General features: G+C 35.2%; 4 protein-coding genes, 3 long non-coding RNA genes and 1 pseudogene across 11 annotated transcripts; 3 read left to right on the top strand and 5 right to left on the bottom strand.

Annotated features, from left to right (window-relative positions):
* The first annotated feature begins 5,374 nt into the window (after positions 1 to 5,374).
* LOC138131366 (uncharacterized) lies at positions 5,375 to 6,666 on the top strand. Of its 3 annotated transcripts, XM_069048327.1 has the most exons (5): positions 5,375 to 5,522; positions 5,576 to 5,940; positions 6,005 to 6,250; positions 6,315 to 6,512; positions 6,570 to 6,666. In XM_069048327.1, exons 1-5 carry the CDS (start codon positions 5,434 to 5,436, stop codon positions 6,638 to 6,640), a joined length of 969 nt encoding a protein of 322 aa, XP_068904428.1. In that variant the 5' UTR covers positions 5,375 to 5,433; the 3' UTR covers positions 6,641 to 6,666. The 3 variants fall into 3 exon arrangements, 2 of the variants coding, with proteins under 2 accessions (XP_068904428.1, XP_068904427.1); XR_011159795.1 differs by having other exon boundaries at positions 5,576 to 5,953; positions 6,315 to 6,660; XM_069048326.1 differs by having other exon boundaries at positions 6,315 to 6,660.
* A 17,076-nt stretch (positions 6,667 to 23,742) lies between these two features.
* Positions 23,743 to 123,814, bottom strand: LOC138131904 (cytochrome P450 4d2-like). Of its 2 annotated transcripts, XM_069049173.1 has the most exons (9): positions 41,531 to 41,605; positions 39,086 to 39,255; positions 38,835 to 39,035; positions 38,602 to 38,787; positions 38,172 to 38,539; positions 38,048 to 38,116; positions 36,854 to 37,025; positions 36,623 to 36,799; positions 23,743 to 24,077 (listed from the first exon to the last, which is right to left on the bottom strand). In XM_069049173.1, exons 2-9 carry the CDS (start codon positions 39,243 to 39,245, stop codon positions 23,920 to 23,922), a joined length of 1,491 nt encoding a protein of 496 aa, XP_068905274.1. In that variant the 5' UTR covers positions 39,246 to 39,255; positions 41,531 to 41,605; the 3' UTR covers positions 23,743 to 23,919. The 2 variants fall into 2 exon arrangements, with proteins under 2 accessions (XP_068905274.1, XP_068905273.1); XM_069049172.1 differs by lacking the exons at positions 38,602 to 38,787; positions 38,835 to 39,035; positions 39,086 to 39,255; positions 41,531 to 41,605 and adding an exon at positions 123,523 to 123,814 and having other exon boundaries at positions 23,786 to 24,077; positions 38,172 to 38,240.
* Positions 30,249 to 31,150, bottom strand: LOC138131905 (uncharacterized). The gene is made up of 2 exons (XR_011159945.1): positions 30,553 to 31,150; positions 30,249 to 30,496 (listed from the first exon to the last, which is right to left on the bottom strand). It is a non-coding gene; the product is annotated as an uncharacterized lncRNA (long non-coding RNA).
* On the top strand, positions 59,755 to 60,529 carry LOC138132143 (uncharacterized). The gene is made up of 3 exons (XR_011159999.1): positions 59,755 to 60,045; positions 60,108 to 60,388; positions 60,451 to 60,529. It is a non-coding gene; the product is annotated as an uncharacterized lncRNA (long non-coding RNA).
* LOC138131902 (cytochrome P450 4V2-like) lies at positions 88,073 to 93,077 on the bottom strand. Of its 2 annotated transcripts, none has more exons than XM_069049169.1 (9): positions 92,898 to 93,077; positions 91,949 to 92,118; positions 91,699 to 91,899; positions 91,466 to 91,651; positions 91,032 to 91,399; positions 90,912 to 90,980; positions 90,205 to 90,376; positions 89,973 to 90,149; positions 88,073 to 88,931 (listed from the first exon to the last, which is right to left on the bottom strand). In XM_069049169.1, exons 2-9 carry the CDS (start codon positions 92,106 to 92,108, stop codon positions 88,774 to 88,776), a joined length of 1,491 nt encoding a protein of 496 aa, XP_068905270.1. In that variant the 5' UTR covers positions 92,109 to 92,118; positions 92,898 to 93,077; the 3' UTR covers positions 88,073 to 88,773. The 2 variants fall into 2 exon arrangements, with proteins under 2 accessions (XP_068905270.1, XP_068905269.1); XM_069049168.1 differs by lacking the exon at positions 92,898 to 93,077 and adding an exon at positions 92,705 to 92,831.
* LOC138130440 (cytochrome P450 4V2-like) lies at positions 106,806 to 123,502 on the bottom strand (annotated as a pseudogene).
* On the top strand, positions 115,858 to 118,567 carry LOC138131903 (uncharacterized). Its single transcript, XM_069049171.1, has 4 exons — positions 115,858 to 117,113; positions 117,166 to 117,373; positions 117,428 to 117,786; positions 117,847 to 118,567. Exons 1-4 carry the CDS (start codon positions 116,895 to 116,897, stop codon positions 118,333 to 118,335), a joined length of 1,275 nt encoding a protein of 424 aa, XP_068905272.1. The 5' UTR covers positions 115,858 to 116,894; the 3' UTR covers positions 118,336 to 118,567.
* A 4,288-nt stretch (positions 123,815 to 128,102) lies between the features above and the next one.
* Positions 128,103 to 128,587, bottom strand: LOC138131999 (uncharacterized). The gene is made up of 2 exons (XR_011159959.1): positions 128,396 to 128,587; positions 128,103 to 128,283 (listed from the first exon to the last, which is right to left on the bottom strand). It is a non-coding gene; the product is annotated as an uncharacterized lncRNA (long non-coding RNA).
* Positions 128,588 to 131,370: the final 2,783 nt, after the last annotated feature.

Genomic DNA, 131,370 nt, shown 5'->3' with positions numbered 1-131,370 from the left:
TCAGCGTCATTAGTATTTTTGGTTGCGTACAAAATAAATTCGGAAATAACCCTTATGTGACTTGCCCTGTATATTGCATAATTACAAAAAAGGGTCTGGAGGATACTAGAACTACAAAAAGCAGAAAAGTGGAACCATTTTTTAAAAGAGATCTGAACGAAATTATTCGTGGGCTAAACATTAGAAGATGATTCGGAATCTAATGATGAAGATAATTCTGAAGATGAAATAATGGAGGAGGTTAAAGTGTAGATGTCTTTTAAAAAAAGTGGAGAACTTATCCGTTTTCTGCTTGTTAAACTAAAGCAAGCGTTCTTGAAACTCATTCAACGACTAAAGCCTCCACCAGATGTTTACATTTTGATTTGGATTTTTTTTCAATTGCTATTTTTAATAAAAAATGCTGGGTTCTCTATTAATCTCTTGTAATACAGTTTCAATCGATTCGCAAAAAAGCGGAACATAAGCATGGCAACACTGTGCCTTCAAAATTTTCAAAATTCCTAACCAAACTTTTATTCAGATATACAGGATGAAATCTGTCAGATTGTCATGATCAAGCATCGTTTTTTTGAAGTTGGAATACATTTGGTGCGATTCTGTTTTAAAATTTACCAATATTTTAAAACGCGAGTGAAACGAGCGTTTTAAAGATCCACGAGTGCCAAAAAAGGCCTAATTTACACACGAACGAGTTGAATACAAGGTTTTTTTGTTCGACGAGCCCCTTAAAGGCTCCCAATCACTTAAAACCCTTAAAATTAGCTGACGTTTTGTTTTGACAAGTTGTCTGACAGTGTCGAACAAAAAATATAATTTACCTTCCAATGATTTCGAAGAAAATTTTGTTTGCCGTTACTATTCTCTTTTCCGAAAATTGCAGACTTTGCAGATGATTAGGTAATTAGTTACCTCCTTAAAAGTCGAGGTAAGGGATAGTTATTATTTATAATCGTCTACCTGCCCACTCCCTGGGGGGTAAAATGACAAGCGCTGCTATAGTGCATTCATTTTAAATGTTGGGTTTTGTAATAAAACTTGCCTGCTTTGACACTTGTCCGAAACTCAGTGAATCTAAAACTGTGTTCAATATATTCGGGTCCAAAATAAAAGAATGGTGGGATCGAGATCAACTTTTAGAAGACCAAGTGAAACCATTAACATTTGTTGCCAATACTGGTGAATCATCTAGTGAATTTGATTCAGATGACGATTAATTTTTTATTTGTTTACGTATTTTATTATTTATTTTTTACTTACTTTAAAAGATACATGTTGAGATAACCGCTTTTGAATTCGAACCAACCGCCGACAAAAAAAAAGCAATGTTGGTACCGTCAGCGACCGCTAGGGGCGGGGGGTGAAAGTTCGACAGGGGATGAACGGCCATGTTTTTTTTTTGAGACACTTTTGGTCTTGACTGCGGAGTAGTTGTCGGTTGTTTTAGTTGTTTTTTTTATTGAACTGTGCTAGATGTTGCTGTCCAGCTTCTGTTTTTGAACTAGGTGTATGTTTGGGGTACTAAAATTAATTCTGCTTCGCGCGAAATGTAGTTTAACAATAATAAGACACAAATGGGTCGCACGTGGGTTTCCACCATGCTTTACAAAATCCACAATTATCTCGACCATCCCCATGAATTACGCTTTTAACATTTATAAGCTTGCGAAGGAGCGTAATGGCAGCTTGGTTCTAACTTTGCAACTTTTATAAAATCGTACGGATCACGTTTTTTTTTGTAAACTCAGGTGTAACAATTCACTAACGTTCCTAAAAGAAAAAGGGCACCAAGTTTTAGAGTGGGTCGGTGGCTTTCACCATTTATAAGCGCACTCCTTCATTTTCGATCCCCTTTTAATTAAGCCGAGTGACGCTTTTGGTGTAATAAGTACCGAGTTATTGCTCAACACTTTAGTCAAAGTTTCAAAGTTTCCATTTTCCATCCCGGTAGCAACCAAATGTTTTTATATTTCAGGTGTCTCCGTGGGTTTTTCCTTAGCTAGGGATCTACTACCACTTAGTCCCGGGGCGCCATCCATATTATTCAGGGCGCCCCCCTTGTCGATGAACCGGCTCTAATATGCTAGGGTCGACCGGACTGTGGTTTTTATTTTTGTTTTATTTTTATGTATGTGTTAATGGTTGTTACCACTTTTCCATCCCAAGTTGAAAGTGTTCTTAGATAGCTCTGTCAACAAATATTTGTCGCGTTTGTCTTTTTGTTTGCTTTTTCCAGTTTGTTGTAGATGTAAATTTTTGACCTTACCGCGAGGGTCTCTCTCTGTTTGAGGGGTTTTGTTTTCTCTAACCTCCAAGCGTTGAACACGACCTCGCGGCCCTCATAAAATTTCCACCCCAAGGGAGACCCAAAAACCTAACGCTTGGCAGAACTTGTTGAATGCTGGGTTATACCCGAGCTCCATGACACACTTTCGGAAATGTGATCATGTCTATTTTCCCCGTAGAGGGATATGGAGGGAGCACTCTTCAAAAAAGTGGATACGACCGCGCTTTTCTGTAGACCTAATAAAAGGTCTCCAGGATGAGCCGAGCGAAACCGAAGTTAACGCAGATATTTCATCTTTCCAGTGGCGTCCCTTTAACGTTTTTTCTGGGGACAATTTTTGTAGGAATTGTAGGAAGACGACCGTAAATATTTAGTTCAAAATAAAAACAGATCAGAGTTATACAACTGAAAAAATACCAAGACAATTCACCAACCGGTTCACGCGTAAAAAACCAAATCCCAGTAAAATGATGGAACACCGACGCCTATGAAGCATCTAATTCCCAACGACCCTCGTCACGAAATTTCACGAAGTACTGGCGGTCATTTTAAAAGGCATCATAAAAGGTCTCCGCACAGGTCTCGCGACGTGCCGCTTTCTTTACATTGCCAGCATAGGCAGTGCTCCCTCCATATCCCTCTACGATTTTCCCTAAGTCTGTGTAGCCTGACAAGCGCGTTTTGTTTTTTGCTTTGAAATAGTCATATTCAACTCAACCGATGAACTTAGAGTACCTCAATTTGTTGACTTAACGTAAAGCAGTTAGGACTTTTCCCTTAGCACTAAATCACGGGTAGGCGGGAAATGTTAAAGTTGTAAGGATAGGTGCCACAGTCCACCGGACCACACAAAGTCACTCGCTCCTTCTATAATTGATTTCATATAAATGTTCATCAAGTGAGCTGTGCATTTGTAAAAGCACCTTTAATTTAGTTACATTACAAAAGTCACATTTATGGAGGTCATGTCCAATAAATCTTTACCTGGTAAAAATACAAAGACAAAAACAAATAAGAATTACTTTAATTTGATCAGTAAAAAGACGTAACATTGCTTTTGAAATCAGCAATGTTAAAATGGACAAAAACTGAAAAATTAGTCAAATCGGGTTCGCGCAGAGCAAGCAACTTTGAAAGTCAAAGTCACTAGCTTTAGCTTTACTACCAACAGAAAATCAGATTTTCATGGCTTGCTTAGATGCACATTTATATGAAATTGAGTTTATAGCGTATCTGCCGCACATTGTAAGTTAACTTGAAAAGAAAAAAATATGCTAAAGTTCTCGTCTAGTGCCCGCTCCCGCTAGGAACGGTCCGAAGTAACTGTTTTCTTTGTAATGTACTCGTATGTATATGACCCTTCTGTTTTTCTAAATTTTGAATTGTGTTGTTTATGAAATCAGTTTTGCACAATTTTCAATAACTGTCCCGTCCACGTTGTCACTTCGGACTTGTTCGTATTTTCAGGAGAGGTTTTAGCGGAGCCTCATTCGGGAGTCTAGGGGAATGGCCAGAGCTCACCATTTTCCTAGAGTTCTGGATGAGTAGTCTTCTCACATTTGAGGAGACTTGGGTGCCCTCTCCCGAGACGTTTTATTATTCATTAATCCCGGCGTTAACAAAAATCATAACATTGAATAAATAGCTGGTTATAATTATTGTGTTGTTTTATTTGCACTCTTCTGTGTGGTTCACAAACCCTGTTGGAACGAATCTGGTAATATTTAATTTGTATAAAAAAAAACAACGTAGGGAAATTAACGAGGTACGATCACGCGCTCTTGGCCATTTTTGAATTTCGCGGGTTTTATTTTCATTGCGTATGTTGGTAGAAAAAAAAATGAGATGGCCGCTTGGTGGGATTTTTGAATTACCCACTTGGTTCATCACAATGTAATGGATACTTTACTGATTACTCTTATTTCTTTATTAAGTAATCTTATTTGTCAAATACATTATTTAAAATCAACGGTAATTGTTCACTTTAACTACTTCTAGAATTTTCGCGTTTTTTCTGGCTAGACAGCCTCAGGGCGTCCTCCTAGATCGTGTCCCACCATTCAAACCTTGTGCAAATGCCTTTTTTTCTCTCTTGTTGTGTTTCAAGGTCGCGCCAAGTCTTAGTATAACTGAAGGGTAAGGAAAATTTTCATTTGCACAAGGTTTGACTGGTGGGAAACGATGTAGGAGGACGTCCTCAGGCTGTCTAGCCAGAAAAAACGCGAAAATTCCAGAAGTACCTAGTTAAAGTGAACAATTACCAAATCAACAATCTCTTTACATTTTTTTGGTCACTGATCACAAAATGTGTTTTAATTTTTTTTTTACTTGTGGATATTTTAACGTCTTTTTCTTTTGCTCGTCGATAAGATGGTGAAAGTACGACGTGGTACCAGTTTTATATGAACAGAGGGATTCCTACTTTACGGTACCGATACAATGAAAATTTGCCGCTTTCGTAATTTATGGTGTTTTGAGTTTACAACTTTACCCAACGTTTAAAATGAATGCCCTTTATTTACTTATTTGGAAATCAGTACCTGCTTCCCCTAAAAGATTAAGACTTGACCGTCGCTGCAATTTGATACTGCCCTTTACATCTAGTTACCTTTGCATTACCCTTGTGAAAATACGAAATGCCTCTCTACAAAAAAAAGAAAGCCTAACCTCAAAATATATACCTATCCAAATTCCAAATGTGATTTATTGCGAAGGGATGATATGAATGCAAAGTAGAGATTGAAATTAAAAAGGAGCTAACAAAAGCAAGTCACAGCTAGTGTTGAAAGTGGCTACCAACGTTTGTTAATTCAATTTAGTAAATTGTAACAATTGTCAATTCGATTGATGACATATATGGCAGAACTAATAGTTCGGCACTTCGAAAAAAAAAGTAGAGCGGTACAGGAAAATTTACATGTGCAAAAATTCCAAAGGTAAGTAGATGTAAATCATTTTATTCCATACTGTAGATGTTTTATTTTACATTCAAATTTAAATTCACATTCGCGCATGCTCATATTAATGAAAATAGCCGCTTCTCACATTTGGCACTTGCATCTGATTTGTGTCTAACCTCACTTTTGGTTAGGATTCAATTTTGGTTTTTTGTTTCGACTGATGTGTATTTTTTAGTATGTCGAATTATGCCCAGAAATTGTTATTTATGTTTGTTGAATAGCAAACCATCAAAACGGCCCCAATGGCACAACAACCACCACATAAGTCTCCATAAGTAAGTATGGAAGAGTTGTTTGCCAGTAAATACTAACTGAGGAATTACTGAAGGTTTCCCAAAGATGTGAGAATTCGCAAAGCATGGTTTAAGGCTTGTGGCTTATCAGAAGAAACAGATGATGTGTCAAAGGTTACCATTTGTTCTGTCCATTTTACGGCTAATGATTATATTGAACCTAATGCCAAAATAATACGAGGGAAAATGTGTTTGAAAAGGGAAGCAGTGCCATCAGTATCGGTGCCTCATCCACCATCTCCATGTACATTGAAGAGGAATGAAATGCCATTGTTAGCTACTCACACTATAATGGTCACGAAACCTGAATCAAGTCCATTTATATCAACAGCTGTAGCTGGTGAATTAATAATTAGATCCGACATCTTAGCACCACAATCAGAACAATGTTATACTGCAGGTGACCAATTGAGGCACCAGAGGATTTTGTGTTAATTCTTTAATTTCTGTTCATTAATTTTCAGGTGCCGAGAGTAGAGAAACAAGTCAGACTTCCAAAAAAGGAAAACTTACAGAGCCATCTCCAGTAGTGGATGTATTAAATGAAAGTTTGTCTACATCTAGGCTGAAAGAAGTGCAATTATTAGCTACACAATCTGTAGTAGTCACTCAGCCTGAATCAGGTCTGTTTACACCAACAGCAGTAGCTGGTAAATTAATAATTAGATCTGATATCATAGCACCACAATCAGAGCTATGTAATACTGCAAGTGAGCAATTAAGACACCACAGGATTTTGTGTTCATTCTTTTATATACATTCATAAATTTTTAGGTGTTGAAAGTGAAGAAACAACCCATACTTCTAACAAACGAAAATTTGCAGAGCCACGATACATTTCTGAAATAGAAGTATCTGACATGGCAACTCCTAAAAAAGCTAAAAGAATTTTGTCTTTAGTGAGACGAATTGATAGTGAAAAATTGAAGAAAATTAAAAGCTTACAGAATAAAAATAGATACCTTTTGAAACGTATGGCTTCCTTAAAAGAGTTGGTAAAATTTTTAAATGATAAAGGATTAATTGCAGAAGAAGCAAAAAATATCTTAATGGTGCATATGTATAAATCCCATCAATTTAAAAACATGCACATTAAATAACCAACAGATGCAATATTAAATTCATTTGGGTTGTAGTTAAAATTAAACCTTTCTTTATTTTATTATTACGAAAATTTTTGTAAATTTATAGTTTAGGTTCTGACAAAAAAACAAAGATTTGCCAGAAATGATTTGTAATGTAATGTGTGAATGAATATTCCTAATAAAATAAGAAAGTAAATATAAAAGTATTTTTAATAGATGAATAAAAAACTTAAAGAAATTAAAAAATACATTAAGGAAGGGGGCTGTTAATAAGGGTAATGAAGTATTGAGGCAAGGACCCTCAATGAGGGACAGCCAGTGTGTGGTATGCCCGCTACCCTTGCCGATTCCTCACTTCAACCATCTGGGTTCTCCCCTGATCATATCAAGAATATTCATGTACAGTTTAAAAAAAATGGTTCTGATTTAACTACGTATAATCTGTTTCAAAATCAAAAATCCACTACCTGTTGAATTATGTTGGCAGAAAAAAAGAAATCCCCAGAATAAGTTTAATTTTTTTTGGGTTGGCCCTCCTTCCCGCCATAATTTGACATTGAACTGTTGAGTATATTTACGTAACACAAAATAATTATTATGTACAAAAAGGTGGTAACTACTATATCATACCTTGTGAGTGAAATAATAAAATGAGAATAAAAAAACACGATGAACTACGACCAAAACGACTGTCCAACAGTTTTCTTTCATAACCCCACTTTTTTCTGACACTTGCAAACACACTAAAAACAAAAGTTGGCGACGTTGTCGGTTGTATTTTAGAGGTAAATTGCAGTGTTGGTGGATTTTTGATTTTGAAACAGATTATAGTTATATTTTTGTTTTTATTATACCTGAATCATAATCTCTGTTTTTGACACTAAAATGCGTGCGAAAAAGGGCCCTTAAAACACTAAAGCTTTAAGGGTCGCTTAGGTAACAACAAGTTCACTTACATTTTGAACAATGATAAATAGACATTGATACACGATTTATGATAGCAACGAAACAACAACAATTGACCATTTCTATATCAACGATTAATGACACCGTAGAGGGAATGACACAGATTACTTCGGAAAAGGTATTTCAATTTGCTTTTTTTTATTATAATTTTCAGATTTTAGTGCAGGTATAATAAAAAATAGCGTATGATACACGTTTATAAGGGCCTTTAAAGCACTTGCGACGTTAAAAGCACTCCGCTACTATTATGGGTTTATTATTGATATACAGGATATTTCACGAGTGATAATAAACCCGGCGGAATTGAAAATGCAACCCACAATACATTCCCCAAGTTAATTTGGCTATTTTAATTAACATCGTGCCAACTCGCCAACTAGATACAACGCGGCAAGTCGGAGATCCACCCATTTGATTGGCTGATTCAAATCCAGTGTTAAATATCCCTCAATCAGATCGCTTGACATTATGTTAACTTTAACAAGAACTTGACATCGCTTTATACGCTTGCCCGATATTGTTTTCTGACGACTATCTTGACATGTGGATAAAAAAACTGGGACAAAAATGACAACTGTTCAAATATAAATTTGGCAAATTTGCATCGTTTAATTCGGGCTTGCTAACAAATAGGTTAACTATGGTATGATGGACATAAGACAAAAATGCCACAAAACAGTATTTTTGCTAACGTTTAGCTCGTTAGCAATTAATCGTATGGTAATACCCTCCCCAAGGCGTTAGCTAATTAGGTGTTTTTGAAATTCAGTTTTTGAGATTCAGCATTATAGCTGACAAGATAACTGTCAACAATGATTGTAAAAGTCAGACTTATTTTGACTTTATCTTGACAATTAAAAAAGCTTGATACAAATGTAAGAAATTTTGAGTGTCCCAGTTTTTATTGTCCACCAACCGCACTATTGCGGCCAAAAAATTTTGTCCACCCGTTTCCTGTCATTTCAGAAAAATTGGGTGTAGTTTAACCTTTATTTATTGTCATTATGATTGACGTTTGCAAATTAAAGTTTGAAATTAAAGGCCCATACACAGTGGCGTTAACGTTACGTCGATGTTATAGAATTTTACAGTAGAAGTCCGTTAGGATAGCCTTTACTGCCGAGCCAGAGATTTTGTGAGACGAGCTCGCAGAGCGAGTCGAATAATACCTACTGGCGAGGCTGTAAAGGCCCTAACGGACGTGTATTGTACAATAGTTTTTGTAATATCTCTACGATTCGCTCAAAATTATCTTTTTGAAATACATTTTTTTCAACGCCATCGAAAAAACCGAATGATTAATAAGTGTGCGGAGGACGTCGTCATGTCAACCGTTGTTTGTGAAAAAAAATTGTTTCAATGTTGTTTGTCAGATTTGTTCAACGCTTAACTTTCCGTTGAAAATAAGTGAATGAAATCAATAAAAAATCGCAATCAAGATATTCCCGATGTCCGGAAGTGAGGTCATCGTTATTGCCTGCAAAATCGCGCTTGTGTTAGTGAAGCATCATCTTCGATCTTGTCTCCATTTGCCTCTGTTTGTCAGATTTGTTCAACACTTAACTTTCCGTTGAAAATAAACGACTGGAATGAATAAAAAATCGCGATCAAGATATTCCCGATGTCCGGATGGCCGCAGAGCAAGTGAAGTCATCGTTATTCCTTGCAAAATCGCGCTTGTGTTGGTGTTAAAATTCTGAAGCATCATCTTCGATCTTGTCTACATCTGCTAGTGGCAAACGTATTTCGATTAATTCAAGGTGTGTCCCATAACATTAAACATTAATTATTGAACCAATTGTAAAAAAGTTGAAAAATAAAGTTTAGATCTACGTTGCTATAGTTATTTAATCATTCATAACGGCCGCTCCCGCTCATAACGGACACCTATAACGGACTCCGGCCGTTATGAGGCTGTTTACATGGTGACAAACAGGCCGGAAAGCCACCTTTAACAATTAGATATTACAAAAAAACGTTAATGTCAACGTTAGATCTAGAAATTCAAAATTACATGTATTTCAGTGTAGACCGTTCACAATGGCGTTATGATGAAAGTTATGTTACATGATATTGTTAGCGTTAACGTTAGACCCAGAAATGTTCTGGATTCTTAACGTTACATTCTAACATTAGCCAACGGAAATAATTTTAAAAAAATACTAAAATACATGTAATTAAATCTAACGTTAACATTAACGTTTTAACATCGACGTAACGTCATTGTGAAAGGGCTGTTAGGTATTACTGTCACCCACGACCTTCTAAATAGTCGAGACTCTTGGCTCTCTCCGGCCTCTTCATTTGCCACTTTTGCCAGTTTTCGGCGTTCGCCGTTTGACGCTACTTTGCAGGTGCCGAAATTGGCGCGAAACATTAAATGTCAAAAAGATGACATGTAAAATGCTATTTGGAGACGTGTAAGGATTATAAAAAGACAAAAACATTCAATGAATTGGCTTCAGAAAGTTTAAATATTTGCCCAGGTAGGGATTTTTAAAATCTTTTAATCAGTAATAGACTTGCAATAATTTAAAATGTATTTTAAAAATATTCTTCACTAACATAATGTTGTAGGCAAGCCTTTCCAATAGTGATGCTAATGTATCGATCCCGACTGAAACATTCTCTGTCACCGCAAACACTCCTTTGCCTGCTTAAATCTTCATTTTCTTTTCCTTCGTCTACTTCCAATGTTGTGGGTATTATAGCAAGTACTGAATTCCGTGAAATAATTAAATTCATTCTTACATCTCCATAAACTTCGTTGTATTTAAGAATATGTATATTAGGAACGATTATCTATGCAATTAATATGCTTTACCGGTTTCAGTATAGTTAAGCGTTGGTTTACATTCACAAAAGTTGGATGGTAGGTGAGTCATAACTGTACTAGTACAGTTATGCTGTAGGGTAATATTGCCATAGTGACAATAGTGACATGTCAACAACTGTTTGAATTTGTACATAGTTAATCTTTTTTCCTTTTCTTTCTTACTTTTTTCTTTTGTTGTTTCATTACATTTTAGTTAGTTTAGCTCTTTATCTATTAGATCTTAGCATTAGTTTCATTGAAAGTGGTTGCACTCTACCATCGAGTGTCATTGGCGCGTTTTTCGATTCACGATTCGTCTGTTCGAAAACGACCATAAAACCCTCCCTCTCGGGGAGGCCAAAAGGAAGAAAGTAAGGGAGTCTCAGTTCGTTCGTCGGCAACTACAAAACTCAAACATCTCGAACACGAAGTGAGTTCCACCGCGCACAGGGACACGAGCGAAATTCAGACGTCCAGCCCCAACGGTAAGTCGTTTTTGAATTTATTGAATCGCGAATCCCGTTACACAGCTCTTCGCTTAGGTAGGCTTATAATCAACAATCGGTTGATATAAGTGCCCTGGAGACACACAACAACAATCAACAAATGAAGACAATATCTAACTTTATTCATTATTAATTCAAACAATCGGAACTAAAAACAACAATAATTACTTACATAGACGGAACTCTGCCATAGTAAAAGTGAACTGCACTTCATAGCATGGGGCATCGGGTACCTAGTACCTACGTCCATAATGATGAGGGGCAGAGGGGCTATATTTCTTCGACTATATAAACAAAAAGATAAATCGGCTACGAAACTAACACTATGAGCACTTACCAGTTTATGAAAATACGCCAACATCACTGTCATTTACTCTTGTAACCTTATTTAGATCCTGCCCTTGTTTGAGTGTCTCTATGATTTCAGATAAGTACCTCCTGCCTTTCGATTTTTCCGGTATTAAGCTATTTAAAGCTTGTTCTTCTTCATTTAAGACGTTTTTCGGTAAAACACTATCATTCAAACTCATTTTGCGGAATGTCTGTTTGTATAAACAACCAAATGTAACTATGACACTTTATGACACTCGAACATATCATGCAAACGCGATCAACTTAATCTATTTGTGTGTTTGGATTTAATTGTTTTAAATTCTCTTCGGCTTATTCTGAAACCGGTAAACTATTGAACAAACCGCGGATGTTATGAATCATAACAACCTTAGATGTCTTAAAATCCTCGCACTACGAGCTCGGATTTCAAACCGACATCTGCGGTAGTTATGATAGTCATAACATCGCTAGGTATGTTAATAGCTATAACTAACCGAAAATTTCGATTAAATAGTTATTTATGGTATAAGTGGGTTATTTAAGATATTACCCACGAGAGGTATTTGTAACCTACGAGGGCTTGCCCGAGTAGGTTATTACCTCGAGTGGGTAGTACTTAATAACCCACGTATGCCATACAACGTTTTATCCAATATTCCAAAATTTTTAGATAATGACATTATTGATGAAATTCTGCTCCCGATGGGTTATGAACGTTAATAACCCACGGTGCTAATGGCAACGTGGGTTATGTATGTTATAACCCACGGTGCAAATGGCAACGTGGGTTAAAACAACAGACTAGTTATAGCCCAGTTTACTCAATTAAAACTAACTAGTAAAACACGATATTACTATTGAATGTTGGATAAATGCCTTTATCCGACAAAGTGACAACAAATTACAAAAAGCCAAGTTTCAAACCGCGTGGTTCCGAACTCAAATCCCCCGTTCGCTAGCACCAAACGACTTACAAGTGCATAATGGTATTTTGCTCAAATGAACAGGCCGGAGAAAACCAAGCGTCTCGACTATTTAGAAGGTCGTGCTGTCACCCATAAGAACATTGACACAATATGTCAACAATTCAACATGTGAAGTGAGGTTATGCGTTCCTAAAGGCTGCTTTAGACGAAGCCCTAATTTCCCGACTCGGCACCCCCCACTATGCACCACTTGTCAAAATTGTGAGTAAATACATATTGAAAATTAAAACGCCGACTACACCTGATCTGACCTGACCTGAAAAATTATGTGATAGCGTCCTTATATCGAAAATAACTATTATTTTGCACGTTTGAACCTGATATCTGGGGCCGCCGCAATACCTGATCATAAAACCCGACCTGACACGTGATAAATTTGAGAAATTTGCGCCTTGTCCGTGGCTCTCTCGTTGAAGATGAAGCCCAGGTACTTGAACTCGCTCACTCTTTCTATCTTGCTTTCTTCCCACTTCCACTCACTCTCCTCATTCTTTCTCTTTCTCTTGTTGAACATCATCATTTTCGTCTTCTCAACATTCACTTCCAGATTATTCTTCCTCACATACTTTTCCAGGTTCCTCATTATTTCTTTCATCTCTCTTTCACTCTTAGCGACAATCACCATGTCGTCTGCAAACGTCAGGCTCCAAACTTTCTCCTTGCCCCCCTCCGCTTGCACTTTCCTCAACATTTCCTCCACGTCCGCTACGTATATCGTGAACAGCAGGGGGCTGAGCGGGCAGCCCTGGCTCACTCTCTTTGTCGTCTCAAACCATTCGCCCTCTTTCTCTCCCACCTTCACCTTGTTTCTTGTTCTCGACCTTCCGCACCAGCCATTAACATATTCCTCTCTCTCTCTCTCATACATTCAAACAATTTCACTCTGTCAACCTTGTCAAACGCCGCCCTGAAGTCTACGAACAATGCGCATATCTTCCCCCCTTTCTTCCTCAATTCGTTCCTTGTTAAATGGTCCAGGATGTACACATTGTCCACAGTACTCCTTCTCTTTCTGAACCCTGCCTGAGCCCGACTATCCGGCAACACTCCCTTTTCCTCGATCTTTCTCTTCACCCTTTCACTCAAAACAGACGCATACAACTTATACCCCATGTTCAGGAGAGTTATTCCTCGGTAGTTTTCCGTTCTGTTTTTCTCGCCTTTTTTAAAAATTGGGCAGATTACGCCTTCTCTCCAGTCCTCCGGGAATCCCTCTCCTCTCCATACCCCATTCATCAGTTCAACCATTCTCTCTACCATTCTTTCGGTCCCATACAACCACGCTTCATTTTGCACCCCGTCCCTCCCCGGTGCCTTTCTCTTTTTCAAGTTCCTTATCTGTCTTTCCATCTCTTCCGCTGTGATTTCTGGTTCCTCCGGCGCCGTCTGCTTCTCTTTCATTTGTGTTCCCACCTCTCCTTCTTCCTTTTTCCCTTCCAGCAGTTTCATGAAGTACTCTTCCCATTCTTGTATTGTTATTTCCTCGCTCACTGATTCCTTTTTCTTTCTCTCTCGGTTTATGTATTTCCACACCTCCCTCTCTGTTCTTATTTCTTTTATATCGTTCTCCCCCCTATCTCCCTTCTGCTTCTTCTGTGTTTTATACAAAATGGCGGAAAACTAACTCGAGATGCAAATGGTGGACCTGTAGGGTAGACAAACTTCGAAATAAAAATGCATGAGTCGGTGGGAGGACGCCTGTATTTAATTTGTACATACTTGGATAAACACATTTCATTTAAAGCAGCGTTTGATCAGAAATACATTACAACACAAATAATAATAACAGCCACTGTAAATGGGATGACTAAACATACCTCCAAAAATCATCCACAAATGATGGCACCCCATAATCTTTTCTAATCGTTAAAATTATACAACATGACATAAGAGTGTTGTTCACTCTTAAATGTAAGTCTGAAGTAAGTCTTGTTTGTTACAAGACTTCAGATTTACAATTACTAACGCCCTAACTGAATAGTTCTAAGCTCTCACAGCCCTCCAGGATAACGCGTGGTCTCCGAACGCGATGTTATTCTAGCTGTCGCCCCCTACTTCCCGTACTCGTGACGTACGTATTTGATCAAGGCCCTGCGACACCTAACCCAAAAGTTGATTGAGGACAAACGACCTGGGGTGAACATCCGGGAGGTTGCTCCGCTTGGAGAAACAACAGCACCTCCACGGTGGGCCCCAGATTTCATGTACAGGTGAATTGAAGACAAACGACCTGGGGTGAGTAGATACCAGGAAGGTTGTTGCGCTTGGAAAAACAACAGGAGGCCACCGAGTTCATGTACTCACTGTTACATTTTAAAAAATGCAAGTATTCTCGATCATCCGATCACCGTGCGCACGACTCGCGGCGAGTCCGTTTTCCGCCAGAAACGATAAAAATCCGAATTGAGAGGGGCGAAACTATAAACGAGAGGAACCAGTGGAGATTATAGGAGGAGAGGTCTTTGGGCTTTGGTCTTGGTTGGTGGTCAGATAGGTGCCAGAGTGTGAAGGGGGCTGGAAATGGCGAGTGGTTGAGCGGCGAGAATAGGACGTGGAGACGTCGAGGTTCCGAAGAGGGTGAGGCTGGAAGAAGAGTCCAGGAAGTCTAAACCCAGACGCCGAGGAGAGGATTTACTGATTCCCAACGCAAAGTTCGCGGAAAACCGAACGCCGGAGTGCGGAGTCTAATTCACGCCCGGATTTCGTCGTCCACACCGTGGTCCCGAGGAAGTCCCCGAGGAACGTCCAGATCTCCAGAGACGTCGACCGCCCCGTGACGATCAAGGTCAGGGTGATAGAGAATTTTTTTAGTTTTCGGGAAGTGAGCGCGTCGTTTCTGGCAGAAGGTTTTTTTTTTTATTCGGGTTTGAGTTATCGCCTGCAAACGGCCGGTCAGACCGATAACAATTTTTTGTAATAGTTCTTATTTTATTCCTTATCTTTTGTGTCTTCGTTCGCCGTGCGACTTCTTTCTCTTTTAGAATTTTCCTTTTCTTTTGGGAAACGAGGGCCGAGGAAATGGTCCCGCCAATCGTGGGCGGCGTAGAAGAATAACGTCGAGGACGATAGCGGGCTTCGCTTTCGGTTCCCCTTTTTTTTATTTTTTTTTTTAACCCATTTACCTTTCGAGAGTTTTTCTTTGTTTTTGTTGAAAGTTATCAGATTTGTATATGTGCAGGACTGAGTAAAATATGTTTATTTCTGTTAACGACTCGGAGTTTTCCTTTCTCCCCGTTATCACCACCAGTGGATCTCGACCCGAAGTCTGTTAAATCGTTATTTTGGGAAAATTTTACCAAAAGGGAGAATAAATAACGTAACACTACCTACCTACACGAGGCTCCTCGCCGATAACCGACCCTACACGTGAATTGAGGACAAACGACCTGTTCAGTTCGAGAGCTAAAGTCGAGAGGGGTCGAGAGCGAGCATTTCTTTTTCAAAATGGCACCGCAAAAGTGATCCCCTCCTACACAGTGGTCCTAACTTCGCAATCACCTGCGCGCGTCTACGCTTCTGTCTAGTTCTTTTTGGTTGGTTTTCGGCGGCGGCATTTCAAATTCAAACTGGGGTTATTACAATGTTAACTTTGCAAATGTAGTGTGGATTGCATTTTCCACGACCTGCTAGATAGTCAGAGTGTCTATAGCGGCCTGGGCGTAGAGCGAAAAATCCTATGTTCTCATGCGTCGTCTGCGCCGATAATAACAAGTCGTGCCATTCGATGTGAAATGGCCACCAGAGGCACTTGGATCAGTTGGATCGCGAATGAATGGAAACTGTAATAACTACGGAAGGTTTACAACTAGAATAAATGTCAACCGTTAATTCGTCATTGATTATCAAAATAACAATAAATGCAATAAGAACTTCAATCATAATCGGTGTAAATCATTTTCTAATATTAATTTGTGTTTGCGAGAAACAGCTAGACATTGGAAGGGTTTGAAACTCGAATAAGTATGAATTGTCATTGATTGTCAAGATAACAAATACAATAAGAACTTCAATGACAATAATGCAAATCATTTTGTGATATCAATTTGTATTCGCTAGAAACAGCTAGACATTTAAATTTTGACAATATGAATAAATTTTTCCTTCTGTAATTTCTGTAATACTATTACAGTTTCCCATAGCGCGCGAGGTGGTGACATCTACCGATATTTTGACTTTTTTCCGGACGCAGAGTTTTGAGCGATTGGCACGACTTGTTATTACGATCAGCGCAGACGACGTTCTCATGATTCTGACGTTTAGGGTTGATTTCGGGGGTTGCTGTTAGCAACTAACTGTCATGCTATCACATCGTCATGTGCATCGTGACAATTTTGACATGCAGTCCACACACATGTATCTGCATGATGCATGCAGTCATGCGTAGTTGTCCAGTGATAAATGATACATTACTTTGATTGTAATTACTAATTACAGTTTGGATATTCTAAATGGCAAAAGCAAAATGTGGCGCACTGGTTCGGTTGCGCGGAAGGGACAAAGTTTCGGCGCCGCGTTTTTTGAAAATATCTCGGTCAGTGGCGAGTGCAAATTCATAGAATAATAATTTGCCCAAAATGATATTATATTCAAAACTGTACAAAACGTAAAATATCCTTTCCACTCAATTCCACCAAGAATGGCACGGATTAATTAAGCAAAAATAGGTAATTGTTTTGTTGTGGACCCATCTTTATCTGAAATGACCCGCTTAGGAAATAATGTAGGTACTGCAATTCCAAGAATAAGATTATAATTTTAATATTAATCTAGAAATAGGTTTACAATATTACAACTAACGGAATTTGTTGTTGCTGCATTTACCGCAATATCAGTTCTAATATGATAAAAAAGCCAATTCATAAACACTAACAGCAAAATGCTAAAAACCAGAAACACCGCACAGAACTAGCATCAACAAAATTAATAAAATTGTTGTTATTAAAGCTACTTTTAAACTGCGACACTCTTTGAGTCTTTGACACTGCATTTTAACAACTTCACTGAATTCATTACATTTGTTTATGAGGTTATGATTATTTAGTGACATTCCCCCCTAAAGTGGCGCCGTGGAGATCACAGGCACTAAAGCTTCGCCCAGGCAGATGTATAGTGAAACATGTCAATCATCAAGACGGCGGTGGCATTTTCAATTCGATCGGGCTCATTATTACTCGTGAAATACTTGTTGGAAACGAGTACCTGCTTCCTTCATTCGTGGATGACGCGACGGTGGCCTGCAGACCCTGCTGGCGTCGGCAATATTACAAGAACCGGCGACAGTGGGACTACCGCTCCTCCTCTGTGTTAATGGGCTGTCTGTAGACAACGTTTTTCACATGTCCCCAAAGAAAAAAATCAAGAAGATTTAAATCAGGGGACGAAGCGGGCCAATGTGGTGGACCGCCTTGTCCTATTCAACAGTCAAGATACCTTTGATTTGAAATTTCGCGCACTTCTGTACTGAAATGAAGTGGTGCCCCATCGTGCTAGAACCAGTCGTTGATACGAAAAGCGAGTGGTATCTCCTCCAATAAATCGGGAAGTTCCATGTCTATGTATTCTGTATAGACCTGTTCTGTTAAACGTGCAAGAAATTTAAAAGGTCCAACCTAGAGACGAAGGATAAAATTATCTAGAAATTAATTGATACTGTTGACATACGACACAATCTCCCAATAGACCAGTCCATAAATTCACTGGATCTTATTGTCATACCTCAATTTGAATTCAAATTGCCACCGTTCCGCCGAAACAAATTAAAAGGAACTAGGAGAAGAAGCGACGACCGTGGGAGAGTGGGGGTCATTTTTGGGTTCCATTTTAAAAAACGGAAATGCGCTCTCCTCTCGAACTGAACGGTTGTGTTTTCTGTTGTTTTATTTAAAAATTGAGTGGTTTATTGTTACAATTCTTTGAATTGTTCATTCCGTGTATTGTCAAAATCAAATCAACGGTGCGACTCGATCTTCATAAATCGCGCACAGCCTACGTGTTTGTCGCGTATAAGTGTAGCATCACGTATGATGCTAACGGGCTGCGCAGGTTAATCCAGATATTATCATAACTAGTATATATATATATTCGTATGAAGAAAATTACAATTAAAATTCGAAATTCATAAAATAATTATGGTAAATTATATGTTTTTAATTTGTTGTAGCCAATTTAGGGCGTCTTCGGTAAGTAGATGTAGTTTGGAGAAACCTTGCTGGAATTTAGTAAGGGGACATTCTTCCACAATGTGTTGGATGGTTTCTTTTTCTGCACCGCATTCACAAGAAGGGTTTTCACGAATGTTCCAGTGAAACAACATATTATTGCATTTGCCATGGCCGGTTCTAAAACGATTTAATTTACACCAGATTTTCCTAGGTAGGTCAAATCCCGGAATTTGTTTTGTAGGATCCTCAATTAGATTTTTATTGAAAATATCTACGTCTTGCCAGGCTGCTTTCCAATAGTCAGATTTGGAAAATGGTTCCATGAGAAATTCTTCTTTCCAAAGTGGTTTACGCGATTTTAATCTAAAGAGTGGTAAATTTGCCATGTCTTGTGTTATGGAGTACATGTTCGGTGAATTTTGAAATGTATCCCAAATTCGTTTTGTTACGTATTTTCTTCTAATATCGTACGGAATAATGTGCGTTAGGACATGTAGCCATGGTGTTGGAGTAGATTTTAAAGTACCCGTTATTATTCGAAGTGTGGTATTCAATTGAGCATCTATTTTGTTCACGTGTGCACTGTTCTTCCAGACAGGGCAACAATATTCTGCCGTTGAATATACTAGAGCTAGTCCTGTGATACGTAAAGTGTGTGCATTCGCTCCCCAACTTGTGCCTGTGAGTTTATGTATAATGTTGTTTCTCGTTTTCAGTTTCTGTCATAACTAGTACACGTGGTTCACAGGTACTGTTACATTTAACAATTTACATCATCTACCACCCCGCACGTCCAGGGACGGATTAAAGGACCGCACCGACCGAGCGTTCATTTTTCCGAACGAATCGCCCCGTGCAGATCGAATTTTCACTCGCCCTTACGGCCTGGTAAGATTTTTCGACTCACCATTCTCCTACCCGTTCCGAGAGCAGGGTAAAACACACGTGTACCTACGCGTGCAGGACGACGACGGACGTTTGGGAGCTTCGCAGACCCTTACAGTTAGGTTTCCACCAGGTCGCTGGAGCCCTTACCAGGGTAACATCTCGGGAACGACCTGGCGGTCCAGTCCCGTTAGTCGCACAGGAGCCATTCCAGAATCGTATCACGAGCGCTCGACCCGGGGGGAAATTCACGACGTCCAACGTGAAACTTGTAACATTGCCGTTTTATCTCCGTAAAACACCTTTTTTTTACTTTAGCTGGTCTTATCGACGGGCGAGCGAGACTTCGAGTGCAATGAGACCAGATAACGTTCCCCCCTTTTATTGAGTCTGTAAATTTTTCACGACCCGATTAACAATTTGTCATTTTCGTGTTGTAAATACAAGGTGATTCTGAAATAAGTTTGGAAAAAAAATGTGGAGTATCGTTGACACAAAATAATTCTGCGTAAATGACTTTTAGAGGTGAAATCAAAAGGATGGAAATTACAGTATATCCTTGTATCGTATGATCAAAAAGTCTTTGGATCACGGTAGCCATTAAATGTAAAAACCATCTATAGAATTATTACTTCTACTGACCGTAGTTTTTATGTGTAATTCAAAGTAGTGCTAATCTCTCACGGAACTCGTTTAAACATAAACGAAGCGAATAAATCCAATCACCATTTTGACCACGATTGCCATTACTGTAGTATGATTTAATAATAAAAATTGTATGTTCTCTTTGAAACATTTTCAATTATAATGTGCTAACTTGACAGTTGTCAAATAAATGTCAAAAATCATCGAAATAAATAATTTCCTAGATAGCTTGTTAATTCCACGGCTACTCTGATCCAAAGACTTTTTGATCATACTATTAGGCATTCACGATATTTTTGGGACCGAGTTGGCTATGACCATCTAGTGATTTTGTTGGCAATACCTCGGTGATAACTATATTCCCTAAAGGAAATCGACACTTTTTGTGTTAGGTTAGGTTGTTTTCAAATTAAGGTTATATTATCTGAATAGGTACATTGTTGCCGGATCTCTTAAATCTGGTCTATTCTTTTTAAATTGGAAGTAACATCGTTTAATGGAAATTTTTTGTCGTAACAAAATTATTTTGACAATTTTCACTTTTCCTTTGACCAAAATTAATGATTTTTACACACTTAATACATCATTTACTTTCTTACGAATATTATAATAATAAATCTGGCTATACGGCGGCAAGAAAATGTCGAACAGACACTGACAGAAAAAAAAAGTTGCATCCGTTGCATCACTGAATCAGTTAGTCCAACATGAAAAGAAAAAATCATAGCCAACTCGGTCCCAAAAAGATCGTGAATGCCTTATATGTATATTTCCAACGCCTATGAATAGGGAAGATTTGTCCGAATTTGTTCACTTCATTAGCAATCATTGTTACATCAACTTCATAATAAAGTCGTAGGTGCAACTACACTGCTTTGTAATGTTTCTATTGAGATGATCGAGAGGAGTGAAGTTGCGTTTGTGACTGACGGGCACCTTTGATTATTATTGATGCTAAACTACCAAGATAATCACCTTTAACTCAGCAGCGTACTAACAATTTTGAGCAAATTTTCAATCATTTGTATCTCGAAAACGAAAAAACTTTTATGAGAAAATTTTTTTGTCAATGACTTTTTCTCATCATCACCAATTACCGTTTTTTTTTCCAAGCTTATTTCAGAATCACCCTGTATTGTTTATTTTAACATCAATTTCAGTTTAAATTCGAACCCATACTTATCATACAACTTGTAGATTTGTAACAATTAAATTTTTGGTAATTAAACCTAGGTATCGAGCAAGCGTGAGAGTTTACATTTACATCCTCTCCCTCAGGTTCGCGTTCCGGTGATCTTAACGTTGGACACGTGGGCCACGTGGTAACCAAAATCGTTTAACTATTTCTACCGTTGGGCGAGCCAAACTTCGGAGAAAATATGTTTTTGTCTTTGTTTATTCCGATGATCAACGTGTAGGGCTCGGTTGTGAGCGCGGAGCGTCGTGTACATGAAATATGGGGGACGCACCGATGGGCCCGTCTGGGGTTGCCGTCATCGCCTTTACGGGGCTCCTCTATGACGGAATACCCGAGAGAGTGTTGTCTTCAACCACGTGGGGAGTTAGGTTGCCGACGCGGGAGAGTGTTGCTCTCAATCAACGTGGGGAGTTAGGTTAGGTCTCGTAGGGCCTTGGCCAAATACTCGTCGTACTGCAGGGATTAATAGATTGTGGGGTGAAAGCTGGAATAACGGCGCGTTCGGGGACTACGCGTTATCCGGATGAGCTGAGAGTTAGAGGAGCGGAATATTCAGTTAGGCCTTCAGTCGTTGTAAATTTGAAGTCTTGTTTGTTCACTCTCGAGACTCATGTTGTACAAATTGTAATAACCCAATAAGGATCAGTCTTCCGCGCAAATTCAAATATTTGAAAAAATTAAACAAAACTCGCGAAATTGAACAAACTGGCCAAGTCGTGATCGTCATCGAAACGGTAAAACCACTATGTTGTATGTTGTATGTTCTTATACAAAATGGCGGAAGACTCGCTCGAGTCATGCAAAGTCGCACTGCTGAATTGTTTAATTTATTATGTGATCTTGTTCCAAATCAATTGATACTGTAAATGAATGTCTTTATTCATGTATTTACAAATTAAATTCAGGCGTCTTCCCACTGACTTTTGTATTTTTATTTCGCAATTTGTCCAACCTGCAGGTCCACCATTTGCATCTCGAGTTAGGCTTCCGCCATTTTGTGTAAAAACACACAACTTAGGGTTTTTACCGTTTCTTTGACGATCACGACTTGGCCAATTTATTCTGTTTCGCGGGTTTTGTTCAATTTTTCAAATACATAACAAAAATAATAAATATATTTCCTACAGGAAGAATCCAGTTACTGGAAACAATTTAAGATCATCAGCAAAAAGCAACTTTTCACAGGTAATAAGACCATTTTGACAATATCGTTTATGAAGAGTAGGAATAGAAGAAGTCCAAGGTTTGAGTTTTGCAGAACGCCTGAGGTTGGTGTAAAGGACTTGAATACAAAGTTTTGATAGCTAACATAGGGACGGGGGACGCCTATCTAGCAGATGTGACCGAAATAAGGCAAGCAAAGAATTAATAAAATACCTCAAAAATATAGTACTAAAAAAAGATGTTCTTTTTTTAATCTTACCCCACTGGTGGGGAGAAATAACATTTCTTATCTTTTTAATTTTTCTCCGTATGTTAATTGGTGACTATTTTTGTTTAAATAAAAATGGAGAAACACCGTTGTCAAAGATTCTTTAACAAATAAAGATAGACCTCGATCTTTGAAAGCCTGTATTTTCTTCCACGTTCAACTTTAATTACCTCAGTTTCCCTCACCTACCTTTATATATTTACATAACATTTACATAAACATTGAAAAATGCAATACTTTTACAAATTAAAAATTTAATTACTCCGCAATCGCTTGCTGAAGTTTGGTTTTGGTTTTGAGCCTTATCCAACGATTCCGATCAATAAAGTCAAAACTTAATAGGAGTTCCTAAATTTCAAAACCCAGATGAACCAAAATCAATGAAATTAGCTTCACCCAGATATTAAGATTTACTAAAGGCCTGTCAACAAAAGTCCGAAACGTCCAAAATTCGCAAAGTGATTTAACATACGTCGGTTTCACTCTCAAATCTCCACCCATTATCCTTTCTTAAACAAAGAACAAAATATAAAAAAATCTGGAAGATCTTCACATTACAAGATTATAATACAAGAATAAAATAACAATTTATGTTAACAATGTTAGCTCATAGCTATGGGGGTGTGTCAAAAGGACGGACAAGCGTTTTAGTAGCATAGCATAGCATCACATAGACCCCGATTTTGTACCAAAAACTGTTCTGCAGCTTTCAAGTAAAGAAAAAAGTTTGAGAAAGTGAAAATAAAAATGACAGCAACGCAATAGGTAACTAAAAATACCGTATGTAGTCGTCATGGTTACATTTTTTTCCCTCAGTCGTTGGTCAAAACGCCTTCCGTTAGGAGAACGTGTGGGCAGCTAAATGCCGAGTTATTTTCTGCGGCACCAAGAGCTAAATGCATGTTACAATATTCACCTGCGGTAAAGCTCATTTTGAAAACAATTTGAAAACTGTCACAATTTCATTGACATTTATTTTATAAAGGTGTTTTTTTTTTCGTTGCTATGATTTGTTAGCAATGTTGCCGCGTTTGAAAACTACTCCCCCACACAAAATTTTATCATATTTAACACTGACGAAGAAACGGATTTTAAACGTACATATTCGTGAAAGGAATTTTTTGGATATCTGTTGGGGGCACCTTTGAAAGCTGACAGATACAATTATGTTTCCACATCAATAACAGAATCATTTAGTTTTATAGGTAGTTTAGTTATAACTTTCAAAAGTTCTTGCGTGTTAACGAAAGGCCAAAAGCAAACAAAAAAAATTTCTTCATGGTCCATGATTACTATAAATTGTGTATCTTCTTTGGTGTCCGACCTTTTTGACACACCCGATATAAACGTTTACTACATTTTTTTCTTTATCTAAATTTCAAACTAATTTTAATTCCATTGGCCGATTTTAAAATAGATTCACAAACAAGTTCCATTTCATGGTGTGGGAAAGCAGGTTGTAACTCATATTTTCTCAAAATTTTCGAGATGGTACTTTTCATTTCCAACATAGCAAATTTTTGACCTGTAACAAAATGTACAACTGTACAACTGGAGTATACAGCCTGAGTCAGCTAAAACAGGTCAGTCGTATAAAACAGAAACTAAAGAATAATTTGAAATTTTTTTGTGGTAAACTTAATGTGTGGTATACTCTCATTGTATGCACATTTTTTTAGGATTCTTTAATAACCCTAAGGAGGTATTAATTAAAACAAGACGTCAAATATTTTTTTTGTGTGCTAATTTATACCTTTTTATATTCAGTTAAAAAAGGTTTTCTTTTAATAACGTTAGTGCATTTGTTTTGGTAAACATTAAACAGATTTGCTCAAAACAATCCCTAAAGTGCGTCTATCGATATTTTAAAACGACCTTTTGCTTCCTTCAGTGGTTTATTGCCCGCTAACAAAGATTGTCGTAAAAGTGGTGAGTAACCGATCCTCAATAATCCGCAGGTACCATCGAGAGTTTTTGTTACTGGGTAGGTAAATAATCCCCTAGTAATGAGACCATCATAAACGACCCAAAATGTTAACTGTGTTTAAAAAGTCGTTTCAAAATATCGATAGACGCACTTTAATTCTCAAGAATTATTTCAGCAATGTTGCTCATTTATTCAAAACAAAAGACAACGGGATCACTACTTGACTCTGTTTTGAATAAAAACGACAACATTGCTAGAATCATTCTTGAGAATAAGGGATTGTTTTGAGCAAATCTGTTTGATTTTCATCAAAACAAATGCACTAACATTATTTAAAAAAAAATATCTCTTCAACTGAATATAAAAAGGTATGCATTTGTACAAAATAGTTATTTTTGTATTAAAGAACGAGTTTTATAAGGGTTGATTTGGCGGGTCGCAAATGAGTTCCTTCACGCGGTCAAATTTTTGCAGGTCTCTACCTTTTTGACCCTTATCGGCAAACGAATTCCTTCAAGTACCTGTAATTGGATTAAAGACTGCCGGTCCATCCGGACTGACCATTAGCCACCTGATAATCAACTAGCACAACACGTACAACAAATGCGAGTGAATATTTTCATTCTCATTTTAAGAGTCAATTTTACAGTAACGATCCCTCCATATTTATATTTGTTGATGTTCTCTTGAGGTTTCAAACGTTCATTTATAGCAAAATAAAAAGCGCAAACACTTTTAGTAAAAAATTAAGAAAAGACGTAAATTAATAGAAAGAACGTTTACAAAATTTGATTAGTAAATACCGTGCGATCATTTAAATTATAAATTAGAGTAGGCGGGATCTTTTTTATACGATTGCCCAGAATGCCAATTGACTGATTAAATAAATGTGAGGTTATGGTTAACTTTATAGCGTTTATGGTTCCCATGTTCTGTGGTTCCCATATTCAATCGTTTTAATTTAAAGGAAATGAAAGCAATAAAGAATAATGTAGTTTTATTGAGAATTACACAAAGCTTCAATGCAACTGTTAACCCTCCGTTGCATATTTTCAAATGCATTACAGAAAGTGTTCAAAGTGTTCTCTCCAAGCTTCAATGCAACTGTTAACCCTCCCTTGCATATTTTCAAATGCATTTTCCAACATCTGAACGGTTATAGCGTTGCATGCATTAAATAGTGCCCAGAAATAATCTAAATTAGAAATTTAGATGATTCAAAAACCACTGACTGTATTTTATTCGCGTAGGAAAATCTCGTGGGAGCAGCTCTTAAACGACGGTAATTTTATAGGAATGAAGATTTAAATCTTGTTTTAATATTTTGTGACGAGTTCCATTTGAGAGGTCCATCTCTTGGGCTAACCTGCGGGGAGGTTTTTTTTGTTAGGATACTGCTTCATTCTTGCTGAAACATCTGCCACAATCTCAGGAATTCTTTTTTTGGGCGTTCCGCTACCGGCTTTTTGACCAACAGTCCCAACATTACGAAATTTCGCCACACATTTATAAATTTGTTGGACCAATTTTTGGTAATCTACAGGAAAATTAGGGAATTTGTTTTGAAAACCATTAACGCAGTGCTCTACAGAATACTTCCATTCGCCATTCTCTTGTTGTTCAGCGTTTTTAAAATAATTCTCAGTAAGAAAAATGTTCTGTTCGAAATAAAAAATTTTGAAACGTCACTTTGACAATTCAAATTTTAAATCAAATTTACAACAGTTAATAATGCCAACCTTATTTAAAATTCACAGCCCGCTCTAATTTATAATTTAAATGATCGCACGGTACAACAATAATGTTCTTGACGTTTTTAGTTATGTGAAAACAGTTTCGTATTATAAAACAAAAATGTTTATGTAATTATGTTTACCGGTTTCAGTATAGTTAAGCGTTGGTTTACATTCACAAAAGTTGGATGGTAGGTGAGTCATAACTGTACTAGTACAGTTATGGAATCATAACTGTACTAGTACAGTTATGCTGTAGGGTAATATTGCCATAGTGACAATAGTGACATGTCGACAACAATCAACAAATGAAGACAATATCTAACTTTATTCGTTATTAATTCAAACAATCGGAACTAAAAACAACAATAATTACTTAAATAGACGGAACTCTGGCATAGTAAAAGTGAACTGCACTTCATAGCATGGGGCATCGGGTAGTACCTACGTCCATAATGATGAGAGGCCGAGTGGCTATATTTCTTCGACTCTATAAACAAAAAGATAAATACGCTACGAAACTAACACTATGAGCACTTACCAGTTCATGAAAATACGCCAACATCACTGTCATTTACACTTGTAACCTTATTTAGATCCTGCCCTTGTTTGAGTGTCTATGATTTCAGATAAATATCTCCTGCCTTTCGATTTTTCCGGTATTAAGCTATTTAAAGCTTGTTCTTCTTCATTTAAGACGTTTTTCGGTAAAACACTATCATTCAAACTCATTTTGCGAAATGTCTGTTTGTATAAACAACCAAATGTAACTATGACACTCGAACATATCATGCAAACGCGATCAACTCAATCTACGCATTTGTGTGTTTGGATTTAATTGTTTTAAATTTTCTTCGGCTTATTCTGAAACCGGTAAACTATTGAACAAACCGCGGATGTTATGAATCATAACAACCTTAGATGTCTTAAAATCCTCGCTCTACGAGCTCGGATTTCAAACCGACATCTGCGGTAGTTATGATAGTCATAACATCGCTAGGTATGTTAATAGCTATATTAATATATTGTACTCATTAAAAATAAATACATATTATTGTTTCGTATTATAATAAAATTTAATTTGTATAGGCCGTGCCAAACCCAAATAACCACCACCTGTTGAATTCGGTTAGTGAAAACAAAATTACACTAAATGTATATTGGCAATTTTGATATTACTAGGATGCTAGACCAATCAAATCTAAGTACACAACGTTGCCGGTTGATTTTCTGGGCAGCGTTGGTGGTTATTTGGTTTTGGCAAAGACTATGTTTGAACATTTTGTAAACTCTGTCCACTCATAGATTGCTTGACATAAATGTTACTAAAAATGTTCACTTACGCTATAACAAATAGATCCGGCGCGAAATTTAAAAATATGGAAAGAGTAGGTTTTTTACACGTGATGTTTTATTATTATTCTGCATGTTTGCATTTAGGAAAGACGAAAGAAAACTTCAGTATAGTAGGAGTAATATATTAGGTTTTATTAATACAGGGTATTTAACGAATAATAATGTGCCCGAGGGAATAAAAAATGCAACCCACAATAATACATTTTCGAATTTCCGAAAAAGCTGGCAATTGAAATTAAAATATCCAGCTTTTTCCGGAAATGGCTAAATACAAGCAAGAGATTATTTAATAGGTTCTCCTATTTAATGCATGAACAAAAATTACCTCTGTATCATTTTCGATGTTTGTAATGTCACTTAAAGTGTTCATAATGCTAGATTCTTGAGGCACGCACTCACTTCACAAATTTAAAAAAATCAACAAGAAATCGCAACGGAACAGATCAAAACAGCAACACGATCAAACCGAATAACTTTTAAAACCAGAGAATCGCAAAACAAAGCTCTAAAGATGAAAAATCGCAAATCTAAATGCTTAAACCACTTGACAGAACTGACAATTTCAAATTTGAAATGTCATATAATTTATTTTTCGCGTGGGTTTTATAACAACCAATGAGAATCAGTGGCGCGAATGCTTCAAGATATTACCAACACAATCTAGATATGATACTTTCTTAATACAGGGTGTCCCAGAACTCGCGGATCAAATTGAAACTGTATATTCCTTGATGGCAATGAAGGTAAAAAACGTTTAGAAAAATATTCAAGATGCAACAGCTTTTTAGTTATGAATTAATCAAATTGACCAGTAGAACTCGATCTAATTTTCCCTTTATGAGAAAATTGACTACCTTCCTCAATTGCCAAGCAACGTATAATTCGATGAATAATAAAATTATTTTCAATATTTATCTGGTCAACTTGTCGAAACAGACGTCAAAAGTGACAGCTACTTTTGAAATAACCAAAAATTGGATAATTTCGCCAAAGGCAGGCTAACAAATGTATAGAATCTTCATCAGGGAACGCAAGAAGTTTCTTCTTTCGGCAATGAATGAAATATGGTTTGTTATGAGTGAAAATTTTCAGAGGAATTGTAACCTTGAGGGGTATGGGAAATTGACGGGAGGGATATGATGAATTGAACCTTTGTTGATGGAAGATAAAATGGCGACGTATGCGTCAAGTGAGTAACATTACTACCTTAAAAATCTTAGTAAAAAGTGAAATATGCAGGGCCTGTGAAGTGAATCGGAATCACAAGAAATTTACCCTGATTCCTGTGCATACACTCTGCATCTGCAACGTATTAGCGCAGTTACACGAGCGGGACTCGTCATCGTCGAAATGAAAGAAAAGAGTTTTAGGAACATTCTTGACATTGCAAAAAAGCTGGAGACCACCAACTTCTTGTCAGGTAGGCACCAAGGACCCAGTGCCTCGAGCACGATCCTCCAACCGTAGAAATACGTTATAATTTGGATGTGGCAAACGTCGTGGAAAACGTATTGCATATTCCCTTGCATCCTCACGTGCATTGCGCCCGCACTCTCCATAAAGTATAAGCATTTCGGCATACTCTGCAGCTGTATTCATGATTTCAATATGAAGTTTGACAATTTCGAATCAAATTATAACTTGACGTTGTCAAAATCTTCACAGTTGCCCAAACATTTACTTGAAATTCCATACCATTCTTACTAGAATTATGTTGCTAGGCAATTCAAACTGTTGGTTAAATTTACGTGAAATTCAAATTAACAGCGTCCTTCTGATTGGTCAACTTTATTTATTCATTACAAAAAATCGATTATACCCTGTCCTTTTTTTTAAACGCTATTGCTTTCAGTTATCACCAAGGAAAACGCACTGTAAGTTTGATCCGCGAGTTCTGGGACAGCCTGTATTTTGTTTCTAAGGATATTTAAAAAAATGCATTCTATCAGTGGACGTAGTCTACTAAGTCTAAGTGTTTCATTTTGAGAAAGAATAAATACTTTAAAGAGTACCTGCTTTCCCGTATCATTTTTCTGTAATTAGCCCGTCCCTGATAATCCTCTGCGTTTCGCTACCTGACCTGATATCCACCCTGGTAAAGTGCGTCTATCGATATTTTAAAACGACCTTTTGCTTCCTTCAGTGGTTTATTGCCCGCTAACAAATATTGTTGTAAAAGTGGTGAGTAACCGATCCTCAATAATCCCCAGGTACCATCGAGAGTTTTTGTTACAGGGTAGGTAAATAATCCCCTAGTAATGAGACCATCATAAACGACCCAAAATGTTATCTAGTGTTTGAAAAGTCGTTTCAAAATATGGATAGACACTTTACCTGCATTTGGAGGAACTCGTTTGCACCATATATCTATTAACTACTATATAGGTAACGTGGATACGAGAGTGAAGCAAAGATCTGGAGATACAAAACGCAGTCCACTTATGCGCAGGCTCGTTTTCTGGAGCAACTGATTGGTGGAGGGTGGAGTTGTTTTTCCCACAATCCGCAGCGCGCAGCAGCAACATCCTATATTTAAATTCCTGCCATGCGCAGATTATACAGAGTGATCAACAAGGACTGAAGCTGTTGGCAACAATGACATCCTGATGAAAATTTCAGTGGAGTTGGTAGCATTACATTTTCAGTTGTCAATTTTGACGGGCAAATTTAAACTTCAAAATCAAGTGTCATTTTTGTATCAATTTATTAATGAAAATGGTTTTTACACTAGAGCAAGACATTTTTATTGGTATGGCGTACTTTCGGACTGGAAATTTTGATGCTGCTAACGGTTGGCAGTATTCCACGGAGCACGGACGATACATTGCACCAATTTCAACAAATGTTCCCCGAGCCAGTTGGTACTTTGGGCGGCGCGGTACCTTATTCGCGTTTAGGCAGCATTGCACGAGATTGGTGCAACGTTACCTACAAACAGGTGATGTGAAAAAGGCCAAACCTACTGGTAGAACATCTACACTTACAGAAGATGTAGTTGAGAATGTTCGAGGTAGAATGGAACAAAACCCTCGAAAGTCAGTGCGAAAGCTTTCACTCCAAACAGGCGTGATTCTTATGTAAAACACACGCATCCAAAGTTCTTTGTTGGGTACGTTTAATGCAGGGCCTAATAATCCTTACCATTAAAAATCCCGTCATTTCTTTTCCTTACTTTACCGGCTTGTCATATGGAAGTTGCCTAACCATTTTAAAGAAGAAATTAAAGTTCCACCCTTACAAATTTTCCCGGATCTAATCCCTGCATCCCGCAGACTTTCAGCTCGAAAATAATAACGCATAAAACATGTTTCTGTTTCTCAGGAGGGGCATGCGGGCACGGCCTGTCGCTTTTATGAATATCGAAACAGTGGGCCATTATTAAGTACCGCTAATTACATTTTATACTGTTTTTGGTCGTTTTGTACGTATCGTGTTTTAAAACTACCAACTCGTAACATAACCTAAATTTTTTGACATTCACAACTTGCAGCGGGTGCCAACACTGACGCACAAAAAAATTTCATAATTTGGGAATATTTAGCTGTCATTTGCTGCCAACAGCTTCAGTCCTTGTTGATCACGCTGTACTTGCTCTTAACAAAGTAGTTGAGAAGATGTTTCTATACTGCTCCCACCCATGGCAATGTTTGCTTCACTCTCGAGCAAAGTAAAGATACGACGTTACCCATATAGTAGTTAATAGATATATGGTTTGCACCGATTTGGCGCACAAGTCCCAAGTGTCGAAAACGACTCGTAGGGAAGTTTTGTATGGGACGAGTGCGCCAATGCCCTTATAAAACGAGATTTTATGTTATTTTTTAGAATTTGCACCCTTGTTTTAATTTTTAAATAAAAAAATTAAATTTTCAAATTGTAGGGAATCTATACCGGGTGTCACTCTCAAAGTCGAACATAGGCAATTAACACTGTGCATTCAGTTTATAGATATCATGCCATTATTTCGATACATCAATAATATTAAAGAATTAAATTAAAATATTAAAGTATGTAATTAATAGTTTAAGCAGTTTTTATTATAAATTATTTGAAAAACTTACAATGCTGTTCTTACCTTAGTAAATAATAAATCTAATTAATTTGCTGAATTTAAATTTCCCTTTATTAAAAATCCCAGTCTATATGCCATTCACGATGTTTTGGCATAAGGGGAGGCTATGGAAAAAGTGCATTTAAGTTGGCAGTAAAGCTGTCTGTTGAATTAGGTTATGTTTTTCTAAGTTTGAGGTTATAAACTGCGTCATTGTCTAGTGCATTGTTGTCAGTTTTACTAGTTTGCAATAGAACAATACTCACACATTTTTAATCCAATTTAACAAAACAGGAAACTGACTTGAACAGACTACAGAATAGTATGGACCGGGATCGAAAGACGAAGTGGCTCCTGTTAATTTATGCACCACTTAGATAACCAACCAATTAGTAACTTCTCAATGAATTTTTCATTTTAACCAAAACATTCCTAGAACTAGATTGTATAAAATCTTGTACCTACTTATTAAGCCTTACTTTATTCGAATCTTTCTGCAGGACAAAAAAGAAAAAAACTATTCAACTTCCATAATTTCATTAGAAAATTCTGAATCATCATTCATTACCTGCATCAAAATCCTTATCAAATTCCGACTCAGATTCTCCTAATGAAATTATTAAAGGAACAACGTTTTCAAGTGAAAGATTTCCCATTAATTTTGTCCGATCTTCGGAAATAAGTTCTTCACAATATCTACAAAAATGTTGGCAAATTTCAGGAGTGCATTTCAAAATAGACTCAAGCCATAAATTCACAACTCTATCGCGAAGTTATAATAGGTCTTACAAAACCCCTGTGCCATTTCAATTGGGTCGTTGTTTCTTCCTTCACTATCCGTGCTACATATTTATCTTGTACTCATCTACGATTCAATTTGTACATAAAAAGAACTTGACTTCACTGTAACTTACTGAAAATATGTTCTGCAGTCTAATACAAACACCGTCAATACGTTTTAAATTCGCTTGATTATGATTACCGTAAATTCGGCAACATGTTACGTTCATTTTGATAGATCCACATGTCAGGCACTTTAGTGACAGCCGAGATGACAGAAATCAAACATGTATCCAACGTTAAAAAATGAAATCATAGCCTCCCCTTATGCCAAAACATCGTGAATGGTATATATAATGCATTCATTTTTGTAATGACGAACTAAAGTTACTAAATTTAGTAACTTTTGTCTTGTGAACACATCTTTTTACCGCGAATTTGGGCTTTTAAAAAGTTAGGTTATGGGTCACGTCATTTGTCCTGTCAAAACTGATCCCAATCAAAGCTTATTGAAATTAAATTTGTTTAAAGTCCATTCACTTTGGATTTCCCTCTCAAGGTCAAATAATTAAATTTTTTGGGGCTGTAATTATGTTTTGTAAATAGCGACATGCAGGTAAACACCGTACATTTATTGCGTTACAATGTAATAAATTAACCAAATTAAGTTTGTTGGAAAAACAAATGACAAATATGTAATAACATTTGGGATTACACGTACAGAGCGCAGTTTAAGCATCGACGATTGTAGCTTTTTTTAACTTTTTTTTTGGCATTTTGGGTAAGTAAGTGTACACTTGTGATGCACTGTTCTTTTTAGAATAAAAAATCTCTATCAGAAGTGTTAAAAAAAATATGTGTTAGCATTTGAAAAATATTTTTTTGACAGTTTAGCCCTGAAGTCCTTGGACCTATATGTGAATATATTAGGGCCTTTTGTAGCCTATTTAGGGCCATTTAATTTGGTGTATAAATAATTAAAATCCTCCGATAAATAAAGGAGTTATGGACTCAAATTCTTTTTCGGGGACACCTGTGTATTACGTTCATACACTGTAAAAAATTAGCGTAGTAAATGCGGAGTGAATTTGGAGCGAATGCGGAGTGGGTGATTTGTAATTGATTTAATCCCCCCGCAGTGAAATCCACTCCAAGAGGGAATTTATTTAGATTATTCATAAAAAAAAACTCTTCGGAGTGAAATACAAAATTCTTTGACTATTAGTGGTTTGCCACCACATAAGTTAGTATTGAAAGTTAATTGCACGTTTTACCGATCAGAAACTTAAATACAAAGGAAGCATTAGTCTATGGAACAAGAATCGCATCAAGTTTATGCATCGCAATGCTGTTGATTGCGAAGTTTTAACTGGACCCGAACGCAATAAGAGAATTTTGATTCCACGTATAAAGTTAACATATTCAAGTACTATTTTACCATTTAATTTCAAAAAAATCAATTTCCAATTATAGCTGCATTTGCGATGACAATAAATAAGTCTCAACAACAAATATTCGAAAAAATTGCAATTTTATTGAAGCAGCCAGTTTTCAATTCTATGTCGCTGTAAGTAGCGTTCGATCATCATTCAATGGTATGAGATTTTATATTTCCGAATATAACGGCCAAGGGCATTTAGCAAACGATGAAATTTTATTTTAAGTTCAATGGACATTTTATTTTTTTAACCGCCCGGTTTTTTTGTTTCAATAAAAATATAGGTATAAAAAATACGAAACACGTGTTCTTTATTTCACTTTTCATTTTTCGATTTAATTTTTAATTTCAATTTTATATAATTTGAAAAAGATAGACTAATTAACTGTGTAGCCTTGGCGAAACCTGGCCAGTATAGCAATAAAAAACCTAACGAAATGTCAAAAAACGCGTTATTGTTTTTTAAATATGGCATAGCCAAACTATACCTCATTTTTCCTATCGTTCGTATTTTTCAAATAACTCGAAAATTAGTGCATAATGACGTATTTGTAAACGCTCGTAGCTGACGTAATAGAACAAAATTCAAAAAAATTATAAGCGATAATTTAATTCATGTATAAAAAATCCCATAAGCCGCGATGTATTTGTCACTTTGACATCGGATAAAGTTAGCCCTAACTTTGCATCTGGATAAAATGTGCTTAAACTTCCATGGCAAACTTTTTCGAACCTGATTATTGTTTGTTGTTATGATAACGAACCAACAATTTTAAACATTGACACAGCTTGTAATAAATTGACGTGCAAAATGGCCAATTCAATTTTTCATAATTACCTACCTATTATTACCTACCTATTATTATTGAGTAAAATCAAATCATATCTTATAGAAAAATCATTTTATTCGTTTGAAGAGTTTTTAGAGAATAAATTCACTGATTTTACATGATATGGGTGCACAAGTCTTGTAGTTGATCAATAATTTTTCTTTGCTTTCGTTTTTGTTCTTTTACTCCTTATTAATTATAATTTGATGTACATATATTATTATGCTTAGTTGAATTTTTTAGCTGCATTCTCTTCTAGTTAAATTTAGTTTGTTGACGTGTGCAAATACGCTGTATCTTCGCATGAATAAACTTATTATTATTATTATTGTTATTATTATTATTATTATTATTCATTAAATTATCTCATCGAATTACGCTCGAGGTTTTTTTCGTCCAGGATAAAATTTCATTTTTTAAACTCTGATTTGGTTTCTTTTTGGTAAATTGACTCCACAAACCACCAGATAAAAAAACTCGTCCTTCGGACTCGTTTTTTTATCGGGTGGTTTGTGTCGTCAATTTACCAAGCAACCAAATTATCGTAAAAAAAATCAATTTTATCCGGACAAAAAAAGACCTCTCGTGTAATTACAGTCGAAAATTTAATTCATATATAAAAAATCCCATAAGCCGCGATGCATTTGTCACTTTGACATCGGATAAAGTTAGCCCTAACTTTGCATCTGGATAAAATGTGCTTAAACTTCCGTGGCAAACTTTTTCGAACCTGATTATTGTTTGTTGTTATGATAACGAACCAACAATCTTAAACATTGACACAGCTTGTAATAAATTGACGTGCAAAATGGCCAATTCAATTTTTCATAATAACCTACCTATTATTATTCATTAAATTATCTCATCGAATTACGCTCGAGGTTTTTTTCGTCCAGGATAAAATTTCATTTTTTAAACTCTGATTTGGTTTCTTTTTGGTAAATTGACTCCACAAACCACCAGATAAAAAAACTCGTCCTTCGGACTCGTTTTTTTATCGGGTGGTTTGTGTCGTCAATTTACCAAGCAACCAAATTATCGTAAAAAAATTCAATTTTATCCGGACAAAAAAAGACCTCTCGTGTAATTACAGTCGATAATTATAGAGGTATACTCTTTGATAAAAAAAACCCTCAGTAACATTCAAACTTAAAAATTTAATGAAAACGGTCGAATTTCGACCGCTGGGCGACCTCTAGTTTTGTATTAATTGGTAATTCAAGGTAACGGATGCAACTACATCTGCAACATATGTTAAAAAGTAGAGTTAGAGATAGCCATAAACGATTCCAAATTGAATACAATAATAGACCTATTAGAGACGCAGATTCTAAACATGAGTGTTTTTTGTTGGCGCATGAGAATGCGCACAAAACATTTTCAAATGATTCTTTAGTTTCTGTTTTATGCGACTGACCTATTTTAGCTGACTTATGCTGTACAGTTCTATTAAAAAAAAGCGTACAAGTAGTGAGCACAATTTTGGCTAGATTGTCATATTGTAAATGTATCTTTTAATTGTTGTTACTTAGAAACCTGTAACAAAACCCGTGCTGATAGCTGGATTTTATCGATGTATTTTTCAGAGATTTTAATGTGTGTAAATGTTTTGCCTTATTTATTAGACAAGTATTACCAATTACTACAAACACAACTCAACCTTTTATTCATAAATTTATAGAAAAAAAAAAATAAAATTTACAAAAAGCAATTTTCACACATTTGACATACATACAAAATGTCAGTAATACGTTTTCTTGGAAACGATTAATTAATTTTATCTCCATTTACAGTAACCCTCAATACGTGTACGCTTTTTTTTTTAAATAGAAGTGTACAGCGTGCTGAAAATTTTTCTTACCACAGTCAAAAATAAGACATTTATCATCATAAAATTTGACTTTCCGTCGCCACATTGAAAAAATTTAAATATAATAAATAAAGATTTTTTTTACCGATGCAATTCCGTGGTCCAGCGCTGAAGGGTATATAAGCATAAGGAAATTTACCATCTGCATTTTCAAATCTTTCCGGATTGAACGTTTCAGGTTCTTCAAAATGCTTTGGATCTCTGTGTATACCAAAAGCAAATATCAATATTGTATCTCCCTTAGGCAAATATGTGTTGTCATCTGAATATTTATATAAATTAATAAAAAACACGAATTTCAAAATAAAGCAAGTACCAAATTGTACTTCCTCATTTGTTTCTCTTCCATAAACCGGTACTGATGGATAAAGCCTCAAGCTTTCTTTAATGACCTTTTCTAAATATTTCATGCTTTGCAAATCAGCGTAAGTTGCGGTGTCTGTTTCCTTGTCTTGAAATATGATTCGTTGTTCTTGAAAGGCTTTTTGCTGAAAAATTAAAAATATCTAGTCACTGGTAGAAAGATAAACGTTCCAGCTATAATAAATACAAGGTTACAATAATTATATTATTATATATTAAATTAAATGCTTTGGAGGACAGGTTACCCTTTTAACTAATACAGAATAAATACATCTTGTGATACATTATTTAATTTTAACAACTTTGGGCCGTATCACGACACCGTTATTAAAGTTGCCGATAACTAAACTCGTAATTAAAGTAAACAAAATCGATATAGATTTATGCAGTTGTAACCTGCCAGAAAGAGACGAATTCGTCACCAAGGTAATTAGAGTCATGATTAAATTTAATAAGGGTGTCGTGATATGGTCCATTGTCGCTAAATTGGCCTTTCGTCTTATTAGAACAATCTTGTTGTTTATTTTTTTATTTTAAGAATATGTAAATCGCAGCTATATATATTTATTTATTATGCTCTTAATTTGTTATTATATTAATAAATTGAAATCATTTTTATTAATTTTGTTACAGTTTAGTATGGTTTCTACAGGGCCATTATAAATTATTGTCCCATCGCAGTAGGCATTGGTGACGTAGTTGAATGTGCCGGAAGCCTCATAACGTGAGTGAGACTAGTATCGCCGATAGGTGGCGCTGCCGGCGGTAGTGGAAATCTGTCTACTAGTTCGTCTAACGTTGCGAGGCTGGCGGATATCCAAAATTTGTGTGGGTTTTCAACGCCAACTGCGATGGGACAATCATTTATAATGAGTAATGCTAATGACCCTGTATTAAAATGTATGGATCAACTATTAGGTAGTTTTTATTTTCATTATTCTTCCACTGTACAAAGAATCTTATTTGAATTCGAATAGTCGAGCAAAATAATTTCGTACGAGAAAACTGTATGCGAAGTGTGATTTCTACTATTTTAAAAAGTCCAAAAATTTCAATTACGTTGAAACAAATGTTCACTAATTTTTATTTTTATTTTATTTTATAATACATATTTAGTATGTTCTTTCAGAGGCAGAATTTGTCTTACCTGAACGTTTGGATGATTAGCTAAGCAGTAGAGGGTAAAACTTATAGCAGAAGCTGTGGTATCGTGGCCCTGCGATTGAGAAACTCAACATAATATAATGTAGAAACCACAAGAAGAAACGAACCGCAAACATAAAAGTGTCTACTTCTTCTCTTATTTCCTCGTGGGTAAGTGGTTTGCCGTCAATTTGCGTCTGTAGAAGTAAATCCAAAAAGGGTTTTTTCTTTTTTGAATCATGGTCATTCATAATTGACTGTTCCTGATTTTTCAGCTCCTTCATCCTGGCGTAAATTACCTCATTGGTTTGTTTGTGTAAAATTTTCAATGACTTTTTTTGGGTGTAATAATTTCTTGTCAACGGAAACAGAAAATCGTACGGTTGTAATGGTGACATTGACCTTTCCGTAACTACCCTACACATATTTTTGACACTTCGCACATAATCTGAATCACAATTATCCTGAGCGTTAATATTAATTCCCATAATACTTTCTGAAAAAAAATTGTTCTTTATTTTCTTATATTCTTATTTCTTAGAACATTACAAGACTCACCACAAATGATGTCCAACGTACATAAGGTAACATATGGATAAATATCAAAACCTTCTTTTCCCACCTCGTTTTCAAATATTTTAACAATTTTATTTCCACAAGATTCAAAAACTTGCAAAAACTGTTCTAAAATTTGAAAATGGAAAGCGGGAGTTAGAACACGTCTGTGTTTTTTCCATTTAAGACCTAGAATTTTGTTTCTAGAAATGTTCAAATAATTACTTTGATGTTACCATCGCTTGTTAATAAACCGGTGCCTAACCATGGATGGAAAAAGTTGTAATCTACAGATTTCTTAACCAGTTTAGTACTGCTTAAAATGGTTTCCAACAACTTGTAATCTGACACAAGTATGAACTTACGGAAGGGTCCAATTTGGGCCTTTAGTATTGGTCCATAATTTTTAGTGTAATTATACAAGTTTCTTAACACATCTAAAAGAATCTCTTTTAGTCCAAGGAATATTTCCAGTGTACCTCCTCACCTTGGGTGGATTTAAAGTCTAACGCATTTCCAAAAAAAGGAATCGTAGGTGGACCTGGCAAACTTTTGTAAAATTTTTTGTTTCTATTTGTCCGATTTAGGCACCAAAAAACAAAACAAAAAAATCCTATCCACAAAGTTATATTGGTTAGGATGCTCATCTTTTTGGCGCTGTAAACAACGGAAAACTATTCAATCTATACAGTGTGGTAACTTTATTAACTGGAATAAAATTCATAATTTGGACATGGGCGATTTTTGTAAAAAATCCTTGTAAAAAATCCCGGAACAGGTCGACTTTCGTTTTTCTTTGCCCACATTTTGGTGCATATGGTTTTTGCATATCTGCTCCCGGAAGTGCGCAACCACCCCTAACTTTTTTTTTCAAATGTAACGGTATGCCAAGTGACACCTCGTTTGAAAGGCTACTTTGCAATAAATACAGCGCACTATTTGCTTCCTGAATATGTTCAAAGCCTACATGTTAAAAAATAGAAACCAATTTTATAAGTATACTCTTTAATGCAACAAATGTTCAAAATGGGCGCCATTTCTTTATTGGCAAATTGCAAATCGATAGTAACATTTCCGGTGTGATTTTCCTAATTTCATGCCTAATAAGTTAGTATTGAAAGTTAATTGCATCCTATAACTGATACTTATCAGAAACTTAAATACAAAGGAAGCATTAGTCAATGGAACAAAAATGCGCATCAAGTTTATGCATCGTAATGCTACTGATTGCGAAGTTTTAACTGAAACCGCACGCAATAAGAGAATTTTGATTCCACGTATAAATTTAACATATTCAGGTATTATTTTATCATTTAACTTTCAAAGAACTCAATTTCCAATTATACCTGCATTTGCGATGAGTATAAATAAGTCTCAACGACAAACATTCAAAAAAAATTGGAATTTTATTAGTTTTTAGATATGGTCAATAATTGTACATCGCAGCAAGTAGAGTTCAATCATTAGATGGTTTGAGATTTTATATTTCCGAATATAACGGTCAAGGGCATCTAGCAAACGATGAGAGTTTTTACAAAAAAAAAAACATCGTCTATAGAGGAGTTTTGAATCATTTTCAAACAATTTTAAGTTCAATGGACAACATTTATTTTTTTAACCCCGCTTGGTTTTTTTGTTTCATACGTTAGTATAAAAAAAATAGGTAGAACAGGTATACTAATGAAATTGATAAATTAAATTATGTCTTAACTATCATTATTAATAAGTATAGTAAACTACAGCATTATACACTGCGCCGCAAAATTAACTCATACCTAATTTAGAAAATTAATCGTATTCCTTTTTAGAAAATTTTTCACTGCCATTTGGAAATAAAAAATGTTCATTCGCATTATCTTAAAGTTTAAATCCGATACTCATTAGAAAACCACTTTTTATAATGCATCATTTAAAATTTAAATTTACAGGCTTTTTAAAAGTTTTTACTTTTTTTGCGGCGCAGTGTATTACAAAAAATATTTGCTTTGCTAACAATAAACTTTGACGTTTTTCGTTAAATTCCATGTTTCGTCGATTGTATCTCAATCCCTATTAAGCTTACAAGAAAAGTATAAATACAAAAAAGTTGTCAAATTTTGTCCTTTACAACTTTTATTTGAACATTTTTCTCATATAATAAACTGTTATCGAGTTATTTTGTAAAAACGTGTTTTTTGCACCTTTCATTTAAGATGGCGACTCGCGCTCACCGCCCCCAAGGTCGCTACTCAAACAACATATTTCAAAATCATTACTACCTCATCTTTTGTAAGGCAACGACCATTTTTATCCCCACTAACTGGACTAAATAAGGTTATTACATTTCATTTATTAATTTGATTATTTGTTATTATTTTTATTTTACAATCCCAGTGTTACGACTGCGAAACTGCAGATGATATACACGATACAGCCCCTTAGACATTGAGACTGCAAAAAATGTTGCTATTACATCTTTAATACCAGCGACATCACTGCAAAAGTACAAAAATGTCACTTTGCACTACACTTTACTGCACTATTGCGTTATTAGTTATTACATTATGACGTTGTACATAATGTACTAATAGTTATCTCGGTTATTTGCCAACGGATTTTTATGAAATTCAAAATGTAGATATTTTAGACGGTGAAGATTCAATCAGTAATAATAAAATTACCTCAAGTTAAAAAATGTAATTTTAACACATGCTACCTTTATTGAAAATTAAGCGCAATTATTATTAGATTGTTAAAGATTAAAAAATATAAACAACTAACTAAATCACTCGTCTGATCCATCGAAAAGATTAGATTTTGAAGGTAGGTATGTATTTGAGCAGACACCTTTTAAAACAATTGATGGAACGTTGCCAAGCAACATTTAGTACTCCTTTAAAATCTGTCAAACGTGGGCGAGCTTAATTAGAAAAATAAAATTGTATAAATTTACCTTGACAGCTATCTTAAAAATTATGCACCACTTATATCGTGTGTAGTGTAGTAGAACTAAATAATTTTATATAGCTTGCGCATGATTGCAACATTTTAACTAAGACATGGCTGAACGATAGCATTAACAACAGTAATTTGTTCGATATTTCTAATTATAATGTTTATACGAAGGATTGAGATTGTGACTTGACTGGTCATGTACGTGAACGTGGTGTTTTAATAGCAATTGATAGTACATTCAGCTCTTCTGTCAGGGATAATGACATTGCAGTCTGTGATTTATTGCCTATCATCGATATTTTAATAGTAAAACTTTATTTCAAATTTAGGACGCTTTACGTACTAGTCACTTATGCAGGGTGTCAAATTGAAACTGTATATTCCTTGATGGTAATGAAGGTAAAAAACGTTTAGAAAAATATTCAGGGTGCAACAGCTTTTTAGTTATGAATTAATCAAATTGACCAATAGAGCTTGATCTAATTTTTCCTTTATGAGAAAATTGAGTACCTTCCCTCAATTGTCAAGCAACGTATAATTCGATGAATAATAATTTTTTTTCACGATCGGGAGTAGAAATCAACTTCTCGGATGTCAACGTCGTGACAGAAGTAGAGCATTTTCTCCCTAGGGAGCAAATATTTGCTCCCTAGGGAGTTTCCATTTTTTTGACAGTTGTGACAAAAATCTAATGGGAGTTTTCATTTTTTTTGACAGTTGTGACAAAAATCTAATTGTGTTGTCAAGGCAACTACTAATTCCATTAAATTCATCGAAAGATGACAACTCATTTGTCATAATTTTTTTATTCTTAAAATTTTAGATTTTTGTGCTGTTTCTACTCCCTACCGTGAAAAAAATAGTATATATACTTCTGGAGAGAATGCTCATTTTTCCCTCGGTGCTTTGTAAAAACTGCACCTTAGGAAAAATCATGCATTTCTCTCCCTCAATATATAATATACTATTACTATCCCACCTCCACCCGGCGGCACGGCAATTTTGCCAGAGTACATACACTATTACGGATATTACTATCAAGTAATAGTGCAGTGCCTATCAACATAATTACCGGCGTCAATATTTATCTAGTCAACTTGTCAAGGCAGACGTCAAAAGTGACAGCTACTTTTGAAATAACCAAAAATGGGATAATTTCGCCAAAGGCAGGTGAACAAATGTATAGAATCTAAATCAGGGAACGCAAGAAGTTTCTTTTTCCGGCAAGAATCAAATATGGTTTGTTATGAGTGAAAATTTCCAGAGCAATTGTAACCTTGAGGGGTATGGGAAATTGACGGGAGGGATATGATGAATTGAACCTTTGTTGATGGAAGGTAAAATGGCGACGTAGCGTCAAGTGAGTAATACATATTACTATAGTTTGTCCAGTGAGAGATTGGTTGACATAAAAATCACTAAATTCTACGCAGAGAAAGTAGTACCTAGCGCGCGTAAAATTTGAAATATATCCTTCAAGCAGTAACATTTTGTGCCCTGAAATTATGCTCTAATTAATGAAGTACCTTAACGAATAATAGATAAAATGAATGAAAATATTACAGTTGCAGTATTTTACACGAAGACGTGTACGGTCGGTGGACAAATAAAACTGGGACACTTAAAATTTAATCTGTGTAAATCAGACCATTGAATTGTCAATATATTTGTCAGTGTATATACAACATGTCATTCCAAAGTTAACCTATTTGTGATAAAGCAGTAATTAAACGATGCAAATTTGTAAATTTTGACTTATGTGATTGTCATTTTTGTTCCAGTTTTATTTGTCCATCGACTGTACCTACCTACTCTTGATAACTACAGGGTGAGCAACAATAACTGTTACAGTTGGCAAAAAAAAATTTACATAAAATTTTCAAGACTGTGAATTGTACCTATTTCGGTTTGTTTTATTGACAATATTGACACCTGGTATACATTTCAAATTTAAACGTCTTGGTTTTTGTAATCTTTTATTAATAAAATGGTTTTCTCGTTGGACATGACATAAAAGTCACCAAAAATCACCAGAATTTATTGCCAACTCAATCAGTACTTGTTGCTCACACGGTACTTGCGTCAAGAATATTTAAAAGTAAAACATCAACCAACAAGATCGTTTAAATATCAATTTTATATCAATGCGAAATCAAACGACTTAATTTTGCTGGTCGAGAAATGTCTACGAAATTGTTGTGTTCAAAATAGCGGCAGATCAGTTCGTGAATATGGGGAACTTCTCAGGGGGCTAGGAGTTAAAATAAAACAATTCCTTGGGTTGAAGGACGCCTGTATTTAATTTTTCAAATAAATAAAATCAAATACGTTCTTGTTTTCACCTGCAGTAACTGGTTAATTTCAAATTAACTGCTGCTCGAGTATCCTTAAGACATACGTAATATAAACATAAAACAAAAATGGACAACGAGACCGTCAAGGTTAATTTAACTTAAATCCTGAGACTTCCTGCAGACGTTTGTCTGAATGACCGACTATCGTGCGCCAGTCCGAATTCAATTTGACTTATTAAAATATATATTCTAGAATATTAACTTTACTTATTGAATAAACATCAGAAGAGCCTGTGGCGGTAGAAGACTGAAAATTTAAAAAAGAAATATTTCATTAAAAAAAAATAGCTTTACAGTACACAACCCTTGTCTTACTGCTCTGCACCATATTATTGAGTACAAGATGAACTTCTTGCTTAATATTGCAATGCAAGTCTGCTGTAACTCTTCTGGGACGCTGCCTCGTCAACTTTCTGGATGATGTTTTAGTTAAACCATCTTTACACTTTGACACTGTGTTTTTGCTAACTCCTAAGCATCTCGCAGTGACCTTTAAGAAAAATACTTTTAACCCTTGACTAATCTGACCTAATCAATGATGATGTCAATAAAATTATGATATAATACTATTTTGTGTTATAAGGTATGAAAAGCAACCTCCAGTGGACTTTCAGTTGTAAGTTTTTCATTTATGAAAAATGAATAAGCACTTGCATCATCCTCTGGGCTGCTGGGTTGCCAGCTACAGTCAAATAGCTTCGGGTTGCCTACAAAACAGTTTTAAAGCAATGTAATTAAATTAAAAATATTATCTTTATACCTTTGCATCAGTCTAGATATTGTTCGTGATATCACTAAAGGGATTCATGTTTATAAATAGAAATGTCACTTAAAAAAGGCACTCGAAGGTAAACAATAGGGAACGTATAGACCAGAAACAAACTAAAACAACAAACTAACTAATCTTAAAAACTTAGAAAGTTTAAACACCACAAAAAAAAATAGTTAAGCAAGAAATAACGAACAAAACACACATTACTCGGAGGTTAACAATACAGAACTTAGCCAATGCAAACCAACAAACAAACTTATCCCAGATAATTAAGAAGTTTTAAACACAACAAAATACCTCACTTGAAGACGAAAGAGCAAATAAACCACACACGGTGTTGACGATTCAAAATGACAGCGGCAACGACAACAGCTGAAATTTGACAATTTGCTGTGACAGCATAAATTGGCGTAGGATTACAATGCCCGCGAAATGATTTCAATGGTACCACCACAATAATTTATTTGATAAAAAAATTTTGTATTGTATTCTAGTGGATTTTGTAGTGTTGGGTTACAAGCCTACAATTTAAACTCTCCCAATCTCTCGCTGGACGGAGTTTACTACTCTGCATCTGCAACGTATTATCGCAGCTACACGAGCGGGACTCGTCATCGTTGAAATGAAAGAAAAGACTTTTACGAACATTCTTGACATTGCAAAAAAAGCTGGAGTTACACGTAGGTTTTGAACAAAAGATCAAGCATAGTGGCAGTTCTGAAAGAAAGAAGACAAAACTGGACTGAACTAACCTATTTATTTTAGCATCATTATTAGTAAAAATTTAAGATCAAATTTTATAACTAAACGATGTAGAATGCAACAAATGAAATAAGAAATATGCAAAATAAAAAGAATAATTTATAACAAGTGTTCAAAATTACCACCTTTCATCTGAAGGAGTAGACGATCTCGTTTTATTAAATTTTCCCTTGCCAGTCTAAGCATATTAGGAATAACAGTAGCCAGTGTTTCGTATATATGGTCATTTAGTTCTTCTAAAATATTGATAGGTTCGAGGTAAATATAGTACTTCAAATATACTTCTTCTACCTTCGTCATCAAAGGACTGAAGAACAGCATTTTCTGTCTCTGGCGTTCTAACTTCTCGCGGAGGACCACCAATTTCTTGTGAGTTAGGCACCAAGGACCCAGTGTCTCGAGCACGGTACACCAACCAACCTGTATTCTTCCACAATGTGACATTAATCCTTTTACTATTTTTTTCGATTTTCTAATGTCCTTGCATGTATTATATGGTTCTGACTTACTCGTGTTAGGTGATTTTAATGTACAGTCGCGAGCAATAAATTTTGGTCGTCAAGGTCATTCTTTGACGCAATCGAATATGCTCCATCGTAAAACAGTCGTAAATGTCATAACCTATCATCATGTTGTATGACATTAATTGTCATTTTGTTCTCATTTTTTTGACACTTTGTTGACATGGGCATAATCAGGCAGGGAAATTTTTTAAATTTGTGACAATCTAACCAAATTTTGAAATGACATTGATGACCAAAATTTATTGCTCGCAACAGTATCTCATTTTAATTGTCATTCGTCTGGTTAGTCTTCTGTGTCAACTTCCTGTAGAATTGTCAATAATTTTATCAATTTCTATAATTTGAAGCAGTGCAGTGGCATTTTGAACGCCAATGGCCGGCTGCTTAATCTTGTTATGGTTTCCGAGTCCATATGTTGTGATGTCGGTAAGACTGATCTTCCTCTCATCAACGAAGATATTTATCACCCTGGTTTGAAATTGGTAGTCACAATGAGCTTTCGTCATAAGAAGCTTCGTAGTATTAAGTTTTCGGAATATTTTTTAGGAAATGCAATCTTAATCTGCTTTATTTTACATTGCAAAATGTTGAATGGTCTTTTTATGTGATGGTAAGGATGTTGATGCCACTATGTCTAGCTTTTACTTGGTGCTGAATGATGTTTTTCCCCATAGGTATGTTCCCTTGAAGAGATCCAGAGTTAATGGTTATCCTGCGTTCTTCGTTCTTCGATAGCAATACGGAAATATCAAAAATTGTCTTGGTCAAAGGTGGTCATGGATTGGAAAACGTCCGTCTTAACTTATTTAGTGTGACGATTTCTTCGGCACGAACGATTGCCCTACCAGCACCTTTTTTATGAGTGACAGAGTCAGTTTCGCAAAACACATCAACACAATTTGTAAGGCATGCATAAAGATCCTTCGGCATTACTGCAGAGTGTGGGAAGTGCTCTCGAAAATTGATTTTGTTTGACATTCAAAAAATGGTTTGACACAAGCTTCGACGATTATTTGAAAATCCATGACCACCTTTGACCAAGATCATTTTTGATATCCCGGTATAATCAAGACACTGAAGTTGAAGAATGATTCTAGGGAACGATGTAAATCTTCTTATAAGATGTAGGTATGTACAGTCGCGATCAATAAATTTTGTACATCATTTTTCTGTCATATAAAAAAATTACTCTAAATCATGCTTTATTGAAATTGTCACACATGAATGATGAAATTGTCAATATATCTACAATTTGTCAATATGAGCGATGACAAAATATTATTTATTTATTTTCTATTTTTTATTAATTAAACCTCGTTCTATTCCATTTGTCTGATTTTTTAAAACTTCTTGAATGTTTTGTCGGTAAATCTGACACACAATCAAAATTAAGGTTTGATCGCAATAGTACATAAGGTGCAGTCAAAAAACAAAAAACCACCACTGTTGCTTTGGGTTGGTAAAATTTAAAAAACCCTAGGTAGATATTTTTTCATACTATGTTGGTAACTAGAAAGCAGCCTGACAAGACGTAGATATTTTCAATTAAAATCTAATTGAGGATCCTACTAAACAAATTCCGGGATTTCACCTACCCAGGAAAATCTGGTGTAAATTAAATCGTTTTAGAACCAGTCATGGCAAATGCAATAATACTCTGTTTCACTGGAACATTTGTGACAACCCTTCTTGTGAATGCGGTGCAGAAAAAGAAACCATCCAACACATTGTGGAAGAATCTCCCCTTACTAAATTCCAGCAAGGTTTCTCCAAACTCCATGTACTATTCCGGACATGGAATCTTGGCCAACATTTTTTTGACATTTCTAAAAAAAATGATGTAAACCAATCATTAGCGTCATTAATAAATGACAATTATTAAAAATCACTTTGAAGTTTTTATTCTGACACCAAAAAAGCAAGGAAATGGCATTATCGAGTCAAAAGTTAGGTTATATTCAATAAAGGCCAGTTCACACATATTTGTCAATTAAATGTCAGTTATGGCCAAGATTCCGTGTCCGGAATAGTACTATGGCGGCCAAAAAATTTCGTCCGTCATTTTTCCGTCATTTCAAAAAAATCGGTGTAGTCCATTCCTTATTGTCATTATGATTGTTTTTTTTTACTTGTCACTTTTGAAAGTCAAGCAAAATGCCATCGGTATCAAATTTTAATAAAATTAAAATAGTAACTCTTGCACAAAGAGGAATGTCCCAAGCTGAGATTTCGATGGACCTTCGCATACCTAAAAGTACAATTTCGTCCATTCTTCAGAAATGGAGACAAAACTATTGAAAGACGTCAAGGCTCAGGTAGGCCTAGCACATCTACTGCAGAAGAAGATAATATGCTTCTCAATAGATTACGCAATAGCCCTTTTATGACGGCTGTTGAAGCGGTAAATATAAGCAAATACAACGGAAAGGAGCCGTCGATTTTCGGCAAACATATGGGCATGGATTTCAGTAGATAGCCCCGGGATAATGCATCTAGAAGCATCTAGACGATCAACTCAACAGTGATGTTTATGTTAGGATTCTTGAAGACGTGATGATGCCTTCAGTTTCAAGAATTTTTCCGAATTTTAACTTCATATTTCAACAAGACAATTGTTCAGTGCATACAGCACATAGGGTAGCAGAATGGTTCAGGAATAATAACATAAACGTTCTTGATTGGCCGAGTCGCAGTCCTGATTTGAACCCTAAAAAAAACATGTAAGGACTTTTGGTTCGTAATTTGCAACAACGACAAGTGATTCGGAATAAGGCAGAACTGTTGACTGCGATTACTAATGCATGGCAATCATTACCTAGGAATTGACGCCAATGGAGCGATGACCAAGTATTGATTTTAAACTTCATTCATTTTATCTTTTGATTTAGCTAAGTAGGTACTTAAACAAAAATAAATGTTTCATTTCCTTGTCTTTGCCTTAATGTTTTTCGTTTTATTTTTTAAAAACTACGGCATACTCGTATAATTTCCACGGTTCTCTGTTTAGTGCTTTAATCCAAAAATAGCCGCAAGTCTGCCTCTAGTGCCACTAGCGGTCGTGTGGTAATTGTGTAAGAATGGAACTTGTCCTTTGTATTTACAAAATTTGAACTGATGGACTGAATGACAGATTGTCAAAATGATAATAACGATAAAAAAGCGGTTATTGGTGCTTAAGGGTATTTTACACTTTATGTCAGGCCCTTGAAAGTGACGGACGAAATTTTTTGGCCGCAATAGTACTATGGCGGACAAAAAATTTTGAACGACTTGTTATTCCTTTGACATATAAATGTAAAACTGGCTTTAGGGTCAACTAATCTCATTTTTTATTTTTGCCTTTCTTGTCATGTCACCAGTGACAGATTAGTCAATCATAGATTAACACAAAAATTTTGGTGTGCCTATGTCGGCTCACGAATGGTGAACGTGGATGAATCTTAATCGTTTCGTCTTTGCCGTCGAAATTGCGAAAGTCGCTGCAGCCCCTAGGCGGCTATCGAGTGGTGTAGAATGTAGATATAGTTTGTCTCAATTCTAAATTTCCACCACCTGTTGAATTATGTTGGCAAAATAAAAATATTTCTAAATTGGGAGTTCTTATAACCAAAGTTGGCAATATAATTATTTTATAAACATGATTCGAAAACATTAAAATTAGTTCATAAGTTTATTTTGCTTTTAGAGTTTGATTTTCAACCTACTTACTCGTACTTGCTGCATTTTAGAAAAGGTTTTCGTTCTTTTCCTTCATTCTAAAATCTTGAGTTGTAAAAACGGAAATTGACAGATAACCTAACAAATACAATCTGACGCATTTTTTACCAAACAGTGTTGCCGGTTGTATTTCCAACGTAGAATGCAGTGTTGGTGGAAATTTAGAATTGAGACAGACTTTACGTATCTATCTAGTTCTTAGAGGTTTAGCATCAACACAAAATCAGGAATGTCTTCATCATCGATGAAACCAAATTTAGTTCTATTTACGTCAAGACAGAACGACCCAACAGGTTGTATTTTGGTACGCAAATATAAAAAAATTCAAAGTACAGATCAATCCACAATACTATCGCGGCCAAAATACTTTGGTCGTCAATGTGACATAAATGACATTCAATTGTAAAGCAAGCTTTAGGATGTTTAACCTTATTTTTTACTGTTGTCAAACTTATTTTAATCCATCAGTGTCATACGGGTGGGGTAAATCCCAGCTGCGGAGGCAGGGTTCAAAAGCAAAAGATCAACATGGTCGCCGTTTAGACAACCTTCAGAAGCAAGTAAGACGATTCTATATTTATCAAAAACTGAATATGCCATATTTTTGACAAGAATAATTTGAAATTTTCATGTATATTGACATTAATACTTTATTTACATTTGAAGTGTCAAAAAGTGACGACCAAAGTATTTTGGCCGCGATAGTACTATTACGATCAGAAAATTTTGGACATCAAACTTCTGTCACATTAAAAAAATTACTCTAAATCATGCTTTATTGAAACTGTCATATGAAAGATGAAATTGTTGTCAATTTGACACCGGTTTAAAATATAATTTTTTTAATATGCGAGTACATTTGGGTATTTGTTTTATATTTTTTATTAATTAAAACCTCGTTCTATTCCATTTGTCTGATTTTTACAACTTTTTGAATATTTTCTCGGTAAATCTGACATTCACATTTTCAAAATTGACACAATCAAAATTGAGGTTATTAATACATAAGGGTCGTTTTAGAATGTATGACAGCACGATGACATTAGTGTCCAAAATTTTTTGATCGCAATAGTACTAACAAATTATAACATTTATTTATTAAACTTAAAATTAAAATTTTAAAATAAAAAAAACTTTGCAACTAAAACTGAAGAAGTCAATATTTGATCATTGCTCCATTTTGTTGTACAACCAAGAGCAATCTATTCCTCATGGACAGGCACAGCCTCGTTCTGTTCCACGGAAGACATCCGCCTTCTTCCAGAACCTGGACGCCGAACCACCGTCCCAGTGTGTTCCCACTTCCGCATAATGGCATAGATAGTGTCCTTCGATAACCCTAAATTCGTCGAAATTCGCCCATACGACATACCCCTCTGGTGAAGGGTTACTATTTTGGCTTTAGTAAATTCAGATACGGCTGGCATTGTATCACTAAATTATTATTATAAACTTGAGAGACGTTTACTTCAAACCGTCAATTTTTCGATTTAATTTATAAACGTCATAATAACAGTAAAGGGCAGCTTACATTGACATTTCTTGATATGCCAAAATTTGATCGTTCAAAATTTTTTGTCCGCCATAGTACCTACTCGTACTTACCGAAGACGCCCTAAATTGGCTACCACAAATCAAAAACATATAATTTACCATAATTATTTTGTGAATTTCGAATTTCAATTGTATTTTTCTTCATACGAATATATATATATACTATAATAGTATATTATGTTATGAGGAGCAAAAATGAAGTTTTATGTGTTGCGGCTGGTAAATTGGCTGCCGAACGCAGTGAGGCAGACAAACCAGCCAAAGCACATAAAACTATTTTTGCTCCGAATAACATATACTATTTTTTCTTCAAACCTTCATAAGAAATTATTTAAGACATGTTAAGAAACCAGGTAGGAATTTTAAATGATTTATTTTTCACTTTAGTATAATTGCATGATAACTCCTAGGATACGAAATACGTAAACATGTCCATAACAACCGGGGAATAAAACAGGGCGTAATAAGAATAAGCGGGCGTAATGAATTCATAACGCCCTCATCAATTCATAATTGCAAAGATGTCAATTTTTTTTTTTTAAAGAACACGTTTAGTGAAAAATAAAATCTTGTATGCACCACGGCGTCACCGAATGATTACGCCCATCGAACGATATCCATCTCTCGGGCTAAAGCCCTCGAGCTGGATTCATCGTTCTCCGGGCGTAATCATCGTTGTAACGCCCTTGGTGCATAAATAGCTAATTGATTCTTATTTTTTTTACTTAAACATGCCCAGAAAAACAAGACATTTAACAAACACTTAACCTCAAAATTACTATTCTCACCAAATTTTACACTAAACAGCGTTGCCGATAGTAATTATTGAGGAAAATGCGACGTTGGTGGTTGTTTGATTTTTTAATGGACTTTAGATAAGTATTGGGTGATTCTAAATGATTGTGGATGAGTATGGCAACTATGTGCGAAAATTTATGTGACAACTGTGCGGGTGGGGTAGAGTTGACAACGGGGTTAACTCCGCACTATCCTTTCCGTTACAGACCTCAATTTACGCAGATGACCTCATCCTATATACCAAAAGAACAGATGTCACAAAACTTGAAAAGCATATGCAAAACGCCCTAAATCAGCTGAGTGCGTGGACCCAAACAAGTGGCTTCAGATTCTCCACAAACAAGACAAAATTTATACTTTTTACTAAGCGGTCTTGTCAAACTCGCCTTAAACTGAAAATTAACGTTCTTCCATTAGAACAGGTCGAAACAATCCGCTTTTTGGGGCTGATATTTTATCGTTTGTCATGGAGGGCACACATCAAATTCCTCAAATCAACATGTACCAGGCTACTAGGCTTACTCAATTTTTAGCCGTCAATTTCGGTCACTTAAAAAATTGTTTTTGTAAGCCATACTTTATTGTCACTATGATTACCGTCTCGACCTACCGGAAAATAGTCATCTGCTCAGACTTTATGAGCACATTACAAGCAATCGGGTAACTTTATCCAAAGCATCCTCTTGCCCAATAAATAACTGATCAACGCGCTCACTTTTATCATCTCTCCGGACGGGAGGTCATATTTATACACACTTTCAAAATTATTGCACCACCCATAAGGAAGTAAGATGCAAAGCTGAAATTTTAGTAAAATACTCATATACAGTCACGTTGTAAATGATGAATTAATTATACAAGGCTAAGAGTCGCCCTCTCTTGTAGTTACCACGACTTTTTAGCCTCAAATCCGTAAGAAAGGATAACAAAATTTCAATTTTCAAAGAGACTGTGATTGTTGTAACAACCTTTTTTGCTTCTGTCGTACGTTTGCTAATTTCCAAAGTGCCTCCTGTACGAAGACGTAACAATTTTCAACAATTGTCCGAGTTTCAAAGGAGCGGAATAAATGGCATGAGAGAATGTGGGTTTTCCTTAAGAGAAATTGGTAGACGTTTGGGTATCCATCATTCCACACCATTAAGAATTTGCCGTGCATGGTCTGAGGTAGGTCTCTGTTAACATTTTCAAGAAGCTGGACGTCCACGAATTACAACAAATCGCGAAGATCGGCGTCTTCAATACATGACTACTAGGGACAAAGTTCAATCAGCAGCATCTGTGGGTATGGAGTGGAGAAGAGCATTAGGACCCAAGATCTCAATAAGTACCATCTATCGCAGAAAAACTATTCTGGACTACATGCACAACAGAGAGCTGCTGCACTGCAGTGGTGCCAAGGAAGACGACAGTGGGTGGACGAATGGGATCATATTATGTTTAGGTTTTGTTTGTGGCGCAATGATGCATTCGCATACGTCGATGTCATGGTGAAAATTTGCAAATTTGCAATTTGTCTTAAGAGGCCATACAGACCAGACGTCGGGCGTGATGATGTAGAGTGCCGTGTGTTTTGGATCCCCATCACGTCTAATTTTTATCAGGGTTTCACTAAATGCACATCAGTACATTGACCAGATTCTGGAACCGATAGTGTTGGATTTCTTAGAAACACTCCCTGATAGGGAGTTCAACAGTCCGTCTACATATTGGAGGGGTTACAATGAGACTTTTGGAAGAATCTCAGGTGGACATCTTACCTTAGCCCGCTCGATCTCCAGACTTTTCATCCATTGAACATGTGTCGGATATTATGGATTGAAGTTTAAGAGCTAATCTTAACCCACTTCAGAACTAACAAGATCTTGAACACCAGCTTCAAAGGGCCTGGAATGGGATACCTTAACCGGACATTCATAACCTAATAAACAGCATGCCACGGCGCGTTAATGTCTGCATTACGGCCAAAGGCGATATAACTCACTATTAAATTTTTTCATTTGTTTTTAGGTTTTTCTTATTTAAACCTTCATAAATTCATCTTTTATGTACGAGATTCTTTCTACTAAAATTTCAGCTTTGTAACTTTCCTCCTTACCACTGGAGCAGTGGCAAACCCTATGGGACTCGGCTACATCACACCTCCGCCATGCCAAGCCCACAGTCACTGGACATCTTAGCAATCCCAAGGACTGAAAATCGCAAGTAATTTTGAACCGGCTCCGTCTAGGCCATGTTACGCATGCCTGGCTTCTCCAGCGAGGCGAACACCCCTAGTGTGACCGTTGCGGGACTTTACTCAGCGTGAACCACATCCAACCACACAACCTAGACTCTGAACTTGGAAGCATTTTAAATAACAACTTGGCTCATCTCAGACAATTCCTCTGCGATACTAATTACATAGGATTAATTTAAAATTAAAATGTACTTTGAAACATTGCTAATAACTCCAGTGGTTCATGCGGTTTACCTCTTAAAAAAAAATAACAAGATCATTTAGTTTTACATGTAGCTTGCAAAAGCTCTTGCGCGTTAACGAAAGCCTAAAACCAAAAAAAAATTTCTTCATGTTCCATGATTACCCTAAATATGTACCTAATTGGGGTCCGTCCTTTGTGACATATCCGATATATCGTAAACGGTAGATGGTTAGCGCATTTAGTTTAATATTTTAGCCCGGTATGTTACTTGTTATGTATGTAGATAGGTACAAAAAGAAACATTGAGAATAATGCACCTGTTTGGTTCATTATGAAGGTAGTGTGGGGTCATCAATCCATTCGAGTGACCCGCCAAGAAAAACCTCAGGACCAACGAGGCCACCCGTCCTTCGACTGAACTGCACGTCTTGTATTCTACATAATTTTCAACTAGGTACTTTTTATTATTGTTATTCTAATTCTTGTTATTTGTTATTCCAATCAATATAACGTGCCTTCAAATAAATTTATATTTGGAGCAACCTATGGAAGTTCAATTGTTTGCAACATTTTTACAGCGTAGAAAATGACACAAGAATAGTCTGGTCTGATATTTAACGAAATAAAATTAGGTTAGAAAATATTTTTAATTTTTGTAGTGCATTCATCTCAGATTATTGAAATTCACATTAATAAATAATCCAAACATTATTCCAATCACAAATTATTTGCTAACTAATGGCTTTTCGCCAATATACGGAAGATGATGTTTCATCTTTCGAAATCTTTGCGAGGCATTGCTGCAAATTTTAATTAATCTTCGGGAGAAAAATACCCCAAATTCGAATGGAAAGTCGAATAAGATCGCAAAATTTCAAAAGCACCAGAGTCAAGTAACTGTTAACATAAAGAGAACAAGTAAATGGGATGTTACACGGTTAGTTCATATTCTCCATTCGGTTTCATTATTTATATTGAATGAAAACTGAAACTGAACATGGAACTAAACAGACAGTCTGAAAGTACCCACCTTAAGCAAATTGACCAATAGTTCGTTGTATCAATTCATTTATTTCTTTAAACCATAAAAGAGAACAAAACATTAACATTGCTGTGAACACTAATAAGAATTGTAAATTAAGTAATTGCACATAACCACACATAATAGGAGATAACAATTTTATACATAATTTAGAGTAAGTGTTGAAAATGTACACCCTGTTCTTGTAAACTCAACATAGTCCTTCATCTAATTGCATTAGTTACATTTTCTAAAACAATAGGATTATTATTAATTTCATTAATTTTCTGTGTTATCCTATTTCGTAGTTCTGCCAAATCATTTATGGGTGTTGTGTAAATTGAATTTTTGTTGTGTGGCCACAAAAAGAAATCACAAGGAGTGAGATCACATGATCTAGGGGGCCAGTTGTTTGGTGTATTACGGCTTATAATTCTGTTGTCGTAAAATTCGGCCAAAAAATCTATTGTAGCACCATCCTGCTGAAAGTAGCCATAAACTAACTCATCATCATGTAGCTGATTTAAAAATGGAGTCAAAATTTCATTTCTGTATCTTGCAGTATTGATATTTCCTAAAAAACAGTGATTATTATTTAATTACTAAAACATTATTACAATTGTTACCTTAAAAAAAGATTGGACCAATAATTCTGCGTCGGCTAATAGCAGCCCAAACGCCTACTTGCTGGGGTACTGGGGTGTTTCAATGAAAAAATGTGGATTTTCTGAACTCCACATTCTTGTATTTTGAGAGTTGACATATCCACTAAGATGGAAGTAGGCTTCATCAGTGTAAAAGGTTTTATCAAGGTGAACATCTAAAGTATTCAGAAACCATTGACAATTTTCTAATCTTTGGGGGAGATCAGCTGAATGTAATTCTTGAACAGATGTGAGACGGTAGGGAAATAGGTGAAGATCATTTTTCACAATTGAATGACAGGTACCAACAGACACACAAAGTTGTTGTGATAAATGTTCAATTGAAGTGCCTGGGGCTTCTTCCATTGCTTGTCTCGCCTCTTCAATCACTTCTGGAGTTCTTTTCTTTGGCCTGCCGCCTCCAGGTTTTCGTCCCACAGATCCATTTTCTTGGAAATTCTTTAAGGAAATGTTTAAAGTTTCTCGAAACTGCATATATGCGTACACACGACACGCTACAGTAGTAAGCGGTATGTAATCTAAGTAATATAATCGGTTGCTAAGCGTATATTATAACACTGTCAGAATGACATTTCTGCCAAAGTGTCAACATCAACATGTTAGGTTAAGGCAGATGTCATTCAAGATGTTACATTCGCTATCGATCATATAAATCTATTTTTAATTTTTTAAATAAAGCAACAAATGGCGCTTCTGAAAACAACCTTGTTTATTTTAATGCACGTGAGCTTATCGTAAAAAAATAGGAGAAAAGGTATAACACAAGCCAAAAGAAATTATGAAACGAAAAATAAATACAATCAGAGGAAGTGCTCAAACTGGCCACCATTCATTTCCAAGCATAACCGTGCCAGTCGCAAAAGACTTAGTTTAGAGTTCGTAACCATTTCAGGAGTAATTGTGGCAAAAGCTTCCTGAACGGGATCTCTGAGTTGTTCTTCTGTAGCAATAGGGCTCCTGTATACAATATTTTTAACGCAGTCCTAAAAAAATAAATCCAAAGGATGTAAATCGGGGGACCGCGCTGGCCAGTGTCGGTGACCGCCACAACCTATCCATCGATAAAGATACTGTTAACTGTTGATTCAAAATTTCTCGAACTTGTCGACTGAAGTGTGGTGGTGCGTCGTCGTATTGAAACCAGCTGTTAGCACAAAAAAGAAGTGGAATGTCTTCAAACAAATTGCGTTCAAAAATTCTGCGTAAAAAAGCCGGCCACACACACAGAGGGAAGAATGTGCAGTTAAAAGTGTACACGCTTGTCCTAAGTTAAACCCGTACTCTCTGTGAGTACACACACACTACTGCTTCCTCGTTAGTTGTGCAGCAAACGTTCATTGTGATGGTGACCAAAAAGGAAATTTGCCTGATAACAGTGGCGTGCCTCTGTATTGTATTCACGAGGCATATTTAGTAAATCAGACAAAATACGGCCGCCACTGAATTTTAACCCAAGCATGCAGAGACTTGTCGCCACACACAGTGAGTTATCCCCGCGCGGGTTTGAATGTGCACGCCAAAAATCAAGACAGTCTTGATTCCAACTGATTTGAATGCGCGTGCCACATTCTTCTCCACACACACGGAATTTTAACTGTACCCCGTGGCGTGTGCATTCAAGTCTTGATTCTTCCCTCTGTGTGTGTGGCCCCCATAAATGTCTCCCGTTCACCGCGCAGGAAATTCAAACCTAAAGAAAGAAAGTTAGATGACATGTAAACTAATTTCTATTGAAGACATACCACACGATTTCCTGATAGACTGGCCCACAAATTTTCTCGTATACAGTGAGTTTTTTTTAAGACTGGCCATAGGGTTTTACATGCTAATTTTTCAACCCCCTGTTAACTTTTGTTCCGATGAAAATATTCAAACCATTTTTGGAACAAAGTTGTAAGATTTCTTAAACTATCGGATAGATTACAATTCAATATCCCAAACTGTCGAAAAAGTTGTGAAAAAAATATTTTTTGTGCTGGTTGAGCCGACAATGGCGCTACTCTGGTGGACGCTCGACGTACTATTATTTCGGCGCCCTAAAAAATATTTTCGTGTTCGTTTCCTGAGATACATAACCGGGAAAGTGGTATATAAGTAAATACAGGGTGTCCCAAAAATGGCGTACTAACTACTTACTACCGTATACAGGATGTTTAAATGTACACGAAAAAAATATGGAAAAAATTTTTCAGACAAAAAAATTAATTATTATTATTTTTATTATTAACGGTAATACAATCTAAACAAAGATGTACTCGTACATCATTACCTTGCAATGTTACCGTAGTGGATTTAAAATATTTTTTTGGATTTCCAAAGCTTCTAAATTCACTATTGTGCAGGATTAGATATTGGTAATGAGTAATCTTGTACTTTGTGATAATATGTACGATTAGAGATAGCTGTCATGACAATTTAATACATATATTTCAAAATAATTTTCCTGTTAAGTGTCACTTTCAAGGACCGCCAAATCAGCAATTAACTCCAATTGAATTTTTTAAACATTTTTCTGACGTTTACTGTAGTCTCTTTTACACCGTAGTGCACCGTTAGTACGCCATTTAGTTCATAGCTAACTGAAAAAAAAAATAAAACAATTTTTTGTGGTTCAGCTTATTATAAAATTTTTAAATTGCTGTGAAAAACAATCGGAATACAAAGTACGATAAATGTCATCTAAACGTCAGCTTAGAAATTTTCATCTGCTTTTTTAAACTTTTTTTATTTAAGTATAAAATAACAACATTGTCAGTCATGCAGGATAGCAGTCATTTGACTATTATTTTATTTTCGAGTGTAATAATTTAATAAAAATCGTAATTAGTCATAAACAAAAATTTAGTAGAAAAAATAGTAATAAAACTCTTCAAGATTGCACCTGAAAATTTTCAAACTCACACTTGACATTTGTTGCTATTTGTATTCCAATTGTCTTTCACGGCACACTTGAAAATTTCATAATAAGCTGAACCACAATTAAAAATTATTTTTTCTACTTTGCGTTCGTACGGATGCTATTACGATACTGTTTTGCGTATCGTAATAGGAAAAGGCATGATATAATAATAATACTAAAAACAGTGAAATTTAATTTTTTAATGTTGACGGATACTGTGGTGTCGTGGCCTTTAAAATATGTTGCCAACTGGCGCTAAATTCCCCAGACTTTCAAATTATTTTTTTTTCATTGAAAAAGTGGCAAAGTAGAAAAAATAGTGTATGACATCTCGTTTATAAGGCATTTTATCGCACTTACTCCTTTAGGGCACTCCTCGCTACGCTCGTCGTGCTCTAAACCCGTGCGTGCGATAAAATGCTTCTTATAAGACTCGTATCATAATATACTATTATTTTTCTCCAGTCGGCTATGGACAAACGATAACTTTTAATACATCATTAGATTCAGAAAAAAAAAACTTTACCAGACTGAACCTAAAATACTACATATGTCCATTTAAAAAAAAAATTGACTATCGTTAGCTACTGAAATTAACGCCAAAAAATAGTAGTTTATTTGACGAGTTTGTGTGTAAATTGGGCCTTTTTTGGCACGCGTGGGCCATTTTAAAACGCCAGTGAAACGAGCGTTTTAAAAGTATACACTTCTTTCCAACGCGTATCGACCAATGACCGAGGGTGGGTGGAGTTTAATAATGGCGCCAATTTAGGAATTCGAATTTCGAAAGGAACGTTGGAAAGAAACCGTTACCACAATTCACTTGTCGTTTCACATTTTACTGGGCGCCTTGACTTACAGTGTTTTGCTGTTTTTTACAGTATTTTGCTGGTTTTTGGCTTCATCCTAACGTTTCACGACTTATTTTGATCTGCAATTTTCATTGCAAACTTTCATTTGATTTGTAATAAATTTTATAATACCTATTCGTTTTAAGGTTATGTTACAGCAGGGTCATGGAGAGGTAAGTGAATTTCACTTTAATCTACAAAAGAAGCGTTTAAACATTATAAGTTTTTGTTTCAGTGAAAATAAACTAATTTGCCATATACATATGTCAGAAGAAATTTGTTTGCGTTTCAACAAAGAATCGACATTTGAAGACAATGCATAATGAGAAAGTAGAAGAAAGAAAATCTATTTCAGCACTTTTAAATATAGAAGAAGAAAAAAATTCTGAGGAAGATTTATGTATTGAGGAACCTTCAACAAGTAAAATGAATTATCAAAATGAATTACACCAGTATTTGGACGAGGTATCTAAAAATAAAGGAAACGAGTTGATTAGTTCTAAAAGGACAAAGGAAGTACGTTAAAAGTGTATGATGGACTGGAGGTAATGTTATTTATCTGTAAAATGTATTTACAGATTGTACTAGCAGATTTTGTTAATTGGGCGAAGAATCTAGAGGGAGAAGCATTTGATAAATTGGAAGGGATGATAATAATAATAATAATAATTAATTCACGGACAAAATTAACGCATATTTTTTGCTTTAAATTTTTCGCAGCATTTATGAAGTTTTTATTTTCAAGTAACTTACGATGAGCTGTGCTACGTATATTAGTAGTGTTTTACAATCATTTAACTAACATAAGATAGCGTTATATCAGATTAGGGGATAATTTAATAAAATAGTGCAATTGTAGTTATCACATTTGAGTGAAAAATAAAATTAACACAAACATAGCTTCATTTTAAGGTAACATAAAGATGGACTAGCATTTAGTATTTCCTCCTCGAGCTGCGACAACCGCTTGCATTCGTCCAGGCATACTGGGAATAAGATCTTTAATTGTTTTTTGCGAAATTCGATCCCACTCTTCTTGAGTTGCTATTCAGAATGCTGGAATTCTGTTAGCAACTGGATTTCTAGCTCGTATGTGGTTTGAGCACGTCCCATATATGCCCTATGGGATTTAGGTCAGGACTTCTTGCTGGCCAATCTAAAGACACGATCCCGACATCTTCAAGATACTAATGAACTGTTCCGGCTGCATATGCTCGGACATTATCATGCATGAAGACAAATCTCTCGCACTCGAACAACCGACATAAGGTACAACATGTTCTTTAATAATGTAGCTTATGTATCGGTCGGCATTCATTCTTAAATTCACCTTCACCAGCTCCATACAACCATCTGAACTTATTCCACACCCACACCATAGTAGAACTTCCACTAAAACTAACGGTTTTAATAAGATTTCATTCAGCATATCGCTCCCCAAATCTTCTGTACACTCGATAACGTCCACCTGGCTTTCACAATTGAATTTTTGTTTCATCTGTGAAAAGAACATTTCTCCATTGCTGTTCATCCCAATCTGCATGAGTTTGTGGAAACTGTAACCGGGTGAATTCATGATATGGGAGAAGCCACGGGACTTTGGGAGGAGTTCTTTGATCGAAAGCTACTTCCTTCAGCCTCCGTCTTACCATTTTTGCACTTACATTCACTTGCTTTGCATTCATTAGTTAATTTTTTAGTTGAGGGGCTGTAAATGTGCGATTGTGTAAAGATTGAATTTACAAATAGCGATCATCCATTTGCGTTGTGCACCTTTTACGTCCTTGTGCAGACCGTCTTTTCTATTCCCCAGTCTTTTCGTATTGTTTTACTATACGACATATTGTCTATTGGTGAACTAACAACATTTGTCCAATTTCTTTCTGTGTATGACCCTCATTTGCTAAAGGAGCAACTTCAACAGCCGTTAATTCATTTAAATTAGGCATTCTAATTACAAAAAATCACACAACTAAAGTCTGTCTCAATTCTAAATTTCCACCAACACTGCATTCTACGTTGGAAATACAACCGGCAACACTGTTTGGTGAAAAATGCATCAGATTGTATTTGTTAGGTTATCTGTCAATTTCAGCTTTTACAACTCAAAATTTTAGAATAAAGGAAAAGAACGGAAACCTTTGTTAAAATGCAGCAAGTAAGTAGAAAATCAAATTTTAAAAGCAAAATAAACTTATGAACTAATTTTAATGTTTTCGAATCATGTTTATAAGATAATTATATTGCCAACTTTGGTTATAAGAATCCCCAATTTAGAAATATTTTTATTTTGCCAACATAATGCAACAGGTGGTGGAAATTTAGAATTGAGACAAACTATAGCAGACAATACAATAGAAATGTCATTCTGATCGTACAAAACAAGAAACAGTCATCATAAACCACAAAAGCACAGTATCAAATAGTATCAGATTTCGCCATAAATTGTAAATTTGTGATATTCACTTATAAAAAACGGTTTTGAGCTTTCTTAATTCTCTAAATGAGTGTTAATCAAAACTAATATACCCAAGACAATTCAACATAAAGAACTTGACAAGAAAAACTGCATAAAAGTTTTTAAAAAATAAAAAATAAAAAATATGCGTTAATTTTGTCCGTGAGTGTATTTCATTTCTAAATTTCTAGTATAATAATGAGCAAAAATGGTCGGTCGGTTGAACTTGGTGGAGGGACAGATCCGACTCCCTTATCAGTAGGGCTCGGATTTTAGGCAATTAAAAAGTCGGAAATAGGTGCTGTTACGATTTAAATTTCGCGGTAAATCGTAAAGGCGAGAACGTTCTACAGCGTGATCAACAAGGACTGAAGCTGTTGGCAGCAAATGACAGCAAAATATTCCCAAAGTATGAAATGTTTTTGTGCGTCAGTGTTGGCACCCGCTGCAAGTTGTGAATGTCAAAAAATTTAGGTTATGTTACGAGTTGGTAGTTTTCTAGTTTTAAAACACGATACGTACAAAATGACCAAAAACGGTATAAAATGTAATTAGCGGTACTTAATAATGGCCCACTGTTTCGATATTCATAAAAGCGACAGGCCATGCCCGCATGCCCCTCCTGAGAAACAGAAACATGTTTTATGCGTTATTATTTTCGAGTTGAAAGTCTGCGGGATGCAGGGATTAGATCCGGGAAAATTTGTAAGGTTGGAACTTTAATTTCTTCTTTAAAATGGTTAGGCAACTTCCATATGACAAGCCTGTAAAGTAAGGAAAAGGAATGACGTGATTTTTAATGGTAAGGATTATTAGGCCCTGCATTAAACGTGCCCAACAAAGAACTTTGGATGCGTGTGTTTTACATAAGAATCACGCCTGTTTGGAGTGAAAGCTTTCGCACTGACTTTCGAGGGTTTTGTTCCATTCTACCTCGAACATTCTCAACTACATCTTCTGCCAGTAGGTTTTGCCTTTTTCACATCACCTGTTTGTAGGTAACGTTGCACCAATCTCGTGCAGTGCTGCCTAAACGCGACTAAGCTACCGCGCCGCCCAAAGTACCAACTGCCTCGGGGAACATTTGTTGAAATTGGTGCAATGTATGGTCCGTGCTCCGTGGAATACTGCCAACCGTCAGCAGCATCAAAATTTCCAGTCCGAAAGTACGCCATACCAATAAAAATGTCTTGCTCTAGTGTAAAAACCATTTTCATTAATAAATTGATACAAAAATGACACTTGATTTTGAAGTTTAAATTTGCCCGTCAAAATTGACAACTGAAAATGTAATGCTACCAACTTCACTGAAATTTTCATCATGTTGTCATTGTTGCCAACAGCTTCAGTCCTTGTTGATCACTCTGTAGAACGTTCCAGAACGGGCTCTCGGACCCCGACTTCCGGTACCGGCCGCGTCCATTCGGCGAGAGGAGGGGTGAAATATATAAAGGTGGAACCGACGCCATGTTGGAGGTGCTCGACTAGTTCAGGTCAGAGGTTACGACCGATCCGTGTGTGAGTGTTGTGTTCAAAGGGGGAGATTAGGGGGTGTTTTTAGTGTGCAACAGGTGCTGGCGAACCCGTGGAGGAAGACCGAATCGGCTGGGAAATCATCCTAGAAGAATCCCAACCGAAACGTCGCGGCGGATAAAGGCTTCCTTCACGAGGGTCATCGACCCTACGCTCAAGCGGATTAATTTCGTCACCCTGTTGGACCGGCGTCATCCCCAAGGACCCCACCGGAGAACAGGACCTCACACCGGACTGTCCCTGGCCGAGGAACCCGAGTACAGGAGCAACACGTATCTGGCAAGGTCCTTCCGCGTCTTTCTTTTGTAGTCCGCCATCTTGGCTCATTTCTTTTACGTTGAACACGTTATCAGACCGGGAGTGACCTCGCCAGAAACGACGCGCTCGCTGGCTCACAGAAGTTTTTTTTTGTCGTTATCATTTTATCACCTTACCTTGTAGTTTTTCCACCTTTTCACCGGGGCCCAAAACCGTACAAGTCACGCTTTCCCCTGGGAAGTGTCGAGGGGAGGAAGGACCCCGAGGACTATCCGAGGATACGGGCGGCGTGATTGACCAGCGGCGGAAGAAGGACTCGGAGGACCTTCCTCCAGCTCCGTTCTTCCCAGGACTCGTCTTTTGGATTTCAAGCCTCAGGCCCGGTGTAAGGGATGTTTCATTTTTAAATTCATTAAATTGTTTAACCTTGAATATAGCCTGGTAGAACCGGCACTTTTTGTAAAATTTTACTAGTTGTTTAAGCGCCATCAGCGTATCATTTTGGATCACTTCTGGACTTCATTTCCTTTCATTTCACTTCTTACCATTACTATTTGAACCTTTTGAATTGTTAATCTTATATTTTTTTTGTCGTAAGAGTCAATGCTTTAACTTAGTTTTCAGTGTAACATTTTGAGTTAAATTCTAATATCTCCTTTATTAGACTACAGTGTATCGCCCGCAGTGGCATCTAGGTTGGCTTTATTTCATTAATTTGTCTCACTGTATATCTAAGAAACGAGGATTAAACTTAGTTATTAATATCATCTGTGTTTCTATCCAACACCTGGTATAACACCGTGTTTGTAAATCAGCGTTTGTACTTGTCTACAGTCTTGCTCTCGAGACGTTAGTGTGTATGTGTGCTGGACCTGGAGACAATCAGTCACGAAAAGCGTTATTTTAAATTATCCCAGAAATTTAAATTTTCACCAGTTGTGGTAGAGAATAATAACGTAACAGTGCCTAAAATAGTCCCTTAAACTACTGCAAATAGTCAGAGTCAAGATATTTACTAATTATTCTTTATTCATTTAATTAATATATCTACCTACAAGTTTGTTAGTTATATGTATACTCGTATTTACATGGCATACAATATATTGCTCTGAATTTTCTATTTTAAAACATTGTCTGTTATTCACCAAAGTGGACTTATATTTTGAGAAACTTCGTTTTTATAGTAGAGACCATTGTAATTTATAAACGTTAAAGCTTCTAACAATACCTAAGTGTCACAAACCATTAGACTGTGTATACCTGCACCCCTTCGAACAGAGGCAAACAGATAAACTCTGAAATTTATGCTAGACCAGTCTAATGGTTCGTGGTACTTTGGTATTGTCGGAGTATTTACCGCTGACACCATGGTCCCAACCGTAAAAGCGAGAAAATAATTCCTCTATTGTACTGCACTTTGTACATTTCAATAATTACATCTTCTTAAATTTCAAAATCATAAAGCATTGTAAATTTTATTGAGGTACCACTTTTATATTTTTAATACCGTAAACTTCTCAGAATTCGAATATTGAGAAAAAATCGCGAAAATGAAATTGATTTTTGGTCATTTTAGGCATGTTCAGGCAGTTAAAAAGTAAAATAGGTATTTAAAGGGCATTTTAGGCCGAATAGGCAAAATTAAATATAGCTCTAATTACTCTAATTAAGCCAGAAATCATTTATAGACAAGTTTCATACACGTGCCTTAAAAAATAAAAATAGTCCATTTTGCCTAAAATCCGGGCCCTACTTATCAGGTGAAGTCAAGAATAAAAATAAATTAACCATATTTATCATTTTTTTGGTTTTACATATAAAGTTCTACTGCAGTTTGTGATGAAATTTGTGTTTTTTCTGACTCCCATTTTTTTTTAAACATCTATCTAAAAATTTATTTTTTATTAATTGTCAGTGATAGCAGCAATGCTCACGTTTTTAAATGAAACACGACATTATTTTTTTTTTTAATTGGCGCCATTATTAAACTCCACCCACCCTCGGTCATTGGTCGGTACGCGTTGGAAAAGAAGTGTATGCTCGTTTTAAAGGCCCACGAGTGCCAAAAAAGACCCAATTTACACACGAACGAGTTGAATACAACGTTTTTTTGTTCGACGAGCCCCTTAAAGGCTCCAAATCGTTTCGTTTCGTTTTGACAAGTTGTGACATTTATCAAAATCCGTTCACATAGGAGAAAATTCTCAAATTCTGACAGTGTCGAACAAAAAAATATATTTTATGGCTGCTTCGTAGCGCATGAAAAACCATATCCTTGGTTTTTTTGTTCATTGAAAACGGATAATACATAAAAAAGTTATGGGTTGAGGCGTTTTTTATCAAACAGCCTGTATTGTTAGTTGTTACCTTTATGTATGAAAATAATAATATGTACAAACGAAGTACTTATTTCACATTTCTGGCTTTTTATTAATTGAAAAATAAAAAATAAGTCGGAATATTAATTTTAACACCGTGCATTTACATTCTTCGAATGCGCAATGTGCTCACCGCAATCTACGATTTTAGCATAACCTCGTACTATGGCGGACAATAAATTTAGACCGGCAAATTTCTGACATTTCAAAAAAGTCAATGCAAGCGACCATTTATTGTCATTATGACTGATGTGTCAGTTTGTCAAACTGAAGGTTTTCAAGCTGTTTGGCTTTTCCTTCGCCCTTTTCGTAACTTACAGATCATGATGCATAGCGTAACTGATTTGTAGTAGCACTTCTCTCTGGTGCGCGCTTCTTTTCCCAATTTTAATTTTGATTATCGCTGTCACGATGACAAGAATGACAAAAATCGAAAATGGGGTTAGTTGAACATAATGCCAGCTTCACATTTTGATGTCAAGCCAATGACAGGCCGGCCTAAATTTATTGTCCGCCATAGTACTATTACGATCATAAAATTTTGGACATCAAACTTCTGTCACATTAAAAAAATTACTCTAAATCATGCTTTATTGAAACTGTCACCTGAAAGATGAAATTGTTGTCAATTTGACACCGGTATAAAATATAATTTTTTAAATATGCGAGTACATTTGGGTATTTGTTTTATATTTTTTATTAATTAAAAGCTCGTTCTATTCCATTTGTCTGATTTTTACAACTTTTTAAATATTTTCTCGGTAAATCTGACATTCACATTTTCAAAATTGACACAATCAAAATTGAGGTTATTAATACATAAGGGTCGTTTTAGAATGTAAGACAGTACGATGACATTAGTGTCCAAAATTTTTTGATCGCAATAGTACGTTCTTGTCTTGGTATATTTTTGGTATTTCTTTGGTTGTGAAGTAATAGCAATGCGCCCTCTCCTGGGCAGTGGCAGTATTGTGTTTTAGGCTGTGCGTTAAGCACCTAACAGAAAGATTGTTACAACCACGACCTGCTGTATTATAACCACTGACCTCTATAACATGGACTGCGTGTGCAGTGGTCCCTGCCACAGTAAAAGTGAAGCTACAAAGTCGGCCATCTTTGTAGTCTCACATTGGAAACTTTTAGTTTTACACCAAAATACTGTTGGCAGCAGATTTAGTGACATCATTCTGTCACTCGTTCTGTTGAGTTCCCTGATTTCTTATTTGTGATTTTATTCGTGATTTCTGCAAATTTGGTCACAAAAACATGGTTGAGTTATATTTAAATCGTCTCCATCAACGAGCACGACCACACCTGTCAACGTCAAACGTCAGTGAAAAGCAGGACAGAATTCAGTTAACTGGACAAAAAGAAAGTTACTAAAAATTGAGACTAGCAATATGGCCGACTTTCTGCTTCAGTTTTGAAACATAGCATCCTCGGTCCATGTTATAGAGGTCAGTGATTATAACCGGCCTGTTCAAAAGCGTAATTTGAGTGATCCCCGCAGAGCGCTAGTGTACGGGCGCTTTTTGGGGATATTATTCATCTTTAGTTTTTTTCACCGAGAGTTTTTTTCGTTCAAATGACATTCGAATTTAAAATCAAAAATACAATTATATTCAGTATTGTTTTAGAAAGAAAATATGAACTTACTGTACTCAATCTTAACTCTAAAATCATGTCTAAACATATTTTTCCGCATTTTTATTCTTTAAAAGCGCCCGTACTGTGGCGCCCTCATTGGCGAAAATCGGCTCTTTCTTGGAAACATTTTCGCAATGCTTTTTTAATGAACAGGCAGGTTATTATACAGCAGGTCGTGGTTACAACTATCTAAATTTTATAAAGTATTCTGTATGTACTATCGCGGCCATCCAAAAGTGAACGGTTTTTTTTAATAGTTTGATTTTTACTGTAAATCATAGGCGTCCTAAAATGTCAAAGTTTGACACTAGCGTTAAAAAAATTATTGAAACTATTTTTTTTTTAATGCCACATCTCACTCCGATTCAGACAGCTAGGGCTATTACAAAGCTAGAAGAAAATTGGTCGTTGGCTTCTGTGGCGAGAAAATTACAGTGCAATAAGCCAATAAGACTTCAATATAAAGAGGCGTTGGCAAAAAAACAGGCTTGCAAGGCCAATACGAATAGGTGTTGGAAAGATTCCTTTACTAAAGTTTACTTTCACGTTAATAATGTATTAATTACTTCTCAACCTCATTACAACTTTTTATTATTAAAATAGTAACGCCTGCTGCACGAACGCCAATGAATACAGCCTGATTTAATCCAACGAAAAATACGAAAATTTTCGCAAGCTATCGTTCACTTTTGGATGGCCGCGATTGTACTATCGGTGGACATTAAAAGCTGGGACAAAATGACAATTGTATAAAGTCAAAAATTACAAAATTTGTGTCGGTTAAATTTCGGTTTTTACAAAAAGGAGGTAAAAATTATGACTGGGTGAATGACGTTTATTTATCAAAACCGTCAACTTAAAGTTCAGTTTGTTTCATATTGAAACAATATAGTTTGTTTTCTCGATTAAATAGTTGGTAATTATTCACAGAATCGGTTTATTGGTGGTCAAAACAGGTAGCTAACAAAAAAAAAAAACATTGAAAAATTATATTAATTATTTTAATTTTACAAGAGAGTGATGTCATTGTGATAATAGTTAATCTGACAATTTGTGACAAAGCGAAAGTTTGATACACAATGAAAATTTTTTGGATGTCCCAGCTTTTAATGTCCACCGATGGTACAGTTGCAGCCGTTGAAATCTCAGACAGGAAAGATTTAAACACTCTGTATAAATTCCGAAATTTGATTAGCGTAAACAGGATTTTCATCAAGGATTATAAAGTCAGTGTCAGTATTTGACATATTAGGTCAGAATCGCGCGTAACTTTTGAAATGCCGCAATTATCTGCTTTGCAAAAACGTGTTTGACTGAGGGACGGTGTGAGTACAAGAGCCATTGCGAGAGAAATTAATGTGGATAATGTTTGAGTGACATTTTGAGAAACGTCACTTTCAATACCATTTACAAAGCTAAAAGTTTGGCGTTGTCAAAGTGTCTGAGTTTTCAACGGCCGCAACTGTACATTACATATTTTATAAAATTTTAAATAAAATCCTTATTATTTGAAACAAGTACGTATCTGTATTTATTTTTGCATCTAAATTTTGTTATTAATAATAATTTATCGCTACTGGGATCGACAGATACAAAAAGTCAAATGAGTACAGTTGGTTGCAAAAAAACGGGAAACGAAAATTTTCTTAATGTAAATTTGATTTGTCCATTTGTCAATTAATTGTCTACTTGACCTATCTATCAAATAATTTTTTAAAATGTCATTGAATTTTGAGGTTAATTCTAACCTATCTCTCGTAAGAAGGTTTCCCACTATGGAGAAATTGTAAAAATGTGTCAATTTTAATCTAACAGTTCCTGGTTTTTTGCAAACAACTGTCCGAATTAAATAAATACAGGGTGTTAATTTTAACACGTAGCAGAGCTTGTTAAATGAAACGGCTTTTCCATTTGATTTTTTTACGAAAAAGTTTTACAAATTTATTTAAAATTTGGAAAAAATAAGCTTATGGGTAAAATGCCAAAAATGTTACATTGTTGTAGAAAAAAAAAAATTAAAATTCTCATTGTTACAAAAAAGAGACTAATTAATCACACAAAACGACTCATTTGGTAAAAACTGGGGGTCAAAAAATCTCGGAAAACTCTTGCGAATTTTGTGAAATGTTATAGAGTTTCCTATATTGGCGACTTCTTCCAGTGGTTAAAATTAACAAAATGTTAGAAATTAATAAAAAAAAAATGAAAATGTTGTGAAAGCTACACTAAACTGGTACTCAGTTGTAGTGACCCAGTTTAAAATTTAAATTTTAAATTCACGGTACCGCCACGAGAGCGCGCCAAATGTGAAGGTACTAGCGGCTAGACTAGGAACTAAGGGATGGGGTTGGTAATCCTGGGGAGTTGGCAACGCGGAGAGCGGAAATATAGCGGGGGTGAAGCGGTCTCTCGCGCACGTGGTTGAAGGGGGTAGGTCACTTTTGTTTGGTTTTTCGAAATGAATACCTCTTGCGAAGAGCGATCCAATTTCTCAAATTTGTAAGTTAAGTCCGAACCAATTACACTACCGTTTCGAGTAGATATTTTGTGTCTCCGTGAAGAATCCGGCATTTTTTTAATCCACACGGGTAATTTATCCTACGTTCGCTGTCTTTTTGTGTTTTTTTTGGTAAGGGTATGTTATAAATATCATTTTGTTGCATGCTATTTCTTTCGAGAAGCTCCCATTTGTTAATTTTAAGCATTATCAGTAAGTTTTCTCCGGGAGGTTCATTTTTTTAGGCGATCTGGTAATTTCGAAAATTAGTAGCCGCGCGCGTCCATTTTGTTTTGCTTTCACTAACATTTATTTATGTTGCTTACCGATATTTGTGCCATTTAAAGCGATTTTATTTTATCGTTATTTAACTTTGCGCTTTGTTCGCTTTTATTTGCTCTTTGTTTAATGGTGCGTTTTGTTTTGCTTATTTATCATTGTTTAATGTTGCGCTTTGTTTTGCTGAATTTTCTCATCGTTTAATGTTACGCTTTGTTCGATTGAATTCAACTCGGATTTTTTCTTTGTGTTGTTGCTAGATTTCGGAAAAGTTTAAGTAAAATGTTGTAAGTGCACCCCTATGGGAGCTAGGTGACAATCAGGAAGTCGTGGGGTGGTTTAGTAAATTTCTGTGGAAGCTATGGTTATTTAGAGCCGTTAGCGGGGGCGGACCTAAGTCTTTGCGGGAGCGGCGTCGGGATGTTTTCGTGAAGCTTCCGTCGAGGTTATAGAGATTTCGGGGGTTTGTCGGGAAACGATTGGTCGGACAGGCGGACCTAGGTCTTTGCGGCTGCGGTCTAGGAATGCTAATCGTACGACCCCGAAACGCTCTGTCACTCTTGCTTGGTCGGTGAAATAGTCTGACGTTCATTAATACCCCGAATATCTATAAACGTCGCTTGATTTCAAGATGATTCAGATTATTCTTCTGAGTCCCCCCGCGGCCGAAAGTTTGTTACCTCCAGCTCTAAGCTCCCGTTGGCGTACCTTGACCGCGTAGTTCCAAATTAAACATTGTTTTTGCCATTAATCGAATTGTAAAATATGAGTAGTACCTGGGATACGGTTTTTGAAGAGGGTTTTTCATCCGTCCCTGTCTGTAATAACTGCACCATAATTTATTCACTTGTTTTGCAAGCTTTAACCCGTCATTTTGTCTGTTATGTACCCGTTTTCTGTTATTTTAAATATTGTTGCATTCATCTTGTCGTTTATCTTTGTGATGTACTCAACTAGTTAATTTCTTGTACTTCGTTAAACTTAATTTCTGTCCTTTGTATTCGTTTCAATTTCTTTTTCATCAAAGTTATTACAGGCATTTTTAATAAAAGGTATTTTGCGTCTCTCACATGTGTGTTTTATTTGCGGCACTCTTCTAACTGGAACCCTCATCGTTTGCATTCCGAACCTTTTCCGCCAAAAGAAAATCACAACGTAGGGCTCCTCCGATTCGATTACGATCACGACCACATTTGTTACCGTTTTGCGCAGGTTCGAATATTTGGCGGAAAATAATGTATTCAGATCATTACACAGTTTTAATAAAATACTTTAGAAATTGGTAAAATTGTCAATAATTTAACTTTAGCTTAGTTGGTTTAAAAAAGGACGATGTTTATTAATATCAATTAGTCCTACCTAACTCTGTCCAGATCCGGTGTTTTAACAGTATATTATTATACGAGTTTAATAAGACGCTTTATTATTACATGAGTATGTTTAAGGCACGATGAGCGTAGCGAGTCACGGACCTTGCCTGGTAGTGAGTATCGGCACTCATCAACGACTTTTTGTGCGAGGTTCTTCTCCGGACCTAATCGCGATTATATTTTTTTACCTTATTTATCTGAAGCGAGGAAGGAACCGGAGGACCTCCCCGCCGGTGTGGGCGGCGGTACTAGCGTCCGTCGCAAGGATCGGCCACCCTTCCTCCTTTCCTTAGCTTTTTTTATTTTTTGTTAAAAATTTCTTTGATCGCGGACTCGGAGAAGGACCTTTCAGGCGTTGCTGTCGATTTGGTCAGTATTGTTAAGTCCTTTCGGATCCAGCGTTTGAGTGAATAAACATTTCGTTTAAGATACCACCTTTGTATCATTCTTCTGATCTCTGGACAGTCCACCTTCTTCACCGAAGAGGTCGCTGCGCTTTCGAGGTAACAACTGTGAGGCCGAAGCGAAGCCAAAGAAAAAAAATCGTTATTAAATTTGTAGCGTACCTGGGAACAGGGAAAATAATAATAACGTAACAGCATGTATAACTCACCCTCCACCACTCGGCGGCACGTCAATTTTGCCGGAGTACATACCACTATTACGATTATTAGTGCTTATTCACAATGGACATAAGACATAAGAAATACGAGTAAGCGCCAAAAATTCCCGGCCTGACATAGATCCACATTTTCTAGCAGGACAAACATTTGGCATTTAATAGATAGTTATCTTAGAAAGCCTTACAAAAAAAATTGACGTTCTACGTTAAACAGTTTTTAATTGAAGGTATCTTAAACACGACGTATTCAGTAAAATGTCTCAAGTGGGTCAAATCGAGTATCGAGCTGTGATAAAATTCTTGGTAAAAAAAAGATTTACTCCCTAAATTATCAAATGAAGTTTGGATGACGTGTACAGTGGAAGTTGTTCTTCGTATTCTGTAGTAAAAGAATAGGCAAAGCGCTTTCGTATGGGACAAGAGTGCCTTGAAGATGATCCAGGATCTGGTCGACCAGTAGAGGTTCACGGATGACAATATTGCCCTTGCTGAAGAGTTGGTATTAAGTGACCACCGTTAGAAGGTCAAAGAAATATCAGAAATGGTTAAGCTTTCAAATACAAGTCTTCGCTGGATCCTGCATGACCATTTGGGAACGCATAAAGTCAGCTCAAGATGGGTTCCCAAACTTCTTTCGGCTGTTCAGCGGCAACATCGAGTTGAATGTGTACGAACACTTTTAAAGCTCTGTGGATTAGATCCAAAGGCTGTGTTGAAGACCAGTACAACAGGAGATGAAACAATGGTCTTGTACTATGATCCTCCGCCGAAAAAGGAATCGATGGAATAGCGACGTCAGGGTGAAACACCCCCAAGAAAATTCAGAGTTTGTCAATCAACAAAAATGGTAATGGCCACAATTTTCTGTGATTGTGAGGGATTGCTTCTTATAGATTTTAAGGAAACTAACACCACGGTCAAGGGCAAATATTATGCAGTATTGCTTCATCAATTGCGGGACAATATACCGGGGGAAGCAAACCAGAGGCGCCCGGATAGTGCATGACAATGCACCAGTTCCTACTCCCTGTGTCGCACAAGTCGCCGTGCTGGATTTTGGTTTCCACTAAATCGACCATTCTCCTTGTGGCCCAGACATGACCCTTAGTGACTATTATCTGTTTGGATATTTAAAAAAATATCTATGTCGGCGACGTTTTAATGATGATAATGAGCTAAAAGCAGCGGTAGTCGCCCGTTTTGAGGATAAACCAAAAGAATATTTTTTTAAAGGAATTGAGTTGTTAATTAAAAGATGTAACAAGTGTATTGAAGTTAAGGAAGATTACATCAAAAATTAATTTGAAAAATTATACTTTATTTTGCCTCCTTCATAGTCAGGCCGGGTAATTCTGGCGCTACCTACATAAGAGATACCTAAGAATAATTTGTAAATTTGGGCAATTGGAAAATAATTTATGTGTCCATATAACTCCAATATGATTCTTCATGCCTTTTTGTACACAACAATAATGTTCACTGAGGTGACTTCTCATAAGTTACGTAAAAATTAATACGGTGCGATCAATTAAAAAATAAATGGAGTCGGCGTGTTACCTATGGCAACCCATGCTATAGCATAGGCTCCAAAGCAAACTCCATTTATTTTTTAAATGATCGCTCGGCAAGGGCGTAGCAATGATTGTTCTCTGGGGTGGGCCAGATTTTAATAGTACAGTTGCGGCCGTTGAAATCTCAGACAGGAAAGATTTAAACACTCTGTATAAATTCCGAAATTTTATTAGCGTAAACAGGATTTTCATCAAGGATTATAAAGTCAGTGTCAGTATTTGACATATTAGGTCAGAATCGCGCGTAACTTTTGAAATGCCGCAATTATCTGATTTGCAAAAATGTGTTAGATTGAGGGACGGTGTGAGTATAAGAGCCAGTGCGAGAGAAATTAATGTGGATAATGTTTGAGTGACATTTTGGGAAACGTCACTTTCAATACCATTTACAAAGCCAAAAGTTTGGCGTTATCAAAGTGTCTGAGTTTTCAACGGCCGCAAATGTACATACTTACATAGTTTATTTAACGAATTTGTGTGTAAATTGGGCTTTGTTTGGCATGAGTGGGCCTACGAGTGCCAAAAAAGCCCAATTTACACACGAACGAGTTGAATACAGAGTTGTTTTCTTCGACAAGCCTATTAAAGGCTCAAATCGCTTAAAATCTGTAAGTTAGCTTGACGGTTCGTTTGACAAGTTGTGACATTTATCAAAATCCGTTCACACAGGAGAACATTCTCAAATTCTGGCAGTGTCGAACAAAAAACCACTTTTAAACCACCGCTGCTGACCGACCACAGACATAGATCTACATAGATTAAGTTAAGCCTGTGAAAGAAAATTGATATGATCACTGAATAAACTCCGAATTTTTCGAGAATTTTTATCATTCCATTTCAGCGCTTTCGTGTTTCACTTTTATTCTGGGGTGGGCCAGAAAAATTCTGGGGTGGGCCGGGTTCACCTGGCACCCCCCTTTGCTACGCCTTTGTCGCTTAGTAGTATATCTACTGCATGTATCATGAATTTCTTATGCCTTATGTCAAGCTTATGTCCATTGTGAATAAGCACTTACTATCAAGTAATAGTGCAGTGCTAATCAACATAATTACCGGCGTCTCGCCTCCACATTTTGACTTTGTTGTGTTTTATTAATTATTATGTTCTGTGTCAATGTTAAGGAAATTCCTCACGATATGACATGAGTATAATAATATACCTTTTTAAATTTCAACTACCAATGTGTTACCTAAATCCAAAATTTTTAAATTTTTAAAAAGAGATTGGGGTACTATTCCCGTTACTGAAATTATAAGTGGTAAAATCGAAGTAACCAGTAGGGGTGTCCCTTTCCCACCCCAACTTAGCTTATATAACCACTGACGAGAGCCGTCCAGCCACTGTCCGTCTCTCTGTCACCACTCTATCTTTACCTGTATCATACCTTTGTAACTTAACACAACAGGAGACAATATACATTTGTTAAGTTATACATCATCACCATCAATCCAGCAAACCACACATTTAATGGTCCTTCGAGCCGGATACGTGAAAAATACCGGAATCGTGAAAAATCATATCCAACAGTGAATAGTATCGAATCAGTAAAGTGCAAAGTGTAAAAACATCATTTTACATCATCATCATCAAACCAGCTAGACCACACAAGATTTTTTCCAAACACCAAAGATTTCTCATAGCAACGGAGAGCTCTAAATATTTATTAATTTTTGTGTTATATGTGTTATATTATGTGAATTTGGAACAGCTATATCTAAAAGAAATGCTTGCTTTTGTTGTTTATTTAAAATAATAATGTCTGGTCTGTTATGCTTAATATAAATGTCAGTTAAAACTGTTCGATCAATAGTAGTTTATTTGACGAGTTCTTGTGTAAATTGGCCCGAGTGGGGCAAGACCCACGAGTGCCAAAAAAGCCCAATTAACATACGAACGAGTTGAATACAACGTTTTTTTGTTCGACGAGCTCCTTAATGGCTCCAAATCGCTTAAAATCTTTAAAATTAGCTTGACGTTTCGTTTTGACAATTGGTGACATTTATCAAAATCCGTTCACATAGGAGAAAATTCTCAAATTCTTACAGTGTCGAACAAAAAATATAATTTGTAATTATCATTTTCCAAACAACTTTCTGGTGTATAACTATAATGTGGTTGTGTATTCTTTAATAAATTGAATTTAACAGCTAAATTCATGTGTATAATTTTAGCGAATATATCATGACGTTTCTTATATTTGCTTTGAGCCAAAACAGTGCAAGAATAAATGATATGTTCAATAGTTTCCCCTTCAGTTCCGCAAATCCTACATTTATCAATGATCGATTGCAAACCGTATATGTGTTTTTTATAATTTCTTGTAACGGGTTATTCTAAATGATTGTAGTCGAAGTAGGCGTGAAAACTGAATGTAAAATTTATGGTTGCCGCTCAACATAAAAAAACATCAAAATGATGTGAATAAGTGAGTACACACGGGAGTTAATTTGAGTGCAAAACAACTTAATATTTCTTAATTCAATCGTTAATTTAACAAAAATAAATAAACATCTCATCACCGCACTTTTCACCTAAAAAATGACAGTGACAGCGACAAAACTGACTGTTCACATGAAAGCGGCAAAAATTTTATAACATGGGCATGGCCTACTTCGACTACAATCATTTAGAATAACCCTATATTTATAACACGATCCTAAATTGCAAAATATAAAACCCTCCGTCTCAGGGTGAATATTTGATTTCTTAAGCCCAGAATATTAATTTCTGGTTATTCCAGTTCTTTAAAGTGTCTCCCAAGTAGAGACTTCTGTTTGATATTTGCTATAGTGTCAGGTATATTTGGCTTAACAATATCTGAAATTATATTATCAGTTAAATTTAAAGGTGTGTAACCTTTATCGGCTGAAACCAAAGCATTAAAAAAGGTGTTATCACGAGCTCTATTGAGGAAATAATTTTTTAGTGAAGCAATTTGATTGTGTTGCAGTATTTCTAAATTTGAAAAACCCCTACCACCGTTTTCGCGTGGTAAATTAAATCTTTCGATAGCAGATTTAGGGTGATGTTTACTAAATTTGGTAAAAAGAACTCTGGTTTTAATGTTTTTTTTTTTTAAATTGCCTTCCCCTTTCATCATATTGGCCTATCAGGTACCTTGCGGTCGACTAATTTTTTCCCTTTTTTCGGTTGGTGGTGCGGGGGGGCTCCGGGGTATTATATGGGCATAATATGTATTGTAATGATTTGAATACATTACTTTTTCCGCCAAATATTTGAACCTGCGCAAAACGGTAACAAATGTGGTCGTGATCGTCATCGAAGCGGAGGAGCCCTACGTTGTGTCTTTCTTTTGGCGGAAAAAGGTTCGGAATGCAAACGATGAGGGTTCCAGTTGGAAGAGTGCCGCAAATAAAACACACATGTGAGGGACGCAAAATACCTTTTATTAAAAATGCCTGTAATAACTTTGATGAAAAAGAAATTGAAACGAATACAAAGGACAGAAATTATGTTTAACGAAGTACGAGAAATTAACTAGTTGAGTACATCACAAAGATAAACGACAAGATGAATGCAACAATATTTAAAATAACAGAAAAACGGGCACATGAGACAAAATGACAGTTAAAGCTTGCAAAACAAGTAAACAAATTATGGTGCAGTTATTACAGACAGGGACGGATGAAAAACCCTCTTCAAAAACCGTATCCCAGGTATTACTCATATTTTACAATTAGATGAATGACAAAAACAATGGTTATTTGAAACTACGCGGTCAAGGTACGCCAACGGGAGCTTAGAGCTGGAGGTAACAAACTCTCGGCCGCGAGGGGACTCAGAAAAATCTGAATCGTCTTGAAAGCAGCGACATTTATAGGTACTCGAGGTATCGCGTGTCGGACTACTGTGTACCGACCAATTCCGAGTGATATAAGCGTTCGGGGTTGTACGATGAGCTTCTCAGAGTCGCATACAGCAGAACTTGTACCACCTCCGTTATACGGTCCTACATAACCGTCGCCCCCACGGAATTTGACCAAACAATCCCCCGACCTCCTGAATGTCACCTAGCCCCCATGTGATCGTACTTACAACATTTTAACTTTAACTTTTCCGAAATCTAGCGACAACACAAAGAAAAAAAAACAACAACCGAGTTTAATTCAATCGAACAAGGCGTAACATTAAACGATGCGAAAATTCAACAAAACAAAGCGCAACATTAAACAAGGATTAAATAAACAAAACAAAACGCAACATTAAACAAGGATAACATAAGCAAAACAAACCGCAACATTAAACAATGAGGAAATAAAAGAGAACAAAACGCGAAGTTAAATAACGATAAAATAAAACCACTTTAAATGGCACAAATATCAGTAAACAACATAAATCACGAATACAATAATCGCTGGTAATGTTAAACAAAAAGAAAATGGCGGGCCGAGTGCCGTTAGAAAATGTTAGTGAAGAAAAAAACAAAATGGACGCACGCGGTTCGGACGACGGCTCCGAATTTTCGAAATTACCAGATTGTTAAAAAAATGAACCTCCCAGAAGAAAGATAACGCTTAAAATTAACAAATGGACGCTTCTTAAAGCAACAGCATGCAACAAAATGAAAACTACAACATACCCTTACCACGTGGTCCAGGTCCCAAAAAACAAAACACAAAAAAGGGCAACGAAAGTGGGATAAATTACCCAGGTGAATTCAAAAAAACCGGATTCTTCACGGGGACACAAAATCTACTCGGAACGGTAGTGTAATCGGTTTAGATGTAACTTACAGATTTTTGGAATATTGGATCGCTCTTCGCAAGGTGTGTTTGTTTCGAAAATCTAAACAAAAGTGACCTACCCCCTTCAACCGCCCGCGCGAGCCCGTTTCATCCCCCCTATATTTCCGCTTTTCAACAGCGTCCCCAACTCGCCAAGAGTACCAACCCCATCCCTTAGTTCCTAGTCTAGCCGCTAGTACCTTCCCATTTGGCGCGCTCTCGTGGCGGTACCGGGAATTAACAATTTTAAATTTTAAACTGGGTCACTACAGTATTAACTGCTTTAATTAAATTATTACCGTTTAATTTTGATTTTAAAAGAGATTTAATTCTTATTTAAAATTGCTTTTCTAAATTTTCTTTTATAATTGAGTGTTGAATATGATTTGAAAGAACGAAGACAAAACTGGATTGAACTAGCATCATTATTAGTAAAAATTTAAGATTTAGGCCCGGTTTATTCACCTTCAAGTAATTTATCTGGCCAGTAGTTGCTATGATTTCGAATCTGCTATTGGTAGAACCGTGGTAATTACCGTTCAAATAAAGTTACTTGAAGGTAAATAAACCGGGCCTAAATTTTATAAACTTAAACGATGTAGAATGCAACAAATGAAATAAAAAACATGCAAAATAAAAAGAATAATTTATAACAAGTGTTTAAAATGACCACCTTTCATCTGAAGGCATAGGCGAGCTGGTTTTATTAAATTTTCCCTTGCCAGTCTAAGTATATTAGGAATAACAGTAGCCAGTGCTTCGTGAATTTGGTCATTCAGTTCTTCTAAACTATTAATAGGTTCCCGGTAAATATAGTTCTTGAAATATACTTCTTCTACCGTCGTCATCAAAGGACTGAAGAACAGCATCTTCAGTCTCTGGGGACCACCAATTTCTTGTCATGTAGGCACCAAGGACCCAGTGTCTCCAGCACGATCCACCAACCGTAGAAATACGTTATGGCAAACGTCGTGGAAAACGTATTGCATATTTTCTTGCATCCTCACGTGCATTGCGCCCGCACTCTCCATAAAGTATGAGCATTTCGGTATACTCTGCAGCTGTATACATAATTTCAATACAAAGTTTGACAATTTCGAATTAAATTATAACTTGACGTTGTCAAAATCTTCACAGTTGCCCAAACATTTACTGGAAATTCCATACCATTCTTACTAGAATTATGTTGCTAGGCAATTCAAACTGTTGGTTAAATTTACCTGAAATTCCAATTAACAGCATCCTTCTGCTTGGTCAACTTTAATTATTCATTACAAATAATCTATTATACCCTGTACTTTTTTTAAACGCTATTGCTTTCACTTATCACCAAGGAAAACGCACACTAAATTTGATCCGCGAATTCTGGGACACCTGTATATTCTAAATGTTCGTAATGACCGCGACATATTGACTGCATTTCACACTTATCAATACCAAAACTTAACCCAATATCATTTGAAACATTTTCAGTTATTGTTAGTAAAAAATTTGTTTCACAGTCTAGGACTGGCTTACAAATCTGTGAGGGGCATGATGACCAACTCAATAGACCGGGACCAATGGCTTAACGTGACTTCCGAATCACGAGATAGAATATAGCCTTTTTTTGTATTTATTATGGTAATATTCATTACAACAGCTTGCATAGAAATATGGTCTGGCTAAAATATTTCTTCTAATTTCTCATTGAAGTGTATTGTTCCAAGAATTGACGCTGCATTACCCAGTTGTAATGCAATACTTATTCTTTGGATCAAATAAAAAGTTGATCTTGCTTCATTTGTAATGCTGTGTATTTTTTCACCAATCTTATTAATTTTTTTTTGCGTCATCACCTCAAGGACCCATAGTTTCAATAGCAATAGGTACAAAATATGTAGTAATTATTATTAGTCGTTATAGTTAAGTATTTGGATTTCTTTACATTTTCCCGTAGGCTTCTCCTGCTTTCTTTGAGGATTATCGAATATAAGATTGAGCCTCGGACTGAGCCAATATATCGGTGCATGTGACATCACATAAAAGAGGTTTGCTACATAACGAAGGAATTAAAGTTATACCGTCTGGTGTTTTGTTATCTTCTCTATAGTGTCCATTTATTTCTCTAATCGAAGGAATTTCGGCAGATGTTAGAGCTTGTTTAACAAGGTCGTTGATCATTTCATAACGTGTTCTTCTTCCAGCACTTCTGTAGCATAATAGACCATGATGGCCCAATTTTTATCGACAATTTCGCCACATGTACATTGGTGAGGAACGCACGTTGGAATACCAAGCCGTAAACAAATAAAAATTCTAAAGATTGATTTATCTAAAAGCGCACCTAAACTTGTAGAAGGGAGTGCATGTAGCCAAGCTCCAGATTCTTTTTCGTTAAGAGCTAATAAACGAGCTTGGTCTTTGTCTGAAGATATTCTATCTAATAACGTTTTATGAGAAATATTGTGAATTTTTTCATCCCAAATTTTCTGATCATAAGCCAAGGTTTCATGCTAGTAATTAAACTCCAATTTAAAATTGCTTCTTCATTAGCTTGATCATTTACTTGTGAATTTGATTTTGGAAGTATAAGTGAGGATAATCAATTAGAGAAGTTCCAAGATCCAAGAAATGCCGGATAGCATTTTTACTGGTTTCATTATCATTAGAATTTATATTTTCGATCTAGGTATTTAGCGAAAATTTACCGTCCTTTACATTCTTTTTTACGGCGTTTATGAGAAATTTGACACTGACAATACAATTTTCTGACATTTCTCAGTCTTTTGTTTCCGCTACCAAATATGAAAATACGTACCTCTACAACAGTCGAGAAATAGAAGAAAATTAATTGTGATGTTTCATGTATTTGTGTAAATATCCAAACATTCCTTTCATTATTTATTCCTCCATTTCCGAAAAAAAAACGAAAAACAGAAAAGCAAGGGTATCAGCTAAATATGCAAGATTTTTATTTAAAATTAAATGAAAATTAAATATAATTTGAACCCTAAAATTCATACCCGCTCATGTATTTACACATCCATTGCTTTTTTTTTTACCGCACAAAAACATTTTCACTCATGCTTTCGTTTCACTTGATGATTAAACCATGATCGGAGTGTGAAACTAGGGGTTAGAAAAATGTAAAAAAAAAATCAATAAAAAAAGGATCAATAGATCTGTAAAAAATGTTTATTTTAAAGAGTTCTGTTGTTGATTAAATTTATTACGTGGACTCCCATGACACGAATGTCTTGAAACTTGAAAATGCCTTTATGATAAGATTAAACGTAATTTAATAATATTTGAAGATGGTACTTGGTGACAATTTAGACATGGATAATAACATTCATAACATGTTGAACCATACTTAATTAATTGTTGAGATTATTGACATTTCATATTATAACTTTTAAATAATTAATAACACTTGTTTTGATATAAAAATGTTATTATACAGGCTGTCCATAGCTCCCTTATTTATCAGAGAATTTTAATTATCCATAGACCAAATTAAATTGTTTTGAATAGGCTACAAATTGGCTTACTAAATTCACGCATAGCCCCAAGCGCTTCAAGGCGTAAATGTAAGTGTATACTTGTGATACATTGTTGTTTTCAGACTAAAAATCTCTATCAGAATTATTAAAAAAATATATGTATTCGCATTTGAAAAAAAAAAAATTTGACAGTTTAGCCTTGACGCCCTTAGGGCTATATGTGAATTTATTAGGCCCTTTTGTAGCCTATTCACAACCATTTAATTTGGTGTATAAATACATAATTAAAATCCTCCGGTAAATAAGGAACTCATTTTTTTTGGGGGACACCTGTATAATATGTGTTTTTTTCACAATGACACCTACAATTTTTGTAACGTACAGTCGCGGCCGTTGAAATCTCAGACAGGAAAGATTTAAACACTCTGTATAAATTCCGAAATTTGATTTGCGTAAACAGGATTTTCATCAAGGATTATAAAGTCAGTGTCAGTTTTTGACATATTAGGTCAGAATAGAGCGTAACTTTTGAAATGCCGCAATTATCTGATTTGCAAAAATTTGTTAGACTGAGGGACGGTGTGAGTATAAGAGCCATTGCGAAAGAAATTACTGTGGATAATGTTTGAGTGACATTTTGAGAAACGTCACTTTCAATACCATTTACAAAGCCAAAAGTTTGGGGTTGTCAAAGTGTCTGAGTTTTCAATGGCCGCGACTGTATGTAATAATCTAATACATTACTTCTTTCGAAAACTAATGCAAGTGTCACAAATGGGTGGTGGTCGTCATCGAAGCGAAGGGTCCTACGTTGTGTTTTTTTCTGTGGACGAAACAGGTTCAGAATGCAAACGCTGAGGGTTCCAGTTGGAAGAGTACCGCAAAATAAAACACACAAGTGAGGGACGCAAAATACCTTTTATTGAAAAATGTCTGTAATAACTTTTATTTCCGGCGAACAAATGAAACGAATCCAAAATAATGGGAATTAAGTATAACGAATAACGGAGAATTTTATAAATATTTAGGTATTAATCAATCAAATCATATTCAACACTCAATTATAAAAGAAAATTTAGAAAAACAATTTTATTTAAGAATTAAATCTATTTTAAAATCAAAATTAAACGGTAATAATTTAATTAAAGCAGTTAATACATATGCTGTTCCATTACTGACCTATTCTTTCGGTGTTATAAAATGGTCCAAAACTAATTTACAAACATAAACATTAAAACTAGAGTTCTTTTTACCAAATTTAGTAAACACCATCCTAAATCTGCTATTGAAAGATTTAATTTACCACGCGAAAACGGTAATATCCGTAATAGTGTATGTACTCCGGCAAAATTGCCGTGCCGCCGGGTGGAGGTGGGATACGAATTAAAGTATGTAATTTAACTAGCTGAGGCCATTACAAAGCCACACAACAATATTAATGCGGAAAACAGAGAAAAACGAACAGTAACGGGTAAAGGACGAAAAAAATTACAAGATAAAGTTTGCAAAAAAAAGTAACCAAATTATAATGCAGTTATCACAGACAGGGACGGATAAAAACCATCTTCAAAGCCGTATCCCAAGTAAACTAGGCAAAAATGAATAGGGAATTCCACAATTTTTCTCGAAAAGCAAAATAATTACCCCAATCCTCCCACGTATTCTTAAACTCTAGATAAATTTAAAACGTTACAAATACTTGAAACGTTATATTTAATGTGTATAGATACATATTTCTAACAAATTTCATTACAAATTTTAAACTGTATTTATAAAAAATTCCAAAATGGAAAAATTCCCTATTCATTTTTGGCTAGTTTATTACTGATCATTTCCAGCTCGATTAATGACAATCCTATGCTTAATTAACAATAATTACAAGATCAAGGTACACCATCATAACCTTAGGAGCTCTCGATAGTGAGGGGACTCAGGAGAATAATCTGAATCGTCTGAGATCAAGCGACGTTTCTAGATACTCATTTTAATGCGCGTCGGGCTGTGTTTACCGACAAACAACGAGTGATAGAACCACCTCGGGGTTTCACGTTAGTATCCCAGGGTCTCATAAGCAAGACCTAGGTCTGCCTTCGCTAACCAACAGCTTACCGACTAACAACGAGTGCTAGAATCGTCGCGGCGCTTGACGTTAGCATCCCAGTGTAGCATAAGCAAGACCTACGTGCGCCTCCTAACTAAGCGCTAACCCCACGGAACTTTGCTAGGTAACCCCACGACTTCCTGAATGTCACCCAGTTCTCATAGGGTCGTACCTACCTACAACATTCTGCCTCTGACTCATCCGAAACCTAGCGGTGCTTACTCAGCGACACGTGGAAAACCGAGTTTAATTCAAGAGAACAAATAATAATAATAATAATTACAATATCACAAATCCAGGGCAACATAAGTATAATACCACCTTCTCTACGTGGGTACGAACGCTACAATCACTGGCGGGGCTAAACGAAAATGGCGGATAAAGTGCCGCTAGAAATTGGTGGCAAAAATGGACGATGGCTACTAATTCGCGAAACTCACTAATTGCCTGAAAATTGCATCTTCCGGGAGAAACTTAGGGGATAAGGCTTAAATTTAACAAGTGAATGCTTCTCGAGAGAAACAGAATGCAAGAAAATAATATCTACAAACATACCCTTTACAACACAGTCTTGGCACGCTAAACACCACGAACGCGGGTTAATTTTCCGTATTCGAATTGAACGGTCTAATTCTTGAATTTAACACAATTATCTACACGGGACGGTAGCGGGGTTGATTTCTCGTTCAACTCACGGTTTTTAAAAAGTGGATCACTCTCAACACTGTGAGTTCTCTTAGAAAACTCCAAAATTTACTAACCACCTTTACCACCCACGCACCGACAACCGCTTCACCCCCCGCCCTTCTTCTCCCTCTCCACAGGCTTACCAACCCCGTCCCAAAGTTCCTAGCCTATCCGGCCGGTAGTACTTTTGTTGTTGGCGCGTTATTGTGGCGGTACCGCGAATTAATTGAAACTGTGTCACTACACGTAACTCGTTGTTCCAAGATTTTTTGTGTTTTTTACATTTCTTAACGTGTAATTAATTATTATTTATCGGCAGATTAATATGATCTTGGAGAAATTGTTTTGTGACAACTGCAAGACACAACCGAGGAGCATTGATTTGTATTTTATGTAGTATTTTTACGATAGTACCTACCGAGAAACAAATTTGTGATCGGGATTTATAATAGGAGTGGTATTATAAACATTACACGTATTGAAGATCTACAAACGCTGGGTGTCATCTCTATATGAATACATTTTTGCTGAAACAAAGTGAGCAAGGAAAACGAAAAACGAGTCTTGTGGTAGGTACTCCTGATCCAAACGCTCGGATATCCGGCTCACCGGCTCTGATTCGTTGACGACAATGTTTTGCAATTATTTTATTAAGCAGTTCAGGAAAAACTGTACAGATAAGTAATCGGATCAGAAGACTTATTTGTCTTACCATTAGATGTGAAGGTGCTGCAGAAGTGCTAACTTTGGAAATGGAGGAGGAGCGATTAATGGGTGGCAAAGAATAACACCTAAAGGGGTGTGTTAGATAAAGAAGAGTCGCTGAGGAAGAAAACTTAAACATTTTTCCAGGTACACCATCATGGCCTACTGAATTGGATTTTAAAGAGAAAGGGTTCTTATCTCTGATGTCTTTAACGTTGCAAACTTAAAACATAAATAATGAGAGATAAATAAGTATAGTTGGGACGTTATAATTTTGAAATTTAAGAAAATTAAAAAAAAATTAGTAGGTAGCTGATTCTGTAGTTTATTTTGACTATTCAACTCACATGTCACGTGACACAAATTCTCCAATAAAAATGCACGATTTGTCATTTCTGGTTCAATCAGAACGAAATTTTCTGGTTATTCATCACTATGAAAATTATTGATTATTTTCACTAGTGATGAATAATCAAGAAATTTGATTATAATTTTTTTTCGTTGAATAGTCCCTTAGTCAAAGTTAACTAGACTGTTTTTGTGGTGTTCTCACTCATGTCTCCCACGCTCGAGAATACCACTCGCGCTGCGCACTCATGTTATTCAAATTCAAGCGTGGGTGACATTCGTGACAGCACCACAAAAATAATCGACATAACTTTGCCTGCTCGTGGTATTATAAGTGACTATGCAACTCACATCAAATTCTCCAATAAAAATGCCCGATTTGTCATTTCTGGATCAATCAGAACGAAACTTCCTGATTATTCATCACATGTGAAAATTATCGGTTATTTTCACTAGTAATGATTTTGTTCGTTGAATAGTCCCTCGAATACCACTCTTAGTCAAAGTTAAGTAGACTATTTTTGTGGTGTTCTCACTCATGTCCCCCACGCTTGAGAATACCACTCGTCCTACGCACTCGTGGTATTCAAATTCAAGCGTGGGTGATATTCGTGACTGCACCACAAAAATAATCGACGTAACTTTGCCTGCTCGTGGTATTAGAAAGTTTTCGCGTTACGTTTCGTTAAAATAACCGGTACGCTATTCGCGAGCAATTACCGTAACCGCTTATTTAAACAACGGGCGGTAATGAATCGGTTACGCTACGCTATTGCCTAGCAACCCCGGTGTTAGCGTACACGGTTTTCTGAAAAACGTAACGCCAAAACTCTTTACTACAAGTGAATATTTTGACTATTCAACTGACATCAAATTCTCAAATAAAAATGCACGATTTGTCATTTCTGGACCAATCAGAACGAAATTTCCTGATTATTCATCACATGTGAAAATTATCGGTTATTTTTACTAGTGATGATTATCAGGAAAAATTATTATAAATGTTGTTCGTTGAATAGTCCCTCGAATACCGCTCTTAGCCAAAGTTGAGTAGACTATTTTTGTGGTGTACTCACTGCACCACAAAAATAGTAATCGATATGCCTACTCGTGGTATTATAAAAGAAAATTTTCTTGTGTTCAACCAGGCTTAATTGATTTTTTTTTAATGGATAATAATATCCAATTTTTTAAAATTCTAAATAAATTATGTACCTATTTCAAATATTTCAAAAATTTCAAATACATCCTTTGTAATCTTTTTTTCGAGGAGACATACTAAAAAAAGATGATCTTTTTTGTAATGGATAAGTTACATTCCAAAATTTCTAATTTGTAATTCTAAAGACACCAGAAGTAAACCAATCCGAATGTTTCGCGACAGTCAATATACCTCATCCTTCCCCACGGATTTACTGTCTTTTTTTCTGTATGTTAATTGGTGACTACTTTTTTAAATAAAAATGTAGAAAACTCGTTATCAAAGATTCTTTCACAAATAAAGATAGACCTTGATCTTTGAAAACCTGTATTTTATTCTACGTTAAACTTTAATTACCTCGTCTTACCTCACCTACCTCTATAATATTTACATATTTTATTAAAAAGAAAAGAAACTATTCCATTTTTTGTTGACGCCAAATATAGTTCATTAAAACCTTTTCTACTATATACATATACGAGTACTACAATTATTACGTTAAATAGCTTGTGATCTAGTAGATGAACAAGTCCAAATAGATTCTTGACCTAGTTTAGCTCAGACGGTGTTGGAGGTGGTAGAGTGCCGAAAATTCCTTGAGCTTGCTTGGTGTTGCTACGGCATCCGTTTGAATTCAAAAGTGTGAAGGTAAACCAAAAGTTTGAAAGTGGAGAAACCAGTAAAAATTGAAAAGTACAATAAATTCTTTTACAAATTAAAAACAAAACAACTCCGCAATCGCTTGCCGAATTTTGGTTGTGGTTTTGGGCCTTATCCGACGACTCAGATCAATGAAGTCAAAACTTAATAGGAGTTCTTAAATTTCGAGGAACCAAAAACAATAAAATGAGTTTCGCCCAGTCATCAAGATTTACGGAAGGCCTGTCAACAAAAGTCCAAAAACTCCAAAATTCACACACAGCGATTTAACATACGTCGGCCTCACTCTCAACAAAGAACAAAATAAAAAAAAAACATCTGGAACATCTTCACACTACAAGATTATTATAAAACTTTATCTAAATTTCAAACTTATTTTAATTCCATTGGTCGATTTTAAAATAGTTTCAGCAACAAGTTCCATTTCGTGGTGTGGAAAAGCAGGCTGTAACTCATATTTTCTCAAAATTTTCGAGATGGTACTTTTCATTTCCAACATAGCAAATTTTTGACCTGTAACGATATGCAACGGTATTGTATAACAAGTAAAGTATACAGCGTGTTGAAAATATTTCGTAACAGATGTCAAAAATAAGAATTTATAGACATTATTAGTTCGTTTCCATCATAAAATTTGGCTTTTCGTCGCCATATTTCCACATGTATTCATGTATTTAAAGTTTGATTTTTTTCCTTATTTTGTAAAAAAACTTAGTATGTAATTACGTTTACAGGTGTATCTGAAATATGTGCGACATTTTTAAGCAGTGGAAGAACTCACCAATTTATGAAAATTTTCTCTATGACATTTTGCAAAATTCGCAAAAGTTTTCCAAGGTTTTTTGCCCCCTAATTTTTACCAACCGAGTCGTATTTTTTTGTAACCTTGAGAATTTAAATTTTATAGTTATTTATGGTATAAGTGGGTTATTTAAGATATTACCCACGAGAGGTATTTGTAACCTACGAGGGCTTGCCCGAGTAGGTTATTACCTCGAGTGGGTAGTACTTAATAACCCACGTATGCCATACAACGTTTTATCCAATATTCCACAATTTTTAGATAATGACATTATTGATGAAATTCTGCTCCCGATGGGTTATGAACGTTAATAACCCACGGTGCTAATGGCAACGTGGGTTATGTATGTTATAACCCACGGTGCAAATGGCAACGTGGGTTAAAACAACAGACTAGTTATAGCCCAGTTTACTCAATTAAAACTAACTAGTAAAACACGATATTACTATTGAATGTTGGATAAATTAATTAATTTCCTTCTATCTATAACAATGTAAATTTTTGACAAGGTGTCGTTTCTATCACAACAGAAAATTTTCGTCCTTACCCGTAGGCAAGTATACATTCGGATGACTAATTTATTTCAAATTTTAAATAATAAAACTTTTTCGTAAACAATTCCAATAGAAGAAACGTTTCATTTAACTATGCTATGCTATGAGTTAAAATTAACACATGTATTTCAGATACAACCTGTATGAGTAAATTTTAAGAAACTGAAATATAATAAATAAAGAAAAATTTTTTTTTACCTATGCAATTCCGTGGTCCAGCGCTGAAGGGTATATAAGCATAAGGAAATTTACCATCAGCATTTTCAAATCTTTCCGGATTGAACGTTTCAGGCTCTTCAAAATGCTTTGGATCTCTGTGTATACCAAAAGCAAATATCAATATTGTATCTCCCTTAGGCAAATATGTGTTGTCATCTGTATTTATATAATTAATTAATAAAAAACACGAATTTCAAAATAAAGCAAGTACCAAATTGTACTTCCTCATTTGTTTCTCTTCCATAAACCGGTACTGATGGATAAAGCCTCAAGCTTTCTTTAATGACCTTTTCTAAATATTTCATGCTTTGCAAATCAGCGTAAGTTGCGGTGTCTGTTTCCTTGTCTTGAAATATGATTTGTTGTTCTTGAAAGGCTTTTTGCTAAAAAATTAAAAATATTTAGTCACTGTTGATAAAAGATAAAAGTTGTTGCTATAATAAATACCGGGTTATAATAATTACATTAAATTAAATGCTTTAGACAACAGATTATCCTTTTAACGAATCTTACATTATCTAATTTCGACAACTTCGTCGCTATTAACTGGTCTTTCACGTGATTCAACATTCTTGCTGCTTATTTTTTTATTTGTAATGAATATGTAAATCGCAGCTATCTCTAATCAAGTTTATTATGCTCTTAATTTGTTATTATATTAATTGAAATAATTTGTATTAAGTAATTTTTGTTACAGTTTATTATGATTTCTATTAAAATGTGTCGATCAACTATTAGTTTTTATTTCGATTGTCCTTCTACTGTACAAAGAATCTTACTTGAATTCGGACGTTATTTCTACCATTTTATAAAGTCCAAAAATTACAATTACAGTGAAAACAAATATTAACTAATTTTAATTTCTATTTAATTTTATTTTATAACATTTGGTATTTTCTTTGAATTTGACTTACCTACCTGTACATCAGGATAATTGGCTAAGCAGTAGAGGGTAAAACTTATAGCAGAAGCTGTGGTATCGTGGCCCTGCGATTAAAAAACTCAACATACCGAAGAAATCACAACAAAAAAACGAACCTCAAACATGAAAGTGTCTACTTCTTCTCTTATTTCCTCGTGGGTAAGTGGTTTGCCGTCAATTTGAGTCTGCAGAAGTAAATCTAAGAAGGGTTTTTTCTTTTTTGAGTCATGGCCATTCATAATTGACTGTTTCTGATTTTCCAACTCTTTTATCCTGGCGTAAATTACCTCATTGGTTTGTTTGTGTAAAATTTTCAACGACTTTTTTTGAGTGTAATAATTTTTTGTCAACGGAAACAGAAAATCGTACATTTGCAATGGTGACATTGACCTTTCGATAACTATCCTACACATATTTTTGACACTTCGCACATAATCTGAATCAGAATTATCCTGAGCGTTAATATTAATTCCCATTATACTTTCTGGAAAAAAATTGTTCTTTATTTTCTTATTCATATTCTTATTTCTTAGAATATAAAAAAACTCACCGCAAATGATGTCCAACGTACATAAGGTAACATATGGATAAATATCAAAACTTTCTTTTCCCACCTCGTTTTCAAATATTTTCACAATTTTATTTCCACAAGATTCAAAAACTTCCAAAAATTGTTCTAAAATTTGAAAATGGAAAGCGGGAGTTAGAACACGTCTGTGTTTTTTCCACTTGTGACCTAGAATTTCGTTTCCAGAAATGTTCAAACAATTATTTTCAAATTACCATCGCTTGTTAATAAACCGGTGCCTAACCATGGATGGAAAAAGTTGTAATCATCAGATTTTTTAACCAATTTAGTACTGCTTAAAATAGTTTCCAAAAACTTGTAATCTGACACAAGTATAAACTTACGAAACGGTCCAATTTGCGCCTTTAGTATTGGTCCATAATTTTTAGTGTAATTACACAAGTTTGTTAACACATCTAAAAGAATTTTTTGCATCCAAGGAATATTTCTAGTGTTCCTACTCACCTTTGGTAGATTTAAAGTCTAATGCATTTCCAACAAGAGGAATCGTGGGTGGACCTGGCAAACTTTTGTAAAATTTTTTGTTTCTATTTGTTCGATTTAGCCACCAAAAAACAAAACAAAAAAACCCTATCCACAAAGTTATATTCGTTAAGATGCTCATCTTTTTGGCACTGCAAACAACGGAAAACTATTCAATCGTTTACAAATGCGATAAAATAATTTGATTAATTAAAAATCACGTAATACACGATATAAAAAACCAAATTAATAATAACAGGGTAATGAGGATAATGATAACTGTCCCAATTGTTGATAATGACACTAATCTTGAGTTAGAGCCGGAGGTCAATACTAATAACAAAGATGTTTTAGGCAGAAAAAAGAAAAACACTAAAAATATTTTTAATTTAGAAAATATTTAGAAAACGGGAAACAGTCTAAATTTTATGTTAACAATAAGAAATATGAAACCATGAATTTTGTCGTGATCCAAGAGCTATCATTAATTAAATTGCCATTTGTCATTAAATACCTTTCATTTATCTTTTAGTTCATTGTTTAGGAAACTAAGTTACAAATTAGTTTATAGACAATTTTTTAGTTGAATATTATTAAGGTCAAGAACGTACATTTTAAGTCGTCTAAAGACGACTTTAAATTTTATCTTATCGCCGATTGAAGTGACCTAGTTTTATGTTAAAAAATAAATTTTTGTACATTAAAGATTACGAAATTAGTTCAATTAATTAGCCTTACTAATCCAATCACAATTTTTGATACGGCGGCAGTTCGAATGTTTAACACCGACATTCAACAAAAATGCACCTTCGAACTATTATACTATTTTCGATGAACTGTCGAAAATTATTAAGATGCTTTTTATTATACACGAAAACGTTTTTAAGAACGTCACAAAATAAGTTCAAGGAGATCCTGTTTATGGACATACCCAATTGTTTCTAATGGAGTAGAATAGTAACACTTGGTGGTATCCAGGGCCGTCTCGAAGTCATTTGCCCCACTGGTGTGAAACTCTATTTGCCCTCTTTCACTAAAAGCTAAATTTCCACATTCAGTGGCATAATGATTAGCATGGCTCAGTTGACAGCTAGTTGGCAGTGTAGTACGAATTAATTGATTACATTAGGTATATCGGGTGTTCATTTAAATTTATCCTTAAAATTTGGCGTTGAGGAGTCGATTGTGAACGCACCAGTCAGTCTGCAGAGAAAAACACAACAATAAGTGAGGTTTGATTTAGATGTCTGATCCGTGATCTGTAATCCGTGGTGCGCTCAGAATCTCCTCTTCAATGCCTACTTTGAAGATAAATTTAAATGAACAATCGATACATATTATAATGGATTATACTTTATGCAGGGTTATTCAAGTAAGATGACGAGCCTGACCAGGTAAAACCCAAAATACATTTTACAAAGCATACATTGTCTTTAGGTATTTACAAATTAAATCAGGAATCCAAGTAGGTATTCAATAAGTTTGAAATGTCATTGCATTGCATTTTTCGTTCATATTTAGTACTTATTTGAAAATACCGTGTGAGCAACAATTACTGATTGAGTTGGCAATAAATTCTGGTGACTTTTGGTGACTTTTATGTCATGTTCTAACGAGAAAACCATTTTATTAATAAAAGATTACGCAAACTAAGACGTTTAAATTTGAAAAGTGTGCCAGCTGTCAATAATGTCAATAAAACAAACCGAAATAGATACAATTCACAGTCTTGAAAATTTTTGTTATTGCCAACTGAAACAGTTATTGTTGCTCACCCTGTATTTTCGAACGATGACAGAATCGACATGATCCTACTTACCTATTACTTTTGTAATTTTAATTGCTTACTGTTGTTATTAAATCATACTTTGTTGAGAGAGATTTTTTCTCTCAGAACTTGACATTCATTGATAAGGGTGACGTTAAAAGCCATCTATATTTTATGTGCATTATGATAATGTAATATGGATCAAGATTTTTGTGAATTGTATTTTGGGTTGCATTTATACCTGGTCAGGCTCGTCATCTTATGTGAATAATCCTGTATTATGATGGAATCATAGCCGGCTAAAAAAAATTTAAAAATCAGCCGCTGCTAAACATAAATTTTATTTTATTCTGTTCACTGAGACAGCTAAAATTAAACTGAACTAGGAACCTAAGTTTCCTGTTTGCCAAGGAAAATATGTAAATATCTAAATATGTGTTATTAACGTCATGGTCACAAAAGCAACGTGTACGGGGAATAATTACACTTTTTCTTTACTTTCGAGATATAAACGATTATTAAAAAAATAATACTTTTAATTCGTAGATGTGGGATACTGACATCTTTGACAAAATTTCTTCCTCAAACTTTTGGCCACGTCTTGAAAGGGTTTAATATATATTTTCATTGCGATGAAATCTAATACTTTATATTGCGCTACAGAAGTGTATAAACTGGTTATCATATTATCGAAAAAAGTAATTTCCTCACTGACCAATTTTCTGGCCTTCCGAAACAAAATTTCGTGTGCAGTTTGAATTCTCCTAGTAAATATTAAATACACCAAGTGTCAGAAAAGTGCAACATTTAATAGTTATTTATTGTATAAGTGTTTTAGATAGCATTTTATCCACGCAAGAATTTTTAACCGCGAGTGCGAACGCACGAGCGTTTAATATTCTTAAGTGGATAAAATGCGACTAAAACACGAATGCAATATAACGTTTTATCCACAATTACAGCGATTTAAAATCAGAATCGCCAAAATTTCATCTCTTGTCATCAAAAAATGATTTGACATTACACTCTGACAGCGGATGTCACCTCAAAAATCATTGAAATTAACTAAAAAACATGGGAGGTGTTGAATAGTCGCTATTTATTTTTGATTGTTTATCGACTCCATTTGTACAAAACGCTGTGCAAGTTGGTGAAAATGGAAGAAAGTGATCCTGTTCCGATTGATTTAAGATTGTATTTTTTCATTATTCCACTAGTGGAATAAAGTGATTTTATTATTCCACTAGTAGATAAAGTGTTACTTTATACGGTTCATAAGTGTGGATAAAACTTCAATTATAAGGTAATTGTGGATAAAAGATTTTTTTTTGTGTAATTTCACATGTCTTATTCATTCTACATTGTGGAACAAAATGATCTGCATCTAGTTGCCTTTGCATTACCCTTTTAAAAATACGATGTGCCGTTCTACAAGCATTACCCCAACCGCAAAATATACAGTCAAATTAAAAAAAAAAGTGGTGGTCAATGTCACATCTTTGCATAAAATTGAATGAAATAAAATGGCATTAACAAACACTTTTTTTTAAAATTTGACTGTGCATCAAAATTCCAAATGTGATTTATTGAGAATCGGAAATACGCCTCAATAATGAAAGTGTTTTCTTGTAATAACTGTCAACTTGATTGATGACATTTATTGACAGAAATTCAAGGTATCTTCAAAAACAATTTACACGTGAAAAAATTCCAAAGATAACTAGATGATAATCATTGTGTTCCACACTGTATAATACAGGGTCATTATAAATGATTGTCTCATCGCAGTTGGCGTTGAAAACCCACACAAATTTTGCATGTGCCGCTAGCCTTGCAACGTTAGACAAACTAGTAGACAGATTTCCACTACCGCCGGTAGCGCTACCTATCGGCGATACTAGTTTCACTCATGTTATGAGACTTGCGGCACTTTCAACTACGTTCACCAATGTCTACTGCAATGTAACAATCACTTATAATGACCCTGTACTAGGGATTCAAAATAATAAATATTTTATAACAAATTTTTTAATCATTAAGGTAACTAGATGCAATTCATTTTGTTCTACACTGTAGAGTGAATAAGACATGTAAAATTACAAAAAAAATCTTTTATTTTTTAGCAACTCGATATTGTTTCTTTTCGTCATAGATACACATTATGAAAAACAACTCGTAACTCCCTTGGGATATTTCAAATTTTTTCGGCCTCCCCATTGTTTACAACAAATTCATGAGAACCAAACTATAGCAACCATATATTCACGCAATCTTCCCTGCAAAATATTTTTAAGAAAGTTTTAACTTTCAAGTACAAACACTAAAAAATAAAATATTGAATGCACCACGGGAGATATTCATGTTTTTCCATGTTCATATTTCCCTTAATGCATAGATATCTATTAAATGTCATACATATACTGCAATTACAATCTGATGTGTTAAGCCAGCAACAATTAAGCCCTTTTGAAATAAATTAAACTGATACGAGGAAGGACGAGGAAAGCGTTGTAGAGGTAGTGACCCTTCAAGGGCAGCTAATGAATGTGAAGAATGTGAAGAGATCTGGTGAAGACGACAGATTAGGTAATTTGGACTCTTATCTATTACCGTCCGTATTTTTAACTTCCGCTGATCCAGAAACATAGAGCAAATAATTTTCAGTGGCATCAACGCGTAGAAGAATGACACAAAGTTACCTTCAGTAGCGCGCTTAAGTTGTCTGTGGTCATCACATGATATGGGATACAAAAAAATGTAATTCAAAGTTTGTCCCGAGATGTGATACTGGATTAACATCAGTTCTGATGGTATGGGTTACAATCTGTAATGGGTAGCGATCAGTCGATCACCTTTGGTGTTCATCATGGATAGTTTGAACGCCCGGTGCTATATTGTCATGCAACTGGATTTACTACTACATCTTCTGAACTTAGAGAGCCGAAACTTAAACTTACTGCCTTGATTATCAAGGTCCATCAGACTTATCACCAATTGAAACTATCTCTTCTCAAATGGATTGTAGACAGCGTCGTTTACAACATACTTCGAACATGAAAAAAACGGCATTAGCTACAGATAATTTGATTACGATTACGAATATTACTATCAAGTAATAGTGCAGTGCTTATCAACATAATTACCGGCGTCTCGCCTCCGCATTTTGACTTTGTTGTGTATTATGTTCTGTGTCAATGTTGAGGAACTTCCTCACGATGTGACATGAGTATAATAATATACCTTTTTGAATTTCAACTACCAATGTGTTATCTAAATCCAGAATTTTTAAATTTTTAAAAAGAGATTGCGGTACTATTCCCGTTGCTGAAATTATAAGTGGTAAAATCGACTTTTTTTCTAAACACCAAATATTTTGTGCTATATTATGTGAATTTGGAATAGCTATATCTAAAAGATATGCTTGTTTTTGTTGTTCATTTAAAATAATAATGTCTGGTCTGTTATGCTTAATATGAATGTTAGTTAAAACTGTTCGATCAAAATTTAATTTGATTACATGATTATTTAATTATTAGCAAAATGACATTACATTACTGAAGATCTGTTGTTGACGTTAAAGTATTCTATTAATTTTATTCTAATACCACATTTGTACCTATACAGTATGGAAACTTTAATTGGAATAAAATTCATAATTTGAACATAAGCGATTTTTGTAAAAAATTTCGAAACAGGTCAAGTTTTTTTTTCCTTGGCCATATAAATTAGCACATATGGTTCCTTCATATCTGCTCCCGAAAGCGCGCAACCACCCCCAACTTTTTTTCTTTAAATATAAGGATATGCCAAGTGATATTTCGTTTGAAAGACCACTTCGCAGGGAATACAACGCACTATTTGTTTCCTGAACAGTTTCAAAGCTACGTGCAAAAAAAATAAAAACCACTTTTATAAGTTGAACATTTTGATGGTGTACATTTCATATTTTATAGTAACTTTTTTCAAAAACCTTGATTGCCTTTTGCCTAAGCAAGATTAAGGCACAATACCGGAACTTGGGTGATCTAAGAGTTGGGGCCAGACAGCGAGAACGTAGTGTTGAAGTGGATATTAGGCTCAAGCTCGACAACTGGCCCGTGAATGACTTCAGTTTACGATGTCAACTACTGTTCTGAGAATACTTAGATCTGCAAAGTTGCTCCTTAGAAGATGCAGATGGTGCAAGAATTAGCTGAGGATGACCCGGACCATTAAATCCAATTTTGCGAGCAAAGGATGAACCTGATGAATTGGGCCGTTATTCTTATTGGGCTCTCATTGGATGCGATAAACAGTTTCCGCAACACTCGATGGCTGGGCTGGAATAATAGGTAGGTAATCGAATATGGGAGCCAGTCTTCTTGGATGGTATCTAATCTTAATGGAACAACATTATTTCACGCTGCTTCGAGAAGATCTCATGACAGGCAGCGTTAGTGGCCTTATTTCCAAATCCGTTAAATCCAGATTTACCCGATGAAAGCATATGGTATCAACAGGACGAAGCTCCACCTCATTAGGCCTTGATCGTTCGTAGATATTCAGATGATTTTCCCCAATCGATGGATTAAAAGAAGAGGTCAAATTAAATGGCTGGCAAGATCTCCGGATCTTACTCCCCTTGACTTTTTTTTTATGGGGACATCTCAAGAGTAAGGTCTATTTAACAAAACCGAACAATATTGAGAACCTGAGCGACGTATTAGGCATGAAATTAGGCAAATCACACCGGAAATGTTACAAAACGTAAGGAATGCCTGTTACTATCGATTTGCAATTTGCCAAGAAAGAAACGGTGCCCATTTTGAACATTTGTTGAAAACATTCACGAAACAAATAGTGCGTTATATTCCTTGTTAAGTGGCCTTTGAAACCAGGTGTCACTTGGCATATCCTTACATTTGAAAAAAAAAAAGTTAGTGGTGATTGCGCACTTCCAGGAGCAGATATGCAAAAACCATATGCGCCAGAATGTGGACAAGGAAAAACAAGAATTAACATGTTTCGAGATTTTTTACAAAAATCGCCTATTTCCAAGTTATGAATCTTATTCCAGTTAAAGTTTTCACACTGTTTAATGGTCTTGATGTTGACACATGTAGGGCTAATACGACTACTACGTCGCATGTTACATGTTGCCAATTGTTGTCTTGGTGTAAGGCAACATTTAGATGCAATTAATGAGTAGAACTTTCATATGTAATAATTGTAATAACACTGATAAGTGTTAGTGAGTAGCTTCTTTCAATGCTGTCCGTGAGAGCATTGAAGATGACCTCAGCAGTGGTAGTTGCAATTGATGAAGTGATGCTGAAGGATCGCCAACAAAAGTACTTGAAATAATTGACGTCATGGGTGTGGGTCGTTTAACTGACAGCTGGCTTACCGACAAAAATTAAGATAGTTTGTATGAAATATAGCAGGACAAGCGATAATCGAGAAAAGACATCCTAAACGTGACCAATCAAAGTTGAGCACCTTTAAGGTAGGACGACAACAATTTTGCGTTGTCGGGATTTTAAATTTCGAATTTTGTTGCAATACTGGTAACACTGGTTTGTGTTTAAGTATGTTTATTTTGAGATTGAGATACAGAAACCATATATTTCAAACCACTAGAACAGTCCAGAGGACGTGGAAGGCTCCATGACCGCCGACAAGCCGTTCGTCAGGGTGCGTAAAGCGCTTCACCAATCGTCTGGGAAACTTCGAATTTCCCCAAGATAACCCCGGCTGTACCTAGTCGGTGGCGTTGTCTTAGGCGAGAAAGCGAAGTGTTCTGTCTTCTGATCGGGGTGTCGCAGATCTTATAGGGGTGGATTCTTCTTGCGCAGCCTGGAGAGTCACAGCGGTAGGGTGAGGGTAGTGCGATGGTGGGCGTAAGCAGCGCTACTCTGGCGCCTAAAGTCGGAACTACTCGTACGCTTGTTACAACCTTTATTATTCTCTAATGGTCTCTGTGTACAACTTTAGAAAAAAAATCTTGTCCTGAGCTGTACAGTGTACAGGTGGCATGCGTTGGAATTTGTACTAAAGCTTATGCAATCAAAGTGAACTAAAAGAACTTCTATGTTCATTTTGGATAGGATACTTGTTCAGAATACAGGACTCTATAAAATTTTACCAACAGTAGCTATCTTATAAAACAGGATATACATAATTATACGCTGTGCCATAATAAAAAAAACCATTGTGGTGCTAATGACTTATCTGTCACTGTGATATCTATATGCCGTTCACGATTATTTTAAATACGCAGGAGGCCGCGATATTTTTTTGTTAGATTGGCGTCAGGTCCTGTCATATGACGTTTCGTTTTTAAATATTCGCATTGTTGTCAATTCCGTCATTAATTTAGTTAATAAGAATTTACCCAGAACTGCCCTACAAATATGTATGTTTCATTTCAATTACAATTTTACGATTATTGTTCCTAATGCGTTCAATTATTTAAAAAATGTAACAACTTGGGAGCAGTGTTCGATTGAATTATAACCTAAAATAGATTTATTAAGACAAATTACAATACTGCCAACTAAAATGTCAGATTTTCATAGATAGTCCGAATTTGAAATAATCGTGAATGGTTTATAAGTAATAAGAAATGTCATGAAAAATGTTTGTTATTTGCACCATAATGGTTTTTTGATTTTGGTACAGCGTTTACCTTGACTTGGACACCTGATATACTTTGACTGAAGTACCTAAAATTGTAATACGAGAATTAGAAAAATCTTTCAGTGATGTTTGACTGACAACTAACAATGACAAAATAGTGAGTGACAGTGAGTAATCACAAAACTTCAAAACTAGTAACTTTTTTTAAAGGTTGGCGAAGCAACGTTGTCAGACATGAGTGGGCCATTCCACAGATCACTTTCTGAAGTCAGTGTCACAGCCTGTTAAAATAAAGACCGCCTTGGAGATAGGCAACCAATAAAACGACTGTGCATAGCAAATATACATATCCGTACGAGTCAAGCTCAGACAAACTTTTCGATAAAACTAAAGATTTATTTGATTTATTTTCTTTTTGATCACTCGGTATACTAATTATAATTTGTTAATATAATTATTATTGTTTAGAAAAGAAAACAAATGCCATAGTACATTTATGTTTATGTTCGACTGCGACAAATATAGATGGTTTATGACGTTATTTTGAGGTCATAAACTACCACTTTATCGGACTAGTCCGATATTTATTATTCCAAATAATAAATACGACTATAATCTGTTTCAAAATCGAAAATCCACCACCTGTTGAATTATGTTGGCAGAAAAAAAGAAATCCCTAGAAAAAGTTTAACTTGTTTGGGTTGCCTCAACCTCCCGCCAAAATTTGGCATTGAACTGTTGAGTTTATTACAAAACACAAAATAATTATTATGTACAAAAAGGTTTTAGCTACCATATCATACTTTTTGAGTGAAATAATAAAATGAGAATAAAAAACACGATGAACTATGACCAAAACGACTGTCCAACAGTTTTCTTTCATAACCCTACTTTTTTTGACACTTGCAGACACACTAAAAACAAAAGTCGGCGACGTTGTCAGTTGTATTTTCGAGGTAGAATGCACTGTTGGTGTATTTTTGATTTTGAATCAGATTATATGTATAATAAATAAAGTTGCAAACCTGCTGTTATTCTACATTTACCTCATAGATGTCACTGTTATTTTTTTGTAATTTGAACAAATAATGCAGTCGAACATAAAATATTGTATGCAACTCGTCCATAATGATGCTTTATTGGACTCTTCTATTAATAAACTCGACTCGTCCAATAAAGCATTACATTATAGACTTGTTACATAAATAGCTATTATAAAATTAGCAAATATCATTTCTCCGCCACACTTTGCAGGGAAGAACTACCTAGCAATTGCACTATGTATGGATTGTTATTTTAGAATTGAAGCTAACACAACTCAGCATAAATAATGGGTGCCCCAAAATTCGCGGAACAACTTAGTTGTACGTTCTTAAGTAGTCATTAAAATATCAGATAAAAATCTTTAAAAAAAATCAATCTTCTTTTTTGTAGAAGATATGGACCTAGGACCTATTTCGTTACACTAAATGTGGCAACATTTAAAAACATGCAATGTTTCCCAATAGTCTGTAAATATTTCATTTTTGTTGTATCCATAAAAATAAGAAAAAAAAATCAAAGCCATGTTGCCGTACGTTATTTGAGGTAAAACGGACATAAAATACCTCTTGGAAATGCTGGAAATAATGAAGAAAATAATTGCAAACCTGATCATGATCAGTGATCACAATCGTTGAGAATTATTATTCCACTGGCTAGTAAAAGACAAATAGTCAAAAAAAAAAATAATATTTAAAATAAATGAGATCAAAGCTGCACCTTTTGAGCCCCCATATCTTCAAATCGGAAAACTGTAGAATTTTTTAATTCTTTTTCTCATTATTTTGTAACATTGCCTCATTGAGTTGTTCCGCCAATTTTGGGGCACCCAGTATACGATGTGATTAACAAGAAAACAAAACAAGAGTGCTACCTCATCTTTTATTTTATCGAAACGTCTGTCTTAGCTTGATCGTACACATTATGTATACTTGCTATACACAGTATTATTAATTAATAATTATTATTAGTAATTAATGCTTTATGTTTTAAAATCGCGTAAACCACTTTGGAAAGAAGTATTTCTCATGCAACCATTTTCCAAATCTGACTATTGGAAAGCAGCCTGGCAAGTCGTATAGAGATTTTCAATAAAAATCTAATTGAGGATCCTACAAAACAAATTCCGGGATTTGACCTACCCAGGAAAATCTGGTGTAAATTAAATCGTTTTAGAACCGACAGTGTCGAACAAAAAAATACCATTTTACCATTTATTCTGGGATAATTGTTACTTACAATTACAGGAAACGTCCGTAAACTTTGCCGAAATCTAAAACTTTTTTTCAAGGTTAACAACAACGTTTCTTTGACATTTCACCGAAAAATCTGTGCACCAGTGGTGTTGCGTTTGGCAATAAAGCTGGTACTCAAAAATAAATGTATAACTCAATATAGTTAACCATTTTAAGCCATTTGAATGTTATACAAAAAACAATGATTAAAATTTAAATACACTTTACACAATTAGAAGGTCACTGTTTAAATATTTATGTACGATCAAAAAGAATACAACTTAATTGACAAGGAAAACTACAATTAAGTATCCATTAAAACCCTATTACAGTGTATCGAACACACTACTCGGTAATTAAGATAATTCACATACGACATGATAGGTAATTGGTCCTTTGTTTATAAACAACAGACATCAGCAAGCTATACTGATTTTAGCGGCTCGCTTGGATTACTATTTCAATTTGTTGTTTGCATAGTCATAAAAATGTTTTTGTAATATCTAGTTGTTAAAGGTGGCTTTCCGGACTGTTTGTCACCATCATGTAAACAACTTCATAACGGCCTGGGTCCGTTAAGGGTGTCCGTTATGAGCGGGAGCGGCTGTTATGAATGACTAAATAACTATAGCAACGTAGATCTAAACTTTATTTTTCAACTTTTTTACAATTAGTACAAAGTGTGTATAAAAGAACATATATCAAGAGTACTGTGGAATTGTGCGGCTCTATATTTTTTTTGAACGAACAATGTCGAATCCTTGAAGCTGGCAAATTAGATGTCAAATGACAAATGTCAAATTATTAATTAAATCTTAGCTTCAGTTTGTGAGTTCGGCGTCTTAGTTGTTTTGCTTGTGATTTTCTTCAACAGTCTTTTTCCGAAAAGTGTGAACTGTGAATACCAAAAACAAGTTACGAAGTAGCAAAGGTAAGACAAATAAATATTTTCGTACGGTTACAGTAAGCAATAAGCAATCTTTTCAGTAAATCGCAATGGTTTTATCTCTAGAGCAAAACACCTTCAAAATGGAGAGTGGGTTTATTCTATACACGCTTGCAAGGAAGAATTTTTCGCAAAATTTCTAAATAACAACATCGTGGAAGCAAATTTAATTCCACAAATTAGAACGATTATGGATAGATTTGTGGCAACTGGAAGTGTTGAAAAAGATAAAAGTGAAGACAGACCGCCAGTGAATGAAGAAATTATTGAAGATTTTCGCCAATGAATGGAACAAATCTCAAAAAAATCACTTCAGGCTGATGTATGTACCACTCTCCACTTGTCAGAAAATTGTTAGAAAAAACCTGAACTTCTATCCACACAAATCACAACACTTCAAGAACTTCGACCAGGTGATTCTGAGAGGCACTGCAATTGGTTTTTGAACAATTTGAATGATGATAGGTTCGTAATAATGATTTGAATTAAAGAATCTAATATTTTTTAACTTTGCTTGCAGATTATTAGGCATCAGTTTTTTTTTTGAACGAAGCACAAAACTATAGAATATGGCGTTCAGAAAATCCACACACATTTGTAGAAACCCGATTGCATCCTATAAAGGTTGGAGTATGGATTGCTGCCTCACGAAGGCGTTTAATTGCTTTTTTTGTTCGACACTGTCAGAATTTGAGAATTTTCTCTTATGTGAACGGATTTAGATAAATTTGATAACTTGTCAAAACGAAACGTCAAGCTAATTTTAAAGATTTTAAGCGATTTGGAGCCTTTAAGAGGCTCGTCGAACAAAAAAACGTTGTATTCAACTCGTTCTTGTGTAAATTGGGCTTTTTTTGGCAGTCGTGGACCTTTAAAACGCTCGTTTCACTCGCGTTTTAAACTGGCCCACTCATGCCAAAAAAGCCCAATTTACACACGAACTCGTTAAATAAACTACTATTATTGTAAAAATCAAAGAACCTGTCATTAATAAAGTTATTATTTGGTACCACAATATGCTACAAAGCGGCAACAATTAAATATATTCGAGTTCCACAGGACTCTTGATATATGTTCTTTTACAGACACTCTGTACAATAATTAATGTTTAATGTTATGGGACACACCTTGAAATCGAAATCCGTATGCCACTAGCAGATGTAGACGAGATCAAAGATGATGCTTCACAATTTTAATAACGATGACCTCACTTGCTCTGCGGCCATCTGGACATCGGGAATATCTTGATCGCGATTTTTTATTGATTTCATTCGTTTATTTTCAACGGAAAGTTAAGCGTTGAACAAATCTCACAAACAACACTGGAACAATTTTTTTTCATAAACAACGGTTGACATGATGACGTCCTCCGCACACTTATTAATCATTCTGTTTTTTCGATGGCGTTGAAAAAAATGTATTCCAAAAAGATAATTGTGAACGAATCGTAGAGATATTACATAAACTATTGTACAATACACGTCCGTTAGGGCCTTTACTGCCTCGCCAGTATTATTCTACTCGCTCTGCGAGCTGTCTCACAAAATCTCTGGCTCAGCCGTAAAGGCTATCCTAACGGACTTCTACTGTAAAATACTATTACAACGAGTCATCCTTACTAATATTGTCCATACTTCCTTTACACTGTATTTTAATAGTTATTTACATAAAAGTAAGGAAAATCTCACATTACTGAAGAGGAGCTAAATTGAAATACGAGGCACTTTGTGCCGAGTATTTTAAATCTCCGAGTCAAGTAAGAGATTTTACTGACGTGTTTTGTATTAAATTTTTTAGGAAATCGTAAAAAAGGTGAAATTTACAAATTTTAGACAATTTTTTTACAAATTTCACAAAAATGAAGTTTGTCAAAATAGTAAATTGAAATACCTTTTCCGAAGTAATCTGTGTAATTAATCGTGTATATCGACCGATCAAATGAATTTGTAATCAAGCCATCCATGGATTTGAATCCGTATGTCTTTTGCGATTACTATATCGAGATTCAAGCTGTGTTTATTGGAGCGTGGAGTTCAAGTAACGACATACGATTTCGGATTCATGAATAACTCGATTACAAATTAATTTGATCGCTCTTTAGAAATGGTCAATTGTTATTGTTTGGTTGCTATGTATATTTATTATAAATTGCGTATAAATGTGTATTAATCATTGTTCAAAATGTAGGTGAATTTGTTGTTACCTAAGCGACTTTAAAGCTTTAGTGCTTTAAAGGGCCGATTTTGCACGCATTTTACTGTCAAAAATAGAGATTATGATTCAGGTATAATAAAAAATTAATTTTGACACCTTGCAAATTAAAACCGCTTTGCTGATCACAAAAATTTAGCTGTTAATATGATACAAATTAGATGAATTTGCTAAAGTCTTGACAGGATATTAAAGATTCCTTCACCACCATACGTTCTTTATGGCCTACCCCCGCAATACACTTACATGTATACATGTATACATGTATACATGTATGTAGAGTGGTCTGTCGCATGCTGCATGTTACCAATTGTTGCTTTGGTGTACGGCCGCCTTAACATCCACGTCGGTTTTAATATCAGTTGAGGGCATACTTGATATAATTTAAAAAAAAATTCTATGCCTACTAATAATACTCATTTACAATTAGATATTAACAAAAATGTTCACACACAATGTGTATGTCAACGAATATTTCGTTAATAAATATCAGAAAAAGTAGCTGTCGTGATGACAACCTGATCCTTAGGATATTGCTAAATATGAGGTCACGAGCCTTGTACGGCGGCTCAGATCACAGATCACAATATTCCGAAAATAAAAAATTAAACAAGTGTCTTGCGAGCTTCATCCAAGTAATAAGATTCTCGAAAGCTTTTCAACAAAACTCCAAAAACTAGCCAAACTCGAGAGCAATAATTATACGGATCATGGATATGCCGTTTAAATCTGACCTCATTTTTTGCGTTGTTTATACTTTTACTCTGTAGACTGACGAGTGATGCGTTCACAATCGACTCTTCAACGCCAACTTTGTGGAGAAATTTAAATGAACAACCGATACACCATACACACATTTCCCTACTTACAAAATTATCCCCCATAAAGAATGAAGAACAAAATAAAATAACCACTGTGGAACATTTTCAAGTTACAAGTTTATTAAATAAAACGAAATAACAATTCCCACAGGTAAGTCACAACTACATAGTAATATTCAGAAAATATTCTTAAAACACTTTATCTAAATTTCAAACTTATTTTAATTCCATTAGCCGATTTTAAAATAGTTTCTGCAACAAGTTCCATTTGGTAGTGTGGAAAAGCAGGTTGTAATTGATATTTACTCAGAATTTTCGAAATGGTACTTTTCATTTCCAACATAGCAAACTTTTGACCTGTAATCATATGTAATATAAATATCCTTGTTATTTTATAATAATTAAAGAATACAGCATACCGAAAATTTTTCTTAAAACAGATTTTACAATAAAACAATTTGTAGACATTATTAGTTCGTTTACCATCATAAATTTTGTCTTTCCTTCATTATTTAGCAAAAGGCGGCCACATTTACTCATATATTTATTTAAAGATTGAAATGAAATAATATACAAAAATAAAATTTACCGATGCAATTCCTTTGTCCAGCGCTGAATGGTATATAAGCATAAGGAAATTTACCATCTGCATTTTCAAATCTTTCTGGGTTGAATTTTTCAGGGTCTTCAAAACATTTTGGGTCTCGGTGTATGCCAAAGGCAAATATCAATAATGTATCTCCTTTAGGCAAATATGTGTTGTCATCTGAATTTTTATAATTAATTTAAAAGAGAAGAATTTCAAAATAAAACTTGTACCAAATTTGACTTCTTCATCCGTGTCTCTTCCATAAATTGGTACTGATGGATAAAGTCTCAAACTTTCTTTAATGACTTTTTCTAAATACTTCATATTTTGTAAATCTGCATAAGTTGAGTTAAGAGTTTTCTTATCTTGAAATATGATTTGTTGTTCTTGAAATGCTTTTTGCTAAAATATTTAATATCATTACACAAATGTAAACATACAAAAAGCAGCCAGCATTTATGCTAATTACGTTTCATCTCTTTAGAGAACAAGCGGTTATCGTTTTAAACAGTATTGGATATACAGGGTACTCCAAAATTCAGCTTAGCAGTACGTTATTATGCAGTAATAAAATATCAGGTAAAAATGTTTAAAAATCTATCCTCTTTTTTGTAGAAAATATGGAGTTTTTATTACACTAAATGTGGCAACTTTTAAAATATTCTATTTATCCCAATAATAATACAAATGCAAATATGTATTTAATTTTATTTGTATTCATGGAAATAAGAAGGAGCCATGTTGCCATATGATACTTGAGGTCGGCAACGGTAAATTGCGCAGAGCGGTCAAAAATCGAGAAAAGTATAGGTATCAGGTACTTGGGGCGGAGGGATTATCGACCCCCTCCAGAGTACAAGTACAGGTAGCACCCCTCGAATCCACTAATTACCTTAAATTTGAGAATAGCCAGTTAATAGATTCCAGTGCAAGTGAGAAGTGGCTGTTTTAATTTATAACATGGAAACAATGTTGAGTGAACGGGGTAAAAGCCTAATGGTTATAGACGGTGCAAAGTTTAGAAAAGGTAGAACACTCTTGTCGGGAAAAACGTATTGGCGTTGTAGTAACAAAAATTGCAAAGCAAACTTCTATATAACGAGCCGGAATGACATCATTGAGAGCAACCTCAATCATAATCATGATCCATCTGATATATATCGGCAAAAGATGAACAACAGTGTTAAAAGGAAGGCTGAAGAGAATATATCTGTTAGACCAACCAAACTCATTCATAGGGAAATAAAAGATAAAAAGTTTGTTTACTAAAAAGTTCCTTCATTTTCATTTAATTACTAGGTAATATGAACATACTAATCGCTTTTGCCTTTTTTTCTTACTGATGATTCCAATGTTTTACAACATTTGACTTTAACAGATATGGAATATATTCGGAAAAATATTTATAACGCCCGTCGAGCAAAGCTTCCACCATTACCAAAAAATTTGAAGGATGTTCAAGAAGCGTTGGATTCCATGACCGTGAAAACGATTCACGAGGAAGAATTTTTGATTCTCAATGATCGCAATAATGAAATTGTGATCTTTTCGTGTTTTGCGAACTTAAAGTTTTTATGTTCTGTAGATACAATTTATGTTGATGGAACATTTGATTATTGTCCAAAATATTTTTACCAGTTATTTACTGTACACGGTTACAAAAATGGGCAGTATGTTCCTTTAGTATTTGCTTTGTTACCATCGAAAAAGACAGCAACATACACAACATTTTTGTCCCTTTTGATTAATGAGTGTTTAAAATTCGATTTTGTTTTAAAACCAAAAAAAGTTGTTGCAGATTTTGAGAAAGCCATACATTTGGCTATAAGAACAGTCTTTCCGGAATGTGAAATTGAAGGGTGTTTGTTTCACTTAAAGCAAGCTTGGTATCGTAAAATACTTGAGTTAGGTTTATCTGGTGAATACAAAAATTCAGTTTCACCAATAGCAAAATGGTTGAAATATCTGTTTGGTTTACCGTACGTAGCACCAGAAGACGTCGGTGAAGTGTTTTGTTTCGAGCTTATGTCTAGAAGCCTAAAAATTTTGCTGTTACAACATTTTGCGATTACTTAGTTGATACTTATATCGATGAGAATTCTAAATTCCGTCCCGGAATATGGGCAAAAATGTTTCCATGCACGGCTTGCACAACAAATGCGTGCGAATCGTTTCATTCACATTTTAACTCCAACTTTTCCACAGCACATCCTAATATTTTTCAGTTTGTTGAAATCTTGATCAGCTTTCAAACAAACACATACATAAAAATAAATTCCGCAAATCGGAAGAACTAACAGGTGTCTTCTACAATGCAGAAAAAGAAAAGCTTCCTTGAGGAACAAATAGATTTATTCCAAGACAAATCAATTAGTTTGTTAACATATGTAAAATCGGTAGCAGGGTATAATTTACCTAGCAGTTCGCTACTTCAAATTGTAAATTGTAAACAATTGTAACCACTTAATGTTTTGCAAAAATAAATGAGATGTATTATTCTTTAATAATCTTTAATTCCTGGTGTTTTGCATGCAGAAATATTTAAGCCTGACTTTAAAATGTTCCTCATTAGATTAGTGGAAGGCAATCCCCTTGAGTGATTTACGATACTTGACGTGCAGGTGATTAAATGTGATGACAGGCCTAAATATTTCTTTATATACATATACCTACCTGAATTTAAATCCTCAACCCTGTCGAACCATCCCAAGAGGATTTGTGCGCAATTTACTGGCGTAAAAGGTCACTTTGGAATATACCTGCTTAATCCCTGACCGCTGTGCGCAATTTACCTGTGGCCCTTGAGGTAAAACCGACATAAAATCACTTCTCCGAAATGCTGGAAATAATGAAGTAAATAATAACAAACCTGCTCACAATCATTCTGAATTGCTATACCACTGGCTAATAAAAAAACAAATAGTAAACATCTTTTTTAATATTTAAAATAAATGACTTCAAAGCTGCACCTTTTGAACCCCCATATCTCCAAATCTAAAAGATATTGTATAATTTATTTATTGTTTTTCTCATCATTTTCTAACGTAAATTGACACTGCCCCATTCAGTTGTTCCGCGAATTTTGCAGCACCCACTATAATGTGCAAATTGTTGTAATACGTCATCTAATTCTCAAGTCTATCGTATCTCATAGTTTTTTATTGCTTAGTTTTTTACTCTAAGGATGTGGACTTTAATACGACCTTAATTTGTTATTATCGTAGCAGAAAGAATATTTTTTGCATTCTTGTTTATAACAGAATATTACATAACGAGCATGTAAAATAAGGTGAGTGGGTAATAGACATAAAATGCGTGTTTAATACCACACTTTTACTGGAACTTATAAAATTTTCACCACCAGAATTCAATTATTACTATATTTTAATAAACAATTAAGTGGACTTGCCAATGATTAGTAGTTTATTTGACGAGTTTGTGTGTAAATTGGGCCTTTTTTGGCACGCGTGGGCCATTTTAAAACGCGAGTGAAACGAGGACCGAAAGACGAAGTGGCTCCTGTTAATTTATGCACTACTTAGATAACCCACCTATACAGTGTCTTAACCAACCAGTTAGTAACTTCTCAATGAATTTTTCATTTAACCAAAACATTCCTAGAACTAGATTGTATAAAATCTTGTACCTACTTATTAAGCCTTACTTTATTCGAATCTTTCTGCAAAATATTTACACACCCATCGTCTATGACAAAAAAGAACAAAACTATTCAACTTCCATAATTTCATTAGAAAATTCTGAATCATCATTACCTGCATCAACATCCCAATCAAATTCCAACTCAGATTCTCCTAATGAAATTATTAAAGGAAGAACGTTTTCAAATGAAAGATTTCACATTAATTTTGCCCAATCTTCCGAAATAAGTTTTTCACAATATCTACAAAAATATTGGCAAATTTCAGGAGTACATTTCAAAATAGACTCAAGCCATAAATTCACAACTCTATCGCGAAGTTATAATAGGTCTTACAAAACCCCTGTGCCATTTCAATTGGGTCGTTGTTTCTTCCTTCACTATACGTGCTACATATTTATTTTGTTCGATACCTCCCTAGAAAGTGGGTCTGTATCCATGGTTACCAGTGGGTGAAGGTTCCACTTTCGCTCATTCTCTTTCGCTCACGTACTTTCGCTCACGCACTTTCGCTCACGCATAATTGAAATTCGATTTTATGAAAAAGAATTTGTACCGGGTGGGGCATCGTATACGCGCACGCGAGAAATCGCGACTTCTAATTAAATAAAATTTTCGAAATTTTATATACCTAACTAATTATTGATAAGGTATATTTGAGAATTTAAAAAATTTTTTTTGTTAATAAATAAGGCCGTAACAGTTTTATTAGTTTTCTGAAATTAACTGTTAATTTACCTATAAAGTTTTTACACTAAATGAATCTGTATCTGCTAGCGCATCAAACCCTGGTGGCACAATTACAAATTTTGACTTGTTTAACTAAATAATTCGCTTTTTTATTTAAACGCAAACCAGACACGTGATTTATGGCCCAAATGCTATAATTGCCAACAAAAGGGCCATTCACCAGTAGCAGGCCGTTTTGACCGTCTTACTTACAGCTTTGCCATAAAATGACAGTTTCCATTGTCACCTAAATTTACGACAGCACAAGTACGGGGTGATCAAGAATGACTGAGTCTGTTGGTAACAATGAAATTTGGCAAATTTAAAATTTACCAACGAAGATTCATTTTTGTAATATTATAAACATAACCTGCATAACCAAGAATGTTTTTAATGTCATCTCAAGTTAAAAAATTCGGTCAGTGCGTGGTCAGTACTAATTACTAGACAAAAATCACCAGTATTTTCAATTGTTTCATTGCCAACAGACTCAGTCATTGTTGATCACGCTGTAGTAGATCATAAATAAAAATGATTTTGAAAGTTGAAATGTAAAATTGCGTTTAATTCAAAATCTAATTGTTGTTTTTATCCGCTGATTTCGTAAATAATTATAGGAAGTGAATCTGGGTAGGTCAGTATAAAAATCAGAATTTGACTTTTTGGTTGAAATTTACATTTTTTTTTTGGCTTTGTTTGTAAGTTAAAAATGATCAAAAAATTATGAAATGTACCTTACCAATAGCCAGATAAGTGTGAAAAATTTCGACAATGTTATTTAATTAGAAGTCGCGATTTCTCGCGTGCGCGTATACGATGCCCCACCCGGTATATTGAAAATAATTACATACCAATAATAACTAAACGTTATTCACGTGGAGTTGAACATTTCAAGGTCAAATAATTTTATTTTTTGGCTCTGTAATTATGTTTTGTAAATAGTGATATGCAGCTAACAAACATAATGCGAATTTAGCAATGCTCAATCCAACGTGAACGGTATTTACCTGCATGTCACTATTTGCAAAATTATTTGACCTTGAAATGTTCAATTCAACGTGAATAACGTATACATTGCGTTTTCTTAAGACTGGCCAGAGGGTTTTACATGCTAATTTTTCAACCCCCTGTTAACTTTTATTTTTGTGAAAATTACAAAACCTAGCGCTGTTTTTAGATTAAACAATAGTATTATCTAGTCATTTACTGCATTTTGCAATACCTAAATGGTTGTAATAGACAATTTACAAATAAAATGTTATTTGCAAAAAATAGTGTGAACATTAATATTTTACATTTTATAACGATAGATTCATTATTTATGTTATAACAAATTTCTTTACTTTAATAAAAATTAATATTTTCATGAGGACAAAAGTTAACAGGGGGTTGATAAATGTAGCTTGTAAAACCCTATGGCCAGTCTTAAAAAAACTCACTGTATAACAATTCATCACTTTACATAATTCATCACGACGGCCACCGAATATATGTTTTCAAAAAGGAGGTGAGACTGTTGAATCTGTACAATTTATTATATTAAAACAACTAATACAAAAGAAGCTGGTCCGGATTTGTCCACAGTTAAATAATTTAAGATAACTTATAACAAGTAAAATTAATAATGAACCCCCACACCAAAGGGTAAAAGGGGTATTGATTATATACAGGGTGTCCCAGAACTCGCGGATCAAATTGAAACTGTATATTCCTTGATGGTAATGAAGGTAAAAAACGTTTAGAAAAATATTCAGGGTGCAACAGTTTTTTAGTTATGAATAGGGCCCGGATTTTAGGCAAAATGGACTATTTTTATTTTTTAAGGCACATGTATGAAACTTGTCTATAAATGATTTCTGGCTTAATTAGAGTAATTAGAGCCATATTTGATTCTGCCTATTCGGCCTAAAATGCCCTTTAAATACCTATTTTACCTTTTAACTGCCTGAACATGCCTAAAATGACCAAAAATCAATTTCATTTTTGCGGTTTTTTCCCAATTTTCGAATTCTGGGAAGTTTACGGTATTGAAAATGTAAAAGTGGTACCTCAATAAAATTTACAATGCTTTATGATTTTAAAATTTAAGGAGATGTAATTACTGAAATGTACAAAGTGCAGTACAATACAGGAATTACTTTTTCGCTTTTACGGTTGGGACCATGATGTCAGCGGTAAATACTCCGACAATACCTAAGTACCACAAACCATTAGACTGGACTGGCATAAATTACAGAGTTTATCTGTTTGCCTCTGTTCGAAGGGGTGCAGGTATACGCGGTCTAATGTTTTCTGATACTTAGGTATTGTTAGAAGCTTTAACGTTTATAAAATGGTCCTTGCCATAAAAACGAAAATTAAAATCCCGAAGTGAAACAATAAGAGAAACCTTAAGGGTGTCATTTTCTAAAAATTTAAGAAATATAAAATTAACCATCTCCTCTGAAATTTGGTGGGAGACGTAAATATAAGCATTACAAATTTGTCATTTCTCGTTTACTTTATCTCCGTGCAGTGGTCGTGTTTCTTGTGAACCTGTTTAAAGTGAACATAATGCCGAAACAAAAAATTAGTTTACGCGAAAAAATATTACAGTGGACAAGCAAGAAAGATTTATATGAAATAAAATCAACCCGAGAAATGTTTTGTAAAGCTTGTGGTAAACTGGTAAGTTAAGCATAATTAAAAATATGTCATTTTATATTTTTTACTTATTTGAAAATTTTATTTTTTGTAGTTTATATGCGAAAAAAAATGTCACTTGCAACAGCATGAGCAAACGGCCATCCATAAAGAGAACATTATGACACCGCTTCGGCAAACGTTGCTGACACAGAACTTGGAGGAATCGGCAAATAGTACATTCAATATGGAACTTTGTAACGTCTTTTTAGCTGCCAATATACCATGGCACAAACTATAAAATCCTGCGTTTCAGAATTTTCTGACAAAATATTGTGGTAGAAAAATTCCGGATGAGTCTACTTTACGGAAAAATTATTTACCAAAATGCTACAAAGATGTATGAACATACTATCTTTTAATATTTAATTTAAAATTATTTTCACTTTTAGACTATTGACCGCATTCGGAATGAGCTGGATCCTTTTAACATATGGGTTTCAGTTGACGAAACAACAGATGCACTTGGGCGATATGTGGCGAATTGTCTGGTTGGGAAACTTTCAGAAGATGAACCTGGAAAATCTTATCTTTTGGCGTCTAAACAATTAGAAAGAACAAATCATGAGACAATAGCTAGATTCGTAAATCAATCTTTAGGTAAGGGTTTTTCACTTTTTTAAATTTATTTTGATTTAAAATTTCTATGCGTAGAAATCTTGTGGAGTACCAGAGTTGTTGCTGAAAAGTTTCTTTTGTTTGTAACGGATGGAGCACCATATATGATAAAATCTGGTAGACACCTTAAGGTGTTTTATCCAAAAATTGTGCATGTCACATGCTTAGCGCATGCTTTAAATCTAGTGGCTGAAAAAATTCGCTATCAATATGAAGATGTGGATAATTTAATTTCGAACGTGAAAAAAATTTTCGTTAAGGCACCTTTGAGAGTTGAAATGTACAAAGAAAAACTAAAAGAAATACCACTGCCTCCACAGCCAATTTTAACACGATGGGGAACATGGCTTCAGGCTGCTATGTTTTACAGCGAACACTTTGATTCCATTAAAGAAGTAAGTATATAAAAGATAAGCAAATTAATTGATTGTTAAACTGTTTTTAACTACTCACAGGTTGTCATGTCCTTTGATGGAAGTTCTGCTGTTGCTATTCAAAAAGCACAGTCTATAATGAAGAAACCCGGAATAAAAAACCAATTAATTTATGTTCGCAGTAATTTTAAAATAATCTGCGAAAGTATTACTCAATTGGAAAAAAATGGGTTACCTTTAACCGATTCAATCAAAATTGTTGAAAACGTATTTACCTCCCTAAAAAAATCTCCAGGCCCTGTAGCAGCAGTAGCATTAAAAAAACTTGAAGATGTTACTGAAAAAAATCCTGGATACAAATTTCTTCTAGAATTGGCAAGAATTTTTAGAGGTGAAGATGTGCCGGAACATGACACCAAAATGGAAGAAATTTATTACAAATTTGCGCCCATTACCTCTTGCGAGGTAGAAAGAAGTTTTTCAAAATATAAGTCCATTTTGGTGGATAACCGACAATGTTTTAAAGTAGAAAATTTAGAGCAATATCTTGTATGCAATGTAAATACGTAACAATGTAAATAACTAACAAACTTGTAGTATTGTATATTAATTAATAGGGCCCGGATTTTAGGCAAAATGGACTATTTTTATTTTTTAAGGCACATGTATGAAACTTGTCTATAAATGATTTCTGGCTTAATTAGAGTAATTAGAGCCATATTTGATTCTGCCTATTCGGCCTAAAATGCCCTTTAAATACCTATTTTACCTTTTAACTGCCTGAACATGCCTAAAATGACCAAAAATCAATTTCATTTTTGCGGTTTTTTCCCAATTTTCGAATTCTGGGAAGTTTACGGTATTGAAAATGTAAAAGTGGTACCTCAATAAAATTTACAATGCTTTATGATTTTAAAATTTAAGGAGATGTAATTACTGAAAGGTACAAAGTGCAGTACAATACAGGAATTACTTTTTCGCTTTTACGGTTGGGACCATGATGTCAGCGGTAAATACTCCGACAATACCTAAGTACCACAAACCATTAGACTGGACTGGCATAAATTACAGAGTTTATCTGTTTGCCTCTGTTCGAAGGGGTGCAGGTATACGCGGTCTAATGTTTTCTGATACTTAGGTATTGTTAGAAGCTTTAACGTTTATAAAATGGTCCTTGCCATAAAAACGAAAATTAAAATCCCGAAGTGAAACAATAAGAGAAACCTTAAGGGTGTCATTTTCTAAAAATTTAAGAAATATAAAATTAACCATCTCCTCTGAAATTTGGTGGGAGACGTAAATATAAGCATTACAAATTTGTCATTTCTCGTTTACTTTATCTCCGTGCAGTGGTCGTGTTTCTTGTGAACCTGTTTAAAGTGAACATAATGCCGAAACAAAAAATTAGTTTACGCGAAAAAATATTACAGTGGACAAGCAAGAAAGATTTATATGAAATAAAATCAACCCGAGAAATGTTTTGTAAAGCTTGTGGTAAACTGGTAAGTTAAGCATAATTAAAAATATGTCATTTTATATTTTTTACTTATTTGAAAATTTTATTTTTTGTAGTTTATATGCGAAAAAAAATGTCACTTGCAACAGCATGAGCAAACGGCCATCCATAAAGAGAACATTATGACACCGCTTCGGCAAACGTTGCTGACACAGAACTTGGAGGAATCGGCAAATAGTACATTCAATATGGAACTTTGTAACGTCTTTTTAGCTGCCAATATACCATGGCACAAACTACAAAATCCTGCGTTTCAGAATTTTCTGACAAAATATTGTGGTAGAAAAATTCCGGATGAGTCTACTTTACGGAAAAATTATTTACCAAAATGCTACAAAGATGTATGAACATACTATCTTTTAATATTTAATTTAAAATTATTTTCACTTTTAGACTATTGACCGCATTCGGAATGAGCTGGATCCTTTTAACATATGGGTTTCAGTTGACGAAACAACAGATGCACTTGGGCGATATGTGGCGAATTGTCTGGTTGGGAAACTTTCAGAAGATGAACCTGGAAAATCTTATCTTTTGGCGTCTAAACAATTAGAAAGAACAAATCATGAGACAATAGCTAGATTCGTAAATCAATCTTTAGGTAAGGGTTTTTCACTTTTTTAAATTTATTTTGATTTAAAATTTCTATGCGTAGAAATCTTGTGGAGTACCAGAGTTGTTGCTGAAAAGTTTCTTTTGTTTGTAACGGATGGAGCACCATATATGATAAAATCTGGTAGACACCTTAAGGTGTTTTATCCAAAAATTGTGCATGTCACATGCTTAGCGCATGCTTTAAATCTAGTGGCTGAAAAAATTCGCTATCAATATGAAGATGTGGATAATTTAATTTCGAACGTGAAAAAAATTTTCGTTAAGGCACCTTTGAGAGTTGAAATGTACAAAGAAAAACTAAAAGAAATGCCACTGCCTCCACAGCCAATTTTAACACGATGGGGAACATGGCTTCAGGCTGCTATGTTTTACAGCGAACACTTTGATTCCATTAAAGAAGTAAGTATATAAAAGATAAGCAAATTAATTGATTGTTAAACTGTTTTTAACTACTCACAGGTTGTCATGTCCTTTGATGGAAGTTCTGCTGTTGCTATTCAAAAAGCACAGTCTATAATGAAGAAACCCGGAATAAAAAACCAATTAATTTATGTTCGCAGTAATTTTAAAATAATCTGCGAAAGTATTACTCAATTGGAAAAAAATGGGTTACCTTTAACCGATTCAATCAAAATTGTTGAAAACGTATTTACCTCCCTAAAAAAATCTCCAGGCCCTGTAGCAGCAGTAGCATTAAAAAAACTTGAAGATGTTACTGAAAAAAATCCTGGATACAAATTTCTTCTAGAATTGGCAAGAATTTTTAGAGGTGAAGATGTGCCGGAACATGACACCAAAATGGAAGAAATTTATTACAAATTTGCGCCCATTACCTCTTGCGAGGTAGAAAGAAGTTTTTCAAAATATAAGTCCATTTTGGCGGATAACCGACAATGTTTTAAAGTAGAAAATTTAGAGCAATATCTTGTATGCAATGTAAATACGTAACAATGTAAATAACTAACAAACTTGTAGTATTGTATATTAATTAATAAAAAATAATTAGTAAATATCTTGTTGTGTGTACCTACTTAAAACTTTAAAAACACATTTTTTAATTTAATTAACCACAACTTTAAGGACCTAGTATGGCTTATTTTCAGTTTTTAAGGGACTATTTGCAGTAGTTTAAGGGACTATTTTAGGCACCTATTTCCGACTTTTTAATTGCCTAAAATCCGGGCCCTAGTTATGAATTAATCAAATTGACCAATAGAGTTCGATCTAATTTTTCCTTTATGAGAAAATTGAGTACCTTCCCTCAATTGCCAAGCAACGTATAATTCGATGAATAATAAAATTATTTTCAATATTTATCTGGTCAAGTTGTCGAAACAGACGTCAAAAGTGACAGCTACTTTTGAAATAACCAAAAATGCGCCAAAGGCAGGTGAACAATTGTACAGAATCTAAATTAGGGAACGCAAGAAGTTTCTTCTTCCGGCAATGATTGAAATATGGTTTGTTATGAGTGAAAATTTTTAGAGCAATTGTAACCTTGAGTGGTATGGGAAATTGACGGGAGGGATATGATGAATTGAACCTTTGTTAATGGAAGGTAGCGTCAAGTGAGTAATACATATTACTACCTTAAAAATTTTAGTAAAAAGTGAAATATGCAGGCCCTGTGAAGTGAATCGGAATCACAAGAAATTTATCCTGACTCCCGTGTATACACTCTGCATCTGCAACGTATTAGCGCAGCTACACGAGCGAGACTCTTCATCGTCGAAATGACTTTTAGGAACATTCTTGACATTGCAAAAAAAGCTGGAGTTACACGTAGGTTTTGAACAACAAATCAAGCATAGTGGCAGTTCTGAAAGAAAGAAGACAAAACTGGATTGAACTAACCTATTTATTTTAGCATCATTATTAGTAAAAATGTAAGATCAAATTTTATAACTAAACGATGTAGAATGCAACAAATGAAATAAGAAACATGCAAAATAAAAAGAATAATTTATAACAAGTGTTCAAAATAACCACCTTTCATCTGAAGGAATAGGCGAGCTCGTTTTATTAAATTTTCCCTTGTCAGTCTAAGCACATTAGGAATAACAGTAGCCAGTGTTTCGTGAATTTGGTCATTTAGTTCTTCTAAAATATTGATAGGTTCGCGGTAAACATAGTTCTTCAAATATACTTCTTCTACCGTCGTCATCAAAGGACTGAAGAACAGCATCTTCAGTCTCTGGCGTTCTAACTTCTCCCGGGGGACCACCAATTTCTTGTCAGGTGGGCACCAAGGACCCAGTGTCTCGAGCACGGTACACCAACCGTAGAAATACGTTATAATTTGGATATGGCAAACGTCGTGGAAAACGTATTGCATATTCCCTTGCATCCTCACGTGCGTTGCGCCGGCACTCTCCATAAATTATGAGCATTTCGGCATACTCTGCAGCTGTATACATGATTTTAATACGAAGTTTGACAATTTCGAATCAAGTTATAACTTGACGTTGTCAAAATCTTCACAGTTGCCCAAACATTTACTTGAAATTATTCCATACCATTCTTACTAGAATTATGTTGCTAGGCAATTCAAACCTTTGGTTAAATTTACGTGAAATTCAAATTAACAGCGTCCTTCTGATTAGTCAACTTTAATTATTCATTACAAAAAATCGATTATACCCTGTCCTTTTTTTTAAACGCTATTGCTTTCAGTTATCACCAAGGAAAACGCACTGTAAATTTGATCCGCGAGTTCTGGGACACCTGTATATATAAAACAACTAATAGCTTATTAAAAAACCTCTTACCTGGATACCTGGAGATATCAACGTTTTGAAATACAAACAGTATAGGTAGGTACTCTTCAACATTGAATAACGGCGCTGATGCTGCTTTCGTCTTTTCCCTTGATCTCGGTCTGCCATTGTGTAAATATTTCCAATTCTTTCTGGTATCGTAATTTTGATTTCGTAGGCACCATTTGGTACTTCGCGGCACTTGCCTCTTCCAGGACGTCATCAGGAACATAGAATTCTTCGTCATCCATTTCCACAACGTGGTGTGCACAATCACTTTATTGACTTTGCAAAACTTTGTTTATTTTGTATTTTATTTTTTTCCATAGCAACAGATCTCTCCGAAAATGTGATTTATTTATTTTATTTTAATTTTATTTAAAATTTTGAATATAAAGTTACAGACTTATTTTCTAAGGAGTTACGTCTGGTATCGAACAAAATCAAATAGAGCACTCGAGAGTAAGGCCGCTTTTGTTCACTTGAATTGCATCGTCCACTCCGCTGCGCGTCGTGGCCGAACATGCAATTCGCGTGAACAAAAGCTTTACCTCCCTCTCTCGTAGTGTAAATAACTATTGTACTCACCTACGATTCAATTTATACACAAAAAAAAAACTTGACTTCATTGTAATTTACTGAAAATATGTTCTGCAGTCTAATACAAACACAAATACAAATACGGTCTAATACAAACACAAACATACGTGATTACGGTAAATTCGGCAACATGTTACGTTCATTATGATAGGTCCGCATGTCAGGCACTTTAGTGATAGCAGAGATGACACAAATCAAACATGTATCCAACGTTAAAAAATGAAATTAGCCTCCCCTTATGCCAAAACATCGTGAATGGTATATACAGGGTGTTCTCGAAGTTGACGCGTTCCTTGTAACACGAGGTACTACACATTATTCTTAAGAATTTTAGCCTAAATCTTCTTAGTAAAATGTTTGTATTAATTGAGATAATTGATTGTATATTTTTATTGTGTTCTAAAATTTTAAGTCCGGTCCTGTCCATTTCTCCGCTGTACTAGATTAATAACTAACCTGGCCCAGAATGGTGTCTTTCCGGAAATCCCTTTGCAATACTCTCTGGACGCTGCAGATGCATTCTGATAACGTGATAACATTGCCCATGCATTTGCAACATATCTGTGAGCTCATTATTTTCCTAATAATAAAGCCATTTCGACTAATTAGATGACAATTCTGACAGTAGTTTTGATTAACGTCCATGCTCATTTGATTTTTTTTTTGTCAATTCCAATTTCCAACATAGAGATATTTTCATATTTGATGGCGGAAACAAAAGACTGAGAAATGTCACAAATTTGTATTGTCAGTGTCAAATTTCTCAAAGACGTTCGTGATTTCACAGAAATGCAGCAGATTGGCAATAAGAAAGTTATTCATCGTCGAACTAGAGAAATAATTTGTAATACGTTTGATTATATGAGAATAACTTTTTCTTTTGAACCACTGACAAAAATTGGGTTGCTTAGAATTTATTTTTTCGATCTATTTAGCGAAAATTTAAATTTACCTACATTCCTTTTTACGGCGTTTATGAGAAATTTGACACTGACAATACATTTTTGTGACATTTCTCAGTCTTTTGTTTCCGCCACCAAATATGAAAATACCTCTATCAGCGCAAATTTGAGCAGGACCGGTTTCAAAAATTTCAAAAAAATTAACTTATTGTATCTTCATTGCCGTACACATTTTACTAAGGTGATTTTGGCTAAAACTCTTTAGAACAACGCATACTATCACATATTAAAAGGAACACCTCAACTTCGAAAACACCCTGTAGAAACACAAATTTTATACATATTATATAAAGATTGATATACCTGAACGTCAGGATGATTGGCTAAGCAGTAGAGTGTAAAACTTATTGCAGAAGCTGTAGTATCGTGGCCCTATGATTGAGAAAGTTGCCATAATTGAGAAAGCAGAATAGTAAAACGAACCTCAAACATAAAAGTGTCTACTTCTTCTCTTATTTCCTCGTGGGTAAGTGGTTTGCCGTCAATTTGAGTCTGCAAAAGTAAATCTAAGAAGGGTTTTTCCTTTTTTGAATCATGACCATTCATAATTGACTGTTTCTGATTTTCCAACTCTTTCATCCTGGCGTAAATTACCTCATTGGTTTGCCTGTGTAAACTTTTCAACGACTTTTTTTGCGTGTAATAATTTTTTGTTAACGGAAATAGAAAATCGTACATTTGCAATGGTGACATTGACCTTTCGATAACTATCCTACACATATTTTTGACACTTCGCAAATAATCTGAATCACAATTATCCTGAGCGTTAATATTAATTCCCATACCTTCTGAAAAAAAAAATTGTTCTTAATTTTCTTATTCATATTCTTATTTCTTAGAATATTACAAGACTCACCACAAATGATGTCCAACGTACATAAGGTAACAATGGATAAATATCAACACTTTCTTTAACCACCTCGTTTTCAAATATTGTAACAATTTTATTTCCACAAGATTCAAAAACTTCCAAAAACTGTTCTAAAATTTGAAAATGGAAAGCGGGAGTTAGAATACGTCTGTGTTTTTTCCACTTAGGACCTAGAATTTCGTTTCTAGAAATTTTTAAATAATTATTTTGAAATTGCCATCGCTTGTTAATAAACCATTGCCTAACCATGGATGGAAAAAGTTGTAATCATCCGTAGAGGGATATGGAGGGAGCACTGCCTATGCTGGCAATGCAAAGGAAGCGGCACGTCGCGAGACCTGTGCGGAGACCTTTTATGACGCCTTTTAAAATGACCGCCAGTACTTCGTGAAATTTCGTGACGAGGGTCGTTGGGCATCAGATGCTTCATAGGCGTCGGTGTTCCGTCATTTTACTAGGATTTGCTTTTTACACGTGAACCGGTTGGTGAATTGTCTTTGTATTTTTTCAGTTGTATAACTCTGATCTGTTTTTATTTTAAACTAAATATTTACGGTCGTCTTCCTACAATTCCTACAAAAATTGTCCCCAGAAATAAAGTTCAAAGGACGCCACTGGAAAGATGAAATATCTGCGTTAACTTCGGTTTCGCTCGGCTCATCTGGAGACCTTTTATTATGTCTACAGAAAAGCGCGGTCGTTACCACTTTTTTGAAGAGTGCTCCCTCCATATTCCTCTACGTAATCATCAGATTTCTTAACCAATTTAGTGCTGCTTAAAATGCTTTCCAAAAACTTGTAATCTGACACGAGTAAGAACTTACGAAAAGGTCCAATTTGGGCCTTCAGTATTGGTCCATAATTTTTAGTGTAATTACACATGTTTGTTAACACATCCAAGAGAAATTTGTTCAGTCTAAGGAATATTTCTAGTGTACTTACTCACCTTTAGTAGATTTTAAAGTCTAAAGCATTTCCAAAAAGAGGAATCGTGGGTGGACCTGGTAAACGGTTGTAAAATTTTTTGTTTCTATTTGTCTGCTTTAGCCACCAAAAAACAAAACAAAAAAAATCTATCCACAAAGTTATATTCGTTATGATGCTCATCTTTTTCATACTGGAAACTGTGAAAAACGAATCAATCATTTATAAATGCAACACCATAAATAGTATGGTTAATTATGAATTACGTAATGTATGATACATAAGCGAACGCTGCTGATACACTGCGATTGTAGCGAAATTGTGAAATAATATTATTGTATTCAACACAATTACTGATCAGTTGTATGTACTTAACACAACGTTCATAATCCAAATCAGAACCCTTTAGAAAAAAAAACCGTTTTATTGATCTGCAAACTAGATCTCTTGGGCATCGATCACCATCTTTTTTGAAGTGGATTTTCGTTCTCAATATTTTTAAAATTGATTGTAGAACAACTCAATTCAATCGTTAATTTAACAAAAATAAATAAAATCCCCATCACCGCACTTTTCACCTAAAAAATGACAGTGACAGCAACACAACTGACAGTTCACCTGAAAGCGGCAAAAACGTAATAACATGGGCATGGCCTACTTCGACTACAATCATTTAGAATAACCCTGTACTTATACAGGGTAATTACTCATTATAAATGATTGTCTCATCGCAGTTGGCGTTGCTGGTTTTTTTGCATGTGCCGCAAACTTTATAATATGAGTGAGATTAGCATCGCCGATAGGTAGCGCCGCTGCTGGCGGTAGTTGAAATTTGTCTAGTAGTTTGTCTATCGTCGCGAAACTAGCGGCACATCCCAAATTTGTGTGGATTTTCAACGCCAACTACGATGAGACAATCATTTATAATGACCCCGTACTTAATTGCTATGGTAACGGCATTTGCTTTTGTTTCCTGCCAATGATTAATTAATACTCCCTGGTATTAATGGTGATCAAGTAATTTGTTGTGTATTAACTCAAAAATTGCTGTACTAAATGATAAAATCAAACCTAAATTAGGTACTAATTTCACGCAAATCAGATTTTGCTCATAAGGATGTTATCGCCAAAATTAATAAAATATATAACGACGACTCTCTGATGTCTCTGAAAAAAAGTATACACGATCTATTAGAACTGGCGGACCAAAATAATACGGTGAATTCATCATCTTCTGGGAATAATAGGAAAAAATCTATCTTAAATAGTGAATAGGAAAGAAGCAATTTAAACTGACCAATCTTGTTGTTGATGTTAAGTTACCTATAAATTAGTTTTCCTGCTTTATTTGTAACTATGGATGCATTTCAAATGATGCATATGCATTGATTGTTGGGTATCCGCATTGTTTGTGCAATGACGGACGTTTTGAGGTTACAGTATTTGACATAAACTTTGCAACAATCAAATTTGTTTCGATAGTTACTAATATAATTTTTTAAGGTAATTTTATATCAACCCGTGATTGGTCAATTAAAAACGTTCTTATTTTAAAATCTAATGATGGATTTAAAAAATTTTTTTTTCCTATTATTCCCAGAAGATGATGATTTCACTGTATTAGCGCCAAGATTAGAGCCCGAGGCGCGCCGAGGGTTGTAAGGCGCGAAGGCTCTAAGGGACTTCTCCACCGTGGTTTATATACTATTTTTTTCACTACTAGGTACGTTAAAACCCTTTCTGATAATAATTATTAATCAAATTATTTTGTCGGATGCAACGGGTCCGAGTTGTCATTTCTTGACAGTTGATATGAAAGTCGTCTACGTTAACCAATGAGACGACAATGTTTCGTTGCTAGGTGACGGTTGTTCCATTATTCATCACTGGTTAATAATGAAAAATTATTTACCTGTCACTGGGCCAACGTAGATAAACGAAACTTCTCAGTGTTCTATGACAACCGAAAACGCTAGACTTTATTACTAGTAGGGAAAAACATATTTTTTCTATTATTCCCAGATGATGATGATTTCACTGTATTATTTTGGTCCGCCAGTTCTGATAGAGCCTGTATTTGCCAAACGTAGAGTAAGTTTGCTAGAGGAACTCAAGATTCACGTATTTCAACATATCTAAATATGAAATGTACCGAAAATATTAACGAAACAATAAAAACGTAGTCGGGTGGTGATTTGTGAGCATCTTTTAGACATGTTTCGGAAAGATAAATAGTATATTAAGTATAAAGAACGGTAATGACAATCTCAGACAATTTTGGAGTCGTCACTGCGCTCCTCCTCCAAACAATTGTCTTCGATCCGTACATTGTCATTAACGTTCGTGATGCTTTTGAGATTTTTTGCGCGATTGAATATTTATTACAAAACATTCACATCTAGAATAGGCCCGGCCCAATGCGATACGTGTTTATACCCTTTACATCGTGTTGCCACAATGTCGATTTTTGTATCGGGTTTCTAAGGCAATCTGCAAACAACTACCGCCATTGCAGTTTTTGTGCGCAAATATCGCCAGTTGTGTTGAAAAACAAGCAGTAAAATGAGTGATATTAGTGATTTCAAAAACGAAGTGGATGTTGTAGAAGAAACTTTGAATGTGGGGTGCGTCACAAATAAAGAATTTTTGAAACTAACGACCTCAACGTGTAATTAAGAAGACAAGAAAAATTTGTGGTATGAAAATTTTGATAATACTAATGTCGCGGCAAGTTCGCTAATATTATTTCATTGCAGCAGCAAGGAATGCCGACCACAAGAGCCGTGTGAGTTTCCAGAAAGTGCTAACATCTTGTCTTCAACTTCTGTCTACATAAATAAAGAATTTTCTAAACCAGCGACCTCAATATGTAATCAAGAAGACAAGGAAAATGCGGGGTATGAAAATTTTGACAATGCCAATGTCGCGGCAAGTCTGTTACTAAAATTGTTTCATTGCAGCGGTAAGGTAGGCCAACTACAAGAGCCGTATGAGTTTCCAGAAGGTGCTAACATCTTGTCTTCAACTTCCGTCTACATAAATGAAGAATTTTCGAAACCAGCGATCTCAATATGTAATCAAGAAGACAAGGAAAATGCGGGGTATGAAAATTTTGACAATGCCAATGTCGCGGCAAGTTTGCTAATGCTATTTCGTTGCAGCAGCAAGGAAAGCCGACTACAAGAGCCGTGTGAGTTTCCAGAAAGTGTTAACATCTTGTCTTCAACTTCTGTCTACATAAATAAAGAATTTTCGAAACCAACAACCTCAATGTGTACCTAATCAAGAAGACAAGGAAAATGCCAATGTCGCGGCAAGTTTGCTAATGCTATTTCATTGCAGCGCCAAGGAAAGCCGACTACAAGAGCTTTATGAGTTTCCAGAAAGTGCCCCCACATCTTGTCTTCAACTTCTGTCTACATAAAAATTATTATAATAATCGATTAATTTTGAATAAACTTTACTTACCGTTCTAGAACACCAAAAATTACTTACCGTCGAGTTTATCGTTAGCAACGAGTAAACAGAGCTTACCGTCTTGGAAACAGACGTGGTAAACAAGCAAATAGAGTACAATCGCGCAAAAAATATTTTAATGAATTCTCTTCTGACACCACGTTTATGTGTATATACTCGTAAATACAATATGGAAACTTCAACTGGAATAAAATTCGTAACTTGGACATAGGCGATTTTTGCATTTCTGCTCTCGGAAGTGCGCAACCACCCTTAACTTTTTTTTAAATGTAAGGGTATTTCAAGTGACACTTTGTTTGACAGTTCTTTTTTAATCCAAAGAGCAGGATTTTGTTCATTGTTTTTGTTGGTGTTGAATCATGCTTCTTGCATGTTTTGTGTTTTACTGTGAGATATTTCTTCCAGGATCTACCCTTTGATTATGAATGTTGTGAAGTCTGCCTACAATACACTATTTTGATTACAATCTGCTACTTCACAGATCGTGCATGTAAATTGTGTATACAGGGTATTTCACGAGTGATAATAATGAGCTCGGCGGAATTGAAAATGCTAAACTTGGTCCAGCGTGAGATTGGGAGATTTTAAATTGTAGACTTGTAACTCAACACTACAAAATGCACTAGAATATTAAACATAATTTAAAGGCAAAAAAATGTTACTGCTTGAAGGCAAATAAATAAATAATTTACGATAGGTAGTACTTTCTCTGCCTAGAATTAACCAATCGATGAGAAAATAGACATGATCCTATTTTATGACGAATGCAATAAAAATGCTTTTGCCGTTGCGCTTTTATGCAGATAATAAACATTTTCCCAAAAACTCTTTCTTCTTTGACAACCATTCATTTCATTTAGAATCGTATTAAACTGTAAAGGACCTGGGGCGGAGCTTAGCTTGCGCGGCCTTTAACACGTCAGTGGTGTAGGGAAAATGAGAATCACTGGGAACCACGACAGTGGCGCATCATGTAATGGGAAATTTTCACCGTAGAATAAAACGTTTAAGCAGTTTGTGATATAATCAATAATAATGAATAGGGGATTTTTGTCAGATTTGAGGGCGAACTCTAGCATCATTATTTTATAATACTAATATAATTGTGGATAAAAGTATTACACGTAAAATCAACTTTTTATTAAATTTTATAACTCCTGATTTTTTCTAACACAGAACACACTCTCATTCGTGTTTTATAAATGCGATAACGTTGGCGATAATTTCGCGAGCTCGACCGTGTAAAATTTTCCCATGCTGGCAAAAAATTTGATGCGAAGCCATTCCAATCAACTGCTAAAAAAACCTACAAAATTCCAGTAGTGTTAGTTAAGTTTTCATTTCATTTCATTTATAAGTCAATTGTTATTGAAAGTGAGGTTATAAAATTAATTTTCCTATTATTTTTTTGTACTTACGAAAACACTGTAAAGTTATCTTCAGTTGTCTCGAGAAGACAGATTTGAAGTCTTGAGTGAATTTGGTATGCGTATAAAGCAAAATCATAAATAAAGTTGCACTGCATAAACATGTAAACAACTCTCTGACAAATCTCCCCTATTTTCCGTCGAATGGACTCGACCACACAAATTGGTTTTGCGCGCAGATCACGTGACCGTCCCTTTACACTTTATTCCTAGTCTAACCAAGCGAATGACGTTTATGTCAAAATGTACAAAAGGCACAGCTATAACTATGTTTCATGGTTTTTAAATTAAAAAACAAAGCTCCCCGTTAACTTTGCAAATGTATTGTGAGTTGTATCGGGTGTTTTTTTTTAATTTCACCTCGTAGTAGGCGTTGAAGCGTCGATTGTGAACGTATAAAACGTAAGATTAAAACAGCTGATCCGTGATCCGTAACGTGTATAGGTAGTGTGTTCACAATCGACTCTTCAACACCTACTATGAGGTGAAATTTAAAAAAACACTTGATATTTTCAATTCCGTCAGGCTCATTACCACTCCTAAAATATCCTGTAGTATTGGGCTCCGCAGCTTTTATTACGCTCATAAGACAGTATTGTTTTCGTTAGTTAAAATTTTTAAAGCAAATCAGCAAATCCTTAAGCAATTTTTTAAGCTCAGCGAAGAAGGGTGATAGGATTCTATTTCGTTCAAATAATATATTCTTTAAACTTATGCATCGTATTACATAGTTTGCAATTTATATTTTCTATTTCCGAAGATGTTTCTGCATCTGAATTGTCCATGTTAGTACCTGAACTGATTATAATTGAATTTAAAGATTTACTTGTTTAATTAGTTTTTGTTCTAGAGGCTACATCTGAATGATTATTGTGTTAAATTTAGGTTTGTGGATAATTTTATAACTGTAATCCTCGAGTCTTAATCGAATTAATCCTAAGCCAAGATCTTTTATGGAAAAAGCTAAAATAACGTGAGATTTTATTACGGTTATTACGATTTTCAATTTTCTGTATCTAATATAAATAACGATTTGAAATGTTTGCATGGCCAAGTTACACTTAATAAGTCTTATTTAAATGCATTATTATCACACAAGTGCTTGGAAAATCGTTCCCATTTAACTTTGAAATAACATTGATCCTAATGCGTAATTTGACGATTTAAAATGTATCATTCTTAGTTGTAATCTGAAAATTTGTGAATTGTTTAGTATGTTTCTATTTCAAAGCTTTGATAAACTGAATACTGTTGTGTCTTATTTGGATTTGATTTACTACTGATTTTTATATTACATCATCCAAGTAGAAAACTTCTTTATATACAAAATTAAATTAAATCATTACTTAATAGTTATCATCAGTTATCACAAATGACTATCATTGCTAGATATTATTTTTTACATGAAATTAACTGGTGAGTACATAGTGAGTTAAAACATTTTTCTATTTCTATTTTAAAATAATTCAGCCAAGCACACTCCTTTCTTTAAAAAATTAATTGAATGTTATATGCACGTGCGAATGACAAAACGAACTAGTAAATATTAATTTTTTCTTGTCCTGTCAAGCAGTTTGTAAAAATGAGAGTATATTTCTGGAGCCAACAAAAGATGCAACGAGGGTAAAAATCAATGACGATAAATACAATAGGATAATTAAGATACGTTTCAAGAGAAAAAAGGAAGCATGTTGGGTTGGATTTAAAGAAGCTGAGGAAACATAAGTGCCGGAATAAGGATGGGTACTCGAACAAGTGAAACTTAAGTGGCGTAAAGGAATAAAATGTTACCGACTTAACCGCAAAGTTCACGGCGTAATAATTTTGTTTTACGATGACCTATTTCTATCCTAATTTAGACTAACTTAAGGTGCATTAGTTTGTTAATTAAAATGAAACGTGCGACTACAATATTAATATTAAAACCGTCAGAGAATTTTTTAGGTTATTAAATGAAATTAAACATCTTAATAAGTTATGAAAAGTGAATATTAAGATAAATTTCCAAATATTTTCCATTTCCAATTTTAATTACATATTATTATTACACCGGAAATATGCAGATAAGATATGTTGTAATTGTACTGATGTAATAATAAATAAATATAAAAATGACTTTTACTTTTACGGCCGTCGTCAAGGCAACGGCTGCGAAATTCAATTTCGCGGTCTGTTGTACAATGGCCGGCAAAAAAAGTTAGCCATCATTTAAATGTCAGTGTCAAAAAAGCATTCATTACACATTTGGATTTTGACGTGACACAAAAGTGATGGCTAATTTTTTTTGCCGGCCAATGTACGCACGCGAAGTGCTCATTTCGCGTACGGTTGCACACAATAGTTATTTGTATCACAAGGCTAGAAAATGCCATTTTGCAAGTGCAAGCACGGTTTGTGGGGCAGAGGCGTCAGCCGAGGCCCACAAGTGCGATCACTTGCAAAACATTTTCTAGCCGTGTAATACACAAAAAAATTTCGGCCGACAGTTTATTTAAAGCAAAATATTGTAGTGACCCAGTTTAAAATTTAAAATTTTTAATTCCCGGTACCGCCACGAGAGCGCGCCAAATGGGAAGGTACTAGCGGCTAGACTAGGAACTAAGGGATGGGGTTGGTACTCTTGGCGAGTTGGGGACGCTGTTGAAAAGCGGAAAGATGGGGGGGATGAAACGGGCTCGCGCGGGCGGTTGAAGGGGGTAGGTCACTTTTGTTTAGTTTTTCGAAACGAACACACCTTGCGAAGAGCGATCCAAGTTTCTCAAATTTGTAAGTTAAATGTGAACAATTACACTACCGTTCCGAGTAGATATTTGTGTCCCCGTGAGGAATTCGACATTTTTTTTAATTCACCTGGGTAATTTATTCCACTTTCGTTGCTTTTTTTGTGTTTTGTTTTGGGACCAGGACCACGTGGTAAGGGTATGTTGTAGATTTCATTTTGTTGCATGCTGTTCCTTTAAGAAAGC

The sequence above is a fragment of the Tenebrio molitor genome, chromosome 5 (genome assembly GCF_963966145.1).
Source record: "Tenebrio molitor chromosome 5, icTenMoli1.1, whole genome shotgun sequence".
Lineage (NCBI taxonomy): Eukaryota > Metazoa > Arthropoda > Insecta > Coleoptera > Tenebrionidae > Tenebrio > Tenebrio molitor.
The sequence above is the reverse complement of the archived record's forward strand: the minus strand, read 5'-3'. Positions and strand labels throughout refer to the sequence as shown.

What these genes read in the sequence shown, in the direction of transcription:
- LOC138131366 (XM_069048326.1), top strand. Translation starts at nt 5,434, where the DNA reads ATGCCCAGAAATTGTTATTTATGTTTGTTGAATAGCAAACCATCAAAA. An exon ending in AGAACAATGTTATACTGCAG is followed by an intron (nt 5,941 to 6,004) that starts GTGACCAATTGA and finishes ATTAATTTTCAG; the next exon opens with GTGCCGAGAGTAGAGAAACA. An exon ending in AGAGCTATGTAATACTGCAA is followed by an intron (nt 6,251 to 6,314) that starts GTGAGCAATTAA and finishes ATAAATTTTTAG; the next exon opens with GTGTTGAAAGTGAAGAAACA.
- LOC138131904 (XM_069049173.1), bottom strand. Translation starts at nt 39,245, where the DNA reads ATGAGCATCCTAACCAATATAACTTTGTGGATAGGATTTTTTTGTTTT. An exon ending in AGACTTTAAATCCACCCAAG is followed by an intron (nt 39,036 to 39,085) that starts GTGAGGAGGTAC and finishes AGATTCTTTTAG; the next exon opens with ATGTGTTAAGAAACTTGTAT. An exon ending in TAGACACTTTTATGTTTGCG is followed by an intron (nt 38,117 to 38,171) that starts GTTCGTTTCTTC and finishes TCTCAATCGCAG; the next exon opens with GGCCACGATACCACAGCTTC.
- LOC138131902 (XM_069049169.1), bottom strand. Translation starts at nt 92,108, where the DNA reads ATGAGCATCTTAACGAATATAACTTTGTGGATAGGGTTTTTTTGTTTT. An exon ending in AGACTTTAAATCTACCAAAG is followed by an intron (nt 91,900 to 91,948) that starts GTGAGTAGGAAC and finishes AAATTCTTTTAG; the next exon opens with ATGTGTTAACAAACTTGTGT. An exon ending in CGGTTTATTAACAAGCGATG is followed by an intron (nt 91,652 to 91,698) that starts GTAATTTGAAAA and finishes ACGAAATTCTAG; the next exon opens with GTCACAAGTGGAAAAAACAC.
- LOC138131903 (XM_069049171.1), top strand. Translation starts at nt 116,895, where the DNA reads ATGACACCGCTTCGGCAAACGTTGCTGACACAGAACTTGGAGGAATCG. An exon ending in ATTCGTAAATCAATCTTTAG is followed by an intron (nt 117,374 to 117,427) that starts GTAAGGGTTTTT and finishes TTCTATGCGTAG; the next exon opens with AAATCTTGTGGAGTACCAGA. An exon ending in ACTTTGATTCCATTAAAGAA is followed by an intron (nt 117,787 to 117,846) that starts GTAAGTATATAA and finishes AACTACTCACAG; the next exon opens with GTTGTCATGTCCTTTGATGG.